This window comes from Perca fluviatilis, chromosome 7 (genome assembly GCF_010015445.1).
Source record: "Perca fluviatilis chromosome 7, GENO_Pfluv_1.0, whole genome shotgun sequence".
Lineage (NCBI taxonomy): Eukaryota > Metazoa > Chordata > Actinopteri > Perciformes > Percidae > Perca > Perca fluviatilis.
The window spans coordinates 3,409,400-3,553,578 of NC_053118.1; the positions used below are offsets into that span (position 1 = coordinate 3,409,400).

Here is a 144,179-nt window from a genome sequence, read left to right on the forward strand (position 1 = left end):
AAAAGGAGGGAGAAAGTATCAAGAGCTATGACACATGTTTTCTCAAAATGCAGTGACTTCACCACAAACCTTTGTGGTTACTGAATTGACACCCATTTTGGCTGCCCACACATGGACCCCCAAAACCACAGGGCCAGTTGTCAGATCAAGCCCTGTGCTCATGTTTATCCTCCCTCTGTTTAAGGGATTTGTGAAAGAGCGTGAGAGATTAATCCCTCTTGAGCTGCACTTTTTGTATACTCTAGTGAATTGCAAGAATTTGGTTTTCATCAGGAGAAAGTGGATTTTTAACTCAAAATGCCAAGTCGTGATGAGCCACAAAGAAAGGTCTTAACCTTGTGTTTGATCATACAAAGAAAAATATGGAACATGTGAGCCGGTATGTAGAGTGGACATCACCTTACAAAAGCTAATTGAGTTTTAATCCCTCTCATCTCGGATTGGCTCATGTACAGAGGGGTAACTGGAGAGATCGTAATTGCCCAAAGCATCAGCTTGTGGACGGTAATAGAGGTATCGTCAAGTACAATCTGATATCTACATATGAAGCTCACGTTACACAGCACTTTCAGAATATTGCATTTCATCTGTCGGGAGGCTGTCTGAGCCTGTACAGTATCTGAAGCCTATTTCATTATTCTCCAGAGCTGCTGCCAGATGGCTTTACTGGCATCCAGGCTCGTCTCCTTTCATACAGAGAATAGAAGATGACAAGATGGAGAGCAAAGGGGCGGAACGACATACTTGATAACTGGGGGCCAAGATTGTATCTGGAGAAATGTGAATGTATGTATTTTCACATTCACTGAAGCTGCCAGGACAGAGGGCTCTAGTTGATGTCTTGGGTAATTCACACACACCCCAGATATAGAGCCCTGAAAGTGACAAAATGTTGTAAAAGGTTATCAGACAAGTCCAAGTGTAACTGTAATCGATAAATAATATTGTTAGATACATAATTCTTAAACATGTATTTATTGAGTTTTTGTACATTTGACGGACAAAAACAGTACAACAAGGCACATAACATAAAACAGAAAAGAGACCAAGGATCAAATGTTGTAGCTGTAGGACCCACAGTCATGAATCTGTACATCCATAGGTGTATGCTTACATGAAAAACATGCAGCGCTTGATTAATATTATCAATCATCTTAATCACCATCAAATACCCGGCGCCATTGTTTCAATGGACGCCGAAAAAGCTTTTGACCATGTGGAATTGGACTACATGTTCGAAGTGCTAAGAAGATTTGGTTTTAAATCCACTTTTATAGATTGGGTGAAGATCTTGTACAAGTTGCCTGTAGCCTCTGTCTTGACAAATGGTCTTTTATCCGCACCATTTAAACTTACACGCGGTACTGCTCAGGGCAGTCCTTTATCACCTTTGCTGTTCTCCCTGGCTATAGAGCCGCTTGCGATAGCCGTCAGACAGAATATAAATATAAGGGGAACTTTAATAGGAACAAAACAGCACAAAATTTTATTATATGCCGATGATATTCTTTTAACTCTGACAGATCCCGATAAATCAATTCCAGCATTGATTGATTGTATTAAAGAATTTGGACAAATATCGGGGTATAAGGTAAATTTTGAGAAGTCAGAAATAATGCCTTTAACAAACAGTGGTCAGGTCGAGCCTGCTTATGTTAAACCTTTCCGCTGGGCACCTAACGGATTTAAGTATCTAGGAATAAAAATCACACCCAGAGTTGTTCAGCTGTATGCGGAGAATATCAATCCTTTAATTAGTCACATAAAAGAAAAAGTTACAAGTTGGAAAAAACTTCCTTTATCAATGCTTGGTAGGATTAACCTTACTAAAATGGTACTACTTCCAAAAATTTCTTATCCAGTGTCAATGCTTTTTGTGTTTTTTAATCCAAATGATTTTAAGGACATTAATAAACTGATATCAGACTTTATCTGGGCAGGCAGAAAACCTAAGCTTAAAATGGATACTTTACAACTTCCAACGCAACAGGGTGGGTGGGGCTTACCAAAGATTGAGAACTATGTACTGTCTATTCATGCTAGAATTGTTTCAGAGTGGGCAACTGAACATGATGTGACACCTTGGCTTGAGATTGAAAAAGTAATTAGCCAACCCTTCTGTCTTATAAACGTATTAGATAAACGTGCAAGAGAACTGCCAACTGCTGTCAAAGACAATTACCTAATTAACAATGTTATCAAGGCATGGAGTATTTTGAAGAAATTATTTGGGAAGTCTCAGGCTCTTAACTTTCTTGCAATTCTGGTAGATACCCCAGATTTAACAGCAGAGGGCGCTGGTCTCAATCTCAAGTCATGGCAAGAAGCTGGTATCAGGAGAATGTATGATCTGTAGGACAAAGGTAAATTTAAGACATTTGAAGATATAAGATCTCAATATAATATACCTGCCAAAGACTTCTACAAGTATCTCCAGATCAGGCATTACGTAAAATCAAAGACTGGATCCCTGGAGCTACCAACGAACTGTTACTTGCTTGAAAAAACTCTACTGGACTGTCGGAAACGTGGACGTTTTGTGTCTAGATTCTACTCTGAGTTACAGACTCTAACGGTAGACAAACTGAAACACTTACGAACAACTTGGAATATGCTGCTTAAAATGTAGTCGTGGGAGGAAATAGTAAGACTGCCTTCTAGAATATCCATCTGTAATAGATACAAAGAAATGCAGTTCAATATTCTACATAATGTTTACATATCACCTTATATATACAGTAAATACACTCCAGGTGTTTCTCCGAACTGTCCTAAATGTAACTCAGCTAAGGGCACTAGATATCACTGTCTTTGGGAGTGCAAGGACATCAAGGTATTCTGGCAGGCAGTATGCAGTGAAATAAGTTTGGTGACAGGACAGACAGCCCCACTCAGCCCACTCATGTGCCTACTGGGGCTTATACCTGACCTTCAGAGAGCTCACAAAGAGACTGTTCAGTTTCTCCTAATGCTGGCTCGAAAGGCTATAATGGTCAAATGGGTTGGTAGCGATGCCTCCTCTATTCACGCTTGGTACACATTTATCATTTATTTCCTTTAAATACATGGGAACATTTTCATTTTCCTCGCCACTTTTCTCAGTTTTTCTGGGCATGTCCATGTCCAAGCATGTCCAGGGCAATGATTGGTTGCCCTTTCAATCAGCCTTTACAGTTAACCCTCCTGTTGTCCTCGGGTCAAATTTGACCCATATTCTAAACGTTTCTATATCAGAAATGTGGGTTTCTTGCAACCAAGTTGTTAAAAAATAACGTTGATGGTTCCATACAACCATTACTCTTCACAAGTAAAATAAAAGATCAGCTCAGTACTTTCATTGAATGTGGGTGTTTTATTCAATTATATGGCATTTGGAGAAAAAAAATGCCAAAAGAACGTTGAAAAGAGTGACAAAAATGTCGGAAATAGCTTCAAAAACGTGAGGGAAAAAACAACAAAAAAAGCGCAGGAAAAATGTGACAAAAACATCGGTAAGAAGTGACAAAAAAAAACGTATAAAAAACTGGGGAAAAGGGACAGAAGTGTCGAAAAAGACGACCACCATTGAAATATAAACCCTTATAACAGTAGCTAACACACAGTATACAGTATTAGCCTGCAAGCTAACACAAGCAAAGCTAGCTAGCTAACAATACTTTGGTTTACCTAAGGTTGCCAACTTTGTCATTATGAAATAAGGGACAAAAGGTGGCCTCCCGCAGCAGTGTGGGTATGGTTTTGTGTAAATAGACAGTGTATTGTTTTAAGCCGTTTGTCATTTGGGATTGTTCAGGTGTCGTCAGAAATTCCGCCCGGATGTCCCTGATTTAGGCCGGGTGTCCCACACCTTCCTCTGTCTCTGTGTTGGCGTTCTAACCTCTGGTGGATTTATGAGGACTATGGTTAACTGCTCCTCAGATCTCTGCAGGGTAAATCCAGACAGCTAGCTAGACTATCTGTCCAATCAGAGTTTTCTGTTGCACGACTAAAACTACTTTTGAACGTACACCAAAACAAGTTCCTTCCTGAGGCTATTTTGAAGAAATGCCAATAAACCAGAGCACATTTTTCTCCCATCCCGGAATGCTGTGTGGACTAGCCAGACCCTCCTCTGCAGCGCTGTGGCGGAAGGTCTTGGCAATGCAAGACATTGCCAACCTGACAGACAGATCCTCCACAGCGCTGTGTCAGCGCTGGAGTATGGGTCTGGCTGCATGAGTTAACATTCTGGTATAGGGGAAAATAGGGCGTTGTTCATAATTTCCTTTTTAAACCAATCACAACTGTCTTGGGTGTCGGGCTTTATACCCGCACTGTATATCCGGTAAGACAGACTAACATTTTGTCAGTTGGGGGCCCCATAACAGGGTGGGGGTATGTTGTTTCAATAGTGTTCCTTCTGAAGCTTCTCCCTGGATGGAATAATCCCTAACTCTAACATAATAATGAAGAGAAGAGGAATTTCAACATAAATGTACAAGACCAGAGAGGTGCAGGTTTTCCTATCTGACTGCCTTGTGTAAAGAGCTATGAAAAAATAATTTCAGGCAACATAACAAATTCATATTTCCTCTGTTGATTTGAATTAGTGTCCATTTTAACATCTCTTGCCCCAACCGATTAATGGCAGGAACACAGCTTCTATAATATGTGTTGACCATGTTACACAATTTCTTTAAGGCCTGCTGAGCATTCTAATTTGGGGGGGGAACGAAATGTTTTAAAAAGGATTTTTGCACCACATGACCTTGTAAATGCATTGCAGGATGGCGTGATGGAGCTCCTTGCTGCTGTGTTGCTGAGGCCATTACTCACTGTGACACCCTCCGCTGATCTCCATCCTATCACCGAGCGTTTGATGTTGTTCCCTGCTGACCGGATGGCCTCGCAAAACAACCACCAACACGACGACCAGGCAGGCTTGTGTGAAGTACTTGAAAGCAATACTTGAGTAAAAGTACAAGTATCTTACCAGAAAATGACTCAAGTCAAAGTCTTAATGTATCTGACATTTACTGAACTTAAGTATCAAAAGTAATTTTCTGCTATTAAATGCACTTATTAGAAGTAAAAGTAAAAAAAAAAACGTTGATTATGAACTTTATGGCCAAAGGTGTTTAATGTTATCTTTATCACCACTGCCGCCGGGGTGGTCATCGTCTGTTACCATGGCAGCGGAGTCTGCACCAGGTGCTTCCATGACGCTATCAGTCATTATGGTTCCTCCTCTTCTTCTTTACTTTTGGCCTATGGTTGGGTTTTTTTGCTTCTTGGCGAATGGAGTGTGTAGTATCTCGGCAATCTAGGAGCAATGATTCACATAATCTGCTTTTTCCAGTGGAACACATTTCTTCTGATTTTATTTTGTAGTAACGAGTAACTAAGATGTTTATAGAGGGGAAATGTAGTGGAGTAAAAGTAAAAGTATCCGGAAATATAAATAACAAAGTAAAGTACAGATACGTGAAAGTTCTACTTAAGTACAGTAGTGAAGTATTTGTACTTTGTTACATTACAACACTGCTAACATCATCATGAGTGTTGAAGTGCTTCTCTCAGCAAATCCCTCCCACTGCTGTACATCTTTGGGAAAACTTTTTTGTTTTGTTTTTGCTTTGCATCTTTGTTTGACATGCTGATCGATAAGTTATTGATCATATCGATAAGTTATTGATCATGAAGTACTTTGAGAAAAAAAAGCACACGCTATGCAAACAAACTCTATTTATATTTTCCCCTCCTGAGGTGTGAAGTGCCCAGAACTCAGTGTGACAAACAGTACTTGGTGACAGTAGTCTTCAATGATTCTTTGTCACGGGGCGGAAGTCTATTTGTATTTGTGCATGCTTTTATTGGATTTGCTGTGGTTTTATTTGCTATGTTTTTATATTTTATAGTGCATGCTTTTATTCTGAAATGTGTGGTGTTTTTAATGTTGACTTCAGCCAGTGAACATTTTAGCAGGCCTAATTAGGCTAATGACTTTCATCTGGGAGTGAGAGGGGGTTGATTGGCCATTGTATAAAAAGGGCAGAACCTTAGAGGAGCCAGGAGAGGGGAAAATGGGAAAAGGAGAGGCCATGGTGAACATGAGGGAGGCCTGAGAGCCTGTCAGTGGAGATGCTGAGATACGACAGAGCATTTGGAGCAGGCGGCGAAGCAGACAGGAGATCAGATGAAGACACACAGGAAAACAACCTTAGAGCGCCCTGAAGCTACAGCGAAGAAACACAAACACCGACTGCTAGCGGCAAAAAGTGGGAGAGTGTGAAACCTCTCCCTCCTGTGTAAGTCCCTTTTTAGACCGGTGTTAGGTGGTGGTAAACGTTATGAAGTGGTAGCAGTTGCTAAGGACGTGTTACTGGCCAGAGTTTTCTGTTACAGGTTATACCCGAGGAAGGTCACACACGGAAATAAAACTGGTTGCCAGCAGAACCCTGTGGACATTTTAAAGTCAAGACTCCTGTTCTGTTTGGACTGTTTTTAGTTTGATCTTTAGGTTTTTTTTTTTGTTTTTTTAAGTACATTTTTATCCTTTGTTAAAATAAATGTTACTCCTATTTGTTTTTACTCATTGTTTTGAATACACTGTTTTTACTGGTTCCCTGGTAAAAAAAGAACCTGTTTTAATCTTTGACTTTTATTATTGTAGTTTTAAAGAGGTCCTAGGCCTCAGTATCAAAACCTAGGTGGCGTTGTTGGCTTTTTTTTTTTTTTTTTATGCACTTTATATTTTACTTTAATGTGCCTACCCCCCTCCCTTTGACATCTTTACACTTCACACTACAAAATTGGAAAGTGTGCACACTAAAGAACAGAAAGCAACCAAGAGGATTGTCTGTACAGGCCTGAGGCTACTGTATTTCCCTACAGTTAAACTCAGTGTCATCTCTCTCTGAGGTACAGTTCTACACACTTCACATTATATAAGAACCATTCTAGCTCAGATGGCAAATGTGTCTCACGTGTTCATGGTTTATAACCGTAATATACATTAACACTTAGCTATTGGTGATGGCTACCTCTTAAACTAGACACGGGAGGTCTGTCAAGCTTTCGAACGAGGGAAACACGCCGAAGCGTTATCCTAAAAGTTTGGATAGGGTGGTGGAATTTTTTTCCTTCCCGAAGCCCAAAACCCAAGGGGAGAAATGCCGGGCAGGGATCAAGCAGTGTGGGAGGCCCCATTCACAACTAGCTAAATGTCGACTAGCTAGTTTGCTCCAAGGCAAGAATACGCTAGAGTTAGCTAGCTAGCTAACTCAGCACAGCATTGCTTGGAAATAATGACTGTTCTTTGTTCATAATGCATATTTTTGAACGGAAAATAAAAGATGATTCCTGGCTCAAAACGAGCCTAGGGGATAATAACCGATGTGTACCCACTCGATCTCTCTCTGGGACATGTTTACATGCTAATCGAATGTGTTCGTAGCTTGAAAGAAGCTAGCGCGGACCGCTGATTAGCTTACAACGCTAGCTAGCTAGTATTCGGGGGAAGGGAAAGAATATAAAAAAAAAGGGGGGGGGGGGTATTTAGGGGGAAAATTAATAAAAAAAAAGGGGGGGGGGGGGAGGGTTTTTAAAAAAGGAAATCTTCAGACTGTACAAAACACAGCGTCTCTTGAGTGTTGCGACGCAACAGGTCCCATTCCGTGCAACACAGACACTCCTGTTCGGTGGCCATAGCTTCACAATGTCCGCAGGTACACCACCAGTTTCCCCAAGTACGAGGCTGTGTTGCGGCATTGACTACCGGTAGCCCTTTCACGGACCTCCCGCAGCTCTTCGTTCAATACACTTACAATGTTCTCAGTGCTTCGGTTAACATTTAGGGACCCTCATTATGCTACCGTTGAAGTGTGGTGATATTTGAGCCTTTTTAGTGGCATAAATACCGATCCGTTTTTACTTTCCCTGTGCCCCAAATACTAGCATTGTAAGATAATCAGTGGTTCGCGCTAGCTTGTTTCAAGCTACAAACACATTTGATTAGCATGAAAACATGTCCCAGAGAACGATCGAGTGGTTACAAATCTGTTATAAAGGTTTGTTTTGCGCCGGAATTGTCCTTAAGATTATTAAAGGCAAGACGGAGGCTCACTGACATATTTTGTTAATCGCTAAAAATATAAGCAGGAGAATGTTATCATTGCAAGTGTTCAGGCTAATTTCTTGTGTTTATTCAACAAGACTGGATAAGATGTTTGATTTATAGTTATTAGATTATTTTCAGATTTCACTTACCCTGCTGTGCATAAACATAGCTGTTCCTCAATTTGTGTGTTTCCCATTTGAATGGTCAGCGTATGAGGCGGCTCACATAATGGCATGACCATGTTTTAGCTTCAATTTTGATGAAATTAGTCTCTAATCGGTTGCATATTATGTCGTGGATATATCCCTCGAATGCATACTGCAGTCTCTTTTGTCTTGCTCTCTCAGATATTTCCCCTGTTTGCCAAAAAATACTAATTATCTCCTTGGGAAATGTCTGACACCGGTGCATACATACTGTAATAGACGTGCCAGGCACGAAAGCTTGTCAGGCGTAGCAACAGTAACTAAGGAGGGCGGGGCTTAGCGAAGGGTCAATTGTCCCTATCGGTACACGATCCGTTCTGCCTGCACAATCTGTTCTGCACATGTGCGATCCGTTCTGCACATGCGCGATCCGTTCTGCACATGCGCAAAATGTTCTCGCATGCGCTGTTGTACGAGGATTCACGACACTGCACGATCTGTTCCACGCTTCCGGTCGACAGCCAAGCTAACGTTAGTTTAGCTAACAGCTAATTCGGCTAACCGCTAGCTGAGACAGCATGTAATAACTTTAAAAGACCCTCAAAATAAAACTTGAAAATAAACGTTAACATATATAACGGCTGTTACGTCAGTTCTACTGTACTTGTGCTCATTTAAAATACAATCACTCAATATTTGTCTTTATTGTTATTACTGTAAAGTCTTAATTTAGCTGTAGACTGCTTCTCCCATTAAGGTTGACTTAACGTTATTTTAGACTGAATCTAGCTGTCAGCTAGCGGTTAGCCGAATTAGCTGTTAGCTAAACTAACGTTAGCTTCCCGGTGGAGGCTAGCCATAGGCTAGCGTGGAACAGATCGTGCAGGTCATATCCAAGGGGGTAAGCTTCGCTTCAGAACTCGAACCTCCGATGGTGCCATTTTGTTGCTACAACGGTATCACCTCCTGTTAGCATTCCACTGACCGCCATTTTCTTTTTACGTCCCTTGACTGCGAATAACTTTACATCTGAAGCGTTTAAAGACTCTATTTGTCCATTGTTTAGTTCTAAAGAAACACGACAACGTATAAAAGGCTCCATTACCTTGTACCTCACGTTATGGCTCCGTAGCAGACGTTTTTGTAAATATAGGCTAACGATTGTGTCATAACCAAGTGACTTACTGTCGCACAGTAGAGGAATTACCGTATAGTACAGGAGCAGCTCGCAGGCAGTTTCGACTTACATTAGCTGTTTAGGTTTAATTAATAATGTTATGAAGTAAACTAGCATGTTAGCAATAATTAGCCTGTGCTTATGTTATCTCCTTACATATACCTACGCTCTCCGTCTCTGTAAGATTGGGAATGATTGAGATTTCAGCAGTAAAGCAAGAGATCACCGGAAAAGTGCTTCTAATAGCCTTCACTGGTCTCCGTCCAGAGCAACGGGGTCGATTGGTCCATTATATATATGTCAATGGTCGTATCCTCGGTAAAACAGTATTATCTTGCGCATGTGCAGAACGGATCGTGCAGGCAGAACGGATCGTGTACCGACAGTCCCCACTAGAAGTCCAGATAAAAACCAAGGGGGTAAGCTTCGCTTCAGAACTCGAACCTCCTATGGCGCCATTTTGATGCTACAAAGCCATCACCTCCCGTTAGCATTCCACTGACTAGCATTCATTTTGACGTCACTTGACAGAGAATAACTTTACATCTGAAGCGTTTAAAGACTCTATTTGTCCGTTGTTTATTTCTAAAGAAACACGACAATGTATAAAAGGCTCCATTACCTTGTAACTCACGTTATGGCTCCGTAGCAGACGTTTTTGTAAAAATAGGCTAACGATTGTGTCACATAGTAGAGGAATTACCGTATAGTACAGGAGAAGCTCGCAGGCAGGTTCCACTTACATGAGCTGTTTAGGTTTAATTACTAATGTTAACTAGCATTTTAGTTAGCAATAATTAGCCTGTGCCTATGTTATCTCCTTACATATACCTAAGCTCTCTGTCTCTATAAGATTGGGAATGATTGAGATTTCTCTTGGCACAGCTACCAGAAGACTTCCAACTTTCAGACACGTTGCTCAAGTCACATTTACGTTGTCTCTCTCAGTTGGAGGCTGCTCAGTAAAGCAAGAGATCACCGGAAAAGTGCTTCTAATAGCCTTCACTGGTCTCCGTCCAGAGCAACGGGGTCTGTTGGTCCATTATATACTGTCTATGATAAAAACCTGCAATAAATGCTTCATCAGATCCATTTAGTAGCCATTTTGGAGGTTTTGATCATGTGGCATGATCTTGATTAGCAAATGGAGTTTATCTAGTTTTGAAGATATTGTAAATGTTAACATTTCTGAGCAAGGACCTTTCCTCCATGTTGGCTTAGACTACTCAATCTGATTGAAATGATTTGAAAAATACTGTGAATATAAAAATATGACAAGGGGAGAAAGCCCTCTCCTCTGAACACTAAAACGCTAATCAAAGTTATAGTATCATTTTGTAAAAGCAAAACATTTTTAGAATATCAGAATATCAGAGCAATTTACATTTTGTTATTACACTCCTGTCAGTTTGTGGCCTATATTTCTCCCCCACCTTGCAATCCACCGATCACTCTCTGCCATCTGTGCTGTCTGACTGGTTGACAAGTGCACTGATGTCGTTCTTGCTTTTTTTTTTCTTCTTGTTTTGGCAAATTTTTCTTAGTGAAGACATTAGAGGAAAGAAATAGCTGCCAGTATATTTAATAACATTTGTAAATACAGTACACTATGTCAAACATAAAAAATGAAACGCAGGCAGACATGCATAGTTGTACATTCCTTTATAGATCTGTTGCATTGATAAAACGCCCATTACTTAGCTAAGATAGTGAGTATGCAGCTGATTGAAGGGCTGTAGGCATCCTGGAGTATAACAGTGATTAAAGGTAAGGAATCTGTGTTCAGACATTGGAAGTAGCAGCTCACTCAGTGCTGTGTGGATTGGATCATGACAGAGTGTAAACACAAAGATGGTATAACTGAGCAGTGACACGTTCCCATGAGCTCAGGGTTGAAGGTTTATCTGGTCCAGATCCGGTTTCCAAACTCCCAAATCCAGATACTAGTAGATTATCTAATAATTTAAATGTAGCTTCCTTTCTCTTGTACCTCATTGTTGTCTCTGCACAAACAGTGCACTATTGTCATTAATTGGTATAATTCCAAGGAGCAAGTGGTAGTTGATCTTTAACATTCTTCATTAAGCATCAGTCTATAGCAGAGAGCTCCAACAGGGGGTGCGGGACCCTAGGGGGTCCTCAGAGTCACTGCAGGGGGGCCTCCAAATTATTGTTAATATATAAAAGTTTTTTTGAAAATTAAAATGGCTTAACCTGAATCCAACATATTATTAGACAATATAAATCCCCACTGAGAATAGGCTTACTGGCCTAGGTAGTAACTATTATTAGTAGGGGGTCCCTGCTCCGTCTCTCTTTCAGTGAAGGGGTCTTTGGCTTAAAAAACGTTGAAGGATAAGGATGATAAACACCGGACACCCAGCCTGAGAGTTCTTCTGATCTTCTATTTTATTGTTACTGAATATTTTGACATAAACCACTGGGCCAGGAAACAAGGCAAAGACAAGCATTTATGGGTGTTGCTATTTGTAATTTAAGATGATTGGCTGTAAAAGCTAAAGGCCAGAATATCAGCTCATTTATGAAACAAACACTTCTCATTTTCTGTTGTTAGAGCAAACACAAGAGAACACTTGACAGTTGGGCACAGCATTAGATGTACATGTCCACACATTAATCAGTCTCTAGTGGGGTTTAAAAGCAAGACATTACAAGAAGCGGGCTGGCTTTCAAGTTTGAGTTTGCAGAAAATGCACTGAAGGAAAACATTTGCTCCTTTTTGGAGACCATTGATCAGCTGTGCTATTGAGTGCTGGGAAAATCAACACAAATCAGCCATGTGTGCCTGAAAGATCCGTAGCTGTGGTGCTCAGAGGTAACACTTCAACATGTGAAGACTGACTCTTAAGACGTGAAAGGTTGTGAGAGATTTGTCATACAGTCTGACCTCTCGATTTTTCAAACTGAAAACTGAAATATCGTTAATTGTGTGTTTGTGTGTGTGATGAGCTTACGTAAACAGATGAAACTCATCTATTGGATTTTTATTTTGTAAATTAGCTTTTGAGCTGCAGTATGTTCTCATTCTCTCACTTTAAAGATGCTTGTCACTTACCTACAACACAAAACACGTCATCAACCAGTATCACTGTCTATAATTAAGATATGTTGGTCATCAGGACATATATTTTTCTTCAGAGGGGAAGTCTTGTGCAGATCTTGGGAAATAAAAAAAGAAAAATGTGTGTTTTTATTTTTATTATTAATTATTAAATCCATTCTCTAAAGTCTCCCAATAGTAAAGGTTACCCAGGAAAGGTCAGCATATTATTAACATTTTACATCCTCAACATGCAGTTACTCAACATTCTGTAAAAACAAACTAGTAGCCTTACCTGACTCTCAGTGCCGGCAATTCTACACATAAAGGTCATTCTCTGTGTGTATTTTCACATTTGAAATGTATCAAGTTGAGTTCCGTCTTTCTTTAGTAAGCAAAAGACGCCAAGATATTTTACAATGCTGCATTTGCCTCCTGATCTCTCCCAGCCCTGTGTTTCCCTGCATCTGTCCCTCTAGCACATATGGGCAGATGCTGCACGGAGAGGCCACAGTGCTGTCAGCTCAGATCCGTCTTCGTTTAAGAGGCCGCTTGTTCATTAAGTCCAACATGGCTCAACAGGAGGAAGGCTTCCACAACACGCTCATGTACGCCATCATAAATCTACATTAAAGAAGCAGAGGCATCTCATGTGGAGGGATAGGCAGTTGATTGGGGGGGGTCGATGCCCGGCAGTCAGGAGCAATGGTGACATATGTGAGAGATTGAGGGAATTGTTAAAAAAAAATCTTTATCATAATTTCATTCTACAAAGTGTGCCCCATATGACTACCATTTACATAGCCTGATTTTTTTGTAATTGTTTTCCGAAGGGAAAGGTCAGTGGCTGGGGCAGCTTGCCAGGTGTTTGTGGAGCAGCAGACCGGTGTGGTGCGGTGAATGTAATTACGGCACTCTAGCAATCTGATAACCTGCCAGTCTGTCTCTCAACGCTAGGAAAGTGCACTGGCATATTAAATGTGGCTCGACAAACGTGGTTGTGAGCAGGGAACAGTGACTGTGTGTGTAGTATTCTGGGGGTAGGGCTAGTAGCTGGGACAGGTTTCGACTGATAAACAGGTTTTGAAGGCCAGTGTGTTTTTCAACTGCAGGTGTGCGATTATTCAGTACTTTTAAATTTGATGAATTTCTTCTGAAAGAGTTCCAAACATAGACCGCTAAATCTCTCCATTAAAGGATAGGTTCAGAATTTTTCAAATCTATCTAAATGTAATTCTCACTTGCCAATGTCTACGCTGAAAGAATTATTCACTGTGATCATTCCTCCGGTTCATATACTGGCCGCTAAAGGGGTGATAGAATGATTATATAGGGTATTTTACACTGTTCCTTAAGGTCTCCTAATAGAGTATGTAACATTGGTTGGGCAGAAAATTGCCCGAATGCTATTTTATGGGCCCATAACTACCCTGTGAATATGGCCCTATTTGTAACAAGAGCTTTTCTACCAAATATGGTAAGCTCATGAATATTTAGATGAGCTGTGCGCTGATTGGTTTGAGCGAACCACATAGAAACACATTGGAGACTCGACAGCAGGTCTCATATTTCAGACACTGCAATGTTTCGTTACTAAATTCACTTCTGAGACGTTTTTATGCAAGAAATCAACTATATAAAGCTCAAATATGGGCCGTTTTACAAAAATGTATGGATAATTGCAAATTTGGTAAGACGTGTTGGATTTCAGGAGGTCCACACAGTCTGATGAGACAGCGGCAGCCCGCTGCGCTCCATACCCAGGAGAAAGTCACCGTTTCTGGGTTAGCTACTGGACAACCAGGGCTCAGGGCTCCGTGGAGCTGGCCGCCTGCCGGCATAACTATAATATATTTACAGTTTAAATTTCGTCACGCCACTTATATAACAGCTACCCTAAGGTTTTACAAAGCTAATGATTGTGTCCGATTTCAATTTAATGCATTTTGTGAATAGGAGGGGTTTCGTTAGCTGCTAGTGTCCATTCAATCCTATGGGTAGCTAAAGATCGAGGCTAGCTAGCTACACTTTCGGCATAACTATAATATATTTACAGTTTGAATTTCGTCACGCCACTTATAGAACCGCTACATTAAGGTCTTACAAAGCTAAAGCTTGTGTCCAATTTCAATTTAATGCATTTTTGGGAATAGGAGGGGTTTCGTTAGCTGCTAGTGTCTATTCAATCCTATGGGTAGCTAAAGATCGAGGCTATCTAGCTAGCTACACTTTCGGCATAACTATAATATATTTACAGTTTGAATTTCGTCACGCCACTTATAAAACAGCTACCCTAAGGTTTTACAAAGCTAACGCTTGTGTCCGTTTTCAATTTAATGCATTTTTGTGAATTTTTGGGGTTTCGTTAGCTGCTGGTGTCCCTTCAATCCTATGGGTAAAGGTCACGGCTAGCTGCAGGCCCTGGAGCTCCGTCAGGGCCTTTGCATTTAGTAGTTCAGTAACCCAGAAACGGTGACTTTGCGTGTGTATGGAGCACCGCGGGCTTCCGGTCGTGACTGAGATCCATTTAGCTCACAGCGAGCTGGGGTCTATGAATGAGGACACGCCGGGTGGCGAGGCAGCACCGGCCGCTGTCACGTTAGCCTGCTGAGCTCCTGCTAAACTGTGACACAGTCTGACAAAATTTGCAATTAGCCATCAATTTTCGTAAAACGGTCCATATTTGACCTCTACATAGTTGATTTCTCGCATAAAAAAGTCTCAGAAGTGAATTTAGTAATTAAATAGCGGACCTCTGGAGATCTGCGTGACCTAGCTAGATTCAGAAGACTAAGCTGACCTCAGGTCAGTGGTGTAGCCTATGCAAATGTTAGGGCGTGACAAAGACTAGGAGTTGAGGAGTTGACGTCAACTTTTAGCTTTGTTGAGATTCGCCCGTTTTCAGCAGCAGTTTCAAATTGTGAGATCTGCAGAGGAAAGAGGTGTCAATGGGATTTTGAGGTTCTATGTATGTCCTAGTTACCCTCCAAACTGTTGTTTAACTATGACAAGGTAAAATCGGTTTTGCATTCTATCACCCTTTTAAGTGATGGTTAAGTATTAGACCACAGCCCTTGTTGTGTGACTTTTGTTGCTTGGTGTCATTGTTTTGTTTCTTTTTGACAAAGTGAAATAGTGTGCTTTGGTGTGTTTGCTTCATCTACTGTATGTAGTTGTGCTAGTGTTTTAACTATACTCATCTATTTCATACCCCATCACAAGGCTAGACTGGAAATCCAGACCCAAATCTGAAAGATTAAGGGTCTGGCAATGAGTAATGAAAATGGCCCAACTCGAGGGGCAGCACCAAGCATGCATTTGAAAATCTCACTGCACGCAATTGGATAACACTACGACCAATCACAACAATACACGGGGTGACGTATCCAGAGCCCCATACGCTTAGCTACCAGCGGAGCTAACTGGTAGATTAAACTCTTAGCTACCAGCGGAGCTAACTGGTAGATTAAAAAACGTCCTTCTTGCAAAGGAACAATTGGAGCGCTGTCTTCTGTTCCTCTTTTAGATAAAAAGCCAAGTCTAACTTGTTCATTGTAGCGGCCAAAGCTGTTTCCATAGCCATCTTGCAATGTTTACTAATGACTTTGACGTTGCAGCGCTGTCGTCATCTGTTTAACTCGCCTCTGGACCGCCTATAGCAGATACAGCGATGTGATTGGTGCAATTCGGCTACCAGGGCATAGTTAATGAGCATCATTACTGAATGCCAGAGTGACTCGCTGAGCAAATTACAATTGTGCTCTTGCGAGAGTTCTGTTCTTTGAGTTTATTCTGAAGACAGCACTACATAAAAGGTTGTAAAAAAATTATAACTCTTACATTGGAGTCACACAAAGACGGGGCTTCCTTCACTGTAAATATGGGCATGTGAGTATTATGGAATACTCTGAACCTACCCTTTAAACCCAGAGTAAAAATAAGAAAGCAAATTTACTAGGGCTGTCAAACGATATTTTTTTTTATTGCGATTAATCGCTGAATTTCTATAGTTAATCGCGATTAATCACGTTTTATCACATGATTAAAATTATATTATTTATTATTATTAATATGTTTTTAAGTACATATTAATAATGGAAAGCAATTATTACCAGTGTATCTTGATTGGGGATCAAATGAATGCAAAGAACGTGACTTTATGAACTTGATTTTAATATTTGTATGTTTATTATTTACTGTAAACAAAAGAAAAATGTGTGAATCTAGTCACATATTTGAATCTATATATTTCAATATAGTGTGCAGTAACTCCTAAATAATTGTGACGTCCAATGATCACCTTGCATCACTTTGCAGCAGTTCCAGCTGCTTTCTCCGTGTCGTACAGGCGGTTAATATCTTTAAAAAAAAATTTAATCTAAACAAAAATGTTGGGGTAAAAGTGGACTCAGACCTCAAATTTGACAGCCAGATTAAAGCTGTGGTGAAGTCTAGTTTTTTCCAGTTAAGGCAGCTGGCAAAAATCAAACCAGTCCTTCAGAGACAACACTTTGAGACAGTAAGTATCAGGCTATTTGAATAGCTTAGTATTTTATGCAAAAAAGGTATCTATAAATGCTTTAGGCCGTCCTAAAAGTTATTGTAGTACCAGATTAATATGCAACTTCATTTTATACAATATATGTAGTAGGGGGTCCCTGATCCGTCTCTCTTTCAGTTAAGGGGTCCTTGGCTTAAAAAACGTTGAAGACCCCTGGGCTAGTGGGTCCTCCATGGCTTGTCTTCAACTGGTACAAAATGCTGCTGCACGTCTTTTAACTGGCACAAGAAAGTATGAGCACATCTTACTTATTTTAGCTTCACTCCACTGGTTGCCTGTCCATTTGAGGATAATAATAATAATAATACATAAGTTTTATATAGCGCTTTACATGGAACTCAAAGACGCTTTACAAACAAAAGAAAGAAAGAAAGAAAGAAAGAAAGAAAGAAAGAAAGAAACAAACAAACAAACAAACAAACAAGATAAGTAAATTATGGATTTTTAAAGGTGTTTAAAGGATTCATTTTAAAATTCTTTTATTTGCTTTTAAAGCCTTGAATGGCCTTGCCCCACCTTACCTTTCTGAGCTGGTGCACCCCTACACTCCTAGCCAATCTCTCAGGTCAGCTGACCAGCTATATATATATATATATTCGATTATTAGGGCCTCCCACTGACATTTGTGTATTATTAATCAGTCAATAACAGAATGAGTATCGGTATATCATATCCATCTTCCTTAAGGTGAATGAAATTCATTCAACATCTGCTTTAATAAAAGATAAAAACCTATATGTAAACCTAGAAAATATATATATATATATATAAAACTAAGAAATATCTGTATATTAACAGTTGTATGACTGTATATTTTAACAGAAATTGTCCTTAGTACGTGATTCACAGGTGTATTTCTGTTAATTTACACTTCGAATTGCATTATGGGAACTTCATCTCTGCCAAACTGCTGCCAAATCAGTTTCTGGCGGCCATATTCCATTTGTACAAAGCGGGATAAAGCGGTACGAATTTGACCTGCATTTCAGCGGTAAGTAATTTTATGGAACATATTAACAAGTGACTGTTTTCTCAGCAGTATTAGTTTTGAAATGTTATATTGTCTGTTTTGGTAGCATTCAATTGTTAATTTTCGATGGTTAATGCTAATAACGTTATAGCTAATATTGACGTTAGCTAACGTGAGCTGTGTTCACAACGGCATTACCGTGTGCTATTAATCAGCACTTTGGGATTTGGAGATAAAAAAAAACAACTTTTTACCAAGTGAGCTGCTTTGTGTGAGGTATTTTCTGTAACGTTTGGTCAAATAAACACCCATTATGCCCCGCTTCAACATTATTTGTGGGTCCTCATCTATGAATTATTTACAGTACATTTTCCGTATTTTTAATCCGAGCGGGACTTTCGCGGCACTTGAAACGTTAACGTTTCCCTCGCTTTGACCCTCCCCCCCGCTCCACTGTGTGTGTCTGTTGTGTGAACAAGCAAAAGTTTAACGTTAATCTCCTCCTGCTCCGCTTTGTGTAAAAGGTAATTATTTCATGGACATTTAGAAGAATATGATGAGGTTTATTTTCTTGGTATTGTGAGTTTACGTTTCGTTTGGTTGTGGTCAGACAGGCTAACGTTAATGTCAATATATTGCAGCGCGAAATTAGTGGTTCATACTGAATTGTCTAGCTAGCTAATCCAACCTTCATTTCGTTAACGTTACATGGGGTCTGGCTTGTCTCTGTTTGGCAGTTACGTTAATACGCTATGAGGAGGCAAGACAGAGCGCGGCTGTTACATGACGCATTACACATTATCATATAATAAGCAACTCATTCTAAAGTTAATCTCTTGTCTCCCAAGCACCGATCCTGATGTTGTCATTGATAGTATTATAACATGTTTAATATTTTCGACTCAATTCATAACAAATATATAATATATGGCACTTATACAGAGAGAATATTTATATTATCAAGCAAATTCACTTCTCAGTACCTCATTTCCGGTTTAGCATTGTAGCCTTTGAAATAAAAGCTGAGACTCAACGTAAGATAATAGTTAGTGCAATTCAGTTACCAAGTGTCGTGCTTTTATTTTGAAGGCTGTTCCGTTAAAATAGTGTTCGCCACTGCTAGCTAATGTTTTGATAGCGCGTCAAGTAGACAGAGTGAGTTCAGGATAAAGAAGTTTAGTAACGTTTTGAGAGTAAGTAAAAAAAGAATATTTTTGGAGATATTTTGTTGACTGAACAGGCTACAGGCTTACATGCATATTTTAACATTGGTGTTGGCTAGTTAGTTCTTCTGGAGAGAGTTCTAGGCTAGTTTGTGTGACGTTACAGAAGCTAACGTTAGCTAGCCATATTCCCTAGCTAGCTGTCTCCCCTTTGCCCCAGAAATATTTACTCGTCACGTTACTTTTCTTGGCAGGCAGGCAGAACTCGGTAAAATATGTGTGTGTAATAATCGCCTTTTAACTCATATTGTATGTTGTCCACATATGAAGGAAAATATGTTGCAAAATGTGAGAACTTGTATTAAAAACATTTTCACTTGTATTCAATATGCATGCACACATTTGAGCTGATAAAATGGGAGCTTGTAGAAATTTGCTCTTACTGAAATGTTTACTCACAGGAAATATGTACACCATTTTCCGAATGGTGTGTCACTAAAAAAGTGTACATTGATGTTTACGTAACTATAATGACAGCTGAACATTTCACATTTTGCAACATTTACCTTCATATCCACAGCGCTTAGTTGTTAGGTTTGTGTGGCTTTTTGACTTAACTTTAAAAAAAGAGGTAGTATATATAGTAGACATTATGGCAATTTGAATACAATGACTGTACTAAATGACTGTTGTACTTGTTGTTTTCAGATTTCAAACAGCAGTTGGACGTCTCAGAAGACACCAAAGAAAGCCATGGAGTCTTGCTAGCCTTTACACCACCTTACTACTGGTACATTAATGGGATACCATGCTATTTTTTTGCTTGCTCTCACTATGATATTTAATTGTGTTATCTGCGAGTTTAGAAATGCCTCAGTTTCTGAATATGTAAAACATTGTAGAACCCATAGAAACATTTACAGGGGCATTTTTCCCTGTGGGTTTCCAGACTGCGGAAGAAGCTTTTCCTCTTACAATTCTTTTAATGTGCACTTGTCCAGATTTCACCATGAGGGGAGGAAGCTATCTTTTAATCGTAACGTATCTGTGCAGTTCAAGTGTTCTTGGGAGTTTTGTGGCAAAGAATGTGGAAGCATAAAATGTCTTGTAGCTCACCGTAAGTGTCATTTGCAAGAGGGTCTTGAGGTGACATGTCCTTATAGTGGCTGTGCAAAGACTTTTAAAGTCATATCCTCTTTAACATCACATTTATCAAGATGTCACAAGCAGTGTGATGTTACACACATTGATAAAAGTTATATCAGGGAAACAATAGAGTATGCAACTGCTCGTTTGGATAATGCATCAGACATTGATAGTGAAGTACAAACAGTGCAGCAAGATGGAGAGTCTGACTCTGGGTCAGCCCAGGATAAATTCACTGAAAACATGGCTCTTTTTTTTCTTGGCTTACAAGCAAAGTATCTGGTCCCTGCTTCTACAGTCTCGGAGATTGCAAGTGAAATGAGATTACTACTATAAATGAAGAAGTAAGTTCCACAGCAAAACATCAGTTCACTAATTTGGTAAATTTTGATTTAGCCCAACAAATATGTCTATGCAGCTTGGCATATCACATCTTCCCCTCTGCCTATTCTGTTGTCCCCTCTCTCACAGGATGCCTTAGCAGAGCTGCCAAGCACCCCATGTATCATAGTTATGGGGAAGGATATGCATGTCTACTCTAAAAATATATGCAGGTGTTGTGTATTTGTTAATTAATTGAAAGATGTATGTCATTGATTATGTTTTGCAGATGAAGGAAGATACAAGATTTCAGTGGATGAAGTTACAGTTAACATCGTTGGCTGTCCACTAGTTGCTGTGAGCTATATGTTCAGCCTATATTATGTGCTGAACATAAAGTATCCAAAGGGAGCAGCCCTGACTCTGGAGTTCATTCAGATGTAAGTTTTGGCTAATATATATATATTCTGTCCGTTTTATAGTATTATTTATTTTGCGATGTCTAGTAACATTTTTGTTTGCCACAGGTGCCTGCTAGGGATAAACCCAGAACGGGGCACGAAAGCAGAAAAGGGGGGGAAACAGTACAGCGTCCCCCCAAAACTGCTTAGATTCCTGTCGGACCTTAATGACTTCAACAATCCGTGGAAGATTTAAAGGTAATTACACACACGCCTGTGTTATGAAGGAAAATGCGTAAAACTGTTACAGAATGTAAACTATTTTATTGTGCAAACTAGGGGTGTAACGGTACACTGAAGTCACGGTTCAGTTCATACCTCGGTTCAGACATCACGGTTTGGTAAGAGTTTGGTACAATGGAAGGAAAAGCAAAACTGAAAAAACAGAAGGCAATTTTTTTAGTGCATATCTCAGGCTGTCCCACTTAGTGTCATCCAGTCTCTCCCCTGAGCTAGGTGCAACAGCCTGAAGTGTTTAAAGTAAGATATATATATATATATATATATATAACAGTAAAACTAAAAATACAACATCTCTGTTCTCTGCAGAAGACGAACTAAATGACCTGATAAATGCAACGTTATCACGACGTCTCCCGGCCATTTATCACCGCAGAAAGCTGCTTCCTGCCTGGCTTTAGCTAATATACGGTAGTTAGCCTGAAGAAACAAGGCCTCTGTCTCATCTAGCCGTTGGGTCCTCTAACTCTTTGCCGCCACTCACTATACTCGTCCTAAGTGCTGCTATCTCTGACTGCATACAATCAGCCAATCAGAGCTTCAGCGCTAAGGCTGGGCTACAGATTAGGTGTCCCTAAAGAACCTGTGTATCTAACAGTATTTTCGCATTACATTAATTGCATGCAAGTTTTATTTATACCGGGTATTCTCCGTGTAAATTCATGCATCGAACCGTGACGCCCATACCGTTTAATACAAATACATGTACTGTTCCAACCCTAGTGCAAATAAACATAAACACTGTATTTATTAACTAGCAAAATCCCTATATGAGAAACTCCTCCTAGAGTGTGAGTCTCATCTGCACCAAAACTTGAAGAAAAAAAAGAATATAGATAGTTGAAAAAAATGCCCAAGTTATAGAGGACCGACTTCCTGTACGTCCAATCAAAACAGGAAGTGTTGCGTGTATTGGCAACAGTTATTCTGAATCAGAGGAAACTCTGCACTCGTGTGCAACATTTGGAGTAAATTGCCCAGGCCTCTGACGTGCTGCAAGGGCCCATTCAACGCTTGCAGCTTTAACTATTACAGTGATGGTTCGGAGTAATTTCACCCTAGGGTTCTTTGCACCATGACCTCGAGCCAAACACCCCCCAAAAGCTTTTTTCACCTGGGTCTAACATTGGGAGAGTTAGCGTAGCAGCGTTATCAGCTGAATAGCTTAGCGCAGGGGCTAATGGACCCACGTTTGTATCTCGTAAATGACCCCACTAATAATGCCTGAAATGATACCAAAGGTCTACACTAGTACATATAGGTTATGTACTCATAAAACGATGGATTGGAAAGTTTGTAAGTACACCAGAAGTTTATGTAAATAACACTTGCCTGCTCGCTTCTGCGCTCTGCTGTTGTTGTTGCTGCTGTAAGACGAGTGCTTAGGGACGTCTACAAATTACAACACCGAAAAGAGATGCAAAGAAAATATTTTTTAATTTAAAGGAACACTCCGACTTATTGGGAATTTAGCTTATTCACCGTAACCCCCAGAGTTAGACAAGTCGATACATACCCTTCTCATCTCCGTGCGTGCTGTAATGCTGTCTGACGGCTCCAGCGGCATCAGCCCAGCACAGATCCTGCAGGTGAATGGTTCCAGTAATCCTACTGCACCAAATAAGTGACAAAATAACACCAACATGTTCCTATTTACATGTTGTGATTTGTAGAGTCACAGCGTGTACAAAAAACAACGTAACATGATACACAGCCGTCTTCTAACCGTAAACAAACCGGGAACTATATTCTCAGGCGGAAGAATATAGTACTTGGGTGGAGTGATATGCTCGCAGCAAGCCTGTCTGAAAATATAGTTGCAAGTTTGTTTACTGTTAGAAGACGGCTGTGTCTCATGTTCTAATTTGGAGCAGCAGGCTAGTTGGAACCAGTTACCTCCAGGATCTGTGCTAGGCTAAGCAATGCTGGAGCCGTCAGACAGCTTTACGCATCGACGGAGATGAGAAGGGTATGTACTCACTTGTCTAACTCTGGGGTACGTGAATACTCCTATAATCGGCGTGTTCCTTTAACTTATTTTTTAAGTAAGTGCTGTAATATAACTAGCAGGAGACAAGTAATAATTGAGGTAAGTTTGGAGACATTACCTTATTTAATCATTAAATTAATACATATTTTTGTTGCATCTCTTTTCGGTGTAGTAATTTGTAGACGGCCCTAAGCACTCCTACTGCCCGGTAGTAACAGCAGCAGCAGAGAGCAGAAGAGAGCAGGCAGGTGTTATTTACATAAACTTCTGGTGTACTTACAAACTTTACAATCCATCGTTTTATGAGTGCATAACCTATATATACTAGTGTAGACGTTTGGTATCATTTCGGGCATTATTAGTTGGGTAATGTTAAGAGACACTTCGGATCCATTAGCCCCTGTGCTAAGCTATTCAGCGGCTAACGCTACTCTACGTTAACTCTCCCAATGTTCGACCCAGGTGAAAAAAGCTTCTGGGGGGGTGTATGGCTCGAGGTCATGGTGCAAAGGACCCTAGGGGGACATTACTCCGAACCATCACTTTATTTTACCTTTTATAACTCTTTCTAACTCAATTCATTTCTGACAAACGATAAATAAACAGTTAAAAGTGTAGTGTTCATTTTATTATGTTTACTGTATATTGCTATGAAATTGGTAATAAGTAATTCTGTTTTTGTTTTACAGCAGAAGAAGCATCTTAAATGGAGAGAAAGGAGAGGGATGTGTGTCTGTGTATCTATGGAGGACAACAGTGGGGTATTCACTTTTTTTAAATGAGGACCATTTTGCAAAGTGAGGACATTTAAGCAGGCCTCACTTTTTTTTCACTGTAATTACATGCTGCGTTCAAGTTTTCAGCGAGATTCTCAGAAAGGTGAAAAAATCTGTTACTGTGCATCTACGCCTGTGTACGTACTCTACGTGCTCTCTGTTGCCCTCTTCTGATATGGATTTATTGCACTGGAGCAACTAAAACTACAGAAAGACATGTCACATGGTTTGAGTAGGTGAAATGAAATGCATATTTAGAGATGCACCGATTTCAACTTTGTAGGCTGATTCTGATTTCCGATTTTTCCTTGAGTTTGACCTGCTGATACCGATTTTAGCCGATTCCGATTTTAGCCAATTCTGATTTCATATTTTCTAACCACTTTACACCACACACAAATGTTTATTTTCTATCTTTTCTTTAATAGAACATGTGTTGAACAGATAATGGATCACTATATAATAGAACTATATAAATTACTCCTGGTGTGGGACATTCACACACATCCACTGAGGGAAGATTACTACGTTTTTAATACTGATTTTCACCAATATGCATCCCCACTAACCTGGAAAGCATTTTAAACCGTTACGTTAATACAGCGTGTTGGAGGAAGACATCTCCGTCTCTCTTTTTTCTTTTTTTTTGCAGCGGGGGCGGCAGAGGGACCGCAGCATTAGCTAACATTAGCTTCTTGTCTCATATGGGGTCTGATAAACAGTAAATTAATCAAAGTCAGGGTGAACGCTATTTTCCGATAAACTGTAGCTGTCCTACTTCACGGGACCCACGTGAGTGCGGTTTCATGTCCCAGTTGTTCAGCCTCAGAGGAGAGAGAGAGACCGTTCGCTCGCCTGAGATCAGTAGTGAGACGGCTCTGTATAATTACGACTTTATAACATTTCAGAAACAGCTGATTGAGTGGCGGTGTGCTGATCTTGCGTGATGTTAATCATGCGGCGCCCGAGTGAATTTGACCGGCATGAAATCGGCATATGTCAGACTTAATGGCAGGTCGCGGGTCCGTCGTCGAAAATCAGCCAACCGGTCACCGGCCGGTCAATCGGTGCATCTCTATGCATATTCAATTTCATTCTGGTTTAATTAACTATACTTGTGTTATATTGTAAAAAGTATTTTCATACACTGCCTCTGATGTACTTAACATGTAAACTTAAATGTAACTTTAAATTCCAAATTGACTTACTGTCAATGTATAGACTTTTTGTGAGAAATGTCTGTGTATCAGTGGCCGTTTTATTACTTTGCATTCTGCATTGAGTCAATGTACAACAGCAATGTGCTGTGTTCATCAGCATACACTTTGTTAATGTTATCGATAGGCCAGTTGGTTTCAGATGCTTGTTGACCTATACTGTATTTTTCTTAAAAATGTAAACTTCACTCTAACTCTTCAGTTGTGTGCTTACACAGGTATATACAGTATTTATGGATGATTTAAATTCCAATACTACTGCTTTTGTTGGATGAAAACTGAGTGTTAGTGGCTTAGATTGTTATTGTTACACATTGTAATTTTTCTTAAATGTCCTTTTTATATTTTTAAGGAATTTTAAAAGATGAGTTAATAAAAATCTTTTTTTCCATCATAGATTTGTTTAAAATGTTTTACAGAAATGTATTACCATATACGTACACTAATAATTAACAGAAAAGTTAAATTTGTATTGCTGTAAGTAATTAACAAAAACGGTCTTCCTTATTTACTGTAGTTAAACCTTAAAAATTACAGGACAAAATCCCGGTAATGAGCTGCCAGTACATTTCCTGTTATTTTACGGATTTATGTAAGATTCACAGAAAATGTTATGTTTTTTTTACTGTAGGTACACCATTAAATAACAGAAAATGTTATGTTTTTTTACTGTAGGTACACCATTAAAAATTTTTTTTTTTTTTATGTAGGTACACCATTAAATAACAGAAAATGTTATGTTTTTTTTACTGTAGATACACCATTAAATAACAGAAAATGTTATGTTTTTTTTACTGTAGATACACCATTAAATAACAGAAAATTTTATGTTTTTTTTTACTGTAGATACACCATTAAATAACAGAAAATTTCCGTTTTTTAATTACGGGACAATGTCCGGGTAATGAGCTGCCAGTACTTTTTCTGTTATTTTACGGATTTATTTCTTAGAGTGAAGATTTTAACCTTACATCTGTACACAGGTAACCTAGGTCAGTGGTTCCCAAAATGGGGTCTGGGGACCCCCAGGGGTCCCCCAAAAATAGGGAAATAATTTATTTTCACAATAATTCCATCCATAACACAATGACAGAATGTATGACTATTTTGGTCATCAGCTCATACATTTCTGTAATAAAACCTCTAAAAGCAAAAATCCTATCAGATGCGGGACCCTGGAACAAAATATAATCAAATGGGGGTCCGTGGTCTAATTTGTGTCAGAGTAATACTAATAATTTTATAATAATTAGTTCTGTCAATTAAATGAGTTACTAACGGCGTTAACACAAACCCATTTTAACGGTGTCAATTTTTTTATCGCAAGCTTAACGTTCTTTTTGGCCTAGCAAACTTTGTAGTTTTTTTTTTCACATGCTGTTGCAACAACTAGTAATTTTAGAAAAACTACAACACCACACCGGATCTAGCTAGACCAGAAACACAACAACAGGCACGCTGCACACACTGGTTTGGGCTTGCGAGCCGGTCAAAGAGTAGCAGGCTAACGTTACGTTTTGAGTGGATGGCGAGCGTGAGACCCCGAAATGGATGCCAATAAGATTCTGAATGGAAAGTTTACTTTTAAAAAGTTGCCAAATGGTTCCACTGACAAGACCAAAGTGATTTGTTTTTTGTCATTGTGAACTGAGCTATCATCGCAGCACGTCCAGTCTGAAATACCACTTGATAGCCGAGCACACAGCGGATGGCCGAGCACACAGAAAAGCACAAAGCAAGCCAATCAACTTTTCCATGTTGATGAGAGCATTAAAATGAAAAAAAAAAAAATGGGACAAAAAGAAATCAAGGGACATTTAGAATAGATAAAAATGTGTGATTAATTGCGAGTTTACTATAACAATGCGATTAAATATTTTAATCATTTGACTAATAATAATTTATACTCTTTATTGATCCCCAGTGGGGAAATTACAATTATTATTATAGATTAGGGGTCCTTGACGTGAAAAAGTTTGGGAACCACTGACCTAAGTGACTGACTGTTCAGACGTGGGATAGCAACATTTCTGTCTTTAATCATATAATAGTCGGGCCTCATTAGGTCAGATAAACAACAAAGTAGAGCAGACAAAACATGGTTGGCTCAAATGTCTGCGATAAAGCCTGTGTTTAGTGCCAAGAACAAACAGCAGTCCTGCTCCTGCCCTAACAGGCAGCTGAGAGAGCTGCCCGAGACACACTGCGGCCTCTCTCTGGATCTCAGTTGATACCATAAGTCAATGACCGGCTATTTAGACGTCAAAGCTGTTTAGAGACGAGTGTTGACAAGCACAAAAGGTCCCACTGAGCGAGCCAGGGAAGGTGTCATGGTGCTTATAGAACGGAGAGCACTCTCCACACTCATCTTGCTTTATTCTTCTTCCCTTTCAACCAGTCACTCCCTCGCCTGCTTTTTCTTCTTCACTGTAATTACACCCGCTCTGCCAAGCGTAGCTCGAGGCGTGGATGGGCAAAATCACTCGTTAAATTTGAATCTGCAGAGTGTGTGAGGAGGACTACTCACTGACAGTCTCTGTGGAAACATTAGGTTGTAAGCAGCCTGCACCTGTAGGTCACTCCTGGGACAAAGAGGTAAGGAAGGAAGCCTTACTTCGGGGAATTGTGTTTGTGTGTGTGTGTGAAGTGAGACCATCCATTTCCAAAATGAACAATTACAAATCCATAGTGAAGAAACAAGTGCATTTAGGTAACAGCCTTTTGGCTTGGGATTGTTTAACCGGCTGCAATCAACCTGCAAAATCCCAATCGTAGAAATACAGGAGAGAGCCAGAAAGGTTGCAACCATCTGAAGTCTGAGAAACACATCTTAAAGCCAAAGAGAACAATAATCCTATTGAGGACAACTTGCAGCATATTGAAGACAACTACACACTCCTTATTTCCAAGATTGGCAATGCTACGTTTGAACATAGAGATTTTACAGGCGGGAAGTGTGAAGCTGAAGTTGTGACGACGTGTCTCCAGCCCACAGAGACAGTTGAGCGGCTGCTGTGTTTGCCAGGAGATATATAGAGCATTAACACCAGCCAGAGCACCAGACCAGACAGAGAGTGTTACACAGCGTTTCCCTTCCTCGTGTCCAACGAGCGTAATCAGACACAGCCAGAGACAATCCCAATTAATTGCAGCTGCTGATGACAAAAATGAAGGAACGTTTTTCATACTGAAACACAAAGATATGCCATGACGACACGCCATGTTGCTGCTATAGACACAAACTGGGAGGGGAATCTGTGCATGAGCCATGCTGTTATTATACCACAAATGACATGTAGCTGCAGGCTATGCAGGGCCAGTTGTTAGAGATGTTGTGCGTTGGTGAGCAAAATAGTGAGAGATGGAGGGAGAGGCAATTCATTATCTTTCCAGGTGCTCTTCAAATGGGCCAAGGAAGGTTATTCCTGTGTGCAGACACAGCAAACATCTTCATTAATTTAGACTGCTAGACAACAACATGCATTGTATTCCATTCAAAGAAATTCCACACATTATTCATCCATACTATACTGGACGGCACAAGAAAAAGCAATTGACTGTTGGCTATGAACGCTAATAGAAAACACGTTTTCTAAGGATGCTAGCTCCCCTTAAACAGGGTGACATGAAAAGCCGCTTGAGCTCATTTCCATACCACGAGAAACTCTGTTTGCCTTCGTTAGCATGTGCCACGAAACCGCATATATCATTGTTTTTTGCAGCTGGGGAACATTGCTACTTTCAGCATATGCTAGAGTCTACTGGTAGAAGGAAGTTGGATGTGAAACCTGCCCACTGGCTGCAGCTCACAGTCATTTTTGGGGGGGAATTTGCCTCAGGGCGAGGATTTTGATCAGATTCACAGCAGGAAGCAAATTGGATGGGAGATAGAAATTTGCTGCTGTCATCCCCAATAGACCTACAGATTGAAGCCCATTTAAAGTCAGACAGTATGTCCTCCATTCAACTTCTCAATTTGTCTTTATTTCCTGGTGCAGCAACCCAGTTGTTAACGAAAAAAAAACTTGTCAACTGTCGAGATACTACAGTACCTAAACTGACTTTTCCCACATACTGGTTGAGAACTGGATTAAGTTTTAGCTTTTGTAATCGGTTTCATGCTAGCTGTGGCACTGCCTCAGGAATGAGTGGCTCTCCTGTGTATCGCACTTGTAGGATTAAAAGATCCTCAGTCGAGACAGATACCAGCAATCAGAGGCATTTTATTCAGCCTTATAGCTTCACAGCAAAAAAAAAAATTACATCCACCTACTAAAATCCAAAAACTATGCATTGTGCACTATAACTATTCAAGAGGCATGTTGTATATCACAAATTCACATGTTAAAAAGAACAAACTCATTACAACGAGCATTTCTCTGCAGCAGAGGCATAATGACAAGGATGCAATGACCAGCAAAGTGTCTTTTTGTTCTCTTTCACTTAAAAGTCAATGTACTCCATACGTTTATTCTTTAGGAAAAGTAAAAATAGAACATATCACTTTTGCAACTCTCTACAAAAAAAAAAAAAAGATTCATTGTCCATGCAATGTTACACGGAGGAACGCAATTGACATCACAGCTGCCGGGTACTTGTATTGGACATGCGGCAGTGGTTAAATGGAGGTTGTGAGAGGGGTTAATTAGGAGCCATGACAGATGTGAAATCTGAATAGCATCATGTGGGTGGGGGGGGGGTGGGGGAAGGGGAGGAAGACTTTCATGCAAAATCTAACAGTGTAAGTCATTTAATATCTCACTGCGGGGTGCCAGACAGTGTCCCGTCCTCGCTCACACATCCGAATTGATGCTCAGGTTGGCCAGACGTGGGTCAGAGTTTAACTCGTACCTGTAATGGTACCCCTCCATGTGGTCCCTACAAGCATCCCGGATGTTGTAAATCCACCGCTTGATGCCTTTTCTGTTCAGGTAGAGCACCAGCAGGAATATGACACCAATCAGGGCCAGCACCAGACCGAGAAAAACATACGAAGTCTCCAGCACGCCTTTCATGTCGCCTGAACACTTCAGCTGGGACTGCTCTACTTGCAGGAGTGGCTGGCGTCTCAGGGCCTCTGGGTCTTCACAGGTCAGGTTCTGTAGGTCAACAACCTGAGTGGAGTTTTTCAGCCACTGGAGCATGTCGTCCATGAAGCAGTCGCAGCGCCAGGGGTTCCCCGCCAGCTGGATGCGGAGTGCAGGCTTGAGGCTGAACTCTGCCAGGGTGGAGGTGGCCAGGTCCCTCAGGCTGTTGTCCCTCAGGTCAAGGTGTAGCAGCGGCGGCACCCTCAGCGTCCCGTTCTGGATGGAGATGATGGAGCTGTTCTGCAGGCTGAGGTTTACCAGGTTGGAGAGGCTGGTGAATAGGTTGTCTGGAAGAATCACCAGGTTATTGTTGGACAGGTCCAAGACTGTCAGCTGGAGGAGGTTTCCACTCTGAAGAACGCTCAGGACCACATCCATGAAGGAATGATTGTGGAAAGACCTACTGAGGTCCAAGTGCTGCACTTTATTCTCAGCAGGGAAAGCTCTTTTGCTGAAATTCTGGATTCTGTTGTTGCTAAGGTCCAGCCTCACAAGGTTTGGCAAGTTGTCAAATACCATAGCCTCCACAGACTCCACGTCATTCCCACTGAGATCGAGATCTGACAACAGTTGCAGGCGGGTTGGGAAAGAGTCCACACTGATCCGGGAAATGTTGTTTCCTGTGACGAATAGTATTTTGGTATTGACCGGTAGAGACTGCGGAATCGCTTCCAAGCCCAGGTCTTGGCATTTCACAGTTTGTGAGACACAAGAGCATTTTTCCGGACAGCCGTGACATGACAGTACAGCCGCGAGCAGGAAAAGAAACCGCAACATTCCGGACATGTGTGTTCTCGCTCGCATTTCTCCGCGGTCACATCCGCACGACGTGTTCAACAGGCGCATCTTGGATTGTGCAAATCTGTCTGCGCAGAACGTGCGTAAAGATTACTTTACAACAATCCGACCCACTCACCGTCGTCTTCTTCTTCTTCTTGAACAAGGGAAAGTTTTTCCGACTGTGTTTCCCGCCTTTATCTTTTCGAAAACTGCTCCCAGTGCCAACTCAGACTCCATAGAACTACCCCCAGACCATCCTGGTGTAGGTGAACTCTACGTTTCCATGAAGATAAAGGGGATGCGGACGAAGCTCGCAAACTTCAAGGCTTCCCTCTTCTTGATTGTCTTCCAAACCTCAGGCTTTACGGAATGGTTTCCAGTCCCAGTGCTGTGTCGAAGTCCGGCGCAGAATGACCAATATCTTAGTCGGGCTGCTGGTTCTGAGACAGACTATCCTCTGTCTCCCATGTATTAATACATGGGCTACGTACTTCCAGCTTGCTGCTTTCCCAGACGTCGGGAGTCTGGAGGGAAAGACCAAACACAGCAGCACAATGCAGACCATTGGAAGGAGGGGGCATACCATTTTACAGCAAAAGGGGGGTGAACAGAAACTCTTACAAGTTTCGTTCAGATTTTGATTTCAATTTTCCACGTATGATGATGCCCCACCGGATTTTTTTCATTAACCTTAACTTGATAACTAAACATCTAATTGTGAAAATCGCAACTACTTTCCCTAAAATGACCTGTAACAGAAATTGAGCCCTCTACGTATTTGTAGTGAAATACGTATCTTCTGAGACATTGACACACACGAGTGATGCTTTTTGCAATTCCATAGGCTACTAAACCATTAACAAACACAAACATATTTTCAGATGGAATTTTTTTAAATTAAGATATCTTGACATAATGTTAGGCAAAGGACTCCACGTGTAGGGGAATGAAACCGTTTGTAATTCCTGAGGGAAAACCAGCTTGACTTATTAGGGTTATCACAAGGTTTGATTGTATCTAACCCAGTTTCACTGTGGAAAACACACACACACACACACACACACACACACACACACACACACACACACACACACACACACACACACACACACACAGCCTAAAGGAATTGAGAAGCCAAAAGAAAACAAGTAGCCTAAAGGAAACACATTAATCATTTTATCCACTGATAATGTCACATGCTGAACCCATCATTTACTACTATTCATTTAGAAAAGCCACAATTCGTTTTTAGGATCATTGAGGATACCATACCCAATGAAGGCAGGAAAAAAAACATTGTCAAGATATGTCAACTTGTATGTGGACATAATACAGAACCACAACTCAAAATAAGAGCAAAGGAAAGACAACTTGTAATAAGTTGGATGAAGATGCCTGGCAAAAAAAAAAGAAAAAGATTTAAGGTAAAGTGTGCCAGTGTCACTGACACAAAAAAAGTGTCTCACCAATGTGAGAGGAATGCAGGTTCTAGTTTTTCCTCAATGCATTATGCAAAACTGCTTTTTGGTAGCTGTAAAATTTGCTCAACCAAATGATGATGGAAAAAGTATCACATGGTTTCCACATACTTTTGAGAAATGATTTAGGTGGTGACCCTGCAGTTGTCTGCTGGATTTTGGAGGATTATAGAGCTGAGAAGCAAAACTGTGGGTGGGCTCATGCATTCATGATAATGTCATATCTGGAAGCCCCGGTGTAGATCTCAGTGTAACCTAGCTCTACCCTCCTTTGACCCCTTCCTATTCTTAGTGTGGGTCAATGTGACAATCATCTGAGTAACTCTGCGAAACCCGGATCGAGGCTGAAAGTGATACTCCACCTGAAGTCTGTCTGTTGTAGATTGTAACTGACATGATGTTGTTGTGAAGGCTCTACAAGCTTTTTACATCCACCTTAAATGCCCACACTACTGTTGGTGTCAAAAGGTCGATTTTGTGTGGAACATTAAATTATTTTTATTTTCTATTAAAGAAACAACCAATTTTGTCATACTACAAGAAGTTGTCTTCTTGTATCATTTAAGATTAATTTACAATGTGTATACCATTTCACATCAGAATGTTAACTTCTAAGTTAATTTATCATGTTGTTTATTAATATGTTTTAATTTTATAATCATGTTTATAATGTAAACCCTAAAAAATAATAATAAATAATTCCTATGATATAATTGATACAGCAACAGCACCACCCAAAATCAACCAATAGAATATTGAGATGTACACTCCCTGACCAATGACAGGTCTCGACATTAGCGAAGGTTTTTTTTTTTTTACCTAACTGCAGGGTTTCAGGCGTCCAGTCCTGTCAAAAATTTGCACCAGTGGAAAAATCCTAGCATCTCTTAGTAGTAATGATACATTGGATGTACGTCGTTGATGCAACTTTCTCCATGTCGTCTTGTTTCTTTATCTAGCGAAAGGTAAGAAATTATACGACGTAAATTTCCCTTAGCAAAACAGTTGGCTAACGCTAGCTTTCGGTGAGCTGCCTAAAGATAGCTGCCAAGCTATAGCTGCCAAGGTAAAATCAGCTAACGCTAGCTAACGGCACTTGACAAACCTATATCTTTAAAGTTGCTTTTTCCCACGACAGGTGTCTGGTTAGCTGTCAGAATTGAAAAAAATATAGCAAATTATGATGTGGCTCGACGTGTAACGTTATCCAGCTTCGGCACTATGAGCTAATACCTGGATGAAGTAACGTTTAGCTGTTCGTGCTTCTGCACAGCCTGCTACGGTAGCAAGTTGTCAGTTTATCTCCTTCTATTAAAATAAATAGGTTTACAATGGCTTCAACACCGCACTGTTATGACGCAGACAGTTAAATGGGGTTAAATGGGGTGCAGCCAAAATTAACAGGCTAACGTTAATGGTATTCGGCTAACTAACCTAGCCTGTTACACAACCCTGCTGTTTAGTCAACATCAAAAACAACACCCACCCCAATTAATGGAAGTGCACTTTCTTCACACGCTAAAACATAACCCATATGCAAAATTTAAATTTGCCTTAATCGTATTTGCACAGCGTTGTCAAATACCTGCCAACTCAGCTGATTGGTGCTTTGTAGTGTGTATTTAGGTCAAACTTGCTCTGACCTTTGCACTTACAGTTTTGTATCTCCTCTGACTCCTGCATTCTGCACACCCAGCTGAACTTCTGCATGTAAACAAAGTGTGAATGTAGGCCATTGTTTTTCGCTGATAACTCTCAATTTGTGTTCCTCAGGGGCACTCTACAATTATGGAGTTTTGAAAAGGAAAGTGAGAATTTTGGGGGGAAAGGCGTCCTTTCCCCTCCAGTGTGATGGTTGGACTGCTGGACGAGAAGGAGGGTTGTTGAAAATTTGCCTTTTGTAAATGATCAAGAGTATTTAGAGGAAAAACTATTTTTGCAAACATTTGAAATGTACAATTTTGTATAAAACGCACAAGAGGTTTTGTATTTATTAAATTTTTGATGCCATCGTATGCTGCAAGCACCTTAGTTTGTGTTCAACTCCTGGTTGAAATGGTGGACTGAAACCAGTCGCCAAAAGGCTCTGGGGTCGCTAGGGTGCAGTGGAACCTCAACACAAGCACAATTCTAGCACTCCAAACCATCTTCAATCTTTTGTTGACACATTTTTTCTTCATGTAGCTACTGTTTCTTCTTGGAGAGCATCTCTGTTATAGTACACAATTGTAGTGACAGTGTTTTCGATTTGTTACTTAACATTATATTGTTTTATTAGTTTTCTTTTTTGCAATTGTGGGTTTTGGGCTGAAAGAGGGACTTTGTAATAGAAAAGGGAGGGGGTTTACTCTGAGGGTTTGTCGGGGGTCAGGATGAGTTTGCCACTGCTGGATTGCACCCCCAAATGCCGCTCACAGCAGCATGCAGACGAGGTGGTAGCGGCACTAACGGGAGGCTCGGAGGGGCAGCTGCGGGCATTCTTGACATCACACTGCCACAATGCGGCCACCTTGCGAGATGCCTTTGGTCGCACAGCCCTGCACCTGGCATCCTCACTGGGAAAGAAGACCCTGCTGGAGTGGCTGCTGGAGAGTAAGAGTGCTGACCTGATGGTGAAGGATAAGGAGTCCAGCTGGACCGCTCTGCATCGCAGTGCTTTCTACGGACAGATCCACTGTCTCATATCGCTGGTCAAGGTATATATTTAACACGGATCACCAAAGAACGTGCTGTCGAGATGTTCAAGGTGTTCCCATTTAAATGGTCAAAGTCAAACAATGCAACAACGTGGAAAGTAACATGCCGTAAAAGGAAAAATTAAGATTATTATTTGCTTAATTTCAAGATGTTGACTTGACTTTGAATATCTTTTGTTTCTTGACTTTGTTTCAGCATGGAGGACTACTTTCCACTCACGACAAGGAGGGTCTCTCTGTCCTGGACCTTACAATGAAGGACAGACCATCACATGTTGTGTTCAAAAACACCGGTAAGAAAATGATGATGAGGCACCCCATGTTCTCAAGGCTGAGTCCTTACTGCAAAAAACTGGCCCAGGTTTGATTCATACCCGCTGCCCTTTGCTGCATGTTGTCCCCCTTTACCTGTCTATTTACACCTGTCGAATAAAAAGCAAACCATTGCCTTACCCCTTGGGATATCTGTCACAACTTTACCTACTTCCAAGGTGCATGAAGAAGGGAAACTGTGTGAATCTCCAGCAACACTTGTAGTATAAAGAACAACTTAATTGTGAGACCAACATGTTTGGGCTTGTGGCCTTCATCAGGGTCATCATGCGCCACATTAACACCAGTACGACATTGATGGTGAAACAATTGACTCTAGTTTTGTTTTTGTCGAGAGTCACCGGGCTTATTAACATGATAATGACTCATTCTGTTTAATGATGCATTCACACTTGTACATGCATGGGATTTAACTCTCCCTGTGCTACAACACATGTCTTTCTGGCCATTATGATTTGTGATTTTCACATTATATAGAAAAGGATCTAGTACCCACTGTGGAAGAACAAGATATCATTCTGTTTTGGTCTGTTTTATTATATTTTAGCTTATTTTTATCTTATATTTTATTTTACACTTTTAATGCCTATGTCTTTTTATGTTGCCTTGTTTCTTTTTTCTTATTGCTTTTATGTCTTATGTGAATCACTTTGAATTGCCTTGTTGTTGAGAAAGGTGATTTGTAAGACACACACACACACACACACACACACACACTTTTTGTAGTGGCAGAAAAGACCAGTGGTTAAATCAAGCTTCAGGTGGAGGCAATGCTGTGACTGTCCTTGTAATGTTTTTTTCTTCCTCATTACAGACCCAACTGAAGTATACACATGGGGAAACAATACTAATTTCAGTCTCGGGCATGGTAATCAGGAGAGCCGACAGCACCCTGAGCTTGTGGATGTGTTTGCCAGGACAGGGGTTTACATCAAGCAGGTAGGCTAATGACACATTGCTGTTGTCCCAGCTCTCCGGGGAGTGAGAATGTGTTTTCCTACAGCATAGGGCTTCCCTTCCCTGAATACCCCACTTGCATGCGTCACACCAGTAATGCCCCTTACTGTACTGTAGGGCTGGGCAATATATTAATATATAAGGCTGGATATCGTCTTAGATTTTGGATATCGTGATATGACACAAGTGTTGTCTTTTCCTGGTTTTAAAGGCTGCATTACAGTAAAGTGATGTCATTTTCTGAACTTACCAGACTTACTAGCGGTTTATTTGCCTTTACCCTCTTAGTCTTTTGTATCCACATTACTGATGATTATTTATCAAAACTCTCATTGTGTTAATATTTTGTTAAAGCACCATTAGTCAACCCTACAATATCGCCACAATATAGACATTGATGCATTTGGTCAAAAACTGTGTGATATGTGATTTTCTCCATATCGCCCAGCTCTACTGTACTGTATGCTTCAACTCTATGCCAACATGTTTTGCATTAAGAAAAGCCAATGCACATGGGTACTCCAGATAAGGCACACCACCTGGGTAAACCAGCAAAACACTCCCTCCCCAGAGTCCTGTATAACGCAACCTTCTCTTCAGGGTAAAGCAGCATTTGTTAAATGCTTTTCCCTCCAAGCATGGCTCATACTGGCTCATACTTTCTCAAACCACAGATGTAGAAATATTGGTTTTGCTTGAGAGCTTTACATTTTGTGTTTCATACATAAATAAAGTTAGTGGTTATACAGCCATGGTACATTATCAGGAGTATCGATAATGTTGTGGGACTGAGTCAAACAGAGGGCATAGTTGGTGTGTCAGGCGTGGACTAATTTGCTTTGTCTTCTCATGTATAGTCTTCATTTGTGACTGTGTTGAGCCGGCCTGTGCATGGGCTGTGCCGTGCCAGGCTGGCTACAATTTCATGCATTTGCCATGTGGATACTCTTAATGTGATTAATATCGCAACTGCCCCCAGTGATGTAAGTACACACCAGATGCTAAGTTATAGTAGAATAAGTAATTACTGTGTTAGACATGGTGTCATTGTAATCCATTCTTAAGACCTAGTATTTGTATGTGGGGTGTGTATTTGTGAAGACATGATTACCTGTATTATTGGTGGACACAGAAGAAACCCCGTGTTTGCAGGACTTGTCATGCAGAGCCATTTCATATAGCCTAGTAGGGGACGGATGGATCTGATTTCATGACCACACACTGACCCAGTGGCACTGCATTTAGTCTTTGTCTTCCTAGCCCAACCCAGCAGGTGCCAGAGGTTAAATATTAATTCCACAATGACATGTTTTTAATTAAATAAACCACACTGATGTGTATGCATGTGTGTGAATGTCCACGTCAATGTGATACTTTGGGAAACATCTCTGCGCTCTATTGAAAGCTTGAGGGTAGCAATGTATTAGTAATGATGTTTGCTTTTCCACTTGTGTCCTGGCCTTTATTGGCATAGTGTTTTACTATTACTACAAGAGGGCTTGGCTGAGGGACATGGAAAAAGATGCACGCAGCCACTGAGGTCCAAATCATAATGACAAGAGCCTTAATTAGCACAAACTTCAGACTCAGTTTTTTCCTTAGAATAGAATGTCCAGTACTAATAAAAAGCAAAAACTGAAAAATTGCAATTATGTCCATGTTTAATCTCCTCTTGTCCCTTTTAGGTGGTCCTGTGTAAGTTCCACTCTGTGTTCCTGTCTCAGAAAGGCCAGGTCTTCACCTGTGGGCATGGCCTGGGAGGACGACTTGGTCATGGAGATGAACAAACTTATCTGGTGAGACTTGTTATATCAACTTATTGTCGACTTATTGTCATCAACAACATTTTTTTCAAGGGCCACAATTTTTCTAAGCAGACACTCTGGGGGCCGGAAGCTCAAATAAAGAAAATAAAATGAATTTATACCTATAACGCCTATTCTTGTTCGAAACTTTCACTTTCTTACTGAATTAATGCTATATTTTTTTTTACATGTATTAGTGCGAGCAAACTCCTAAAAAACATGGAAACTCCATAGTGATAACTGGCTCTTTAAGTAGAAAAAGATCTCAGACTAGGAGGCAGTTCACTGAGGAGTGATGGTTAAAGTCTGTGATTATGGAAACATGGTTGTAGTATGCAGCATCCTGATTGGTGGAAAATGCTTGCAGAAAGAAACGGCTGTTTAAAGTAGGTAAACATGTCACTGTCAAAGAGGCTGAAGCAAAAAGTTGACATGGAAAAGCCAAAAGCCCAGCTTTAATGATGAATGGACAGATAAGCAGGCTATGCACTCGTCATGTATGCCTCATTTGCAATGAAAGATGCTGTTGCAAAATAATACAACCAGCATCATCATCATCAAGAATGAAGAACTCGAACATAACGATCGCGTCATTCACGTGCATATTAAGAAGCCAGATGTATCTGTTTTGGTCTTATAATACCTCCATAGATTGTCCGCTCTAGCGGAGAGTTTGGTTTGTTCAGCCAGCAGTGAGGTTTACAAGAATTTGTCCAAATTTCCAGATTCCCGGCAAACTAAGATAAACAGTTAGACTACAAACTGACAGCTTTTGTTTTAGCTTGTTTGTAAAAATTTGCTATTTGCAGAGTAGAGCTGTGTTTGCGTAAAACAGCGCGGTGGACAAGAGTGGACTGAGCATACAGAGCCGATTGAAATATCGCTTTCTACGTGTTTATGCCAGTCTACACAGGTGAGTGCATTGATAAGTATTGACTTTTTACTCACAAAGGTTTAATTGTAGCCTATTTACAGAAAAGAGACTAGCGTGAGTTCATCTGCCCCAGCGGCCGTTGGTAATATCCTGTATCCTTCAGTGCTATGTGTTTTAACGCACACACATCTCGGCTCAGCTCTATGTGTGGCGCTCGGTCGCTGTACAATCCCGGCATGTGAATAGAGATGCAAATACAGGGGGCTGGGTTTTTGCTCTAAATGCTTGAAATGATAAATAACAGAACACATTTTTTCCTCTTTACATTTTGTGAATTCATGATTATTCTGCCGCCAGTTGACATTGGCTGTTATAGGGCATTATTTCGAAGATGTCCCAGAGCGCATTTACAGTGAGGAAAATAAGTATTTGAACACCCTGCTATTTTGCTAGTTCTCCCACTTGGAAATCATGGAGGGGTCTGAAATTGTCATCGTAGGTGCATGTCCACTGTGAGAGACATAATCTAAAAAAAATAAATCCAGAAATCACAATGTATGATTTTTTTTTTAACAATTTATTTGTATGATACAGCTGCAAATAAGTATTTGAACACCTGTCTATCAGCTAGAATTCTGACCCTCAAAGACCTGTTAGTCTGCCTTTAAAATGTCCACCTCCACTCCATTTATTATCCTAAATTAGATGCACCTGTTTGAGGTCGTTAGCTGCATAAAGACACCTGTCCACCCCATACAATCAGTAAGAATCCAACTACTAACATGGCCAAGACCAAAGAGCTGTCCAAAGACTAGAGACAAAATTGTACACCTCCACAAGGCTGGAAAGGGCTACGGGGAAATTGCCAAGCAGCTTGGTGAAAAAAGGTCCACTGTTGGAGCAATCATTAGAAAATGGAAGAAGCTAAACATGACTGTCAATCTCCCTCGGACTGGGGCTCCATGCAAGATCTCACCTCGTGGGGTCTCAATGATCCTAAGAAAGGTGAGAAATCAGCCCAGGACTACACGGGAGGAGCTGGTCAATGACCTGAAAAGAGCTCGGACCACCGTTTCCAAGGTTACTGTTGGTAATACACTAAGACGTCATGGTTTGAAATCATGCATGGCACGGCAGGTTCCCCTGCTTAAACCAGCACATGTCAAGGCCCGTCTTAAGTTTGCCAATGACCATTTGGATGATCCAGAGGAGTCATGGGAGAAAGTCATGTGGTCAGATAAGACCAAAATAGAATTTTTTGGTCATAATTCCACTAACCGTGTTTGGAGGAAGAAGAATGATGAGTACCATCCCAAGAACACCATCCCTACTGTGCACATGGGGTGGTAGCATCATGCTTTGGGGGTTTTGTTCTGCACATGGGACAGGGCGGCTGCACTGTATTAAGGAGAGGATGACCGGGGCCATGTATTGTGAGATTTTGGGGAACAACCTCCTTCCCTCAGTTAGAGCATTGAAGATGGGTCGAGGCTGGGTCTTCCAACATGACAATGACCCGAAGCACGCAGCCAGGATAACCAAGGAGTGGCTCTGTAAGAAGCATATCAAGGTTCTGGCGTGGCCTAGCCAGTCTCCAGACCTAAACCCAATAGAGAATCTTTGGAGGGAGCTCAAACTCCATGTTTCTCAGCGACAGCCCAGAAACCTGACTGATCTAGAGAAGATCTGTGTGGAGGAGTGGGCCAAAATCCCTCCTGTAGTGTGTGCAAACCTGGTGAAAAACTACAGGAAACGTTTGACCTCTGTAATTGCAAACAAAGGCTACTGTACCAAATATTAACATTGATTTTCTCAGGTGTTCAAATACTTATTTGCAGCTGTATCAGACAAATAAATAGTTAAAAAATCATACATTGTGATTTCTGGATTTGTTTTTTTAGATTGTCTCTCACAGTGGACATGCACCTACGATGACAATTTCAGACCCCTCCATGATTTCTAAGTGGGAGAACTTGCAAAATAGCAGGGTGTTCAAATACTTATTTTCCTCACGGTAAGTCCAGCACCCACTGGAGGGGAAAACAACTCTCCGCTCTGCATTGACTTGTATTGTGTGAAGGTTCCTCCTAGTCAATTTTGTCTGCTAGAAAACAACAGATGAATGCCTAAAGGCTGCTGTGTGGTGATACTCACTTCCAACAATGCAAAGAACACATAACTTAAGTTTTTATAAGCTGCTGACCTGAAAAACTGAGCTTTTATTAAGACAAAAGTGGATACAGACGTGAGGAGTCCGCAGGAAGAATGGGGAGACTGTGTGATCCTGACAATAAGCTAAGATTGTATACAACATTATGTGTTAGCTTAACTTACAGACATATAGTTAGACTATAACTGACATTTGGATATTTGACTTGGTAACGAAATGCTCGCGGCAAACCTAACTTCGGACATATCGTTAGCTTAGTGTCAGGACCCCACAGTCTTCCCATTCTCCCTGCTGATTCCACTTTTGTCTTCGTAAAAGCTTAGTTTTAGGGTCAGCAGCTTATAAAAACGAAGTAATGGGTTATTTATCTTGTTGGTAGTTAATATCACCACCCATAAGCATTTTTCTGTTGTTTGGTAGCAGACGAAATTGACGAGGAGGAACCTTAACGCAGGTTAATGGAGAGCGGAGAGTGTTCCCCCTATGGGTGGGAGAGGCTTTCAGAGTATGATGCGATACCCTCTGTCTCTATTATAAGCTTCGTAAAGGTAGAGTATGTGGCACAGCTGTTGTACTGGATTGCATTAGATTGCATAAATGTTTAGGTGTAACCAATAAAGTGTCAAGGGAGTGTATTTTTGTGGGGAAACAAAATGATTATTTTGGCATGAAAATGTCAAAGTGAAATGAGTATTCCCTCTTGGAACCTAAAGTCTAAAAGGTTTCCCCAAGACTGTTTTAATGCATCGCATGGGGGGGGTGGCTGGGATAAATTGTGTGGAAATCTTTTAATCAGTTGTGTTGGAGCAGGTACTGGTATCCTCTCTGCAATGTACATTTGATAACTTGTAAAACGTGTAAAAAAGAAAATGCACAAAACACTACAGTGCCCATGTCGATGGCTTTATATACACACACAATACTTGTTGGCAGGGTCCATTTTTTTTTTTGTCTTTTTATGAGATTTGTTGACAATAAGAAAAATATAGACTATAACAGACTTGTTCTTTTTACATTAGCTCTCGCAGCAGAAAACAGCGCAACTCCTCCTGTGACAGTGCCATTTGAGTGACCGAATCACTGGCAAATAGTTATAAATAACTGTTATACACAGGGATTTGCCCTGGTGCTAAAGATACAGGCATGGGATACTGTCATGAGTTAATGTAAAGGAAACTGTCAATCTTCAATAGCTTTTACTGGTCAATCTCAAATAGATATCATTGAATGCTGAACATTGAGCTTAGGATGTTCTTCTGGGCTGTATTTTTTTTTTCTTTTTTTTTTTTTCTAATCTCTCATTATCTTCTCTATCTCACTCCTCTGCACAGGTTCCCCGGATGGTGGAGGGTCTAATGTCCCACCACTGCTCCCAGGTGGCAGCAGCTAAAGACCACACAGTGGTGCTGACAGAAGAAGGCTACGTGTACACTTTTGGCCTCAACACCTTCCACCAGTTAGGTCTGGCTCCTCCTCCTGCCTCAGCTCAGGTCCCTAAACAGGTAAGAGCTAGCAGGGATGATAATGGAAGAGGGCAGATGACATTTTACCATGCATGTAACGAGCATTGTTTTTATACCAAATGAGATTTGGTCATTTTGGTGAATGAAATGACAATGTGTTGGGACTTCTTTAATCTACTCCGTTTCATAGTATGTAAGTTTCCTTTTGGGAGTGATTTAGTATTTTATACAACCAGTACGTTGATAATAATGATCTTTGATGTTGTGTCTCGAAACACTTCAATTCTATATTCTCTAGTTTCAATGTCCCTGTGGTATGCTGTGTGTGTAGGTGTTCTCCAAGACGCTGAAAGGCAGGACAGTGATTGGAGTTGCAGCAGGGAGGTTCCACACAGTGCTGTGGACCAGGGAGGCTGTCTACACAATGGGACTCAATGGAGGCCAGCTGGGTAAGCCTCAACATTGAGATGTCAGCAAAGCCAGTGTTATGAGCGAAAATGGCACTGCTTTTAAGATAGTGAATGTTGAGCAGATGAAGATCTCACCCACACCCTGTGGCACACTTAGGTGTCAGAGTAATGAATAAAGATAAAGTCTAAAATGTTTAGCATGCAAGCATGATCTTGTTGGAATGTTAGAATGATACAAATGTTTATCTACTTCTGTTGGAGGTTTGGTGAGGAGGAAAGACCCTCCATTGTGTCAGAGTTGGATGACACAAAAAGTTTTAAGTAAAAACCCATATTAAACACACACACTGTATATGGGCAACTTGATATGTTAATGTAATGTATATTTTGTACTCCATTGTGTGTTGATCTCCAGGTTACTTGCTCGATCCTAATGGAGAGAAGTGTGTGACAGCCCCCCGGCAGGTATCGGCCCTATACCACAAGGATGTCACCATAGCTATGGCAGCAGCTAGTGATGGAGCAACAGTGGTTGTGACTGAGAAGGGGGACGTCTACCTGTTGGCTGACTACCAGTGCAAGAAAATGGCTTCAAGGTAAATGGGACATTCAACCACCCCTTATTAAACTGCAAAAATAAGAAAAGCCTGTTACAAGTCTTTTAATGAAATGGAAGCTTTATTCCATTTCATTAGACAGCAGACAAAATCAGCATGACCTCAATTTAGTATTTTTTCTATATCAGTTTTTTCCAAATGTCATCAAAGCAATACATGGAACAAACTGGTTCATTATACCACAATCTGAAGATTGCCTTACACAAAATCATAAAACACGCATTTTACATAGATTTTGAGCAGGTTGTCTCCAAATCCAGCATCCCATTCCAGAAGAATTGGGCAAATGTCTTGTTTAAAACAGTATTCATTTCTAAGTAAAAAAAAAAAAGGGTGCCAGTATCTGTCAGAAAAATACAAAGATACTATCACTGTAAAGAATGAAAGGTTGTACTCTATATTCTTCAATGCTCATAGATCTGATTTATATGTGCAACCTTTTCAAGATGTTCGTTCTGCATCCCCCTCCATTATTCTAATCAGACCTAATGTAAATGGCAGCTGATCAGAAATCACTCACTAAACTAGAAACTGTTATGTTATCTTTTTGTTTCATTTGGAAATTGTAGTGCTGCATCTATTAAAGCGCGATAACACACTGAACTCTCTTGAATGCAGGTGTTCAAGAGTGTCTTCCACCAAGAAATGTAGATCTTGATCCAAAGATAGACGAATTACAGTAAATGATAACGTCTATTATACATATGTTTTGAATGTGACACTGTTTTGTTAGTTTTTGTGTTTTTCTAATTATTCATTTTGATTGGTCTCTTTCAGGCAGCTGAACATCAGGAAGGTTCTGGTCAGTGGTGGTAGTCTGGACCACCGTGTAGTTCCACAGCTCCTGAATGAGGGAGGAGGGGAAAAGGTGGCCATCCTGGCATTAGATGAAGCTGGAAGGGTAAGTGCATTTAGAAAGTATAAGAGGAAATGCTTTTCACTTAAGCATTACTTAATTATTTGGTCTAAATCAATTATTAAAAGTGTAGTTAAATCTTACTTCTCTCACTGCGCTAACATTTAGAAACTCAAGCTGAATGTATAACATTGTTATTTTTATTTCCCCTATTGTTATCTAACATTTGGTGCATCATAGACAGTTATACAATCCCAAAGCAAGCTAGCCTATATGGGGTCCTATAGATGAAATTGGTGACTAAGACTTGTCTGTGAAACTTTCCTTAAATCTTCACCCCCCTCCATTTCTCTCTCTGTCAGGTGTTCTGCTGGCGGTCCTCTGGAAGCTCGGTGAGACAGTGCCGGTGGGCGTATGGGCGTCAGGTTTTCATGTCGGACATAGCTCTCAGCAAGAACGGCATGATGTTTGTGACTCAGGAGGGGGAGGGCTTCAGTGGCGTGTGGGCTGGAGAATATAAAAAGTACGGGGAGAAGAAAGGTAAGGAATTTAGGGACATGGTATATAGAATCATAAAGTTGGCTAATGTTTTGCAATTGTCAGTTTTATTTAAATAGTTTTCATTGGACGAAACCTTAAATTTGTATAGCCAATTTAGAAATGTACCAACTGCTTTGATAAATAAAAGGAGTGACCTAAAGATACACATTTGAAGTTTATTAGAGTTAAAGGTCCAGTGTGTAACGTGTTTAGTTGTTCATTATCAAAATCTGCATTGCCTGTTCACAAATTTTTCATGAATATTTACCACCACCATTCCAAATTCCTACACATTGGACCTTTAAAACAAAAGTGTAGAAGGATACAAATAGAGAAGATAAACAACATTGAAGTAAATCATTAAAGCAAGTTTCTAAAAATAGGATTTAAGAAGTGATTTAAAAGAGTATATTGATTTTTAAATCTGTTTCTTGTAATCTTAGAGGGCAGTGTGGAGGTTTGTGGCCATTCTGATGCGGGGACAGTGTATGAGCGAATCCGCCTGGAAAACTCCCATATGTCCACAGAGCTGTCAGCATCACCATGGACTCTAAAGGCCGAAATTTTGGAGTGCTTCAGTCCGACCCCAAAACAAGGTAGGATATCTCCCTTGGAGCCTGGAAAATGCTTTGCTTGGTAGTGTACTTATTTTCTAAAGTCTATAGAAAATAGACTTGAAGCCTAAAAAACCCACAGTTACACGTGTGAAGTGTGAGTGAAGTTCAAGCTGTTTGCAGCCAGTGGAGACTGCTGCAATGATAAATAGCATATTTGTTTTGTCAGACAGACGTGAGACGACTCCAACAAGAAACTTTAATACATCTTGTGTAAACAGGTTGTTAAAATCATGCGTGATACTTGAACTGGAGGAAATAAATCAATGAAATGATCATAAGGTGATGTAAAATAGTGGACTATATATCTTATCTGGTTGGGTCTAATTGTTTTTATTGTTAGATCTCCTCCTGCTGTTAATATACGCTGCTTTATTGGAGCCAGTGTTACAGCATGGAAGCTCCTTGCTCCTTCTTTTATTATATTACCGTTCGCTTGACAATTTTTTTGCATTAGGTCTGAGAGACATTGTAATCTTGTTATTGGTAAATTCTGTGCTCTATTTACTTTTTAAAGATTCATTGGCTCCAGTCCAATTATCACTCAGTTGTCATAGATTATACTCCTTGTGTTTGTGTTCCAAATGGTCATTTTTGATTATTTGATTTTGTTCATTAGTGTCCACCCTGTGTCTTTAATCCAGTTTGTATGAGATTCCCAGCATTTTTCCATCCTCCTTCTCCCAACACTTCCGGCGCCTTCTGGATGAGGCGGACGAAACGGACAGCATCCATGATGTGACCCTTCAGGCCGGTGATCGCACCTTCCCTGCCCACAAGTACATCTTGTCCATGAGGTCCGAGTTCTTCCGGAAGCAGTTTATGTCTGAGAATGGCAAGGTTGATGAGGATCTTGATGGAGAAGTGAGGAGGAGCGAAGATGCTGTGGGCTGTGATTTAATCATTTTGGAGAAGATCCCACCAGACATGCTGGAATACGCCCTGCACTTCATCTACACAGACTCCTGTGAGCTGCTGGTGCATGGGGCCCGGCCGAGAGTCTCAGGGGCCTTGACTGGACAAAACCAGGTGAGGATAAGAAAGGAAACGTGTTATTCACCTCAATTCTGTGCAACAGAATCTGGATATACTAGACATACTGTAAGTGTTTAATATAAAGCACTTTGAATTGCATTGTTGCTGAAATTTGCTATACAAATAAAGCTGCCTTGCCTTTAATATTAGGGTTGTCACGATTTCGTTTTTTTTTCATTATCATGTTTTTGTTGTCAGCGAGTGTGTGTTCGTTGTGATTATGAAGTTAGCATAAAGGTTATAGCTGTGAACGTAACCGTGCAGTCTGTGTACAGTTAATCTGTTGGTGAAAAATGCTGCAACTCCTCAAGAACCAAACCAAATTCCTGTGTCTTGCTTGCTACCTGCTAGTTAAAGTGAATGAGGTTAGCCACGGAGCTAGCGACAACTTTAGCACAGACTAACTAACTTAAGGTGGGCTGATCTTTCAGGTGGACCAGCTATTCTTATTTTAGTGACCTCCAAGTTTTGCTTCAGTGTTATCTCCCTCGCTGCAACTGACCACTACCGAGCTTTATGCAAATAACTGCACGATGACATCATTGATATGCAAATTAGCATATGATGTCATTTGCACCTATGCACTCTAAGGGAAAACCCTGCTATTGCTTGAGTCTATACAAAACATTTGCTTTAGCTGGGAAGAGCTTTAGCCTCTGACTCAACTGTGGTTATTTCATGAATCCCATGTTCCACTGTCTCTGTTGCCATTGCCAGGACTCTGAGCAGGAGAGGCTTATCAGCAGCCTGCAGGACTTGGGCCTGAGAGGCCGTTCAGCCCTCGAGGTGTACCGCTCCCTTCCCCCTGCAACCAAAGGAGACGGTGACAAGGCCAAGAGCAAGTTTGCCAAGCCTGGCAAGAAGGGAAAAGGAGGCAGAGGTGACAAGGCCGGGGCCAACGAGGGAGGGGCCAACCCTGTGAAAACCTTACAAGGTGTTGCAAAAAAGCTGGGCCTGGGAAGCCTGTCTGCACGGTGAGAGACCGAGTGTGCTCTAAAACCCTGTGGCAAAAATCAGATGTGGTGTCATTTCTTGTTAATCATGCTTTCTTTAAATATTGACAGACTGGACGGAGTCAAATATGAAAATGGAAAGATCAATGTTATAAACAAGAAAACTGGCAACAAACCCAAATTCTACCAGAAAAAATGGTGTGTATATGAATTTATATTATATATAACAGTTGTAGCTATAGATTAGATAATGAATAAATAATGAATTTGACATGAAAATGTAGATAAATATCTGTCTTCATGTGTCTGTACAGCTCCTATCTTTGTGATGTTACTCTGAAATCTGAAGATGGGAAAGAGTTTCCATGTCACAAAAGTGTCCTCTGTGCAAGACTAGGTAAGGTCAGCCCATCAAAGAACCGAATACACAGATGTTCATTCATTCATTCATTCATACTGAAAAGAGAATGCAGGTTGTTATACATCACGAATCTGTATGTCATACAGCACATGTGCCTCATGGTGTAGAGTCTTAAAATCCCTACTAAAAATATGATTGGGCCTTTCTGAATAATAGCCTCCTCTCTGTTGAAATAACTTTAAATGTGACTGCTGTTTGATGTTTCGGAGTTAGAGTACGTGAGTCTCAAATGTTTTCAAATCTTTTCTGCAGAATACTTCAATAGTATGCTTGGAAACCCCTGGATCGAGGTATGCCATGTTTTTATTTCACAATGCCTTATTTATGAACCAGTGTGTCCATGGTATTTAATGCTTGCAATGCACTTTCATGGATATAACCATACTGGTACTGATAATGATGTTGTCTTGTGCCCCCTCAGGCCACATCCTGCACTGCACTGGAGATGCCTACCAGCTCAGAGATTCTACAGGCCATTCTCGAGTACATTTACACAGACGAGTGTCCCACCATCAAAGGTAGCTTCTCAAGTTTGATGTTGACTGACAGCTCAAATAAAAAAGAATTTGTTTTATGATGTTTTGGTGAATTTGCATTAACATTAAAAAGGCACTGATTGTAGTCTTTCTTTGCTCAACAGAGTCTTTGAATGTGGAGTTTGTCTGCAACGTATTGGTTGTGGCTGACCAGCTGCTTATCACCAGACTGAAGGAGATGTGCGAGGTTGTCATCACCGAGAACTGTATGCTATGCATTTGTCTTTTCCTCTTGTGACCACAAAGTTAATGCAGCACAATTTTTCAAATTTGTATTTATTTATTTATTTATTCGGGACAGTGCACATTAATGAACAATCTAACATTTCTGTACAGACTGTAAATGAGCCAGGTTGCTAATTTTTTTTTTTTTAAACACCATTGCATCTTTGAAATGATTTCCTGTGAATTGTGAATGAAGCTGCTTTGCTCTTCTCAGTGACTCTGAAGAATGGTGCGGAGCTGCTGGAGTTTGCCACCATGTACAACGCAGAGCAACTTAAACTCTCCTGTCTCCAGTTCATTGTGCTCAACGTGGCCGCCCTGCTGGAGTCAAAGTGAGAATCAAAAGGAATAACCTAAAATGGACTTAGAAAGCTCAATTACTATTTAGTTAAGAGTAGGGTTGCCATCGTTTGGATATTAAAGTGATGGTTCGGAGTAATTTCACCCTAGGGTCCTTTGCACCATTACCTCGAGCCAAACACCCCCCAGAAGCTTTTTTCACCTGGGTCTAACATTGGGAGAGTTAGCGTAGAGTAGCGTTATCAGCTGAATAGCTTAGTGCAGGGGCTAATGGACCCACATTTGTATCTCGTAAATGACCCCACTAATAATGCCCGAAATGATACCAAACTTCTACACTAGTACAAATAGGTTATGTACTCATAAAACGATGGATTGTAAAGTTTGTAAGTACACCAGAAGTTTATGAACACTTGCCTGCTGGCTTCAGCTCTCTGTTGCTGCTGCTACCTGCAGTTAGACGAGTGCTTAGGGCCGTCTACAAATTACTACACCGAAAAGAGATACAACAAAAATATTTATTGATTTTAATGATTAAATAAGGTAATGTCTCCAAACTTACCTCAATTATTACTTGTCTCCTGCTAGTTATACTACAGCACTTACTTAAAAAAAAAGTTAAATTAAAAATATTTTTGTTGCATCTCTTTTCGTTTTTATTTGTAGATGTCCCTAAGCACTCGTCTCACAGCAGCACAACAACAACAGAGAGCAGAAGCCAGCAGGCAAGTTTTATTTACATAACCTTCTGGTGTACTTACAAACTTTCCAATCCATCGTTTTATGAGTACATAACCTATTTGTACTAGTGTAGACGTTTGGTATCATTTTGGGCATTATTAGTGGGGTCATTTACAAGATACAAACGTGGGTCCATTAGCCCCGCGCTAAGCTATTCAGCTGATAACGCTACTCTACACTAACTCTCCCAATGTTCGACCCAGGTGAAAAAAGCCTCTGGGGGGGTGTTTGGCTCGAGGTCATGGTGCAAAGGACCCTAGGGTGAAATTACTCCGAACCATCACTTTTACGATTCTGATTCCAATTCCGATTCTTCCTTTCAATTCCGGTTCTTATCGATTCTCGATTCCGATTCTTTGAGGGGTGGAGTTGAAACGGGTCACATGCTTATTTCACTAATAAGAGGAAAGTTTTATTTTGATTCAAAGGTGGGTTGCAGTTTGACGGGGCTTTTTCAGTGTAAAATAAAGCCACATAAAGGCTGCAACACATCAAGCGCCTGGCCGCTACGGAAACCAAAACTTGCGCGTGTTAAATTTGGAACCCATGATCAGATTTGAAACCAAATCCTCCAAACGATTCCAATAAAGAAACAATTCCGATGGAATCGTAATTTTTGAAACGATTCCAAGTAGGAATCTGTTCTCAATGCCCAACCCTAGTTAAGAGTATTTCCACATTTTATTTTTTATAACAATTTAAACAGTGCTACAATGAATCTCATTAAAATGTTCATCAAAAGTATACATTGGTCCATACAAGATTATCTTGAGTATGTATTCAGTAATGTTTTTTTGACTAAATTTGGATATACTATATGCAGCATGAGTAAACTAAACTCTTTTCTCATCCGTATGTAACTGTCTGTCCCTTTGTTTTTGTGTTGTCCTCAGGGCGCTGGATATTCTTAGTGATGAAGTGCTTGTGGAGCTTTCTGCAGCCTACAGGAGGATGGTGAGTCACCCCCCCCCACATAGAAACGTGCTGATCTGCATCATCCTTTCATGACTCAAATGTTTGCTTATTGTTTGTCGTTTGATTCTTTTTAAGATAAACAGCAACAAGTGAAACCGCTTGAAGAACAAAGAACTGAAGCTAACACAGCAGTAGTTATTGTCCGATTTTTCTTTCAGCTTTACAGTTTACAGAGTAAGGGGGCTCTCTAGACTCATCATTTAGTTTTGACTTTGTAGCTGCAAGACACTTTTTGTCTTGAAAAGAGGTGAATTGGGAAAAACCTAATGTAGATGTTTTTGTTTCTTATATAAGTTGCAGCTGAATGCAGCAGCTGTGTGTGTGTGTGTGTGTGTGTGTGTGTGTGTGTGTGTGTGTGTGTGTGTGTGTGTGTGTGTGTGTGTGTGTGTGTGTGTGTGTGTGTGTGTGTGGGGGGAAATGTGTGTGTGTGTGTGTGTGTGTGTGTGTGTGTGTGTGTGTGTGTGACTATATTCGTTGGGTCCAAACCAACCGGGAATACAGTATACTTGTGGGGTCCCGACAGCTTTGTGGGGCCAAAATCCTGGACCCCACAACTTTAAGGGCTGTTTGAGGGTTAAGACTTGGTTTTAGGATGAGGGATATAATTAGGTTAGGGTAAAGGTTAAGGTTAGGCATTTAGTTGTGATAGTTAAGGTTAGGGTAAAGGGCTAGGGAATGCATTATGTCAATGACGGGTCCCCACAAAGATAGTGCCATAAACCTGTGTCTGTGTTGCAAAATGTGGTGTGTTATAAATATAGTCAAATGTATGATGACTGATTGCAGTGCCTAATAATAAAGCAGTGTTTGAATGTTTTCTTTCATTTGTACAGCTGATTGAACTGACTGCGCCAAGTCAGTCTTGGTTCTCATACCTTAATGTAAATGTGTACAGGTTCAGGTTGTGATAATAAATAGTTTTTTGTTTTTGTATTCAGATCCCAGCCATGCAGAAGAGGGTTATCACTCCATATCCTGGCGCCCCAGACCTCAGTGTGTATGAGGATGAGGATTTGGACTCAGCGTTTCGCCCCAAATCAGAAGCAGAACTGGATCACTCCTGCAGGTACACAAACAGAAATGTTCTCTATCTATATTGACTCTTATTGTGTTGGTGTTCTGATTTGGTGCAGAGTTTTGTATCCGCCAGTAAAAAACAACATTGCTCTTTTCATCTCGGTACAGATCAGAAAATAAACATTCAGTTGTGACTACTTAATGTATAGAACTAAAGTTAAGGGAAACCGGAGCTAACCAGGCTATCTACAAGTCCTTGCCATCCCCTTTTAAAGATCTTGCAGTAAATGTGGAGCCCCAAATAGAGATCTGATTATTATTTTACGACATTATCCCCCCTCCCCAGGGAAATCCTGTTAAAGAAGGCCAAGATGAAGGCTAAAAAGAAACCAAGGCGACGCTCTGACAGCTCAGGAGGCTACACTCTCTCTGATATCATTCAAAGCCCCCCTGCTGCAGGTACACTTAAACACATACGCGAACACACATGATGGATATATTGTTTTTCATTAAACTTTTACCACTTCTACGTCATGACAAACCACAAAATTTTTTCTTTTTTCTCCACCACACCAACTTCTTTTAAAGTATCAGCTGGTTGTTTTTAGGTAAAATGTAATAATTTCACTAACACACACTCTCTCTCCTCTCAGTGGTCTCCCCGTGCCTGGTAAAGTCAGGCAGGGCTAACTCAACAGAGTCCCTGCAAGAACTGCTCACATCCGACTCTGAGGGCAGCTACATGGGAGTGGGCAGTCCCCGAGACATGCAGTCACCTGTCTTCCACGACAGAGCCGAGGTTAATGTCTGACCACCACAACAATCACATGAGTCGTTTTGTTGCCAACTTAATATAACAGATTATGCTAGTCATTTTGCCGCTTACTGTGGGTGCAGTATGAACGAATAGTAATACTTAAACTTGTGTTTACACTTTTATAGTTATCTATTTGCCATTGTTATGATCATGTTTGATTAATAAAAGCAAAGTGGCTTCATTACATGGAAAGTAGATATAATAAAATTGTTGTTCATCATCTGCAGGATGAGAAGGCTTTCAGTCAGAGGCTAAAGACCCCACCCAGTACCCCGACCTCCCTGAAAGATCTCCCAACTCCCCCCAACTCTGCTCCACAAATCATCCCCAAGATCCTTCCCTGGTAAGATAGCCCTGATTATGCTATATTTGAAAACCTCTTCTTTTATTCTTACAATCTTGGTGTTTTTTTTTTTTAAAGCAGTTTTGAGGTTTGATTTGATACAAGGGACCCTGACTTAAACAACTCACCTTAAATCTTCCTACTTGATTTTGAGGAAGAGGTTTGGAAAAAGGAGGAAGCGCTTTGATCCCTACTCACTAAATAAGTATTGAAATTTGAGCTATATGTTGTAATGCGTACTTTATCAATCCCACAAGGGGAAATTCAATTTTTTCACTCTGTTATATATCCACACACACACACACACACACACACACACACACACACACACACACACACACACACACACACACACAGGCCAAAATACACACATGCCTAAACTGAAACAATACACGTGCATTTATGAATGGAGAGATGTCAGAGTTAGGGGGCTGCCTCATAGGATGCCCAGAGCAGGTGAGGGCTTGGTGCCTTCTCAAAGGCACAGCGGCAGTGCCCAGGAGGCAAACTGGCACCTCTCCAGCTACCAGTCCACACTCCGAACTTGGTCCGACTGAGCTACTGTAACCCCCAGCTTTAGTATGTGTGACTGTGTTATTACTGTCTGCAGTGCTGCTCGTCCACCCCCAGTCTTGGATCTGAGAACCATCATGGACATGGAGGCCAACTCTCTGCAGACCCTCGGAGCAACTCCTAAAAGCCCTGGAAGGTATGAGACGTCTGCTGTATATATTCTGACTGAGGACATTATTAACAAACAATAATTAACAGTGACTAGTTGATGGCGATCAATTAATGACTAATTGCAATAAAAAGTACAGTTGAACTGTTTTTCTATAAAATGTGATGCTTAATTTTGTCCTATTGCCCAGTGTGAAGGAAAGCGGTACTGCCACACGAGTGAAGATTATTTCTTGACTGTTATTCACTTCAGCTAACAGTACATATTTTTCCTCCTGCCTGCAGTGTCAGCACCAGCATTAAGCACTCCACTGTTCCCACTAAACTGTCCCAGAAGCAGAGGAAGATGTTGGCCATGGCCAACAAAGAGGCCAGTATGGAGTCCACTGCATCCAAACCAACCCCCACAGTCACCCCATCCAAAAGCAGTGGGAAGGCCTGGTGAGTGAGCCCAAATATGAAGACCTTTACTGTCCACTACTTTCAACAAATGAATTCCTGCTTCCTGTTGATGAGTTTATAGTCAGTCACTGATGTGACAGTTTGTGTTTGCAATCAGAATTTATGTATTAACAACGGATGAAATGACTTTGTGTTTGTGGATTTGGTCGCTTGGAAAGACAAACCCACAGAGAATTATCTCTTAACTGCAGTTCCCCTCAGCGCTACGGAGGGTTTTAGTGTCTTTCAGCTAATTGTTTCTGCTTTACGGCCCACAACTTAACTGTTTTTCCCCTCTCACAGCTCTCACCAGTGTTGTTTTTGGCACAGCAGGTAGCTGTTTTCTGATAAACCCACTGTACACTACCTGCCCACCATCAAATGGCAAACAAACAAAGTTAGCAACTAGCAGGTGAACCTAGTGGATTAGCATTTAGCAGCTAAAGAAACGGATATTTCTTTTATGAGATTATGGAAACCAAACAGAGCTAAAAGGAAAGCCAATATTAAACTTATGTTCATCTGGTGGACACAGACACAACTCCAAATGAATGCTAATGTTGCTTTTTGTTGGCTAGATGTGTAAATAAACATAACATGTTCACCAAACAAACTGTAAGTATTCACCATGAGAGAACACACTGACAGGATGGTCCTACAAGGTGAAAGCAGATAGATAAACAAAATGTGCCAAAAAGAAGTCATTGTTTTTTTATTTAGAAGCTATTTGTAGCCTTAATCTGAAGTCAACATTATTTGACCTCACACACAAATGGAAAACACATCTTAAAACATGTTTTAGAATGTAAACACAGAGCACATGCTGCAATCAATGTCATCTGATCTGCAGCAGCACCTCCAGAAGTGAAATCAGATCAGATCTCTGCCAGGATTCTTCAGTCCATACATAACGTTTGTATTGGTGCCAAAGTTTTGCATGTACCAAAGCTGTCATTGCTTGTTCTGACGCTGTCATTGTGGGTAGAAAAATCTGCACATCCACTCTAGAGTTAAAAAACATGATCCCCTCTGTAGGAAAACAAAAGTAAGTTCTGGCTACAAAATAATGGTTTCTGTTGACAGTAAATCCTCCCTGCCCACTCACCTGCATATTCTACATTGTAGATTTGAAATCTGGAAAGTATATCCAGGTGAAGATGCTTTTTTTTTTTACATTAAGAGTACCTCATCTTTTTAGGGATATGGTGCTTGACAAATTCGAAAGGAAAACCGAATAAATTACTAACACAGCAGCAACAAAAGCGCAACCATCTATCTGCACTTAAGATCAGCCCTAAAATGTTATAGAGTACCATGGGGGAACAATCTCGAGACCCACCCAATCATTAAATGGCTTGTTGATTCTCCTGTGAGAGGATTAGTGTCCAAGATTTATGCTAAACTGATGCAAGTATCCGTAGGAGAACTCCCAATAGTAAAGAAATGGGAGCGAGAGTTGAGCCCGGAGGGGAACGCAATTAATTGGGAGACGGTTTGGGACATTTCCCACTGTTCTAAGAACCCAAGTCACCAGCAGATCCACTTCAACATATGCCATAGGACATATTGGACGCCTCAGAAGCAACATGGCATCATGACTTTTCGTAAACATACACGGCACTTTCCTAAAGCCAAATGGTGTGTTATCTGTACGCATTTTGAGCTGTCCACGTGTATGTCTACGCTGTATACAGCGGATGTAAATATACACACCACGTGGCGTCGCTACGTTGCCTGTTATCGCGAGAACGTGATGTACTATCGTGAGAACAACGTCACGCGTGTAAAAAAATAAATAAATAAAAGAAGGTTGGGTTTAGGAAAAGAACACTGGGAAAGGCTTTAGTAACACAAATTACGACAAAAATGAAATAAAATGACAAAAACACGCTTATAATAAATAAATAAAAACAAATAAACGGGTTGGGTTTAGGAAAGAAACATTGGGGAAGGCTTAAAAAAAAAAAAAAGGCTGAAAAACACGAGACGGCTCTCCTGGGTGAAAGTCCTGTGTTTTGCCCATCCGTGGACTTCCTTTCATACTACTCGCTACGGCAAAAATTCACACGTAATTTAGGTCAGTGGCAGCCGAGCTGCGTTGATAAACACGCTAAAGACCGATTATGCGTCTTGATAACACGCCAAAATGGCATATGAATTGGCGTGTCATACATACACCACTTTATGAGATCAGTCTGTCAGAAGAAATATGTCTCTAAAGTCATTCCTACTCCCTATTCAACGTTCTGCCACCCTGAACAACCTATAACTTTCCTACACATGGTCTGGGAGTGTGAACAGGTGCAGGAGTTTTGGAATAAAACATCAATAATATCTGATGTGACAGGATGTTGAATCCCTACTGACCCGATTGTTGGGTTACTTAATGATGACTCTAAACCTGCACCTGCTTGGGAGACAGAGGAAGAGCTGGCTAGCCGGATCAACCGCGACCAAGAAAATGATAGCTCAGCGCTGGCTCCCCCCCACTCGCTTTGTATTAAACAGTGGTTGGTGTATTTTCTGGACATAGTTGTGCTTAGGGCTTTGACTCCGAACCGTTATTCGAATATAATTCGAATATTTAAAAAAATAATGATATTCGAACGAATATTAGCCAGCCCTTAATATTCGAACCTGTTATGGGCATTATTTTTTGTAAATGCGTTTGCTTGTAAACGTTGTTTTCAGTTCAGATTCCGAGGCTTTTTCACGCATTTCAAAATGTAACTACACGTCGCGGCGACGCACGTCTCTTGGCCGTGGCTCGGTAGCGGTGCATTCCCCCCTAATTCTCAAAGAAGGCAGGCTGGCCCAGGGCCAGACCAGACCAGGGCCAGGGCAGACCAGGCCAGACCAGGGCCAGGCCAGCTCAGTGGCGTCTTTCTCCCGTCGCATTCCGCTGTCTCTCCTACCTACACCGGCGCCGCCCCTGTCCCTTCTCCCCTTTCTACCTGCTGCTCAATGCTGCTGCACATGAGGAGAGAGCACAGGGGGGGGGGGGGCTGCTCCTCACTAACACAACAGAAGAGAGAGGAGACTGTTTTGGCGGCTACAGGAGAGAAATACATGGCGTGCTCGCTGGACAATACTGGCGACTCTTTTTTATTTTACAGAAAGTTGCTTTCTTTTCTACAGAAAGTCGCCAGATTTGTCGCTAGTCGCTTTTGTGAAAAAAAGTCGCTAAGTTGCCAACACCGCCCACACACACACACACACACACACACACACACACACACACACACACACTGGCTCGACGCACACACCAGCACACGAGTGTAAACATCAGACCACTTACGTAGGCTACGGTGAAAGCTCCGAACTTCCTGTCGAAAGCACACTGTTTGTGTTTAATCCAGGGTCTGACTTAATTATTTTTTTTTGACTGAAGGCATTTAATGGTCAAAATATTATTAATAAATATTCGAATATATTCGAATATTAATATTAATATAAAAACGAACTTCGAATATGATTTTTGGGCAAAAGTCAAAGCCCTAGTTGTGCTTGAGCTCTGTACAGCAAGGATTAACAAAGCCAAGTCATCGACTATAGACCTATGGAGAAACGCAGCAGCACAGGTATCAGTCCTAATGACCTCAGCATCACAGGAAGTAGAAGAGAGGGACTAGGCACGGTGGGATTCCTGATTGTTTTTCTTTCTTTTGTTTTCCTCGAGACCGCAGAGGATGGGGGGTGGGGAGAGGGTTTTTGTTCTTGTTCAATTTGTGTTTATCTGTTGTATGCACCACTTGACATTACCTGGATTTTTTATTCTGTATGTCTGGATGATAAATGGTGATTTAAAAAAATATATATATTTGATCTCAACAACAAAACAAAAAATGTATAACCCTCTTTTTACTTTTATCATGAATTTGTGTGTCATACATGCTCATTTGTATCAATCTGCAGGGCAACAGCGGTGCAGTCCCCACCCTCCTCATGCTCCTTTCGAGCGCTGCTGGAAGAGGAGGAGAACTGTCTGATCAGAGTGGGACAAACAGGAGCCCAGAGGGCCCTAGGGGCCCAGGTGTCGCCTGTCACCTCTACTTCTGCAACCAGGAGGGTCACGTTCAGATGTGCCGAAAGCAGTGAGCCAGAGCGACCCACTGGGTGAGTGTCTACACAGAAACGCGCACTAGAGTACAAACACACAAGAGAAAGGTCCATGCCAAAACTAGGTTGACTTCTTCTGTTCTGTACTGCTGTTTTCCACTTGGTGGCACTGTTGTAGTGTCGTCATAAAACTGCTGTTTTTTTTAATTATTATTATTTTTTTAAATCAGCAGCCCACACACACAATATATACAAGATACAGAATACCACATTAAGAGTCATTCCCTGGTACTTCAATACTAACTAACCTTATTGCAATACCTAATCTAAGCCTTAATTTAACACACTTTATATTTTTTATTATTATTTAATAATTAAATAATATTATTATATCCGTTATAATTATGTTCTCATCTCTCATCAGAAGGAAGAGAAAAGAATTTTTTATTTTTATTTTTTCATATCTTTGGGTCACTTGGAAGTTTAAAATTGATCTGACACAAACACACTGGCTTTCAGAATAAGAAGTAAACGGGGGAAGTAGCGTTGAGTCTTTATCTACGACTGATTCTCCATAGAAGGCAGAGAAAGATATATATATATATATCTTTCTCTGCCTTCTATGGAGAATCTATATATATATATATATATATATATATATATATATATATATATATATATATATATATATATATATATATATATATATATATATATATAAATTTATTTTTTATATATATATATATATAAAATATATTTTGAACTTGTGAGTCTTACTGGACAACTTGTTGAATGTAAGTGCTGACTGACAGGATCTCCTCTAGTTAGAAAGAGTGAGAGCAGCGTGACACTCGGGTCTGAGTGAGATGAACCAGACCCGGTACAGCCGGTTTGTCTGGGTTGACACTGAGTCACCCTGACCTTTACAACATCCCCCGACAGCTGGACAAACACCACACACACACACTCACACACACACACTTACACTGCTGCAGTATGAGCGCCATTCTGTAAATATGCATTTCTAGTTGAATTACAGACAATTGTCCATGAAGGCACATTATATTTGATTGCATGTATCTCTGATGTAGGACTGTGTGTGAGAGATACAAATGTATTCAACTGTGGGAGTGTTAGACCATCTTCGTCTTCCTAGCTTTTTGCAAGTGTGTCTCTTTTATCTGATATCATACTTCCTTTGCTGTATCTTTGCAACATGAAGCTTGGGTAATCTTTAGAGCCGACTTCTAGATATTAAACATCTGTGTGTGGGAGTCACTCTAGTGAAGCCGGTGATGTTAATCAGTGTTGATAAGGGCAGCCCTCTTGTCACAATGGATCATACAGAACAAGGAGCAGGTTTCAGGTTCCTCTTGGTATTTGAATGAGCAGAGGCACAGACAAGTTCAAGGCTCAGGAAGCAGCAACAACCTCATATATTTCCATATCCCAAGTCAGAATTAATAGAGATGCCTTTTATATTCTTGTCAGAATCTTTTTTGTTTTTTTCTTCTCCTTATGTCTTCTATTCATTTCCAGAGGTCTTTCTTGGCCAGATTAACATGCGCACACACAAACAGAGACTTTCCAAAAAACATTTAACATGCATCAAAGTGAGCGATTAGAAAATGTTTTTGGCCACATTTATAACAAACTATTAATGCAGTGTGTCTCCAACCCTAACCTAGCAACTATGAAATGAGAAATCACTTTAAGCACACACAAATCAGACATGTCATCTATGTGACATGTCTGATTTTACATCATACGTCTTGTCAAATAGATGTCCAGGATCATTGTAGAATAAGAAAAAGCAAGACAGGTTGTGCACTTTCGGAGTCAGAAAATAGAAATATTCAGAGAGGAAACAATGTCTCATGCAATCTTTTTATTTATTTTTTAAAGGCAAATTTATATAACACAAGTAATAAGAGGTAGCTTCAAAGCTTTTAATTGAAATGGAAAATAACTTAAAGATTGAATTAAAAACATGAACTTGTATACAAAGTTAGAGATGATCCCGATGAAAAAATTAAAATAAAGACAAAAAAAGCAGTAAACAAACATTAGAAGGCAGCAGAAAATGTTAGATTGTCTGGTGATTGCGCCTATAGTGAGTGTGGCCTATAGTAACAGAAAGAAGCTTTGCTGATCTTAAATTCTAACTCTGCAAACAGATTTTGTACACAAATGTTTTGGGGTAACCATGACACAGACTATTTCAGTAACCTAGCTCACTGGTATTGAAGGCATCTATCAGTTTTTCCACGCTAGTTAAAGGAACACGCCGACTTATTGGGAATTTAGCTTATTCACCGTAACCCCCAGAGTTAGACAAGTCGATACATACCCTTCTCATCTCCGTGCGTGCTGTAATGTTGTCTGTCGGCTCCAGCGGCATCAGGCCATAACAGAACAGGCAGGTGAATGGTTCCAGTAATCCTACTGCTCCCAATAAGTGACAAAATAACATACAGCGCCAACGTGTTCCTATTTACATGTTGTGATTTGTAGAAGTCTGGCGTGTACAAAAACAACGTAACATGAGACACAGCCATCTTCTAACCGTAAAACAACCCGGGAACTATATTCTCAGGCGGAAGAATATAGTACTTGAGCGGAGTGATATGCCCCGCAGCAAGCCTGTCTGAGAATATAGTTCCTGGTTTGTTTTACGGTTAGAAGATGGCTGTGCAATGTTACTTGTTTTTGTACACGCTGTGACTCTACAAATCACAACATGTAAATAGGAACATGTTGGAGTTATTTTGTCACTTTTGTCACAATTCGGAGCAGTAGGCTAGTTGGAACCAGTTACCTGCAGGATCTGTGCTAGGCTAAGCTAATGCTGGAGCCGTCAGACAGCTTTACAGCACGCACCGAGATGAGAAGGGTATGTATCGACTTGTCTAACTCTGGGGGTTACGGTGAATAAGTTAAAGTCCCAATAAATCGGCGTGTTCCTTTAACATTGGGTGTCTTATTTTGTAGCAGCTAAAATCAATATTTCTTACAATAACAATGGATCTAATGACTTGCGTAAAATGTGAAAGGCATTGAGACGAATCCACAGAGAATTCTAGCCTAAGGCCGGTTACACACTGGCTGCGTGGCATGAGCGTGGCGTTTCTGTTGCATGGCGGCTGCGTGGATTTTTCTGTCTTTCCACACCAGCGCTGCTGCTGCTAACCTTGTCTGTACACATGTATGTTTCCCATTGATAAAATGAAATACCATGTTAAACATAAATATATATATTGATTTGATTACAGCAAAGACGTTGGCAGTATTGACGGCAAAATAGGCTACAGAATATTTCATTCTGTATTGACAGGTGTAATATTAGAAAATCGATTTTTTTATTTTTTTTTGTATTTGTGTCTAAATGACATATAAACATCTTTTCCTTTTCTATTTTGTCTGGAAACGCTACCAACACGCTTGCATGTCGAGTGAAAAATAGGCGTAAGTTTTATTTCTAGCAGGCACGCGTCTCAGGCGCGGCAGTGTGTAAGCTCTAAACTGTTAACATGGCAGTGTGTAAGCTCTAACCTGTTAACATGGGAGTGTGTAAGCTCTAACCTGTTAACATGGGAGTGTGTAAGCTCTAACCTGTTAACATGGGAGTGTGTAAGCTCTAACCTGTTAACATGGCAGTGTGTAAGCCCTAAACTGTTAACATGGCAGTGTGTAAGCTCTAACCTGTTAACATGGGAGTGTGTAAGCTCTAACCTGTTAACATGGGGTGTAAGCTCTAACCTGTTAACATGGGAGTGTGTAAGCTCTAACCTGTTAACATGGGTGTTAAGCTCTAACTGTTAACATGGCGGTTACACTGTTAACTGAGTGTGTAGCTCTAACCTGTTAACATGGGAGTGTGTAAGCTCTAACCTGTTAACATGGGGAGTGTAAGCTCTAACCTGTTAACATGGCAGTGTGTACACTGTTAACATGGGAGTGTGTAAGCTCTAACCTGTTAACATGGGAGTGTGTAAGCTCTAACCTGTTAACATGGGAGTGTGTAAGCTCTAACCTGTTAACATGGCAGTGTGTAAGCTCTAACCTGTTAACATGGCAGTGTGTAAGCTCTAACCTGTTAACATGGGAGTGTGTAAGCTCTAACCTGTTAACATGGCAGTGTGTAAGCTCTAAACTGTTAACATGGCAGTGTGTAAGCTCTAACCTGTTAACATGGCAGTGTGTAAGCTCTAACCTGTTAACATGGCAGTGTGTAAGCTCTAACCTGTTAACATGGCAGTGTGTAAGCTCTAACCTGTTAACATGGCAGTGTGTAAGCTCTAAACTGTTAACATGGCAGTGTGTAAGCTCTAACCTGTTAACATGGCAGTGTGTAAGCTCTAACCTGTTAACATGGGAGTGTGTAAGCTCTAACCTGTTAACATGGGAGTGTGTAAGCTCTAACCTGTTAACATGGCAGTGTGTAAGCTCTAACCTGTTAACATGGGAGTGTGTAAGCTCTAACCTGTTAACATGGCAGTGTGTAAGCTCTAACCTGTTAACATGGGAGCCGAATTATAAACGGACACGCCACGCAGCTGACACGCTTGCGCCACGCAGCCAGTGTGTAACCGGCCTAAGTCTGCAGTTCCCCTCAGTTCTGTGACTCTTTAATACTTCTTTCAGGTCTTAGTTTTGATTAACAGTTGCAACTTTGCAACAGTTTTGGTTCACTCCCACCAGTTTCATAGTGTCATTTCGGTCAATGGACTGAATCTGTTTTTCAATGGGATGGAAGTCATTAGAAGCAAGCAATAGGTGTAAATCTGAGAATCGTCAGCATAATTATAATAGGAAATATGTTTTTTTTTTTTTTTTAAACTAATATGCCCTATATATGACTGGAAGCTTGTAGAGATGAAATAGAACAGGACCAGGATTCAGACCCTGTGGAACCCTGTAAGAGGTCTTGTGTTTAGACCTGAACTGTCCAATGGAGGCTAAATGTTTCTGGTCTCAAGCAATGATTTGAAACCAGTTTAGACTGGTCCTGCCATTTTCTAGTCTACTCAACAATATTTTGTGATCCACTGCACTGTATGAAATGCGTCACTGAGGACAAGGACAAAAATCTTGCCTGCATCTGTGCTCATGCAAAGATCATGTAGAACATGAATAATCGCTGTCTCAGTACTGTGATTCTGAAGTAATCCGACTGTATGATTGAGATGTATTTGAACTTCAGTCCCATCATGCAGTCATAGCAGAGGTTTGGGAGAGCCAGGTGGACAGGCAGCCGTTCACTCTCAGTAGTGGTCAACTCAACCTTTATCCATGCACTTACTCTTGTTGCTTTCACTATCACAGCAACCAGCACTAATACCCATCTCTCTCTCTCTCTCTCTCTCTCTCTCTCTCTCTCTCTCTCTCTCTCTCTCTCTCTCTCTGTGTCACCCGTCTCTCCCCTCAGGCCCTGGGTGCTAGGAGCAGTGGGCAGCCCTCCCCTCTCCTCCCTTGTGACCTTTGCCTCCATCGTGGAGGAGGAGAAGGAGCAGGAAGCAGCGCTGATACGCAGCCGCGAGAAGCCACTGGCGCTCATCCAGGTAACATGTCTAGTTTGCGTGCGTAAGTGTTTGCTCACTCACCCACAAATGCAGTACACACTCCTGACATGACTGAAGTTCTAGCTTGTGTGTGGACCATCCAAGTGGAAAACCTAATGGTGGTGTTTCATGGTTGCATTGCCACAGCTTGCATCTCCTTTCTATCCCTATCTGGCAGGCATGTATCTAATAAACACCACGTTCTTTACAGTGCCGGTTAGAAGTGAGGTCTCTTCCAGTTTTGTCTTTAGACAGCCCTCACTACCCGTTCTGTCAACGCCTTCACAAACACTTATTCCCCCTCTGGCTTTCTGCTTGCCATTACGTAAAACACTCTTATTATCATTAAGCTCTCAGTGTCAGCGTTTTCTCTTTTACCCTCAGATAAAGTGTGGGTTTTTCTGACCACAATATCCCCGGCTCCATCTCCTTTTCTTGTCTTTTTCTGTCCTTATAGATTGAAGAGCGGGCAATCCAAGACCTTTTGTTCCATTATAAAGCACGCAACAATCCCGATGAGCTGATAGTGGTGGAGAGGTCTTCCAGAGGTCCTATGGCAGTCCCAACCTGGAACAAACACTGATGTTTAGCAGCACAGCCGCTACATACCGTCAAAGTGAGAACATCCCCTGCAGTTGTCCCTCTGTATTATTGGCTGCGTCCCTGCTGCAGCTTCCCAGAAATATCCTGTGATCTATCAGTCCGTGTTGAGATGCACCTCAGACTCCAGCCCGCTGTGGGATGGGTTTGATGCTAATGTATGTTCGTCTCTGCAGTGTTACTTTAAGTTTTATCTTATTGCTGCTCAACATTTTTTTGTATGAGTGAGAGGGAACGAGTGTTCTTTCTGACTTTATGCGCTCCTGTAGAGACGTTTTGGGTTGTGGGATTACTCATACTTGTTTGATTTTTGTTTTCTTATAGTGGGATTATATTTTACTTGGCAAACCAATGATACGAAAAGTAAAAAAAACTTTCCCAAATGAATATGTGAAGTTTAAGTTGCCAAAGAAATGGAGATGTTCAAGCCACAAAATGGGTCCAAATTGTGTCACCTTGAGTTCGTGTGTGTGTGTGTGTGTGTGTGTGTGTGTGTGTGTGTGTGTGTGTGTGTGTGTGTGTGTGTGTGTGTGTGTGTGTGTGTGTGTGTGTGTGTGTGTGTGTGTGTGTGTGTGTGTGTGTGTGTGTGTGTGTGTGTGTGTGTGTGTGTGTGTGTGTGTGTGTGTGTTAAATCAGTGGAATCTCTTAATGTGATGGAGAAAGTAAGAGTGCCAATTATCAACTTTGGCAGAGCATCATTTGTACTTGAGCTGTTTACCAAGGCACTATGTTTAGTTTATTTTTATGGTCCGTTCTTCTTCTTGATACTTTGATCATTTTGATTGATTGCTTCAGCTGGTTTGCAGTGACATGGTAATCTTGCTGGCCTCGGTAAATATGTGTATTTTAAATATGACTGAAATACATTTTTCATGTTTAAAATATATTATTTGATGCAGTTATAGTAAATGGTGATTGTGTGGAGCTGGCAGTCACTAGTTATCACTAGTGTGTTTCAGGGAAGGTGGTGTGCCTTTATCAAATAATGACTACAGATACAGCAGCTAAAATATATTTTTTCCTCTGCATTATTTAGTTGTTTTACCCTCCAGCTTTTCTGCTGAAGCTAATGTAAGCTTGGTAGGTACTTACCTTCTGATCTTGACCATGTGATATTGTCTTCAGATGCCATTTGTGTGTGGAGACATCAGGATGTGACTAGAAAATGGCATGTAATAAAATGTCTCACCTGTGCAATGATCCTGCTTCCTGTGTCTGTTTCAGTTTAGCTTTCAGTGGACAGAATGAAAAGACAGTGGCAACATTTTCTCAATTATTTTTCCGTGCCTTCCGTGGTTTTTTAATATAGTAGAAACGTGGTCCTTTACTGAAAAATGTGGCCCGCACTGCATCTAATAAAGATTTAATCTGCCTGTCTCCTGACACTTTAGCTGCCCTGCATGAGCAAAGGACCATTATCAAGTCTCAGCCTGTGATTAACTATGATGACCCTGATCTGAACAGCGAGTGTGGCGATTTAGGGATTTTATTGGCTGTAATTGCAGGTAGAGCATCACATCGGAAGTCAGGGAGAGACTGCTCGTGGGGAAAATATTAATTACACATTAAGATCTATTACTCGGTGCAGAGATGACCCATGAATCAAAGCCTTAGAGAAAAAGTCTGCTGCTTTACATCACTCCACAACGAGCCGGGGCCGATACCACGGGCCTGGAAACCAATGTGAAATGTTTTCAAAAGGACTGCTCATCCTCAGTGCCTGTGCTCTGAATAAAAATGTAACGTTTTTGCAGGTAGAGGAGTGCCAAACATGTTTTGAAATTAGACCTTGAAGCATGAAAAAGCAGCCTACATAATGTACTTCAATTTTATTTGTAGTATCAAATCATAACAAGAGTTCTCTTGAGACACTTTACAGATAGAGTAGGTCTAGACCACACTCTATGAATTCCAAAACCCCAACAATTACAGTAATTCCCTCAAGAGCAAGCATTAGCAGTGGCTATTGCGACAGTGGTGAGGAAAAACTCCCTTTTAGGAAGAAACCTCGGCAGACCCAGACTCTTGGTAGGCGGTGTCTGACGGGGCCGGTTGGGGGGGTGATGAACAGTGGCGATAATAGTCACATTAAAGATAATGGAACAGTGACTTCGAAGGTCATCGTGGAAGTTCATGTCATAGCAGGGCACATTGTGTCATACTGAGTAGTGCAGTCTCCTTGAACATGTGCACTCTGTATGAGTGTGTTTACATGCATTGGTGTCCTAGTTTTGGGCTCATTGAGGATATGATGTTTACATGGAACATGACATGAGAAATCTGGTCATTCATATGATTCTAACAGTATGGAGGTTTCTGATCATCTGTGTGCACTTGTCTCTTTATTGCCCCATCTTCAACGCCACCTGTTATGTTCCAAATGTTTTTTGGTCTGATTTCAACCTAAACTATAAAAGTAAACGATATTACAGTATTTTTTTCCCCACAACTGAACTGTAACGTTCAGGTTGCTTTGGTCAGTTTTGCATTCATACTTGAAGAAAAAGCTGGATCTTTCAACCAATAAATGCTATACATCATTTTTAGCTTATTAACTATTTAAACCATTATCAATTATGTTCTTTTGTATACCATTTAGCCATTACTTTTAGATATAAGGGTCATTCCTATTATGCAGCAACATTTCTGTGCCCATGAATTACTTAAAAATGTGTCAAATATTTATAACAAATGGTTTAAATGATAGATTAGTAAGAATACTTTTTTTTTTTACTTCTTCGTTTTACTATACTGAGCTTTTTATTTATTTTTTAACGTGCTCGCTTTTACCATGTCCCTAGTGCAAAGTAACAACTCTACAAGAACTAAAAAAGCCATACAATTATAAAATAATATTCTTCAATTATTTTTTTTTATAGGCCATTTTAAACTCTCATTGAGACCATTTTCATGAAGTGACCAACTTTTTTTTGGAGGGAACTCAAAGGAGTTAAGAAGGATGAGCATAAACTTTAACTCGTCTTTTTTTCATGTTTCATGATGTTCACCTGTTTGTCACACTCTCAAAATTCTACCCATGTAATCTAAATTATGAAGAAAGTTGGTCCGATAAAAATATTTTTTTAAACATATTTGATATTGGCTGACATTCAATTGAATTGACTGACACATTGTTGGTAAAATCATTCAATCATCACCTTGTCAAATGATTAATTTGAAAGCACAAATCATAAACTGCACATTAATACGTTTTTTATTTCTCTCCATGATACCTCTCCGACCCCAAACACAGCATCGCCTATACAGTCTACTGGGCTAGCTCGTCCTTACAGCTATATGATGTTTAACCAAGCGTAATATGTAGGGGTGGGGGAAAAATCCGATACAGCATAGTATCGTGATATTTTTCGTGGCAATACTGTATCGATACACAGAAGCCAAGTATCGATCTTTTATGATATATGTGTTGGTCAGTCTGTCTGCTTGACAATCCCATATCCAATATTGCAGCAATAAAATTGAAGTGAGATGAACAAAAAGAGAAATGTATCTTTTTCGATAAAACAGATGTTGACAACATTTTCCTTTGGGGACATCATTTGAAATTGGGGGGAGGGGCTTAGGAGATCTGAGAAGTTGTCGATGTTCAAATTTTTTGGCTAAGTCCTGGATCTTCACAATCATACCTACAGCACCTTTGAGAAAACATTTTTCATGTATATATTCAAAAATGTATAGCTAATACTTTAAAGACAACTTTAGTCCCAAAACATAATGAGTACTTGAAAACACTTTACTACACTGTAAACCCGAACGTTCAAAGTAATTAAATAGATTAAGTAGTGTATACTCAAAGTTTTAGAACAAGTTCTACTAACTTAATTTTGTCAAGTTGGTGTAACATGTTCTTCCTTTTTGAGTATTGTTAACTAATATTTTTTGATTAAATGGAACTATTTTGTGTATAAGTAAGCATAACTTAAAAACATAACTTAAGTACAATGTAATAGAATTGAGTAATAACATACTGAGAATGATAAAGTCCTGTTATTTCTATTGTTTAAAATAGGGATGATTTAAAAATAAACTGAATTTATATAGCACATGTTAAAATACAATAAAATCTCAAAGTGCTTTACCAAATAAGTAAAATCGATCATAATAAATAAATTGCAATAGCAAATGGTCTGAAATGCATTAGACATTAGTGGAGGACAAAATGTATTTATTTTTTGCTTCATCAGTTTAATGTAGCCTATATATTCTTTTTATTTTTATTTAAGCAGCGCTGCAGGGATAATTTTGTATGGAGAGTTAATCTCTGATTCAACTCGCGAAGCAGAAGGTGGCGCTTAATTTGCACACTACACTGATTCCTTACCGCTCTTTGGAAAAACACAGAAGAAGAAAAGTTTGAACAACGCAGCAGGGCGAAGCAGCAGACAGTAGGGTTGCAGAAACTACCCACGCAGCAGCAATCAGCCTCACTGGACTTACTGTAAGTTTTGAATGTTAATATTCATTCGCTTTTACTTCTTTTATAAATTTTGTATGTGTTTGTCGAGAGCGTAGACCTTCTCCAAGCCCCCCCCCCCTTCACTGGCTTATCACGGGAGTCTTGTAGGGATTTGCAACTTGTCAGATATAGGTTAGCTGCTAAAGAGCTAGCTAGCCACTTAGCGCGACCAATAACGTTACCAGAGACTATTTAGAAGGACTTTGACGTTACGCACTCCAGCAGCACAACTAGCGACCTAGCTACCACTAACCGACTCCCTGAAGAATTTGACGACGGATGAATCTAGTAATCACACGCTCATTCCCCGCTTAAAGGTGGTGTTAGAAAATTTGTTGTTAGAAGAAGCACTAACAGACACCTGGTATGTTAGTAGAAGCACTAACAGACACTTCATATGCGATAGTTAGTTTTTTGTTGATTGAAACTTTCAATAGTGCACAAAAGAGCATAAACGCCTCAAACTGAGTTCCTACACTGCAAGTCCGCGCTCTCTGTGTAGCTTCTAGGGACGCTAGTTTTAAATTCTGTGTGAGCAGACTGTCTGAGACACGGAGATTGCTGTTAACAGAACGAGTCAACTGCCCGTGTGCCTACTTGTGTTGCCTCGGTTTTAAAACAAACGACCCTGCTGGAGGCAAGCTGCTTTTCATGACAAAGATGAATAAAGTAAAAACCCTTAACAGTAAAGCTTTGGTTTGTAGAAATGGTATTATTGTTGATTAACCATGCACTAAGGTTCAAGTGTGGCTGCTTTTCTTTACAGTAATGTTAATTTTGCTTGATGGCTTTAGTAACTTGACACTTATGGGGATTAAATGAAAAGATCATTAACAGGGAACATTTATAAATGGAAGTATTTATAATTTGACACTCTTTGAATGCTTTTAATTGTTCAGTTTCAGATCAGTTTATGCCTTTGCATCTTGCTGTTCCAGTTTCAAGAAGTTAAGGAAGATAACTGGAGATGTGATAACGATACCAGGTAATCCAATGAATGTGAATTCTTCTATCACCCCCACCTCCCCGCCCTCTAAATACCAATAACTTGAATCGTTTTTTTTTTCTCAGACAAAGGTTTTAGTGTGGTAACCCCAAATCATACGCACTCCCACACATACACACATCATTGTTTTTCTACTTTCCTGTTTGATCAAAATAAAGTGTTTTGCTTTATTTAAGTCAACAATTAATGAATGTGTTCTGTTCACGAATACTACTAATCATATTTTACTTAACTTTGTATTTGCTAGCAAAAATTGTTGAAGAAGACTGAGAAGAAACTGCCCCTCATTAGAAAGATGATGGAGACCACATTTCCCCTACGCCGACAGACCATAGTGATGTCCTGTGATTCTTACTCATTTGGCTGATATTTTTGCTTTATTAATGTGTGCAAGATTCTTCAAATTGAACTGTTTTTTTTAATAAGTGTTGTTGCTGTATTCTACTCTGGCTGTTATTTCTATGTAGTTGTATGCAGAGTTCCAGCGTACACAAATCAGAACCTGCCCAACACGTGCTATGCTGAGCTTGACCGCTATCTTCCTCGACTGATGACCTTATTCAGACGGAAGGCATCAAAAACTGGGAAGACAGCAGATGCTCTGGCTGAAATTTTAAAAACCATGATGATGAACAGGTAAATAGATTTTTACACATTTCATAGGTTGACCAGTAGAACATTGAACAGGTTCAATGATTGAAATGAGCTTTTGACTTTTGCAATTAGTCCACTTTGTTTGCCATTTGTCTGATTGCATTAAAGATGTTAACAGGTTATTTGTGGACATATGTTCTGTTTGGACTGTTTAAAATCAGCTTTATGTAAACTCTTCAGTATATGCAATTCTGTTTTTATCTGAATAGGAAATCCATGACATACACACCAAGCGCACTACTGTTCTCCACGTCCTTCCTGTGTATCTGCGCGAGGACGTCTCTGGATGTTTAAGAACCTGCACAGTGAGTCTCTTAAGTCACTAACAGATTCTGCTGTGTATTATCTAACCCGTAAATACTAACATTTTATTCAATGTTCAGTAAAACATTTTCTTGTAAATGTCCTTGGTTTCAGTCAGCACTTAGATTCTCTGGTATTTTGGCTGATTCATGTGTGCAGAACATGGATCTTATGTTTTTCAACTCTTACAATGAGACCCAGGTCTCTTTTGTAAAAGTGGTATTGATTTCAATGGGACTTGGTTAAGGAAAGACAAATTATGTCATCTGTTCTGTTCCATGTGTTAGTTTGTGATTAGTATCTTTTTTTTCATTCATTCAGGATGAGTCTGATGAGCCAGAGCTTGATGGTGTTGCAGTGGGCCTCATTACTTTCATCGGTGACCATGACGTCAAGTCCAGTTCACTACCACCCTGTGAGAATCACTGTCGTCATTGAAAGTGATGCCGCGGGTCAGCCTTCCCAGACTTGGCGATGCCTTCCTGGTAATCTGTGGAGTGATCTATGCACTGCACCTCAGCTATCCCAAAGCACTGACCAACACTTTTGAACTTCTAACTCTCTAAATTTAACTTGGTCTAGAAAGTGGTAAACTATCCCCGGTGGTTGCAGACCCTCAAGAATGAATTAATGATGTAGAAACTCATCTGAAAAAAGGCTGCAGGGTAAAGCATTATAAAAGGCTAGTTCAAAGTTATCTCCTTTTGTCTAAATAATGCCTCAAAAAGTTACTGCACTACTGCAGGTGTTCAGTCAATAGGCCCAAACTACACAATATGCCTTTGTTCTCATTAATATAATGCAAAAGTAACGCTAATGTTTTGTATGTTTTAATGTTTTTCTTAACCATTGTGGCGCCGCAAGATGACTCACATTTCACTGTGCATTTGATATGGTTTGTAAAACATTTACATTTTAGAGTTTTAAGTGAAAATGTTCTTAAACTCTATAGAATTTTTGAAATTTCATCCAAATTGCTGCCCTGTCACCTTACTGAGGAATTAGCAAGGAAGCCAAAAGCAGTGTTTTTCTTTTATAGCTGTAAAGAACGATAATTTAATTTTGGTATTATTGTTTTTGATTACTCCGGATTATTTTCCTGACTATCTGATTAGTTGTCTGGTCAATATCACAAATGTGTGATAAATATTTATTTCCTAGGGCCTTAAAGAAACATGCCTACCGTATTTTCCGGACTATAAGTCGCTCCCGAGTATAAGTCGATCAGTCAAAAAATGCGCCATGAAGAGGAAAAAAACATATATATGTCGCACCGGACTATATGTCGCATTTATTTAGAAATGTATTTCACAAAATCCAAAACTACACAATAGCACCCAGAACAACAGGCTGAATACGGTAGGTGTCCGGTATGTTAACGTAACACATTAACAGTTATTAAACTATACAATAGCACACAGAACAACTACCAGGGCGTGGCGACGTAGCGAGCTAACTGCACCGTTGACAAGCCTCTCCCAGCAGCACGTTGTTCAAGCACCCATGTGTGACTCGTTCCTCCAGCTCTGGCCATCTTGCTTTCAGCCCGCGATTAGCCGATTAGCTTTCTTTGTTTTCTTCATTGCATAAGAGTCACCTTTTCGCCAGTCCCTCACAAGTTTCTCCCTTGTTTCAAACTTTCTTCTCTGCTGCTCGATACCGTTCGGCTGCATATTTTACTACCTGCAGTTTATCTCTTTTCTCTTTCTCAGTTGTCTTTAGGAGCAGCATTCTAGTTGTCACAAGCATAGAGCGCCCTCTTGCGGCTGTAGATGGTAATGTGTTCAGTATGAATTAACATTTAAAAACATGTTAAATTATATATATTTTGATATACAAGTCGCAAGTCACAGGACCAGCCAAAGTAGAAAAAAAAGTGCTTATTAGTCCGGGAAAAACGGTACTTATTGGGATTTATTCACAGTATCCCCCAGAGTTAGATAAGTCCATACATACGCTTCTCATCTCTGTGCGTGTCGTATCTCTGTCTGACGCACCCATGCCTAGCTTAGCACAGATCCTGGAGGTATCTGGCTCCATCTATGCTCCTAATAAGTGACAAAATAACGCCAACATTTTCCTATTTACATGTTGTGATTTGTACAACATGTGCTAAGCTAGGCTAGCAGTGGGTGCGCCAGACAGAGTTACAACACACACTGAGATGAGAAGGGTATTTATGGACTTCTCTAACTCTGGAGGATACGGTGAATAAGACAAAGTCCCATTAAGTCGGCGTGTTCGTTTAAGTGACCAGGAACATTTGGAAGGATAGGATCAGAGAATTTTTAGTTTTTCTTCTTAAAAATCTCTCAAATTTATTTATTTATTTATTTAATATACAATTAAAGTATATAAGTATATTTTAAAAATATTTTCTATTTTAATTTATAAATGTTTTTCTATTTCATTTTAACATGTAACTGTTCAAAAGCAGACGTTCACGACTTTTAGATATATTAAGTTAGTTAAACTTAATGTAAGTGAGGCAATCGGTTGCCTAAAAATTTTTACGTTTTGAATCACATGTTTTTAAGTAAACAAACTCAACATATTTGACTAATGTGTACTTAAAACAATGATATAACAAACTAATAAACATTGAGTTTTATTAACATAAAAATTGTGTGGTTGTGTACTTATTTTTTAAAGTTCTGTGAACTTATTCCTGTGGTTTGAAAACTCAAAACTGTAAGTCATAATAACTGAAAATAATTGAGTTCCCTTAACAGAAAACTAAGTCATATTAACTGCAAATATTTGAGTTGAGCTAAATGAGCACTTTTAATTTAACGGTTATCAAAAGGTACAAGTAGTAATTCAACCAACCTTTTAAGTTTGGAAAATTTTGACTTTTAAGTTAATCAACTTAAAAAAAGTGAGGCAACTGATTGCCTCACTTTTTTTGAGTTCTGGTAACTTATTCGGGTTTACAGTGTAGTTATAGCCACCTTTTGCTTGTACAATTGAATTTAAGATAGTCCTTACAAACTTCTTATTGCATTCACTGATCTGACACTCGGTTAGTGCAAGTACTACAGGCCAGATAAGGTCACACATTCATGTTGCTGTCATTATGTGTTTTTACTTTCATCAACCTTTGTCTCATTTTTATCTCGACCAGGACTTCAACTTCCTTTGTAGGAGAAAAACAATGTTTCATAAAAAAACAATTAACCTAAAATCTCTTAATTACAAAGCAAAATCAGCAGTTTTCAGCTGGTTAGTTCACAGCATAGACTGTATAAAATAGGTTTACACTTACACAAATCTACTCAGAAAAGTCAAAAAAAAAAAGCTGAAACTGAACAATTTCAGTTGCTATAAAAGTGTAATATCTTCTTTCTGTTGTTCCAAGGCATACCGGACTGGTAAGCTTAACGTAAAAAAAAAACAGTTGGAGAACTATTTAAGAGTCATTAACAATCACTTGACCCTAACAGATGACAATAATAAATGTGGGTTTGGATCTTGCTCATTTAACCTGGCGCTATCCAGTCAGAGCAGCTTGGGAATGTAGGAGGTATTCCGTGGAGTGTCTAGAACGTACCTTTCTCTCCAAAAACAAATGAATCCTGAAGTTATCCTCACCGTCTGGAAGACGGCCCTATGACTTTCCCATCTGCCTGGAAGGCTTGATGGCCAGGGCCTATCCTCCACCATCTCTCCAAAGAAAGAGTGTACCTTCCCCAAATATGCTACACTGCTCGGTCATGGTCTTCTCTGCAAAACTATGTGCTCTACAGCAGGGATTACTATTGTAACCAGGGGTACTTGGTACTGCAGCAGTATCCAGTGGGTACGTGATAAGATTGTAGAGTAGGTCAACCGATTATAGAATTTTTTTTAATTACAATATTATTATTTTTTTATCCAAAGCGTCAGCAAACACAGGACCAAGATATGGATAAAGAGTGTGTAAAAACTAGCGAGCAGAGAAGTTGAAATAGTAAGCTAAAAGGCTACAGAATACGTAGTCTAAAGCAGGGATCTTCAACAGGAGGTCCGGGACCCCCAGGGGGTCCTCACAGTCACTCCAGGGGGGCCTCCAAATTATTGTTAATTATGGGAAAAGAAATAATTAATTACCCCGGGAGAGAGGGGTAATATTCTGAGAAAAAACTCTGAATTTCTAAGATTAAAATCGTAAATTTACAGAAAAAGAACTCAGATATTTTCTGAGATTAAACTGGTAATTTGGATTTGGAATTAATTACCTCTTTGTGATTGTCACCCTTTGCAAAGTCATCCAGTGGGCCTGATTGGACCCTTTGGCGGGCCGGTTCTGGCCCACGGGCCGTATGTTTGACACCCCTGGCCTAAAGTAATGGATACATGCGTTTAGCTCATAGGCATAATTTACAGGGGAGTATAATCAAATCCGGCCTGTGCAACACCTCCCCCCCAAAAAATAAATAAATATATAAATAAATAAAAAAAAACTAATGTAATTTCCCTAACATAAATAAAGACATTTTCACCAATTTATAGAAAAACTCACCAGAATGCAGAAAAGTGTTTAATGCTGAAAATTTCATTTTTGCTCAAAAGTGGAGATCTCGGGGCGCCCTGGTAAGTCACCTGGTTGAGCTTGCGTCCCCTCTCTCTCCCACTTTCCTGTCTTAAGCTGTCCTATCCAATAAAGGTAAAAAAAAGCCCAAAGAAATCTTTAAAAGTGGAGATCTCAAACCCCCCCCAATGTTGAACCCAAAGTTACACCCTTGGTTTAGCTAAAAGTAATGGCTAAATGGTTGGATCTAAAAGTTATGCCTAAAGGTTTCTAGCTAAAGTAATGGCTAGATGGTTATAGCTAAAACAAATGGCTAAATGGTTGTAAGTAATGGTTAAAGCTAAATAGATACATCTTGAAAATAGTTAGCTAAAAAAAAAAGGCTTAATGTTTAAAATAGCTAATGGCCAACTGATCATTCCTGTTATGCATCAACGTGTGAGCCTTCTTCTGAAAACTAATGGAAAAAAGAAGAAAAAACTAAATGTATTTTTCATGTTTTAGGCCTATATAAGAATAGTGACATGTTTAACTGTTGAGAAAACATATAGGCCAATCTCAGGCATCCTATAATAATCCTTATGGGTGGACTGGTTTTTATTGGTCTATACTTTTTGAGCTTGTTGGCCTTAGCTCTGTGAGTGATCCACATTTAGCTAGTTATTATTCTAGACATAAACAGAATAAAGAATAATGTTTAAAAAAAAACTTTATTCAAGATGCACTTTATATGGAAGTGGCAGTGTCGGTCAGCCTGATGACCTTAATACCTTAAGAGTTTCTTAGGAGTTATTCATACTCTTCTTTGGCTTGAATGCTGACCTGTAGCTCAGTCGAAGAGGGGGAAAGTTTTCGACCAGCCCTTTTTAATCCTATTTAGTGGACATGGAGCCGGTTAGCCCTGGATTACCTGTCCTCTTCACAGCTTTACAAAGATCCTTAGGGCCTCAGGAAGTCTTTCATTCGGAGAGTGGGAGCAGAAACGTGCTGGCCTTCCTACTGTCTTGGCTGGCGTCCTTTTGGTTTTCTCTTGCTGTCAGCCTGACAGCCTCAGAGCCACGTGTCTCCTGGCAAACAGCATGGTTTTGGTGACTTTGACACAAAGCATGTGCCAAACCAAAGGATGTGATGACAGTTGTTGTGAATGTGTGGGAATGTGAGTGATTTCCATTTTGTTTGTTTTTGCAACGTTTTCAGAAACTTCTACCTTCAGGAGCATAACTCCTACTTCTCATCTGCATTTCTTTTCTTAAAACTTTTGTAAACACATACCCTTCCCCATTTTAACTGATATTACATGCAAAATAAATTTGAGCACATGATTGCTTGGGGAGGTGGAACATGTCTACGTTCAAAAGTAGTTTTAGTCGTGCAACAGAAAACTCAGATTGGACAGATAGTCTAGCTAGCTGTCTGGATTTACCCTGCAGAGATCTGAGGAGCAGTTAACCATAGTCCTCACAAATCCACCGGAGGTTAGAACGCCAACAACACAAAGGAAGCCCAAGGCAACGGATATCCGGCTAAAATGAGTGAAATCTGGGGGAATTTCCGGCAGCAACGGAGCAATCCTGGAAGTGGAACGTCGTGGATATAGACTACGAGTCTAGTGGAAGGTCCTAAGTCTATTGATTCCAATGATAGAAGTGAACTTGAACACAGATTATGAACTATTTTGCTCTATAGTCACCAAAGTAAATATTGGACCCATTTTTCACAAGCCACATATCTCCCGAACACTTTTACACTAAACTGGCATTTTTCAGATGGCCAAAATAGAGACAATTTAGCTTACTTTGTTTGGGGCCTTTTTCTGTCTCAGCAACACACTCTCACAACAAAGATAAGCTACATACAGCTACATGTTGTTATCCCCTGTCTCTCCCTCCTCCTCCTCTTGCTCTCTGTCTATTGTTGGCATCCATTGTTCCAAACAGGTCATCTGACCTTTGACCTGTGTATAGGCCTATACTAAAGCAGTGATTGGTTAGTGTTCAGTTATGACATAATGTGTTTGCACATGTGAGGAGTGTGTGTGTGTAGCATTTTGATTAGTTGTGTTTAGAAAAGGAAAGCAAGTCACTTCCTGTTAGATTGTTGTGTCTTAGGTAGAAAATTGTGTGTAATGTTTTGACAAAAGTGTTTTATGCAATTGAAAACTAGACTAGACTGCCGGGGGACTTCCTTCCTTTGACACACTGAGCTGCTCTCTCCTCTCCCTTTCTATTACTGGTACTATTACTATTACTATTTGTGTGCAGCCCGTCCCAGAAATGCTTGTTACTAATCCTAGCTTCTGGGGAGTTTACTCCCCGGAGTCCTTATGTTTTTTTTTCCCCCAGCGTATTTCCTTGGAGAACGTTGGCACCAAGATCCTGGTTGCAGCTGTCGCCGTGGTCCTGCTGCACTCCCTGCTGAGCTCAGCGATGCCCTGCAATGTCATGCTGCGTCCTGCTGAACCCTGCAGCTTCCTGCTGAACCCTGCAGCTTCCTGCTGAACCCTGCAGCTTCCTGCTGAACCCTGCAGCTTCCCGCTACATCCAGTCACTGTTCCATTATTAATGTGACTACTATCGCCACTGTTCATCACACCCCCAACCGGCCCCGTCAGACACCGCCTACCAAGAGCCTGGGTCTGTCCGAGGTTTCTTCCCAAGAGGGAGTTTTTCCTCGCCACTGTCGCACTGCTTGCTCTTGAGGGAATTACTGGAATTGTTGGAATTGTTGGGGCTTTGTAAATTATAGAGTGTGGTCTAGACCTACTCTATCTGTTAAGTGTCTCGAGATAACTTATGTTATGATTTGATACTATAAATAAAATTGAATTGAAATTGAATTGAATTGAAAACTGAGTGAAAGGCTGAGAAATAGCTTCTGGTTTTGGAGATTTGAGAGAGAGGTTTCAAAAATGGTGTGACATGAAAAGATTTTGTGTGTAAGCAGTTGGAAAAAACTGTAATCTGTACAAAAAACAAAGTGTAAAAACGACGTTTTTGGTGATTGATGATTGATGATTTTTGGTTTTACGAGGATTGCTGCTGGCAACTTTGCGCCTGGCCAAGAAATAGTCCCAAACAAAACCCCCTATAAAACACAAATTGTCGTTTTCGTTACCTTTGGACTGATGCAGGCTAACTGTTTGTTGTGTTTCTAATCTTTATGCTAAGTTAAGATAACCGGCTGCTGGCTGCAGCTTCTTATTGCTGTACAGACACGAGAATGGTATCAATCTTTTTCACTTCTTTTAATGCTGAACTAAATTATAGACTGTGGTGTAGACCGACTCTATCTGTGGAGTGTCCTGAGATAACTTCTGTTATGATTTGACACTATAAATAAAAGTGAATCGAATAGAATTGAACACTACTCTCTGTCAGAAAGTGAAGTGTATTTTCCCAACAATTTCAAACTATTCCTCCATTAAATAAAGGTACACGCTATATGTTTGTTCCTCCTGTCTTTTCTTTCACGCTTCCATCTCCAATGACTGCTAATGACATGTTGCTACTGTAAATGTACACACCCATGCAGGGGTGTAGCACAAAATTCTGGGTCCTGTAGAAAGGCATACTCTATGGGCCCCTCCCCGCATCCACAGCTATTCATTCTAGCATCTTTTTGGGCCCTCCTCACATGAGGGCCCTGGGCACTCAGTCCCCTTTTTCCCCCCCAGTCCGAAGCCCCTGCACCCATGAAAGGCCCAGGGTGTGTTTAAGCGTGCAGTTACAATGACAGATTAGAAAACAATGCTTGAGTTAAAGGCGTGGCTGTTTGAGGTGTGTGTGTGTGTGTGTGTGTGTGTGTGTGTGTGTGTGTGTGTGGGGGGGTGAATCCCCTGAAAGCGAGTTACCCAGAGACAGCATGTACAGTCCCAAGATCACAGCGTGTCTGTAGCATCTATTAGTCTCTCAAGTGCTTCAGCAGCAGCATTCAGCTCCTTTACAGTCCCTGGACCTGCAGGCTGTGAGATCTCAGAGACATATAATAAGGCAGATTAGGTGAGATGGGCTTCTCTATCTCTCTGTGAAACAGGACCCCGTCTCTAACCTTCCGCATTAATTTTCCAGGATAATTTGAAATCAAGCTTACCACACACGCCAGCCCTTTGGGATAAACCACCCCCCCCCTGAAATGAAGGGATTCTCTGTACTGAAGTGATTGCTGCTCTTCTCTCCACAGACCCTGTATAACCTCAGGCTACTTTTCCTCGACGGCGGAGCAATTCTCCAGTTTACTGTCACTGAGGGTCAGAAGCAGTTTGACTGAAAAGGTTCTGGGAATCCCATTTCTGTCCTTTGCCTCTGATCCCCAACCAAAACTAACTCTGCTGTCAGCGGTGGGAATATCTCTTCGACAGCTGGGACAAACTAATGTGACTCTCCTGGAAATCCAGTTATCTCTGTGAAAATGTGGGCGAGGAGACAGAGAGGGGGGTGGCAATACCTGGATATTTGTTCTCTAGTTATGTCATCACTCACGTTTTCTCAAGCAACACTGGCTCAGAAACTGGTCGCCCATACAGTATGTGAGACCATGGTCACGCTGGCTGCATAGTTTCTGAGGTCATGTGTTACCGATTGAATTTGACACCCTGTTATTCCTTCGTCTTTACTTCTCTCAGTTACCACAGCAGCAGAGAAAGGATTCCCCCTTCTGTTGACAGTTTAAAAAATTAAACGTCTATTGTTTGACACTGGATTTAAATCACTTACTGTCATCACAATAGACTCTGCACACAAGCCAACAGAGCTTTGTCATGCACCTTGCAGGCATTATTTCATCACTCATCGCTGATCATTTTCCCATTTTGGTGCAACATAACAAGCATCTGTTTTCCCCTCCTCTGCTGAATGTGAGGTTGGTAGAAAAAGGTCAGGTTTTCGCTGGATTGCTCCTAATGAGACACATATTCTAATAATTACACAGGAATAACCTGAACCTTATCATCTCTTCTGGCTGATACCGTAAACAAATAAAATGTCACACAACTCCATTCCATAAAAATAGCTATAATTAGAAAATAGGTAGAACATAAAAGTGCATCGGTGGTGATGTGTTTAACAGGCGTTTCTTTATTGCAGGCCAATTACAGAAGATAACCCATATGGGGTTTTGCTGAAATCAATATTTTTACGCAAAGGTGAATGAGATTATTGATTATATTCAATGTGTCATCATTTTTCAGGAATTTATTGTTTTTTCCAAAATGTTATTCTTGTAAAGAAGGAAACAACACACGGACCGTCACTGAAATTGTGCACAGAACCTTTTAAAGGGGTGATAGAATGATTATATAGGGTATTTAACAGTGTTCCTTAAGGTCTCCTAATAGGGTATGTAACATTGGTTGGGCTGAAAATTGCCCGAATGCTATTTTATTAGGCCCTTAACTACCCTGTGAATATGGCTCTATTTGGAACAAGAGCTTTTCTTCCAAATATGGTATGCTCATGAATATTTAGAAGGAGCTGCGCGCTGATTGGTTTGAGCAAACTACATAGAAACACATGGGAGACTCGGCAGCAGGCCTCATATTTCAGACACTGCAAAGTTATACATTGTTTGTCGGGCAATTTCGTTATTAAATTCACTTCTGAGACTTTTTAAGCGAGAAATCAACAATATAAAGCTCAAATATGGGCTGTTTTACGAAAATGGATGGCCAATTGCAAATTTGGTAAGACTGTGTGTCGGAGTTCAGTGGTCGGTGCTGCCTGTGTTGCTGCCTCGCCGCCCGGCCTGCCTTCCTTCACAGACCCCGGCCTGCTATGAGGTACTTGGAGCTCCGTCACGGCTGGCAACCCACAGCACTCCATACCCGCGCAAAGTCACTGTTTTTTGAGCTAACGGCCTACCAAACGCCGCTGCCCTGAGAGAGCTCCAGGGCCTGCAGCTTCCCTCTTCCTGCTAGCTAAATGGCCCGTTGTGTGAGAGTGAGAGCGTGGTCAGCGAGCTTGTTACACCAGCAATCTCTTACCACATGTTACACACATGTCACGCCACTCATACAACATCTAACTAAATGTCTTATAAAGCTAACAACGGTGTCCAATTTCAAGTTAATGAATATTTGTGAAGATTAGGGGTTTCGTTAGCTGCGACTGTCCTTTCAATCCTAGCTATGTGTAGCTACAAATCACGGATAGTTAGCTTCATTTTTGGTCGTAATTCAAGTATATTTACAGTTTGAATTTCGTCACGCCACTTATACAACATATACCTAAATGTTTTATAAAGCTAACAACGGTGTCCGATTTCAAGTTAAAGGGGTGATAGAATGCAAAACCGATTTTACCCTGTCATAGTTGAATAACGACAGTTCGGTGGGTAAATAGGACATACATAGAAGCTCAAAATCCCATTGACACACCTTTACTATGAAAATCTCATATTTTGAAACTGCCGCTGAAAAGGGGCGAATCTCAACAAAGCTGGAAGTTGACGTCAACCTCCCAAAAACCGGAACCTTTGTCAGCCCATGGGTGTATTAAGAGAACGGTCACGCCCCAACATTTACATAGGCTACACAACTGACCTGAGATCAGGTAGTCTTCTGAATCTAGCTAGGTCACGCACATCTCTGCTATTCCATCACAAAATTCACTTCTGAAACTTTTTTATGTGAGAAATCAACTATGTAAAGCTCAAATATGGGCCGCTTTATGAAAGTTTATGTCTAATTGCAAATTTTGTCCGACTGTGTGTCGGAGTTCAGCGCCAGTGCTGCCTGTGTTGCTGCCTCGCCGCCCGGCCTGCCTTCCTTCACAGACCCCGGCCTGCTGTGAGGTACTTGGAGCACTGGCAGCCCACAGCACTCCATACCCGCGCAAAGTCACCGTCTCTTGGGCTAATGACAACCAAATGCCCCTGCCCTGACAGAGCTCCAGGGCCTGCAACTCCCCTCTTCCTGCTAGCTAAATGCCCAGTGTATGTGAGTGAGGTCAGCGAGCTTGTTACGCCAGCAATCTCTTACCACAGTTTCACCATCTTTTAATGTGTGTAATTATAATGTGTTGAGTTATTTAAACAAACGATTGGGGAAATAAACGCCGCTTGTCCGCGAGTCTTATTGATAGAGCCTGCTGCTGGATGTAGCTCTATCAATGAGAGCTAGCTAGCCTCCTCTTAGAATTCCTCTGAAATTCACGAATATTCATTAACTTAAAAATCGGACACCGTTGTTAGCTTTATAAGATATTTAGCTAGATGTTGTATACGTGGTGTGACGAAATTCAAACTGTAAATCTACTCGGAATTACGCCGAAAATGAAGCTAACTATCCGTGATTTGTAGCTAGCTAGGATTGAAGGGACAGTTGCAGCTAACGGAAGCCCTACTCTTCATAAATATTCATTAATTTGAAATCAGACACCGTTGTTAACTTTATAAGACATTTAGCTAGATGTTGTATACGTGGCGTGACGAAATTCAAACTGTAAATATACTCGAATTACGACCAAAAATGAAGCTAACTATCCGTGATTTGTAGCTACACAGGTAGCTAGGATTGAAGGGACAGTTGCAGCTAACGGAAGCCCTACTCTTCACAAATATTCATTAATTTGAAATCGGACACCGTTGTTAACTTTATAAGACATTTAGTTAGATGTTGTATACGTGGCGTGACGAAATTCAAACTGTAAATATACTCGGAAATGACGGAAAAATGTAACAACAAGTGCTTTGTAACTAAAATCATTTTTTTACATCCAGCCGCAGGCTCTATCAATGAGAATCACGGACAAGCGGCGTTTATTTCCCCAATCGTTGGTTTAAATAACTCAACACATTATAATTACACACATTAAAAGAGTAACTGAAACCTGTGGTAAGAGATTGCTGGCGTAACAAGCTTGTGACCGCGCTCTCACTCACATACACCGGCCATTTAGCTAGCAGGAAGAGGGGAGTTGCAGGCCCTGGAGCTCTGTCAGAGCAGCGGCGTTTGGTTGTCCATTAGCCCAAAAAAAGGTGACTCTGGGTATGAAGTGCCGTGGGCTGCCAGCCGTGACGGGGCTCTATCGAGCTCACGGCAGGCCGGGGTCTGTGAAGGGAGGCAGTCCAGGCGGCGAGGCAGCAACCCAGGCAGCACCGTTCGCTGAACTCCGACACACAGTCGGACAAAATTTGCAATTAGCCATCCATTTTCGTAAAGCGGCCCATATTTGAGCTTTACATAGTTGATTTCTCGCATAAAAAAGTTTCAGAAGTGAATTTTGTAATGGCATAGCAGAGATCTGCGCGACCTAGATTCAGAAGACTACCTGATCTCAGGTCAGTTGTGTAGCCTATGTAAATGTTGGGGCGTGACCCAGGGCTAGACTGGGACAAAAAATTGGCCCTGGCATTTTTGGCCCAGGCGGCACACACCCACCGTGATTGGTCAAACACATTCCCTGCAGACAGTCCTCTTAAAATATGCGTGCATTCTATGATATGAGTTGCCTAGTGTTCAGCGTTCATGTGATCGTTTTGGATCCTTCAAGAGGGTTCTCAAGACTTATCTGTTGATCTTACACTTAAATAATTCATTCATTCTTAGAGTTATGATTTGTATATTTATGGTATTTTTATTATTTTTTTATTATTGATATTTGATATTGTATTGCCATTATTGTTATTATTACTATTTTGCTTAATATTGGCTTAGCAACTTTAAAAACTGTTACTGTTAATTTTAACTATTGTAAGATTCATATTTTGTCGCTTTGGACAAAAGTGTCTGCTAAATACTATAACCATAACTATAACCCAAAAGCTACAATAAAGCTGAGAGTAGTATATGCCCTGGAAAAGAGCACCAATACAAGAGAAGCTAATTAAGCCATTCAAGGAACACTGATGCTTGTATCAACACTGATTTTAGAGATCACACAGACTTTTCAGCTACCCAACAGGCTAACAGCTAGCATTTTCAATGTAAGCTTAAATAGTTAGGTTACCTGACAGCCACTAACTTTAATGTTACAGCCAAACTGCTTGTTATTGTTATGACGTGGCGCGCGCACACACACACACACACACACACACACACACACACACACACACACACACACACACACACACACACACACACACACACACACACACACACACACACACACTCTGATTCTGATTCTGATTCTGATTCTGATTCTGATCCCTTCCTGAGAGTCCCTGTTAATTTGCCTACTCCTTACCACATCGTCCTCTACTCTCTCTTCCATCTTTTCCTCACTCGCTCCCATGGCCCTGACATGGTCACTCTCCTCCTCCTCGGCTTCTTCCCTGTCATGATGTTGTTTCTGCTTCTATAGCCAGCCACCTCTCCTCCTCTACTTCAGGTAATGCTGATGTTGAAGCAGCTACTACAGCCCCAAACATGTCCGAAATGTTGGCACATTTTGAGGAATCCGCCTAGATTCTTAATGTTTTTCTCCTGTAATTTCTCTGCACCTCCCTTGCACGTTGGTGGTCGTTTGTCCATTTTAACCTGAATGCTAAACTTCCAGCATAACTATTACAGCTTGTGTCGCAGGGCCAGGAGGCGTGGCCATAGTGGGATTCGTAAATTTGCAGCCCGGAGTGGGGAAGGGGGTTCCTGGATTTGATTGGGTCAGGCCAGTGCCAATAAAGAAAATTAACCAATGGACCGCTGTGAGTTCTTTATGGGCCGGCCCGGCCAAAAAATAAAAAAAGGCCTATTTATATCGGCGATTCAGCCCAAAAGTGCGTCGGCCCACCGAGAAAATGCCCGGTATGCCAGATGGCCAGTACAGCCCTGGCGTGACCGTTCTCTTAATACACCCATGGGCTGACAAAGGTACAGGTCTTGGGAGGTTGACGTCAACTTCCAGCTTTGTTGAGATTCGCCCGTTTTCAGCGGCAGTTTCAAAATATGAGATTTTCATAGTAAAGAGGTGTCAATGGGATTTTGAGCTTCTACGTATGTCCTATTTACCCACCGAACTGTCATTATTCAACTATGACAGGGTAAAATCGGTTTTGTATTCTATCACCGCTTTAAATGGCAAAGAAAATTCTGGATTATGGAGCCCCAAAGTATTCAATATTAGATAAATAAATACAACATTATAAAATACATATTATGAATGAAATATATAAAAGAACAAATACATTCTAGATTTCATGAATTATTAAAACTCAATTTTTTTGTGAAATGTTATTTCAACAGTTTAATTTTATTTTTTTAAATATGGTTTTATTTCATAATGTCCCTTTTGCCCTTAGCCAATCACATGTGCCCTCATCCTCCCAGCAGGCTAACCTGCTAGCTAACGGAGAAAGATTGTGTGTCTCTCTGACTGAGGAACTTTTTCAGAATATAAATGCTGCCGGTAGATGTCCCTCTTTTCGCCTGGATATCCGTCCCCTTCCTCTGTCTCTGTGTTGGCGTTCTAACCTCTGGTGGATTTGTGAGGACTATGGTTAACTGCTCCTCAGATCTCTGCAGGGTAAATCCAGACAGCTAGCTAGACTATCTGTCCAATCGGAGTTTTCTGTTGCACGACTAAAACTACTTTTGAACGTACACATGTTCCACCAGAACAAGTTCCTTCCTGAGACTATTTAGCGCCGCCCAAGACGATTGTGATTGGTTTAAAGAAATGCCAATAAACCAGAGCACGTTTTTCTCCCATCCCAGAATGCTGTGTGGAACAGCCAGACCCTCCTCCGCAGCGCTGTGGAGGAAAGTCTGGCAATGCGAGACTACTGCCGAGGTAACTGGGAAATAGCCAGTTAGCTGCTGATGCTGCTAAGTCTGGCTCCATTGACTCCCGTACATATATTTTTCTCAAACGTGGTCTGATGGGGAACACCAGAAGGGGAGGAACTTCTCTCTATTATGAAATGAAAACAGACTTTTGAAATACAAAAATATAATGAAATAAAAGTTAGTTTTAGTATTTGCATAGTATTTATTATTTCACAATGAACTGGTCAAAACATATCACATATTCCTATAATAATTTACCTAATTATGTCTTTTTTATTTTATATTGAACACTTTGGGGCTCCATACTAATGACATTAGGCATTTGAAAAATAATTGTACAGCTACAAAAAAAGATGCAAAAACCCCTTAAAATGTCATTAAATGTGAGTGCAGTGTTGAATTGAGAGAAAGTAGCCATAATGATACATCAGTGCAGTTGATATGATATACTGGATCATGTGAAGTAATCCAAGCTTTGATGGTCCATCCCAGCAGACAGTCCTGACCTTCCTGACCTAAAGGAAAAAACCCAAAGGCAACGGAGATGTTACACTTCATGGTACATAAATCCAACTCATGCAGTCAGATAAATGGCCTGAAAAACAAAACTCTTTTTTTATTGGGCTCAACTGTCCAGTTTGCCTCTGGTTCATAGACCCCAGAGACAAATACTTTGCTAGTAAAAGTTTGCTTTATGAGGAATAGATGAGAAGAAGAGGGGAAACATTGCTGTGTTTTTGGAATTCTATTTTTTCCTTTCCATATTTGAAGTTGTTGAACATTTTGACTAAATTAATACAAACTCATCAGATGACTGGGAAAGACATCGGCATCACTCGAGGTGTTTACTGTTTTTGAATTCTTGCTCCCATTTCATTTTCTGACAACATAAGCTCATTCATGTCCTTCCATAGCCACCAACCAATGAATCATCCATTTCACAGTGCGTAATGACGTGCTAGGTATAGTATTTACACAAAACAACCCATCAGCAGGGCTCTGTGTTGTGTGCATGTGGATACCTGCTGTTAGTCTCTGACAGTGGCTTTGATTTAGCTTTGCACCGTGCGGGGCGGAGGGACTCGGTCCAAACCATGGCAACCATCTCTCCACACCTGGGAAACACATTGACGAGGCCGCTCTCGGGTCTGTTGTAACTGACTGATAGTTCCATGTACATTTCCAGATGTGGGATTCAATTTCACGGACCTGCGATCAACCTGTCTGACACGCGCCAAAGCAAAGTATGAAAACCAAACCAAAACCAAAGTTATATTTAAAAATAAATAAATAACTGAAGCTCTATTCTTCAAAACTATGACACCATGCATGTAAAAAAAAACAACTGACATTTTCTTTCTGAGCTCTTCATTTGTAAATTTGTTTCACACCATGCATGTACACAAAAACCCTGACATTTTCTTTCTTAGCTCTTAATTTGAAATGTTGGTGATTTTGGAGCTCGTTTTACTGCTGTATTCACTGTATGTGATTGTAAACAAGAATAAAACTGACTGTCTGTGTGTCCCCTACTGCAGACATAGTGACACTGTGCAGAGACACAGCTTCTGTGTGGCCCTTGGAGTTAAGACAAGTGCAACAGAGTAAATGGGATAATCAGGGTTTACAGATCTGGGTGGCTAGTGACGCAGGGCTTTACGCTGCCTAATGGGTCATCTGTGTGTATGCAACAGCCATACCCTGACATGGCTGTTGCCTGTCCCTTAACCTTCCACTGTGCCTCACCTCCACTTTCATCTGACCCCTGAAGCCCCTCACATGCAAGTGCTGCCTGAACCAGGGACTGTCTGGTGCCTGGACTGAATAGGTTTCTAAATAGGTTTCCCTAAGACAAACAGCCTGTACAGAAAAGCAGGGATAGAATAGTCTCTAAAGGAACATCATGTAGTGCTTTCAAAGACCCTTAATGACTTGAGGTGTATTTAAAGGTGCTTTTACAGTTCCTACTGGGGAGAGGCTGCAGACCCTGATCTGAAAGTGTTAGTGGTCTGGGGGTAACAGGATTATGGGATTACAGAGATAATATGTCCTGTCTGTTTCAAACAACACAAGTCCCATTTCCTTGGTGGCTATTTGAGTTAGTAGCCTACAAGTTACTTTCATGTGACACTTAAATAGGAAATAGTCCCTTTAAGACAGTTATTACTTTATGCCAAAACCTAAAACAGCCCACAGAGGGCGACATGGCCACACCAAGTGAGCTTTACATGCAGATCAGCACCAGTTGAATCTGACAGATTTAAAAACAAAAAATGTCATATTCATTTATTTAGCTTTTTATTTTTTGAATTCTATATTTTGTTATAGAAGGATGATGGCACCTGGCTCTAAATATCTTGTAATTCAGGTGCATCAATTCTCCTTTTCAGCCGAAACTATTGAATGGAGTATATCCTGTTAATGTAAATGAGCACTTCAAGGCCTACAGATTCAAAGCATTATGAGAATATGAGTAAAGTGTGCCCCTGGTTTACAAAGTGGAGCCTTACAGTGTGATCATGTTGAGCAGGGCTTTCAGTGAGCAGCAGACTATCGGGGGGCGGGGTGAAGCACAGCTGACATCTTCAGACCACAGCTAACTGTTGCAGAAGCCCGCAGCATGTCAAGTGGGCAGGTAACAGTTAACTTCTCCACGAGTGGGAAAAGATATGTTGAACTAAACAGAGTTGGGGGGAAACAAAGCTGGATTTCCTGAGCACTTTCAAACTGCATCGACGGGATTATTTCTTGGAAGCAAGAGGAGAAAGTAAAATATGTAGGAGCTGTGCGTAAAAATCCACAAGATTCCTGTGAGGGGTTGATCGGAGGGGAGTATTGTGCCAAAGTGTGACTTGAGGAGCAGCTTATTCATGCAAATTCATAAAATCATAGGCGTGCCTTTGGGCGATGGAGTCACAGCCGGAAAAACAAACCCCCTCCTGGATCATCAGAGAGCTTCAAAGACCGTGATGCGCAGCGTTAGGACGCAGTGACAGTGTCACCGGGGCACCGGGGCAAATGTTTTAAAAGCAGCGAGAAAAAGAAGAGAAAGTTAGGTCTCGTTTTCTACACGCTTGTTGACTGGCTGCACTTCTTCCTCAACACAACCACCAGCTCGACTGCTGCGCCACTGGATCTCCAACCACGGGCTTACTTTACTGCGCAAACTGTTAGGCACCGCTGCAACTCTCAGTATTTGCCTTGGGTTATTCATATTTCTCTTCTTCTATGTGTTTACAGTCAATTCGGACGACTTCAGATACTAAGAATCCTGATGCGGATGAAGTTGCAGTCACCTTACGATAAAGAATTTGTGCGCAAAGACGCCATCACTGATTTGCTCCTATTTTGAGAAAAACTCTTTATTTTTTGTATTTTATTTGGTTGGAATTGCTGAGGACTCCCCTTCACCATGTCAGAGGACGACAGTAGCTCCACCACCAGCAACATGTCTGACACCGAAGGCAGCAACGTTAGCGTCCTCCACTGGGAGCAAGTGCAGCGGCTGGACGCCATCCTGACGGAGACCATCCCGATCCACGGCCGGGGGAACTTCCCCACTCTGGAGATGCAGCCGCGGCAGATCGTGAAAGTGGTGCGGAGTCGGATGGAGGAGAAGCAGATCCACGTCCGGGACGTTCGGTTAAACGGCTCTGCAGCCAGCCACATCCTGCACGGGGATAGCGGACTGGGCTATAAGGACCTAGACCTCATATTTTGCGCAGATATGAAAGGTGAAAGTGATTTCCAGACTGTGAAGGACATAGTTTTGGACTGTCTCCTGGATTTTTTACCCGACTGTGTGAATAAAGAGAAAATAAGCCCGTTAACGTTAAAGGTACATTCACTCTGACAACTTTTTCTCCCCCCTGCTTCAAATGTTTACTTTTAGAAATGTGATTAGAACTAATTGCATTTGCTTAACGACCATTAACGTTGCGGGCAGCCTAATGTGCAATTATAGTTTAGTGATAGTAAAATGTGGGTTTTCTGTAGTTAAGAGGATTGAGTTAAACCAATTTGGAAGGGCTCCTGAGCTCAGCCACCTAGATCCCATATCCAAGTACATCTGGGTCAATGTACGCTAATAACACAATATTTATAACACAAAGCATGCAGCTGTAACTTATACATACAGATACATGTTTATTAAATATAAAACCTACTTGCACATTGCAAAATTAGGCCTAAATGTGCATGTGCATGGCTCTGTTGAAGTAATTACTGTACTTTTAAGGCTATCTACTTAATTTTTATGTTCTTGCTTTCTCTCTCTCTCTCCCACACACACACACACACACACACACACACACACACACACACACACACACACACACACACACACACACACACACACACACACACACACACACACACACACACACACACACCCAGGAAGCCTATGTGCAGAAGATGGTGAAGGTGTGTAATGACTCAGACCGCTGGAGTCTCATCTCCCTCTCCAACAACCGGGGAAAGAATGTAGAGCTGAAGTTTGTGGACTCTCTTCGGCGGCAGTTTGAGTTCAGCGTGGACTCCTTTCAGATCAAACTGGACTCCCTGCTGCTGTTCTACGAGTGCTCCGAGAACCCAATGACCGAGACCTTCCACCCCACCATCATGGGCGAGAGTGTGTACGGCGACTTCAGCGAGGCCTTGGACCACCTACGTCACAAGTTCATCTGCACCCGGAACCCGGAGGAGATCCGAGGCGGGGGTCTGCTCAAGTACTGTCACCTGCTGGTGAGGGGTTTCCGTGCCGCCTCCGAGTCTGAGATGAAGTCTCTGCAGCGCTACATGTGCTCACGCTTCTTCATCGACTTCTCGGACATTGGCGAGCAGCAGCGTAAGTTGGAGTCCTATCTTCAAAACCACTTTGTAGGCCTGGAGGACCGCAAGTACGACTACCTGATGACCCTCCACGGAGTGGTCAACGAGAGCACAGTGTGCCTGATGGGACACGAGAGGCGGCAGACCTTAGGCCTCATAGCCATGCTGGCGGTGCGCGTTCTCGCCGAGCAGAACGTCATCCCCAACGTGGCTAATGTTACCTGTTACTACCAACCTGCTCCTTATGTGGCAGATGGCAACTTCAGTAACTACTACATAGCACAGGTTCAGCCAGTGTTTGCTTGCCAGCAGCATGCGTACTCCACCTGGCTGCCCTGTAACTGAGTCAGCCCTGAGGAAAGGTGGAGGGAGAGAGTCTGAGCTGTTTAAACAGGAATGAGCAGCATACTCGCCGCCTCAAACCTGCCCAGTGTTTGACAGCTGCCAGAAAAAAAAGGAGTCTTCTTCTTTAATGTTTTGCATCAAAGCTTGCGTTTTTGTTCATAAATTGAGTATGAACTGTAGGCTTTCACCTCGAGTACTTATTTCAATGTGAATATCTCACATTTTTAAATTGCCAACGTCAACTGATCCTGCCCAGACCAACCAGGTTTGGAAAAGACTCATTTGGGTAGCTTGGCAATCAGGGCTAATTGCAAATGTGTGATGGCCTTTGAATGCGTGCAGCACAACTGTCATCGAAACTGTGCGAGACTGATTGAATCTGTCAAGAACTGATTAGCCAGCACGTTCCAACGGCAGAGCAAACAAACGGCTGCATCAGGGCCCTGACAGCTACTACTACACACACAAACACACACACGCACGCACGCACGCACGCGCACGCACGCACGCACGCACACACACACACGCACACGCACACACACTCACTCACCTAGACTCTGCTGTATGCCAGCTTAACTGAGGCAAGATGCTGTTAAATTAGTTTGGATAACAAACTGGCATCTCCGCCATGCATTTGGATATAATTATGGTTGTTTACAGACCAAAGATTTTTTTGGGATTGTTTCTAACATTAAAACCCTATTTTGATTGCTTCAAAACATGAAGCTATGTCTATTTGTATATGTGAACATATGTGTGTTTATAAGTGCCTATAAAAGAATGATTTTTGTGGATTAGCCCCACTGTGTTTATAGTCAGGCACACAAGACAATAGCACCCCAGAGGCTTGTGAATGTATATGTGAAATCATGCAGTCACTGTTTATATTTTTGGACGAAAAAGAGCACTATGCGTTAGTGTGGATTTTGCAGTAAAGTAGCATTCAAATGTGTGATCGACGGATTGCTGCAAGATTCACATTTTTGTTGCGTGAGCATTTGGAAACTCTATCTTCTATCTTCTCTGAGGGTCAATTAGGGCTGGGTATCGCCAATGATTTCCAGAATCGATTCGATTCCGATTCACAGGGTACATTTTCGATTCGATATTAATCAAATTGAGGGGTTTTCTGTTACAATTTCTGTTACCAATTTTGCTTGGATATAAAATAGATTCTCACAGAATAATATAAGGGGGGGGCAATTCACCACATCCATGGTGAAAAGGCATACAAACAAAACATTGATTTTGGGATTTTATTTTTCAATATCAGATCGCTCAAACCAAAATTGATTTTAATTGGAGAATCGATTATTTGAACCCAGCCCTATGCTGTATGGCATGCCCCAAATGAATACAGGAATTGCACGTGTTATGAGAAAGGATGACAAGCCTTTTTTAAATCATCAGCAACAAGGAGAAAAGTTTACTCGCACACAATTTTCTGTATATTTTGTACGGTGGTGCTTCTCTTTTTGTCATCTGAGAAAAAAAAAACTATTTCTCAAGAATTATATAAGAGAGAGAGCGAGAGAGAGAGAGAGAGAGAGAGAGGAAAGCCTGCATTCAGAGAGCTGGTGTCTGTTCCATATGCTTCCCTCCTACGGCAGAAGGCTATTTGCAGAGACAGCTCATTTGCTGTAGCACCCTGGCAGGGAATTCCTCAGCTGCTGCTGAAGAGCTTGAACTTAGCTGGGGTTGGGTCTGCAGCCGCTCTGTTCAGAGTTCAGAAAATGTTGTGCCAAACATTTCATTGGCCCCGCTCATAGCTCTAAAGTAGAATAGGGGCCATATGTTGACGTAGGGAAATATGCTGTGTTGATATAGAAGATGGGGAGATAGACAGTAGAGGGAGAAAAAGGGAGCGGAAGGAAAAGGTAGTGGTTACAAGGCAGGAGGGAGAGTGCGTCGTTGGTCTGGAGAGATGGGTGCAGCTGGTGATGGGGTTCATCCCTCTAGGGCTACCACGCGTTACTGTACAAACTGTCTCTGTTAGGGTCAGACTACAACCGACCGGGCAGTTCTGCAGCTCTCCCCTTTTTTCAGGAAGATCAATCTTTCTGTTATCAGCATTTGCTCTCGTTTTTAATCAGGAGTGTTGATTCAAAAAAAAGAGTGGAAACTGAAGAAAAATTGCATACATTCACACCAGCTTCAGGAGACTTTAAGTAACCTACGTTTCATTTGTGAGTTTGCTTTAAATGATGCTTATTCATGTTTTTTTTTTTTAAGATTCATTCCACACCATTTTAAAGAACTGTGTACATATATGATTACATGCTTCAGCTTTTGCCAACTCACTTACTCCTTGCAAACTATACTGCAGCCTTTCCTTTTGAAAAAAAAATATGAATGGTTACATTACAAGCATTAAAAGGTATTTTAGGCCCAGAAGACTAGCATCAACGTAACATTGCGTTTAAAAAAGACACGTTCTCTAGCTGAAAAATCATTTCTTTCTCATCCTGATTCTGATAATCCCCTCTTGGTTGTTTTATTTTCTCAGTGATTGTCCACGTCGATAGTATCCTTTGGATTGTGCAGACAATGTATTGTCATTTTATACTCAGTGAAGTCCTAACAGCTGACTTTCTAGCTAGCTCCAGTCTGCCTGTCAGTTAGTGCTCGTGCCTGTCAGTTAGAGGTTTGGGTTACTGCATTGTCTTGTATGCGTTGTCTCAAATATCTGTTTCTGTTCATGCAGTCTTTTACAAATCACACTTTGAAAAAAAAAGATCCTTGTCTTGTATGTATATTTTTTAATGATTGTTATTTTTATAAATGTATCAGAAACTGCGGGTGTTGCAGTGCTTTTGAATCTGTGATTGGGCTTCAAAGGATATGTTCTCAATAGCTTTTTTGCTATATTATGTCATGTGTCCAATGGGTCAAAAGGTTAAAGATGTTTTCATCAATAAAATATCTGAAAACCAGATTTGTCATGTCTCTCGGTTTTTTATTAGTTTGAGTCTAGATCAAGTTGACTGCACTGGTTTGATCCAGAAGGAAACCTGCCAAACATGAGGAAATGCTCATGTATCGATACAATTCAGTTTGATTCTTTTTAAATAACAGTGAGAGTGTCTCTTTTCATTGATGTTAGCCACTCAGGGGCTTTCAGACGGGTTCCCTGCCTAGTGCCTACACACTCAGAGAGGAAAATCCCTACCATGGCCTGCCGGGCCCAACAGGCCCAGCCAGAAACCCGTCCAGAACTGGCCCGCTGCTGCCAGAAAGAGCTGTTGTTGAATGTGAGGGGATTTGCATACCCTCAAAAAGGAAACTTCAACGCTTTTGTAGAATGAATATATTTGCCTGCTCATCAAATTCTCCCTGTTAACAGCCCCCCCACACCCCCCCATACTCCAACAGCAATGCAGCTAAGGCCTGCTAGTCCAACTGTCTCATGGCTGTCAGGCTGCAACAAAACTCTCCACAGCAGAGCTGCCTGTCGCAGATAACAAACTGTTCTACGTATAGAGGGATATGGAGAAGAGAAGAAGAAAATGCAGAATGAGTAAGACATGTAGGCCATGACACAGTGCTATTAATAGCAGACTTGATAAGAACATGATTGCTTTCACTCAATCGCATTTACAGCTCATTAATCTGGGCCATCTGAAGGAATGATTGACAGGTTGAGGCTAAATGGAAATGCACATTCAGGCACATGCACAAACATTTGTTGTATACCTTTGATTGGTTTTTCATAAAGGATAGGATCACATTTTTTCAAGTCTACCATAAAACAAGCATGCCCATATGTACGTTGAAAGAATTTTGTATAAAATAGACTAGATAGGACTTGATATTATCTTCAGCTGAACTTTAGAATGCATTTTTTCACAGAACGAGGACTGTAGATGTTGTCCCCCATTACTTGTAATGAAATCACATCAGGAAGGGATATTTAAAGGACAGGAGGAAGTGAATGCAGCGACCACAAACACTTTGTACATGTGGACATGTGAGTATTGAGACAGACTAACAAATGTGAAACTATCCTTTAAAGTGTTCACATGATGACTGAGATGCAGGAATGTCATATTGTTGGATGGCTTCCTGAGCGACGCACCTATTTCTAGCATTTAAAAATAGATCTGCTTCTTTGATGTCTTGCATTTTTTTCATTTAATCAGTTTTATCTGTCTTACCTTACAAGTCTTACCTTCGTATAGAAACATTATTTTTATTGCACTATAGCTTCCAGCCACCAGTGGCAGCACTCAGCAAACTAGAAAGCTATCAAGAACATTTTAAGAGTTATGTGCCGTCTTTGATTTTACATGGACTCAGTTTTAGGGAATTCACCCTGACTCCATCAGTCATGTTTGTTCAACTAAGGTGGGTTTATATTTTCAATTATCTAACACAAAAGTTGCTTTGAAGCTGCAAAAATCAACATTGTTATATTAACAATGGATCAAATAACTTTGTTTAATGTGAACGGTGTCACTCAAAGTAATGAGCACACATAGAATTATCGCCTGAGTTCTACTCAGCTGTACTGTGTTTTAAGCTGCTTTCACCTCATTGTTTTGGTTTAAAGGAACACGCCAACTTATTGGGAATTTAGCTTATTCACCGTAACCCCCAGAGTAAGACAAGTCCATACATACCCTTCTCATCTCCGTGCGTGCTGTAATGTTGTCTGTCGGCTCCAGCGGCATCAGGCCATAACAGAACAGGCAGGTGAATGGTTCCAGTAATCCTACTGCTCCAAATAAGTGACAAAATAACGCCAACATGTTCCTATTTCCATGTTGTGATTTGTAGAGTCACAGCGTGTACAAAAAACAATGTAACATGAGACACAGCCATCTTCTAACCGTAAACAAACCGGGAACTATATTCTCAGGCGGAAGAATATAGTACTTGGGCGGAGTGATATGCTCGCAGCAAGCCTGTCTGAGAATATAGTTCCCGGTTTGTTTACGGTTAGAAGACGGCTGTGTCTCATGTTACGTTGTTTTTGTACACGCTGTGACTCTACAAATCACAACATGTAACTAGGAACATGTTGGCGTCAATTTTGTCACTTTCTACAATTCGGAGCAGTAGGCTAGCTGGAACCAGTTACCTGCAGGATCTGTGCTAGGCTAAGCTAATGCTGGAGCCGTCAGACAGCCTTACAGCACGCACGGAGATGAGAAGGGTATGTATCGACTTGTCTAACTCTGGGGGTTAGGGTGAATACGCTAAATTCCCAATAAGTCGGCGTGTTCCTTTAAAATGACAGTTCACCCCAAATAAAAAATACACATTTCCTCTTACCTGTAGTGCTATTTATCAATCTAGATAGTTTTGGTGTGAGTTCCCCAGTGTTTGCGATATCGTCCGTTGAGATGTCTGCTTTCTCTCCAATATAATAGAACTAGTTGGCACTGTGCTTGTGGTGCTCAAAGCGCCAAAACATACATTTGAAAAACTCAACAGCAATGTGTCTTTCCAGTTACAGCTTGGCCGGAGAGGATGAGCCTCTCGTCCACGAGTACGCTTCCTTCTGCGCAGTGATTCGGTTGGCTGGTGTAGTTCGGTAGAAAGAAACTAGTTCCTACATGAAACTGCTCACAACCAGGTCAGTGGATTGTCTTGAGTTAACTGGGTCATGACATCTGCAGAGAGACATTGCTGTTGAGTTTTTCAAATGTATTTTTTGGCGCTTTGAGCACCACAAGCCGTGTGCAATATAGTTCCATTATATTGGAGAGAAGGCAGGCATCTGTGCAGCCAATATCTCCAACACTGGGCAACTCACACCAAAACAATTTAGACTGATAAATAGCACTACAAGCAAGAGGAAACTTATGTATTTTTGATTTGGCGGTGACTGTCCCTTTGATCACCTGCAACTTTATTGTTTTTGTTCATTCTTACTGCTCTCATCAGCCGCAGAAGGCAGCTGCTTTTAGCGTAATGTGCTCTGATAACCCACTGTACACAGTTCAGCACCAAATGGCAGACAAAGTTAGTGACTAGTTGGTTAAGATAGTTTAGCATTTAGCTCCCCTCCCTTTATTTCACTCAGGAGTTGGTTGGGACAAAAAACAGTGCTAAAAGTAAAGTAAATATTGGAGACAACAACGATTTACGTTTACATCGCTCTTTGTCTGCTTGATGTGAGTATAGGCAAGGATTTGCTAACACATTCCCTATTTTAACTTTATAAGGTAACAAATGTCAATGTTGTTTACAGCTTTGTTACATTGCCCCCAAGTGGCAGGTTTAAATGCCAGAATTCCTATCTTTAGAGGCTAACGTCATCAATACATCATGGCTTAAAAACACTAAGGGCCCTATCTTGCACTCAGCGCAATTGCCTTTGTACACCGACGCATGTATGATTCCTATTTTGCACCCGACGCACAGCGGACTTTTCCCTCCACAGACGCACGTCGGTAAATTAGGGAATGTATTGGAGCGGTTCAGCGAAAAGAGGAGGCGTGTTCAGGCGCAAACGTTCCCTGGTGCTATTTTGCAGTTTCAGAAAACAATTCCGCCACAGACCAGGAAAAACCTGGTCTAAAGTCGGTGGTGCTAGTCTAAAGTCAGTAGCGCATTATTCAGATGCTATTTTAGGGGTGCATGCTTGGCCATAATGTAGCGTGTGCACAACGCGCATACACTTTGCTTCTATCAGCTACACGTACGCATGCAGTTCCCATTTTTGCAAACCATAAATAATTACAAAGAAAAATATTACTGAAAAAGGCTTCAGGTGTTTGGATAGATGAGGAGGCACTTTACAGTACAGTCCTCAAAAAGTCCCAGCATTCTTTGTGGCTGGTTGTGTTTTACACAACATTTGCATGAATCATGGATGTGTTGATGACATAAATGAGGAAATATTAGAGGAATTAAGGAGACGTGATGTGGGATTGGACACTCTGGCGGATTCTGGAGTGGCAATGCGCTCCTGGTGGAGCGGGTGGACGGAGATGGAGTGGGGGGAGGAGGAAGGGGCACAACAGGAGCAGGTGGTGCGTTTGGAGGCCCACGCTCCATGGCTGCAGCAATCCTCTCCAGACTTGGGAAGATGTGCCCGAGAGGCCGCAGCAACATCGCCACCCGGCCAAGACGGGCATTTATTACTTTGCCGCATCCCGGACAGCTCCCGCTGGCGTGCGCCAGGCAAATCCACCGTCATAATAGCAATCCACCATGGAACAAGCGCGCCTGCTCTTAAAGGGAATGTGAGATGATGCTCTGATTGGTTTATTGCACGTTACGCCCTAACCACACCTAGCTACTTCAGACAAACCCATTTTAGATTTGCGTCGGGCATAAGAGTCATTTATCCCGCCGGTATAATAGCAACAGCGGCCGAGATCCACCCACAAAGCTACTTGCGTTTCACGTTTGATACTTGCATTTCAGATCATTAAAATAGGGCCCTAAAACTATTTAACATCAAAGTCGTTATCTTTACCTTTAACCAGCAGGAATGCTTTTGCTCACTATGTCTCATACCTGGTGCTACTTCTAGTCTTAACCTTAATTTCAAGCATGCCTTTACTTAATCCCTTCTTAAGAACCCTTCTCATTTGTGGTTTGCTGTAAAGAAGTCAGATTGATTGGCGCCGAAGGGCCTCCAACTCAGGTCCCTAATTTGAGATGCTGCATCAAACCAAATAGCCCTCTTAATTTCAGGGAGCTTTGATTTGAAAGTTTAAAGAGTGAGTTGCGAAAGACTCTTCCCGCAGTAGCCAGCTGGCAGCGGGTGATAGCTAAAGCCGACCACAGAGTGAATCCACACAGTATGTGCCAGTGAATGTCTTTATAATAACCTGTTTACCTTTGAATAAACGCTCAGACACTTGTCATTCATCCTCCAGTCAGTTCCTCGTCCCTCCTGCTTGTCAGAGTGCTCAGCTGCTCTCTAATGGATTTTCCACTGCAAGGTTTTGGGATATTTCTCCTTTTCCCCTCTCTATTGCTGTGAAGAATTTTTTCCAGATGAAAGTTTTTATGGAATAAGAGGGAAGGGAGGGTGGCTGGATCAAACAGACTGGTTCAGAGTGCAGTCAAGCCAATCTGACGTGTTGTTTCAATTTACAATAGTACTTAGTTTCAGTAATAAGAACATTTCGTCATTATATTTTTTCACTTATTTAGGGAGTGTGGGATAACACTGAACAGACAGCATGAGAGCAGCCCCCCCCACACACCACACACACACACAATTCCAGAGTGGTGAGTTGGCACAAACAGTAAGGAAACATTCATCGTACATGTTAACAGCCATGAGGGAGATAAAGAGTCAGTGAGAGTTGACTGCAGGTCAAAGACAGCTGGACTTTTGCAAGGAATTTAGGGATTTCATCATCCTCAGTCCATAATTTCATCAAAAGATTCAGAGAATCTGGAGAAATCTCTGCATGTAAGCAGCAAGGCTGAAAACCAACATTGAATGCCTGTGACCTTTGATTCCTCAGGCGGCACTGCATTAAAAACCGACATCATTATTTAAAAGATATTACCACGTGGGCTCAGGAACACTTCGGAAAACCACTGGTAGTTTTAACAGTTGGTCTCTACATCTACAAGTACAAGTTAAAACTCTACCATGCAAAGTCAAAGCCATATATCAATAACACCCAGAAACGCCACCGGCTTCTCTGGGCCCAAGCTCATCTGAGATGGACTGACGCAAAGTGGAAAAGTGTGCTGTGGTCTGACGAGTCCACATTTCAAATCGTTTTTGGAAATCATGGACGTCATGTCCTCCGGGCCAAAGAGGAAAAGATCATCCAGATTGTTATCAGCACTAAGTTCAAAAGCCTGCATCTGTGATGGTATGGGGGTGTGTTACTGCCCATGGCATTGGTAACTTGCCCATCTGTGAAGGCACCATTAATGCTGAAATGTACATACTGGTTTTGGAGCAAGATATGCTGCCATCCAAGCAACGTTTTTTTCGGGATGTCCCTGCTGATTTCAGCAAGACAATGCTAAGCCACATTCTGCACGTGTTACCACAGTGTGGCTTCGTAGTAAAAGAGTGCGGGTACTAGACTGGTAGTATATACCGTATATAGTATAGGTACTAGACTGGCCTGTCTGCAGTCCAGACCTGTCTCCCATTGAAAATCTGTGATGCATTATGAAGCGCAAAATACGACAGACCCCGAGACCGAGACCCCAGACTGTTGAGTAATTGAAGACGTACATCAAGCAAGAATGGGAAAGAATTCCACCTACAAAGCTTCAACAATTAGTGTCCCCAGTTCCCAAATGCTTGTTGGGTGTTGTTAAAAGGAAAGGTGATGTAACACAGTGGTAAACAGGCCCCTGTCCCAGCTTTTTTGGAACGTGTTGCAGGCATCAAATTCAAAATGAGTGAATATTTGCAAAAAAAACAATAAAGTTGATCAGTTTGAACATTTAATATCTTGTCTTTGTAGTGTATTCAATTGAATATAGGTTGAAAAGCATTTGCAAATGATTGTATTCTGTTTTTATTTATGTTTTACACAACGTTCCAACTTCATTGGAATTGGGGTTTGGAGTTGAAATGAGTTGGACTGAAGTTGGCTAAGAAGATGTAAGACAGAATTTGGTGATAAATTATACTTTTCTATCCTTTGTAAACAGGCCAACCAGAAGGAGTCAGTTTTTATGCGGTAGGACATGTGCATGGTCGACGGGTATAAGACAATACAAGGGTTAAATCAAGGCTGAGAGCTTTTCTTTTTCATGCTGTGAAAAGTCATTTCTGTACTGTACCCTTTTATTCTTCTATTTCATACTTGTTTTATTCTATTTGTGCTGGTTTTATATTCTCTTTAACGGATGTCTTAACTGCTCTTTAATGATTTTAAAAGCACATTAAATTGCCTTGTTGCTGAAATGTGCTATAAAAATAAAGCTGCCTTGCCTTGCCTCAAACTCATGTACATCACATTCCTTGCAGGCTCTTCAGGCTGAGCGACGCAACTTCAAATGAATGACAATATCACTTATTGGAGCAGAAGTTCCATCATGTGTGGTAAAAAAACATCTTCTACACAATTGATAGGCAATACATGTTGCATACCTCGTACACAGCTGCAATTGTTTTCTCACAAAACCCTGTTTGTATGCAAATTGGATCTGACAATGTCACATATCTGGGAAACTGGGGATGGACATAACAGAGAAAATCATTTCCTACATGGACATCATTCAACTGGATGATTACAGTTAGACTGGCAGTGATAGAAACTGTCGTGATAACATCTGTGTTCTCTGAAAGGGATCTATAAAGAAGACACGTTTTGTGACACGTTTTGTGAGGCATACATTGGAAACTCTGAAAGTCTGACATGGTTTGTGTTGTTCTCAATAGAAATAAGGCTGAGTTGTATGGCAATTTATCATGGCAATGACACCAGCAGTAATGGATTCAATTATTTATTTTTTTTCATGATAACTTCTGCCTGATAAACATTTGAATTATTCTGTTTTATTACTGTAAGGGGTTGACAGCATAATGAACTCCCCAGGAATTAGCAAAAAACATACAATCTAACTTTTTCCATTTATCTGATTTCAGTCATTTGAATTATAATACAAGGAATGTGAATGTTGTTATTTTTCACTTTGCGTAAAAACAATCATTATAGACTAACAAAATTAAATTAAACATGAAACAAAGGTGTGATTGTAAGATTGTGATTTTTTTTTTATGAGACATTTTTATTTAATCTTGATGTATTCTCCACAGAAGAGGAAGAATTAAGAATGAAGATAAGGATGAAGAGGTATAAAGGTACTCTATTTTCACAAACACGTAGCGAAAATTCATTCTCTGCATTTTAACCCATCCCTTAAGGTGATGGTTGGGAGTAATTTCACCCTAGGGTCCTTTGCACCACGACCTCGAGCCAAACACCCCCCCAGAAGCTTTTTTCACCTGGGTCGAACATTGGACGAGTTAGCGTTATCAGCTGAATAGCTTAGCGTAGGGGCTAATGGATCCACGTTTGTATCTCGTAAATGACCCCACTAATAATGCCCGAAATGATACCAAACTTCTACACTAGTATATATAGGTTATGCACTCTACTTACAAACTTTTCAATCCATCGTTTTATGAGTGCCATGAGGTCATTTACGAGATACAAACGTGGATCCATTAGTGCCTGCACTAAGCTATTCAGCTGATAACGCTAACTCGTCCAATGTTCGACCCAGGTGAAAAAAGCTTCTGGGGGGGTGTTTGGCTCAAGGTCATGGTGCAAAGGACCCTAGGGTGAAATTACTCCCAACCATCACTTTAAGGGAGCCACTTTTACAGTGCCCAGGGACCAACTCCAGATCTGAGCCAGTGGCAAACCTAATCTACATGTTTTTGATGGTGGGGGAAACCTAAGCAGACCCATGCAGACATGGGGAGAACATGCAAACTCCACACAGAGGAGGGCCGGGATTCAAACCTGGAATCTTCTTGCTGTGAGGCCACAGTGCTATCCACTGGGCCACCATGCCGCCAAAAAATGAAGCTGGTGATCATGATGAGGAGTAAAAATAAGCCTAACTTACATAATATTCTTTGAAGCTGTACAGAATCTGTACCATGGCTGCAGTTATTTCTATTGTCGACTAATCTGTTGATTATTTTCTTGATTAGTTGTTTGGTCTATAAAATGTCAAAAAATTGTGAAAACTGTTGATCAGTGTTTTCAAAGGACAAGATGATGTCCACAAATTTCTTATTTTGTCCACAACTCAAAGAAATTCTGTTTACTGTCACAGAGGACTGTACAAAACTAGAACATATTCAATCACATTTAAGAAGCTGGAATCAGAGAATCTTTTCCCTTTTTTCCGATAACAAAATGACTTACACCGATTAATCTATTCATCTTTGAAGCTCTTATCTGTACTTATTTAATGCTGTGAAATCATTTCATTTTTACTTCAGTTATCATTTTCTGGAAATAAACAAAAGAAAAAAAGATTATTTAATATCTGAAAAATGGCATTTTATAAATGTATTGAATGAGTCACATGAGAAATTCTTTCCACTCTTTTAATGAAAAAATAGAATTGAATGAAAGATTTTGGTATTATTATGTTTTCTACTGTAGTACTGTCAGTGATGGTTGTGTGGAGTGTTAGTGTGTGTTCAGAGCACAATGTTGCCAGTGTGTTTAGTGTGTGTTGTGGTTGTGTGTTGTTGAGAGCAGGCAGTTGCCACTACACAGGTCTCTCATATGATGTCTGCATTTGTGGGGCGGTCTATGTTAACCACTGTTGACAAGAGAGTTTGAAATGACTCCCTGTCACACAGCCACAGTAAACAACATTACACCCACATTAGCACATTATGCATGGACAGGTGCGCATCTGTGCATGACCGGTATGTTTGTGTGGAAGAGAATTAGGGCTAGAGAGAAGGGGGGTAGTACAATGAATCGGGTTTTGGTTATGAAAAACCTGAAGCATTCTCAGATGTCTGATGTGAAGTGTGCAACCTTGTGTGATAGTAATTTCATCCTGTCATATCGCCAGTTTGATGTCAGTCACAGTCACAAACTGATGTGGAGGGCTCTTGCATGGTGATTTGTGGGGTGAGAAGATGTGCTGCTGGCAGGGAGCCCACTTTCTTTGACGCCAGAAATAGGAGCTGCAGAAATCATGAAGCCAGAATGGAAGATATACAGTACACTCTTAAAAATAGTCTGAGATCACCCAGAGTGTGCACAGATAACTTGATGTAAATAGTTTTGAAAGCAAGACCAGGAATCTGAAATCTACAGCCATGCTAGCGGCTCTGGTGAGGCTTTCTTTAGGCACAGCAGTGCTTTGAGCTCAGTATGCTAACATGGTCACAATGGAAATGCTAATTCAATTCAATTTCAATTCAATTTTATTTATAGCATCAAATCATAACAAGAGTTATCTCGAGACACTTTACAGACAGAGTAGGTCTAGACCACACTCTATAAATTCCAAAACCCCAACAATTACAGTAATTCCCTCAAGAGCAAGCATTAGCAGTGGCTATTGCGACAGTGGCAAGGAAAAACTCCCTTTTAGGAAGAAACCTCGGCAGACCCAGACTCTTGGTAGGCGGTGTCTGACGGGCCGGTTGGGGGTGTGATGAACAGTGGCAATAATAGTCACATTAAAGATAATGGAACAGTGACTTCGAAGGTCATCGTGGAAGTTCATGTCATAGCAGGGCACATCGTGTCATACTGAGTAGTGCAGTCTCCTATACCAGATCCTGACTACTCTGTGCATAGGAACATCACAGCAGGGCGTTGCGGGATGTGACGTGGCGCTGCAGAGCATGGGTGGATGCGGCGGATGCAGCAGGACGCAGCAGGACGCAGCAGGATGCGGCCGGGAATTGCAGAGAATCGCAGAGCTATGCTATAAGAAGAAACATAAGGACTCCGGGGAGTAGATTAGTAACAAGCATTTCTGGGACAGGATGCATACAAAAGTAACAAGTAGAGATGAGAGAGCAGCTCAGTGTGTCATAGGAAGGAAGGAACTTCACCGGCAGTCTAGAATTATAATAGCATAACTAAGAGAGGCAGGTTAAAGAGAGGTGCCTGGTCGGGCTAGAACTCTCCCCAACTGGATCGGGCTGTACTGGCCTGCCTCCCTCTACTCTCGCTATATTATTAATTATATAATAAATAAAACTGATGACTACGAAGAGAAGCGGGTGGGCCGGGTTAGGTGGACGCTGCATCTCCTCACTCCCTAACTATAAGCTTTATCAAAGAGGAGGGTTTTCAGTTTACTCTTAAATGTGGTGACGGTGTCTGCCCCTCGAACCCAAATTGACAGCTGGTTCCACAGGAGCGGAGCCTGATAGCTGAAGGCTCTGGCCCCCAGTTTACTTTTAGAGACTCTAGGAACCACAAGTAGCTCCTGATATCAAGATTAAGAGCTCTTCTAGGTATGATGGTGCTTGACCATTTAGAGCTTTGTAAGTCAGGAGGAGGATTTTAAATTCGATCCTAGATTTCACAGGAAGCCAGTGCAGAGAAGCCAATACAGGAGAAATATGATCTCTTCTCTTAGTTCTCGTCAGAACACGTGCTGCAGCATTCTGGATCAGCTGGAGAGTCTTAAGGGACTTATTTGAGCAACCTGATAATAAGGAATTGCAGTAGTCTAGTCTAGAAGTAACGAATGCATGGACTAGTTTTTCAGCATCGTTTTGAGACAGGATATTCCTAATTTTGGCAATGTTACGAAGATGGAAAAAGGCTGTTCTTGAGGTTTGTTTTAAGTGGGCATTGAAGGCGTTGATATATCCTGATCAAAAATAACTCCTAAATTTCTGACAGTAGTGCTGGAGGCCAGGGCAATATCATCCAGAGTAGCTATATCTTTAGATAATGAAGTTCGGGGGTGCGTTGGTCCCATCACAATAACTTCAGTTTTGTCTGAGTTTAACATCAGGAAATTGTGGGTCATCCAGGATTTTATATCTTTAATACACGCTTGAAGTTTAGCTAACTGACCACTTTCGTCTGGCTTAATTGACAGATATAATTGGGTATCGTCGTCCGCACAAGTGAAAGTTAATTGAGTGTTTCCTAATAATATTACCTAGAGGAAGCATATATAAGGAAAATAGAATTGGTCCAAGCACTGAGCCTTGAGGAACGCCATGGCTAACTTTAGCGTGCTTGGAGGGTTTATCGTTAATGTTAACAAATTGGGATCGCTCAGAGAAGTAGGACTTAAACCAGCTTAGTGCGATTCCTTTAATGCCAACTAAGTGTTCCAGTCTCTGTAACAGGATGGTATGGTCAATAGTGTCAAATGCAGCACTAAGATCTAGTAAAACAAGGATGGAGGCAAGTCCTTTGTCTGCAGCAGTTAGAAGGTCGTTAGTAATTTTCACCAGTGCCGTCTCTGTGCTATGATTCTTTCTAAATCCTGATTGAAAATCATCAAATAAACTATTGCTATGTAGAAAATCACATAACTGATTAGCAACCACCTTCTCAAGGATCTTGGATAGAAAGGGAAGGTTAGATATAGGTCTATAGTTTGCTAAGACCTCAGAATCGAGGGTGGGTTTTTTCAGAAGAGGTTTTATCACAGCTATTTTAAATGACTGCGGTACATAACCTGTTAATAAGGACATATTGATCATATCTAGTAATGAAGTGTTAACCACGGGTAACGCTTCTTTGAGTAGTCTCGTTGGGATGGGGTCTAAGAGACAGGTAGATGGCTTAGCTGAGGATATCTTTAACATTAATTGTTGGAGGTCTATAGGATAAAAGCAGTCTAAGTATATATCGGGACTAGTCGTTCTTTCTAGCGGTCCTGCATTTAAAGGTGAACTGTTAGAAGTTGAGGGCAAAAGGTGATGAATTTTATCTCTAATTGTTATAATTTTATCATTAAAGAAGCTCATGAAGTCATCACTACTCAGTGCTAGAGGAATAGATGGCTCAGTAGAGCTGTGGCTATCTGTCAGCCTGGCTACAGTGCTGAAAAGAAACCTTGGGTTGTTCTTATTTTCTTCTATTAGTAAAGAGTAATAGTCTGATCTGGCTTTTCTTAGGGCCTTCCTATAGGTTTTGAGACTTTCTTGCCAATCCAAACGGGATTCTTCCACTTTGGTGGAGCGCCACTTACTTTCGAGGTTTCGCGAGATTTGTTTTAATTTGCGAGTTTGGGAGTTATATCAAGGTGCTAGTTTCCTTTGCTTTATCATCTTCTTTTTTAGGGGAGCACAGTCTAAGGTCGTCCGTAGGCAAGTCGTAGCACCGTCTACAAATGTATCAATTTGAGAGGGACTGAGGTTAACATAAAGGTCCTCTGTTATGTTAAGGCATGACATAGAGTCGAATGCTGTTGGAATATCTTCCTTAAATTTAGCTATAGCACTATCAGATAGGCATCTAGTGTAGAAGCTTTTATCTAATTTAGTATGGTCAGGTAGTAAGAATTCGAAAGTAATTAAAAATGATCGGATAATACAGAATTCTGCGGAAATATTATTAAATCCTCAATTTCAATACCATATGCCAGCACAAGGTCGAGGGTAGCTAACATGCTGTTGTTAGGGTTCAGTGTTGGGCCCAATATTATTCATTTTATATATGTTGCCTCTAGGTCAGATTATTCGCAATTTTAACATTTCTTATCATTTTTATGCAGATGACATACAGCTCCATTTTACTTTTAGGCAAAATGAGACTTCCAAACTTACTAGGCTCCTAGACAGCATAGATGCCATAAACAACTGGATGGCTGAAAGCTTTTTGCAGCTGAACCCAGAAAAGACTGAGGTTTTAATCATGTCATCTGCAGTCCGGCCCAGTCTAAGGAACCTTGGGGTGACATTTGACAAATCCTTATCTTTTGAAACTCACATCAAATCATTGACCAAATCCTGTTTTTTTCACTCACGCAATATTAGCAAATTAAGGGCTGTGGTCTCTCAGTTAGAACTGGAGATGCTCATCCATGCCTTCATTTCCTCCCGTATTGACTATTGCAATTCACTTTTCTCCTCACTCAATAAATCTGTCCTTCACCGCCTGCAATCCATTCAAAACGCTGTTGCTAGGCTTCTTACTAGATCAAACAGGCGCACCCATATCACCCCTTTACTCTACTCCCTTCACTGGCTTCCTGTAACCTACAGGATCCAATTCAAAATTCTTACCATAACCTATAGGGCTCTACATGGTCAGGCCCCTGATTATCTTGCCAACATAATTCACTTACACACCCCCTCCCGGTCTCTCAGGTCTGTCAATCAAAATCTGCTATCCACGCCACGCACTCGTCTGAAGACGTGGGGATAGAGCCTTTGAGGTTATGGCACCCAGAATCTGGAATGCTCTACCTACCAGCATTAGATTTGCTGAGAATGTGGACTGTTTTAAGGGACAAGTGAAGACTCACTTGTTCAGGCTAGCTTTTGGGTAGCCTATGTCTTTTATTTATTTGATAATTTGTTTCTGTTGTATTTGTATTTTATTCTATTGACTATTTTTTACCATGTTTTTATTGTCTATGCACATTGTAAAGCACTTTGTGAGCGCTGTATAAATAAAATGTACTTACTTACTTAGCAGGCAATATTTAACTTTAAGTTTACCATCTAGTTTAGCTACCATGCAAGCATTTGCTAATAAGTACTAAACATGTTTTTACTTCAGAGGTATTTGGAGAGTAATTCATTTTTTCAGTCCAACTGAAATTAAATAAAACAAATTTGCTCTGCTACAGCATACTATCTGCTCGGTAAATCACAAAAAATCTGAAAGAAATATGAGCATTTATGTTTCATGATGGTGCCCTCTAGTTTTGCATTAATTTGGTGGAACACTGTTCTGGTATCCCTCTACTTTATTTTTGATACAGCCAATCAAATTTAAGCGGTAACTTCAGCGTTCTAACATAGGCAGATGGTCACAATGACTAAAAGCCAGACAGTTGCCGGCTACACAACACAAGAGCCACATACTCTGAATAACAACCACATTAGCTCTCCTGTCTCCAAAGCCACCAAATATACATTCACAAGGGCAAAGAGGATGCCTAATCTCTAGCATGGTTTGGGATCACCAAAGTCAGTAGGCTTCATCCTCTGGGGACAATGAATGTCTCTACAAAATGTCATGGCAATCCATCCAACAGTTGTCTAAATATGTCAACCTGGACCAAAGTGGTGGACCAACAGACCCACATTGCCTTCCATATAACCAAGACACTAACATGGCTGAATTTAACGCCTTTGGTTTGAACTGAAATGACTCCTCAGATTGTTGTCATGGTTGCACATAACCTAGCAGAGCTGAAATGTTTAATCTTTATTTTCAGTTATTTTATTTCATTTGATGGGCATTACACTGTCGTGGTTTCTGTTGGCACTTAACATCAACCCATGAAAAGCTTTTTGACCCCTTTTCTGTAGCTGTCTTTCCCCTGAAACACATTACATCCTTGGCCCTGACGCAAGCTATTGCTTTGAATAGACCAACTGCTTTATTTGAAAATGCATTCTTTAAACCACTAATAGCCATAAAGCCTATTTATATACTTGACTGCAAAGTCCCAAATACGGATGAAATATAACATAATCTCCTTAGCCTTAGCAAACCATGTTGGGGTTCTGAAAGATATTTTAGGCTTTGAAAAAAGTTTTTTAACTCTAATTCAGTCTTGTCATCAATCCTATTTGGATCACCATACAATCGTGGTATTACATAGAATAGCACCATTTTATTATCACTTCTACTATCAACATATGCCTTAAAATAGCCTTACATTTACAACAGGAGCAAATTAACTGAATGGGATCCAAGCAATTTGGAGTGTGTTTCCGCTGGCCCCAAATAACAAACACAACGTTTGCCAGGTAAACCGCAATATTCGGCTCTCAGAGACAAATTAAACCATTTTAGGCTGGCTCATCAGTTGCTGAGGTAATAGGACCCAGATGGTAGAGCTGATATAAAAGCAAGGTAATTTCATCCAAGGGCATTGTGAAAGGACTAGACACTTCTCCTAAAACCACACTGAGATACAGCTATCCTATGTCTCCCCAACAAAATGATCCTCGTAAACTTGTATCAGTTCCTTAAGAAGAAATGAGACATTACTTCTCAATTAAATCTGATTGGTAGGAGGAGAGTCTTGCGAGCAAGGAGAAATGCAGAGAACCCACTGGCAGGAGAGATTGATTTTCATTTGAAAGCTGCACAATGCAACTAGATGAGGTTGCCTGAGATTGAGCGCAGATTTGATTATTACTGTTAAATGCTATTCTTACACGCAGGCACACACATATACTACAACTCACACATAGACAGCTGCTCAATGTACTCGAGAGGGCAGGTTTGTGTATACCTATAAGTGACGTTTGACGGAGTGTCATAAACTTGAAAACTAAACCTGTTGATTATGTCAAGAAAAAGTCATTTTTCTTTGAGTCATATTTGCAAAAAGAAGGGAGTTCTACTAACATTGGTTTGTTAAAAGCCCAAATACTGAAAGGAATCACAATTTTGAAAAAGGCTTAGTTGCTTTCTTTTCCCAAAAGTGAGACGAGAAGATTGAGTTGGTAGTCATCATGGAAAATGATTTGGTTATGTGACAAGGGCTGGGAAAATTGGCAGAACAGGCAGCCAAGTGACAGTACTCAGATCCAATGGAAATCACAATTGTCAGATTGACAGCATTCTAGCCCAATGGATCAAATCAATCAAACTGTATTTCTATAGCACATTTCATACAAGTTAATGTAACACAATGTGCTTCGTACAAAAGTGACATAAAATAAAATTTTGTTCAGTTAAACAGAGTAAAATATATACAATACATGCACGCACGCAAACACGCACCCAATGTGTTCTATATCACTGGGGAATGGACACAGAAAGCAGCCTCTCCTGCTCTCCAGTTACAGCGAGGTATGGTTAAGAGACCGCTGCCTGTGAATCTGAAAATGGGGGTGCAATCATATTTCGGAGGGGGGGGACGATGCCACCCAGTGCCCCCCTTCTACCCCCACCCCCGCTGCTCACTTCTCTATAGCTATAGCACATACTGTATTGCCAATTTGGTAAGTTAGCAAATATGACAAACATTAGCAAGATATTATTGAGGAGACTGGAATTAAAAGAATATGCTGCTAACAATACATATATTTAATATACAGTCACCATCAAGATAGTGTCACATTTGTGATAATTAATAAGTTTTGAAAACCTGAGAGTTAGCTTTGAGGTCCCCAGGACATCCTTCTTCCTTTATCTTCGCTAAAATGTTGTAGAGTACCATGGGGGAACAGTCTTGAGGTGCACCCAATCATTAAATGGCTTGTTGATTCTCCTGTGAGAGGATTAGTGTCCAGGATTTATGCTTAACTGATGCAAGTATCCGTAGGAGAACTCCCAATAGTAAAGAAATGGGAGCGAGAGCTGAGCCCGGAGGGGAATGTAATTAATTGGGGGGGGTGATGGCGCAATGGATATGACACATACCTTTGGTGTGGGAGACCTGGGTTTGATTCACACTGCGATACATCAACCAATGTGTCCCTGAGCAAGACACTTAACCCCTAGTTGCTCCAGAGGCGTGCGACCTCTGACATATATAGCAATTGTAAGTCGCTTTGGATAAAAGCTAAATGTAATGTAATGTAAGAAAGTGTTATGGATAATAGATTTCTATCCAACAAACTTGGCAAACTGAAACATGCTCTGAGCAAGGAATCCAACACGGCAAAAGAAGAAATTAAAAAGGTGAGTATAAAGAAAATTTGTACTGGACCACTATTAAAGAAATTCAAAGAGAAGTAAGAGGTTAACAACCTTACTATGATGGCAAGCCCTTGGATTCTGTGCACACTGTTCCTATCTTGTCATTTTTAAACTTTTCGGGTAAACAAGATACATTGTGTTAATTAGCTAGATTTAGAATTGTCGTTGGGCAAATTTTTTTTTTACAAGCCCAAGCTCGCAGCCAACATCTATGCAGTCTGCAGTTCAGTGTGGCCGCTGGCTTGCGCAATCTCTCGCTCTTCCTCTCAGTCTTTTTTTAAATGAGGAAGCCGACAGCAAAGCCGAAATTTATTTTTGTACATGTGTTGCTGTAAGTCCATCTGCAGATGATTGAGTAAACCTACAGAAAACCTAAAAGTGTTTATTTAAACAAGAATTGCCATCAAAGTTATCAAAAAAGAGAAATGTTCTCACATTGTCCTAAATCATATGAGAGTACTTGTTTGTTTTTTGAATGAATCGGTTGGAAAGTTGAAGCAGCAGCGCGGTAATCCCTGCAAACCCCAGCCCAACGGTTCCTGTATGTTCAGAAAGTACGAATCTACGATCAGGGATTTTTAGGGGGATAAAAAGGCCCCGGAAAATGTCCCCAGAACTAAATTTAGACCCTGGTCCCTGTGGTAGAAACAAAATGAGTCCCTTAGAACATGGTCATCAATGTTTGTTTGTTTTTTTCAGTAGGAATTCGACATCCTATCACATCAGATATTATTGATGTTGTTTTATTCCAAAACTCATGCACCTGTTCACACTCCCAGAGCATGTGTAGGAAAGTTCCAGTTTGTTCAGGTTGGCAGAACGTACAACAGGGAGTAGGAATGACTTTAGAGACGTATATCTTCTGAGGCGTCCAATATGTCCTATGGCATATGTTGAAGTGGATCTGCTGGTGATTTGGGTTCTTGGAACAATGGGAAATGTTGTCGCAAACTGTCTCCCAATTAATTACATTCCCCTCCGGGCTCAGTTCTCGCTCCCATTTCTTTACTATTGGGAGTTCTCCTATTTATACTTATATACTTGCATCAGTTAAGCATAGATCCTGGACACTAATCCTCTCACAGGAGAATCAACAAGCCATTTAATGATTGGGTGCACCTCAAGACTGTTCCCCCATGGTACTCTACAACATTTTAGCGAAGATAAAGGAAGAAGGATGTCCTGGGGACCTCAAAGCTAGCTCTCAGGTTTTCAAAACTTAACATACCTTCATCATTGAATAGCTGGTCTAGAGTATAAATACCTCTGCCACTCCACTGGTTATAAACAAAAGGTTTGTTACCAGACATTAAGTGTATGTTGTGCCAAATTGGGGTGTTCAAATGCCAATTATTGGTGTAGCGTAGTTACCCTCCGAGGGCCCGTAGTTGAAAAGCTCTGTGGTACACTTTAAGGTTGGGGAGGGCCAGGCCTCCTGTGTTTGTGCTACGTTGCAGGGTAGAGTATTTTAGCCTAGGTTGTTTATTATTCCAAATATACTGCAGAATTACGGTATCAAGTTTCTTCCAGAAATGTATTGGTGGGGGTAAGGGGATCATTGTACTTAAGAAATTCACACGAGGAACTATGTTCATTTTAACGACAGCAATCCTGGACCGTAGCGATGCCGGCAGTGTAGACCAGTTGGCCAGATCCCTTTGAACACTACTTAGTATAGTTTCATAGTTGTCCTGGACAACTAGCTGTAGCAATGAATGAATGGTGATGCCCAAATATGTTTTTTTGCTTTGGGTTGGTATTGTATCTAATAGCTGATGTCACCTGTCCGTTGTTCAACAGAAGAAGATTAGATTAATCCAGTTGATTTTCTAGCCGGAGATTGAGACAAATTCGTTAAAGATCTTAAGAATTTTTGGGACAGAGTCCTCAAGGTCAGAGATGTACAGCAAAACATCATCTGCAAATAACGATACTGAGTTGTTATTGGATCTAATCTGGTCATTACATATTTTATTTTGCCTTATGTCTTGGGCTAACGGTTCAAGAGAGATCGCAAACAGCATGGGAAATAGTGGGCATCCCTGTCTCGAGCCCCGTGCGATGGGGAATGGCTGTGAGTGCAGGCCATTGGTTGAGGCTATGGCCGTGGGATTCGCATATAAAGTACGTACCATGTCACTGAATTTAACTCCCAAACAAGCCTCTCCATTACTTGCCACAAGTTGTTCCACTCTAGGCGGTCAAAAGCCTTTTCCGTGTCCAGTGATAAAACTGCTGCCGTTGTTGGGAGGTTTTTGGCTTCTTCTATTACATGGAATAATCTGCGTATATTGTCTGCAGCATGACACTTTGGTATAAACCCTGATCGGTCGGGCTGGACTAGTTCCTCAATAAAGCGTTCTAGGCGTAGTGCCAAGAATTTGGAATAGTGCTTAATATCTGTCCCAATGAGGCTGATGGGCCTGTAGGATCTTTGCCCTTTTTGTATATGACCGAAATTAGTGCAGTGTTGGTTTGTTGATGAAAGGTGCCCCTCTCTATGGCCAAGGTTAAAGTTTGTAAGATGGTAGGTCCTAGTATGTCAAAGTATTGTAGCGGAAGTTCTGATGGAATTCCGTCCAACCCTGGTGTTTTCCCTTTCTTAGCTGTTTTTAACGCTGATTTAAGTTCCTCTAACGTTATAGGTTGAACCAGTTCATCTGCCTCCTCTGGGTCGAGAAGAGGCATGTTTAGCTCTTTCAGGAACATGTCGGATCTGGATTGCTGGAGGATTCATACAACTTTGAAAAAAAGGATTGGAAAGTGGCAGTGATCTCCTTAGGATTTGTTGAGATACCTCGGTCCGTGCGGATGCTGTTGATAGCAGCTCTGGATTTGCTTTGTTTTAATTTCAGAGCAAGCAATATGCTTGGTTTACAACCATTACAATAGTAATTTTGCCCCACTCTGTGCATTAATGAATTCAGCTCTCCTTCTTAGCAAATCATTTAGCTCTGCTTGATTTGTGACTAAAAGAGTATGTGTAGATTTAGAAAAACACATCTTTAGAGACTGCTCTAATGATTTACAACGTTCTTCCAATTCCGCAATCCTTGCCTCTCTCTTTTTCTTCAAATTGACCGCAAAGGAAGATGTGAAATCTCTAATAAATCCTTTAGTGACTTGCCAAATGGATGTTAGGTCCGAAACTGAGTCAGTATTGATTGATATAAACTCCGCCAGCTTGGCTCTAAACTCTGTGTTTTGGAGAAGGGAATTGTTAAATTGCCATCTCCTCACATATCACAACGGAATGTGGTTATCAGCGCATTGTGATCAGACAGAATTGCTGGTTCTATTGCTATCGTGTGGAACATTGCCTTAAGCTCACTGGAGCACAAAAAATAATCAATGGGGAGTGGGTGAGGTGACGAGTGGAAAAGAAGGTGTAATCCTTGCTAGTAGGATTGTGCATCCTCCATATATCTGTAAAATGGTGGGATTCCACAACTGCTTTAAACATGTCCGATATGTGTTTTTGGGCTTTCATGTGATTGACCCCTGATCTGTCCTGGTTTAAATCTAGTACTGCATTCATGTCTCCCCCAACAATTGATGAATATTCATTGAGAGAGAGAAATTCATTGGTTAGGTGTGGGAAGAAACTTTCATCATATGTAGCCGGTGCATATACCGAAACAAAGGCTATTTCCTACTCCTTATTGTGGTACATATATAAGATATCCTGCCTGAAGAGTCTTTACTACTTTTGTCTACGGTAAGTGCGGATTAATTAAAATAAATCCCCTAACCCTCTGAGACCGCAGACCCCCTCCCCCATTTGTAAGATGCGTGACCACATCAAACGCAGTTTGCGCAAAACTCCAGCTCAAAACTACACCTCCTGTCTTAAGTCACAGGTTAATTGAAACAGGTCTAGAGAATTCTTATGTTAAACATGAACAATAGTATAAACACCTTCAAACAATTTCTGTAGTAAGCTATGTGAAAAAAAGACCAATCTAGTTGGAACAATAAGCAGACTATGAGCTGAACAGACCATATCCCTCATGTTCTTTCAGTCTAGCTTAAATGTTAACAAACATAAACTGTAAACTGACCAGCCAGCATTCATCATGTATTTTCAGTCTGGTTAAGTGTCCCTTTCTAATAGGGTATGTAACATTGGTTGGGCTGAAAATTGCCCGAATGCTATTTTATTAGGCCCTTAACTACCCTGTGAATATGGCTTTATTTGGAACAAGAGCTTTTCTTCCAAATATGGTATGCTCATAAATATTTAGAATGAGCTGCGCGCTGATTGGTTTGAGCAAACTACATAGAAACACATGGGAGACTCGACAGCAGGTCTCATATTTCAGACACTGCAAAGTTATACATTATTTTTTGGGCTATTTCATTATTAAATTCACTTCTGAAACTGAGACTTTTTTTAGCGAGAAATCAACAATATAAAGTTCAAATATGGACCGTTTTACGAAAATTGATGGCCAATTGCAAATTTGGTAAGACTGTGTGTCGGAGTTCAGCGGCTGGTGCTGCCTCGCCGCCCGGCCTGCCTTCCTTCACAGACCCCGGCCTGCTATGAGGTACTTGGAGCTCCGTCACGGCTGGCAGCCCACAGCACTTCATACCCGCGCAAAGTCACAGTTTTTTGCGCTAATGGACAACCAAACGGCGCTGCCCTGACAGAGCTCCAGGGCCTGCAACTCCCCTCTTCCTGCTAGCTAAATGGCCTGTGTGTGAGAGTGAGAGCGCGGTCAGCGAGCTTGTTACACCAGCAATTGCTTACCACAGTTCCAGTTAATCTTGGGTGGCTGTCAGCTGCCGGCATAACTAGAGTAGCTATATTTACAGTTTGAATTTCATCACGCCACTTATACAACATCTACCTAAAGGTCTTATAAACCTAACAACAGTGTCCGATTTCAAATTAATGAATATTTGTGAAGATTAGGGGTTTAGTTAGCTGTGACTGTCCCTTCAATCCTAACTATGTGTAGCTACAAATCACAGATAGTTAGCTTCATTTTCGGCTTAATTCGAGTATATTTACAGTTTGAATTTCATCACGCTACGTATATAACATCTACCTAAATGTCTTATAAAGCTAACAACGGTGTCCGATTTCAAGTTAATGAATATTTGTGAATTTCAGAGGAATTCTAAGAGGAGGCTAGCTAGCTCTCATTGATAGAGCTCCATCCAGCCGCAGGCTCTATCAATGAGACTCACGGACAAGCGGCGTTTATTTCCCCAATCGTTGGTTTAAATAACTCAACACATTAGAATTACACACATTAAAAGATTAACTGGAACTGTGGTAAGAGATTGCTGGCGTAACAAGCTCGCTGACCGCGCTCTCACTCACATACACCGGGCATTTAGCTAGCAGGAAGAGGGGAGTTGCAGGCCCTGGAGCTCCGTCAGAGCAGCGGCGTTTGGTTGTCCATTAGCCCAAAAAACTGTGACTTTGCGCGGGTATGGAGTGCTGTGGGCTGCCAGCCGTGACGGAGCTCCAAGTACCTCATAGCAGGCCGGGGTCTGTGAAGGAAGGCAGGCCAGGCGGCGAGGCAACAGCACAGGCAGCACCAGCCGCTGAACTGACAAAATTTGCAATTAGCCATCCATTTTCGTAAAGCGGCCCATATTTGAGCTTTACATAGTTGATTTCTCGCATAAAAAAGTTTCAGAAGTGAATTTTGTAATGGAATAGCAGAGATCTGCGCGATCTCAGGTCAGTTGTGTAGCCTATGTAAATGTTGGGGCGTGACCGTTCTCTTAATACACCCATGGGCATGACAAAGGTACAGGTCTTGGGATGCTTACATAAGCAACTAGCTTTGTTGAGATTCGCCCGTTTTCAGCAGCAGTTTCAAAATATGAGATTTTCATAGTAAAGGGGTGTCAATGGTATTTTGAGCTTCTATGTATGTCCTATTTACCCACCGAACTGTCGTTATTCAACTATGACAGGGAAAAATCGGTTTTGCATTCCATCACCCCTTTAAAGCTTAGTTACGAAACTTACATAGTGCATCCTTGGGATTCATCATGTTCCCTTGTTTCAGCCCGATTAAGTGTTCTCAAAAATTTAGATTTTAGACTGAGTAGCCAGCATTCATCATTCCTTACAGTCTGGTTCGATGTCTCTCCAACAGTTGGTTTCAAAACTTACACACAGCGTCCTCCAGTCAAACTCGGTACAGCGGCCCAAATACCGTTAGTCCACAGGTGCTGAGTCCTCCAGTCGCGGCACCCGGTATCGAATCAAAGTCCCACGGTTGCTCTCCTTGCGGTGCCAGAAAACACCGGGCTCCACAGCTGCGGCGAAGGCAAACTCTCTCTCCCCGTGGGTCGTTCCCAGTTGGCAGATGAACGAGTCCAAGTTGCGTTCAGCGTGTAGCTCGTGTTATATCTCTCCAGGCAGCCAAAGCCCCTGGATCTTGAGTGTGACACAGTCAGACCGGTCCTGCTCACATACCATGCTTTCCTGCTTCTCAGGTTCTGCCCCGATGTGTTGCTGCGAGGCATTCATTTCGGCCAGCACTCCCTTCACTGTGCTATAGATCACTGATTTAAGCACATTTTAGCTGCTTCTCCAAGACCCGGTCGATTAATTCCTCCATATTAGAGAGCGTGTTCACATTAGCCACCACTTTATTAGCCGCAGACATGCTAGCAAATTTCTCCAAATGAGTAGACAGCCCAGGCGACAACGAGACCCGCTCTTTCGTGTCTGCAGGCATTTCACTGAGTCACCGTGACAACAGACAAAACAATTTGGCGTCGAAAAAAATAGATAATAGACCTGGTTATTTAATGAAATACGGAGGCGAGTGTAGGAGCTCAGTTTCTCACAAGCTTAGCAGCCGCCGGTCACATGCTTCTCGTCTTCAATGTTTTTTAAGCCAAGGACCCCTTAGCTGAAAGAGAGATGGAGCAGGGACCCCCCCCCCCACTACATATTGTATTAAATTGAGTTGCATATTAAACTGGACCTACAATAACGTGTACGGTGGCCTAAAACCTTTACACATACCATTTTATGGTGCATACAATACTAAGCTATGAAAATTATAATTACTGACATATTCATATATTTATACATCATGTTTTAATGTTAAACATAGTGAATCCTTAAGCTTAAGTGTATCTGTGGATGAGTACCTCAGTCATCAATCTTGTGTAAATTTATAAAAAAATTGATTTTTCTTTGCTAATAATGTGTTGGACTCATGTTTATGTATATTTTCAGACATATTGGGTCCCCCGTGCAGTACTTTGAGGACCCCCTAAGGGTCTCAGACCCCCCTGTTGAAGATCTCTGCCTTAGAAATGTTGCTAGTTCCGCGGGAATGTTCGGGTGGTTGAAAAGTGGCTAATGTCTATTGAAAAAGGGTTTAACATAAGATAAGACGCAGCAAGAGAGCTGGTTGGTTGCAAATATTCCAGAATGTTCCAATGGAAAGCCAGTGATGTATTGAGCAGTTATGTATGTATCCCTCATACTGCATGATAACCAGATCTGGCTGACATATTTTGACCATCTGTTTAACTCCATTACACACACATGCATTACACATTGAGCCCTACACCCAAGCCCCTTTAAGAGCCTCCTCTGTGCCGTGAGACCGTTTAGTCTCAGTCCCTCACAGTCATGTGTGAGACTGAGGCAGCATTGAGATCCGCAGGCCTTGGGCTCGTTGTGCGGAGCTGTCGGCTCGGTTCACAGGGGTCAGTCTGAGGATGTGCGCTGTTTGCATTGCAAAGCCACGCTGCTGCCAAAATGAGCTTTATAGACTTTTAAGAGCCCTCGCCAGAAAAAGAACAACATTTTTGGAAAGTCTGAATTTCCTTTTCCCCTCTTTTTAGGTTCTTACTGTAGCGCTGAACATGTGGATGTGCACATACAGTACAGTGAGGAATTCTGTTGGGTTTATCTTATGTTGGCTCAGTACAGTATTTGACTCTGTGAAATTTAAAATACTGCACGTTTTACAGGGCCACGTAGGAAAAGTGTTTCAACTTGTAATTTAGTTGTTGCTTCTCTCTGCGTGTGATCTCATGAGCGTCTTGATATGAGCAATTATGCATACAATGTGTGTATGCGTGATACTTGACACGCTCCTAGCATCCTCATTCACTCCTCCGAAAGGCACTTGTCTGGTCATAGAACAGTAATTCATTGTCTGACAGCTGTTTTCTTTTCTGTGAGCCGTCCCTGCTTGGATCCTGGGATGTAATTCCACACACAGGGCCAGCTGGAAGTTTTCCTAAAAGAAAAATAAAAAAGAAAGAAAAAAAACCCCGCTGTGAGCCCAGTGCTGACACACACGCCAGCAAATACCACCAATAGAGCATCACTGGTACAGAAATCAACGCCATGTTAGTTTGTATCCACCTGTTTTGTGTCAAAAATACATAAAACCAAACTCCAGCGGACTTATAATGAATTGGAATTTTGATACAATTATGTGACAGTGGATTTTGTTTGTTTTTCAGTTTTTTGGACTTCTCCATAAATCATATACCAAATTAATGGAGGAACTGCTTAAAGTATTGTCTATACAGTACAATCGGTTATGTTAACTTGGGTTAAATTTGGGCCTAGTTTATCAGTATTTAAGTATTGACAGTAAGACAAAAAGAGATTTCATTCAGGAGCATATATATTGTGTTTGATGAGCACGAAATATAAGCTATTAGCAGTTTCAATCCACAAATAAGTTGGTATTGGCCGTCAAAATCCCATTTTAGTCAGAAGCGCACATCTGCAAGCACATGTATGCTAACATGCTCACAATGACAGTGTCAACATGTTGATTTAGCAGGTAATATCTGCAATGTTCACCATGTGAGTTTGGTGCATTACCATACTAACATCTGCTAATTACAACTAAACCCAAAGTAGCCTGCAGCTGAGCCTGATGGGAATATGTCATCAGTTTTGCAGGTTTCTGGTTTATTGCCATTTCTTTAAACCAATCACAATCGTCAAGCAGCGGTGCCGTTGCAAAATAGGCTCGGAAGGAATTTGTTTTGGTGGAACGTGTACGTTTAAAAGTTGTTTCGGTGGTGCAACAGAAAACTCAGATTGGACAGATAGTCTAGCTAGCTGTCTGGATTTACCCTGCAGAGATCTGAGGAGCAGTTAACCATAGTCCTCACAAATCCACCGGAGTTTAAAATGCCAGCACAATGGAAGCCCAAGGCAAAGGATATCCGGCCTTAATGAGTGAAATCTGGCAGAATTTCCGGCAGCAACAGAGCAATCCCGGAAGTGGAACGTTGTGGATATAGACTATTTGGTCATTAACCAAAGTATTGGATCAAGTGCAATTTTGAGCAGATGATGTAGGTAGATGAAAAACTAAGAGGTAGTGAGTAAGTAGGTAAGAGTAAGTTCAGGGGACCACCATAGTCATTAGGATTTATCCTCTGAGGACCATGAATGTCTGTACAAAATTCCATTGTAATCCATCCAATAGATATTTCAGTCTGGACAAAAGTAGTGGAAAGACCTTGCCATCCTTACTGCCCCACTGTTTGTGTGGCCTAGAAATGACATGAAGCATGAATTCAACTTTATCAGTGTTAATGACTTAATTAGATGTCTTAAATGTCACTTTCAATGCAAACCTCTGTCAACTTGACATTCGCTAAGGGAACACAGCCTGTAATAAACGTGGTAGACAAATGCTCTTTACTCGTAAAACTCTACCTACCAAGAGGTTTTTATGTGTGCCTTTGGAGAACCATAATTTTTAATATTAATATGTCTTGTCACACAATCAAACCCAACTTAGAATTTGAACCTTATTAAAAAAGCAGACATTTCACACAACAAATGTCTTTTAACATGTGACTCAGTTAAAGTAAAGGCACCACACAGCTCTAGTTCAGAACAAGCTAAGGAACGAGCTCCAGGCTGCTCCACTCTGAGTGCCAGGTCTCTTGATGAGTCATGTACAGAACCCTTTTGAAAACCATTTTCCCCTTTCATTTCCTATCTGGATGACCCAAAAGCTCTCTGGAGGGTAGTCTGTAACATAGCCCCGGTTGGGTTTGGACACCATCTCTGCCCTTTATTTGAAGACAGGATGAAACCGGACCCCCTAAAGAGGTCATCGGGGGGAGTCCAAGGGTGATTTTTCCCAGATGGTGCAGATCAGTGCATTCGCCTCGGTGTTGACGTGATTAAAACTGCTCACCATTACAGCGTAATGCTTATGGGGTGGCAGTAGCTCACTCAATTGGAGATGGGTTGGGAACCGGAGGGTCGCTAGTTTAAGCCCCTGTACGGACTAAAGTACGGAGTGTGGACTGGTAGCTGGAGAGATGCCAGTTCACCCCCAACCGCTCAGGGCGCCTGTTTAGCCAACTCACTCTGACATCTCTCCATTTGTGCATGTAAAGGACCTGAGCATGTGTGTGTATTTCAGGCCTGTGTGTAGTGTATGTAACAAAAACAGAGTGTAAATTGTAATTTCCCCACTGGGGATTAATAAAAAGTATAAATTGTTATCATAATTATTAATTACATTACAACATGTGGAATTATGTGCTTAACAAAAAAGTATTATATTTTAGATTCTTAAAAGTATCCACCCTTTGCTCTGATTACTGCTTTGCACACTGTTGGCATTCTCTTGATGAGCTTCAAGAGGTAGTCACCTGAAATTGTTTTCCAACAGTCTTGAAGGAGTTCCCAGAGATGCTTAGCACTTGTTGGCCCTTTTGCTTTCACTCTGCGGTCCAGCTCACCCCAAACCATCTCGATTGGGTTCAGGTCCGGTGACTGTGGAGGCCAGGTCATCTGGCGCAGCACTCCATCACTCTCCTTCTCGGTCAAATAGCCCTTACACAGCCTGGAGGTGTGTTTGGGGTCATTGTCCTGTTGAAAAATAAATGATGGTCCAACTAAACGCAAACCGGATGGGATGGCATGTCACTGCAGGATGCTGTGGTAGCCATGCTGGTTCAGTATGCCTTCAATTTTGAATAAATCCCCAACAATGTCACCAGCAAAGCACCCTCACACCATCACACCTCCTCCTCCATGCTTCACGGTGGGAACCAGGCATGTAGAATCCATCCGTTCACCTTTTCTGCGTCGCACAAAGACACAGCGGTTGGAACCAAAGATCTCAAATTTGGACTCATCCGACCAAAGCACAGATTTCCACTGGTCTAATGTCCATTCCTTGTGTTTCTTGGCCCAAACAAATCTCTTCTGCTTGTTGCCTCTCCTTAGCAGTGGTTTCCTAGCAGCTACTTGACCAAGAAGGCCTGATTCGCACAGTCTCCTCTTAACAGTTGTTCTAGAGATGTGAGCCAGTTTCGTTGTAGCGCTTGATGGTTTTTGCGACTGCACTTGGGGACACATTCAAAGTTTTCGCAATTTTCCGGACTGACTGACCTTCATTTGTTAAATTAATGATGGCCACTCGTTTCTCTTTACTTAGCTGATTGGTTCTTGCCATAATATGAATTCTAACAGTTGTCCAATAGGGCTGTCGGCTGTGTATCAACCTGACTTCTGCACAACACAACTGATGGTCCCAACCCCATTAATAAGGGAGAAATTCCACTAATTAACCCTGACAAGGCACACCTGTGAAGTGAAAACCATTTCAGGTGACTACCTCTTGAAGCTCATTGAGAGAACACCAAGGGTTTGCAGCGCTATCAAAAAAGCAAAGGGTGGCTACTTTGAGGAATCTAAAATATAAGACATGTTTTCAGTTATTTTACTTTTTTGTTAAGTACATAATTCCACGTGTTCATTCATAATTTTGATGCCTTCAGTGAGAATCTACAATGTAAATAGTCATGAAAATAAAGAAAACGCATTGAATGAGAAGGTGTGTCCAAACTTTTGGCCTGTACTGTATTTTGGAGATGCAAGGTTTTCAGTTATATTTAAGTTATATTATTCAAGCATTACTGAAGCAGTTTTATATTGCTTCAGTAATGGGAGGCTTTGTTGTTTTTGCTCTGATAAACCTTTACTTTCACAATGTCTTTCAGGTCAATGAATCCTTCCTTCTCTTTGAATGTAATTTGTCAACTCAGCAGTGCTTCGTGTGATGGAACATTACAAAACCAACTGATGAAATGAATTACAATCAGTACAAGCCAGTGAAAGTCAAACAAGAACAGATATCATTAGGTCTTGCGGCAGATTTGAACACCTGGCTAATTTTACAAACCTTTATATCTATGGAGTTATATTCCTATCTTTAATCAAGAGCGCATTCTTTCAATTTGAGAGCATTTCTCACTGATATTACGTTCAGATTTTGTAATAATTTCCCTCAAAACCTTGCTCTCACACTCAAATAGTCACTGCTCGCGCTTGGATTTGCTCTGCTTGTGCTCAAAGTTTGTGCTCGCGCTTGGATTTTCTCTGCTTGTGCTCAAAGTTTGTGCTCGCTTTGGATTTGCTCTGCTTGCACTCAAACTTTCTGCTTGGACTCAGATATGTTGTTGTTTGGACAGATTTCCTGCTCTCAGCTTTGAACCTTTTTTTTGGCCCACTCAGGCTGAATCTGCTCGCTTGCAAAGTTTCTGCTCTCGGATTTCTCCTGCGCGCTTTGGATTTTTTGTGTGTTATAACCCTATCAAAAGTCAACAACCAATAGAATGCCAACTGTAGTGTTGACCAATGAAATGATCCCAACCCCGTTGAGGGTGCGTTCACTTTACTTTAGAACGTCTGTTGAGGGCGGCTGCACTGTAACCTGACTGTAACCAAGTTTATATATCCCCGCGCCGTTTATAGCTTTATTATAAGTATATGTCAACAATGTGCACAGAATGGTCGACGCACTTTCACCTGCACCCGTCAGGAAACGGGAGAAAGCTTTGAAGTGGGACGTATGAAGTTATGTCCACAACTACGAGGGTGAGTAACATAACTTAAGCACCTAGCTAGCTAGCTAGCATATGGCGCTAGCATATAGCCTAGCTTGATGTCCAGAAACAAATATATGTTCTTTATTGTATAGCTAGCTAGATTGAACGACATATGACGGACAGTGTGTGTATATGTGATGACCCTACTAATTTTTTCCTCGTTTGGTTAACCATGTTCCTGGGATTTGGCTAATTTCATGTTAGAGCCAGTAGTAAAACATAAACTGTAATATAACTGAAAGAACACAAGAAACTGGATTGTTTGTGTCAGTTTTTGCATCACTGTTGTTTGTTGTTCATCAGAATTTAGTCTTCATTCCTTCATATAACATTAGTTTGAAAATAGATTCATAGCAATCTGTATAAAACGTAATGTTAAGTTCAATTTTATCACTATAATAAAAACAGATCTAGAAATGATATGGTTTCTTATTTGCTCCTTAAATAGCAGTTATTTGTTTAATTGATACAAAGCAAACTGAACTGAAAAAACAAGTATTTTGTTTTACTTTCTTTTCATCCAGGTGGGGCTGAGGGGTTTGACCCCTGTTGATCTGTGTGTCATATCACCAACCCATGATAGCTAGAATTCACCCTGCTACTCCAGATCTACCTGCTGTATGGCTGGCTACAGACTACAACCATCTGCTCCAGATCTACCTGCTGTATGGCTGGCTACAGACTACAACCATCTGCTCCAGATCTACCTACTGTATGGCTGGCTACAGACTACAACCATCTGCTCCAGATCTACCTGCTGTATGGCTGGCTACAGACTACAACCATCTGCTCCAGATCTACCTACTGTATGGCTGGCTACAGACTACAACCATCTGCTCCAGATCTACCTGCTGTATGGCTGGCTACAGACTACAACCATCTGCTCCAGATCTACCTGCTGTATGGCTGGCTACAGACTACAACCATCTGCTCCAGATCTACCTACTGTATGACTGGCTACAGACTACAACCATCTGCTCCAGATCTACCTACTGTATGGCTGGCTACAGACTACAACCATCTGCTCCAGATCTACCTGCTGTATGGCTGGCTACAGACTACAACCATCTGCTCCAGATCTACCTGCTGTATGGCTGGCTACAGACTACAACCATCTGCTCCTGATCTACCTGCTGTATGGCTGGCTACAGACTACAACCATCTGCTCCAGATCTACCTACTGTACGGCTTGCTACAGACTACAACCATCTGCTCCAGATCTACCTACTGTATGACTGGCTACAGACTACAACCATCTGCAAGTTTTGTTTGTAGTGAACATCATCAACAGCTGCACTTAAAGTCTCTTGGGTTCATATGGGACTTGGTTGTTCTCCATACTGCATCAAACACTGTATTATTTTTTTGTGTTATATTAGTACAGACAACAGTAAGTATCATTACTTAATCACAGTATATATTATTCTGGTGTACACTGTTGACTTGACTCCATGCTATTGACTATACTTTAGCTTGCCACCTCAAAACTTTACCTTAATTGCTCTTGTATAGTTAATTTATTTTCTACTAGTTGTACATACCTCCTATTTAATTGAATTATTCTTAATTTGTGTTGCCATACCTGAATCATCCCTCTTGTGAACACTAGGCCTATCTTATCTTTATTCATAACCCTGCTCACAAACTCACCTGAACCTGGGTCATCTGTTTGCCAATATCAATGTTCCTGCTACAGTAAATCCTATAGGCACATTGTACTGCTTCACCGTAGTATGAACCATACACTTTTAAGGTTTTGTGTCAAATATTGTGCAATTTGTTATGAATTACTCATTGTTTTGACAAGGTAAATTAAAGCTATTTACCAAGTGTCAGCTCTGGTAAATTTAATTGTACTGTTTTTTTTTATAAATGTTATGGAACATGAAAAACAATTTGCCTTGATCAGGGTTTTAATTTGTTGCAAATGTGAACATGGTTTTAATAATCTGTATCTTATTGCTCTGAAAAACTACAATGATTTAAGAAATAGCAATGATACTTATCAACATTTATTGAATTGATTGAATATATGGACAGACATTACAGGCACCTATTCATGTCAACAGAGAAAACAATAATTTGTTCTCTTTTTTATCACTTTGATTATACGCTGATGGTGCAGAAAAGGGTGAAGTCCTTGTAGATCTCTGGCACTTTGAGGACAGACCGATCCAGGAACTCTCCACTGTTGTCTTTGTATAGTATGCTCCTATTAAAGACAGATTCATAGACATCAACATGTATTATATTAGGTGTACATAGCTTGCTTTAACATCATTACTATCTTACCTTACCTTCTCTTATTTGGTTTTGTGGACATCAGTAATTTTCTCTCCCAGGCCTGGTTGTGCACCCTGTGAATTTAAGCAAGAAACATAAGTGTATGTAACATGATTTTACTATTATATTATTATTATTTTTACAATTGCATTATTATCAGACTTGCCAACCTTCTTGGTTTGTGCTACTGCTGCCTGTCCTCTGCACACAGGTAGTGATGTGCTGACTGGCACAGGTCCATGCACATAGTGCAGCTGTGATGCAGCTCAACGGGTACTTAAGTCACACCTGGAAGAAGAGAAACAAACCAACAAAATACTTGTTCTTTCTGCTCAGTTTGCTTTGTATTAATTAAAAAAATTACATTTAAGTTGCAAATAAAGCATATCATCTCTAGATCTGTTTTATTAGTGGTGAAATTGTACTTAACAGACTGGGTCCGTGTACTTTTTCGTTCATTTGATTTTCATTTCATAAACAGGTATTAAAAAACAAATGGTTATTTGATTTTCGTTTTAAATCATGGGGATCAGACCTCCGGTGCTGGGTCTAATATTCTAATATTAGCTGCTGCAGCTAGCTAGCAGCTAGCTACCAGCCCTGTGAGCTTGGTCCCCGCGGTTTGCTCCCCAGTGCTGACTGACTCTGGTCCGTCTTGCAGAGCCGTGCGTCTCCGCTCTAGCTGACCTGGGAATCTACCGCTGCGTGATTTATTCATATTTTATTTACTTTGCAGTGATATGCTATGCACTGATGTCAGGCAGGCTTGCTGCTGCTTTTAGTCTGAGCCTGTGAGATAACTAAACTTCCTTTGAATATAACGTGCATATAAATAGACGGAATAAATAAAAGTCCCCGGAAATAAATATAAGTAAAACATATGTATTTAGGCTATTGAACTATAATGACTAATGCCTATATATGTATTGCCTCATTTATGTATTTCATGTTCCATTTCATAGCCATATTTATTATGTAAAGGGGCAAAAATGGGACGATCAGTCGCTCAGGAAGTTATAGGCTACAGTTTCCCTCAACAGCAGCCGGGACATTCTAACGCTTTAACGTGAAAAAGCTTAACGTGGTAACTTAATGTACCTAAACAATGATCAATCAGATATCAATCAGTTATCAGTCACATAACGTCCATAATAATTGGACTTTGGGTTAGATTTTTTGACAGTTTTCAGTGGTTATGAGGAGCAATATGAGAGAGATATTTGGTAATCATTGATCATTGTTTAGGTACATTAAACCACCTCTATTTGTTTCTGGACATCAATGCTAGGCCATATGCTAGCTAGCTAGCTAGGTGCTTAAGTTATGTTACTCACCCTCGTAGTTGTGGACATAACTTCATACGTCCCACTTCAAAGCTTTTTTTCTGCGTTTCCTGACGGGTGCAGGTGAAAGTGCGTCGACCATTCTGTGCACATTGTTGACATATACTTATAATAAAGCTATAAACGGCGCGGGGATATATAAACTTGGTTACAGTCAGGTTACAGTGCAGCCGCCCTCAACAGACGTTCTAAAGTAAAGTGAACGCACCCTCAACGGGGTTGGGATCATTTCATTGGTCAACACTACAGCTGGCATTCTATTGGTTGTTGACTTTTGATAGGGTTATAACACACAAAAAATCCAAGCGCGCAGGAGAAATCCGAGAGCAGAAACTTTGCAAGTGAGCAGAATCAGCCTGAGTGCGAGGAGAAGGTTCAAAGCTGAGAGCAGGAAATCTGTCCAAACAACAACATATCTGAGTCTAAGCAGAAAGTTTGAGTGCAAGCAGAGCAAATCCAAGCGCGAGCACAAACTTTGAGCACAAGCAGAGAAAATCCAAGCGCGAGCAGTGACTATTTGAGTGTGAGAGCAAGGTTTTGAGGGAAATTATTACAAAATCTGAACGTAATATCAGTGAGAAATGCTCTCAAATTGAAAGAATGCGCTCTTGATTAAAGATAGGAATATAACTCCATATATATCCTCTCCATACTTTATTAAGATGTATGCACTTTCTGTAATTTACCCTTTTAAACATTTTTTTTTAGATCTTCATGTCTCTCAGTTTCCTGACAGAATGATATCATCTTTCAATTTTTCAACTTAATATCATGTTCTGTAGGTGCTAAATGACAAACATGTTTGGGGGTGTAAATGCTCAGTTACGGGACAGCGAGCACCCACAATATAACGCCATGCATTTGCAGCCACCGCAGTGAAGGAATCACACTTGAAAAGCAGAAGTGCAGCAATGATGGAGACTTTGAGAGATAAGGGCTGCCAGAAGCATCGTTTCAATGTTATATTGGCACAGAGTACCAATTTTCAACATACCTCTATCCTCAAGTGCTCATTAAAGCTAAAATTACACCAGTTAAAGGTTTATAAAAACGCGTTATTGCAGCGGCTCAACAGTGAAAGCCATTCCTGTTTCCCTGGACAAGTCTCAATGCTCCGGTGATGGAGCAACACTCAGATCTAGAACCGCTGAGCCACAACTATAATTACCTGGGATAAAGATGACAGTAATTATCAGGTTTTCCATCGTCATACCTGTGTTAGTGGAATCCCTACCACACCGTACACACCTGCCCCAACATAGGTAAGTACAACCCTCCTGCAGTGCAACAATTCTTCAACTCAAATGACAGATGCTTCTGTACCATGAACGAGTTGTGGAAATACAGTAGATGCCCACTGGGGAGGAAAATGGTTTTAATTCTTGGTACTGGGAGAATTTCCAGGAACTGTACTTGTCCTCCTCTACACATGGATTACACTTTTAGTGTATAAAGGAGTATGTTGACCATGTTGAATTGTTAGATGTTTGCATTATTACAAACCCAGATAGTCCAGTTTCCCTTTGGTTCTGTACAGGAGTTTAGGACTTTGGGCAGAGCCAGGGTACAGTAGCTGTGCTTCCAGTCTTAATGCTAAGCAAACCTAACCACATCCTGTCTCCAGTGCTACGTTCTCTTACCTAATGACGCCTCAGCCCTATGTTCTCTCACCACCCCATGTTCCTTCAGCTGTATGTTCCTTCAACCCCATGTCCCCTCAGACTTCAGCCTATGTCCCGTCAGCCTTATGTTCCCTCAACTCAATGTTCTCTCAGCCCTATGTTCCCCTAGCCTATGTTCCCTCAGCCTATGTTCCCTCAGCCCTATGTTTCCTCAGTGGTTCCAACTCTGCTGTGACAATGTGAGTAATGAGTAATGTGAAAAGTGTTATGTTTAATCTATTTCACATAAATAAACATTATTTGGCAGTGGACACATTAGAAAGTGTAAATTATAAGTTTTTTTTCAATATTTTTGCCATGCTTGTATGATAAAAACTTGTGAAGCTATTAATCTAAATACAATATTTATTTGTATCCTGCTGAACGACGGCGGCGGAGCTCTCAACTCCAGAGGGTTAACACATAGACATGTGAGGGGTTTAAATCTCATCTTACTTGAATAAGCATGTTTCCCAAAATGTCAAACTATTTCTTTAATCACTGTTGAGAGGCAGACAGTTTTTTTCAATCCCATGAGTCACACATTAAGTCACTTAAGTCACTTTTAAATCCATTTAAAGCTATTTTCAGATGATACACTCCTATCGGTTTCTGCCTAGTGCTGTAAGTGGTTTGTTCTGCCTGAGAACAGGCGTTCTCCCCTGTGCTTCATGAGGTCATTGTATCTGAGTTACAGTCCACTCCGGGTCATGGACCGCTCCAGTTCATGCTGAGGTCCTCATGTGACTGTTGCTGTTGTTCTGGGATCCAGCCGTGCTGGTACTCGACTGCTCTAATGTTGACAACTCCAGAGAAAAATCTGGAAAGCAAAACATGGGGAGTGGGAGGGAGAGAGAAAGAGATCACAGGACTCTACATGGAGAGAGAAAAGAGAGGAAAAAAAAGAGAGAGAGACAGCGGCGTCTAAATCTTGTCCGGTTGTGGTTGCCATGCCAAGAGCTAAACAAGCGTTTTATCAGTTTCTGGGGCTCAGATTTATTCTGGTGTCGGGAGTTTCTGCCTCACAAATCAGTGCATGACTCAGCCTGTATTTGCCCTTATTGGCTGAGTTACCCCTTTGTAGAAAATATATGTATGTAGAAGGGTTATAGTGTGTGAAGCATCAGCTGGCTAACAAGCACATTAAACCAAATAGACTCTGAAAAGGACTGATTTCAATGTAAACTCTGATGTCCACAACATGGGAGTGAACTTCCAAAAAATGGGAATTTCCAAAGAACTGAGCTGAGCTAACCAAAACAGTGATAACAAAAAACTACATTTGACCTTTTGAGGCATTAAGCTGCTTCTTTTCCTTGGAACAGACATTCTTCATTTTTTTGCAACATGCCCTAAGGTCACCTCGTATGTATTTTGAAATGGTGCCGCTGGACGCACACCAATCCCTCTGCTCTAACCACTATGGAGTGAGAACAGTCTCCTGCCTCCTGCAGTGATAATACCTGCAATAACCACAGTCACATAAAACTGACAGAGGATGGGTGCTACACTGTACTCATCTCTTCTGACATGTGTAACCGCGCATACAATTCTCACCTCTTTTATGATGTGGTGCTATAATTGTAGACACTTAGCCCTACCACAGAGCTTTTGTCTGAGGCTTTCTGGCTTCGGACGCTGCTCAGCTGAAACAATAAAGGGATCAATGCCTCGCTTTTTTTTTGTAGTGACCTGTTTAATTTTACCTTACTCTTCCTTCACCTCCTCCTTCTCACTGTGCTGTATGACTCGTTTGTGTGCTCGGTTTCCACACGTGACAAATCTGGTTCTGCTTCTTATTAGGCACGACCACAACGACCCAACGCTGCGATAGAGACAGCATGTCCCGTCCCACAATAGGAAACACCATCACCTACAATTAGCCAACCAATACAGAATCTCTGGCTCCAATCACAAACCTTCAGTCTCACAGATCAAATTTGGTTAAACATGGCAGCCGCTTTGCGGATAGCCCGATGGAGGCGTGACAAAAAACAGAATGATTGCCTAATACCATGTACAATCTTAGTTTCTAAGATTCTAACATTGTTTATCCCACTGGCCAGATGGATCTGACAGCGAGACCCCGCCAACAGGACACTTCCAAACCAAGGAACACGATCAGCTAATCAAGACAGCTTTTTGGTTCTCTGTCAGGTACTTTCAGACCGTAAGATTTTGCATTACGAATCCTGGCACCAAAAACAGAAGCTTTTAAAATGGAACAGTGCTACAGCACTGTAGGGAGTTGGGGTTTCATGGGAAAGCCAACAACTTCTGTGTGTTTAAAGTGATAAGTGATACCATTTAGTCTGTAAGCACTTATACTATGTCTAACTGCATTAAGCTCTTATCTGTTGAGGCTACTGTCTGTAGTAAAAAATGTCCTGGCCTTATCGTGCTGTATGGTTGTTAGAGTGCTCATTGTTTAAGTTTTACGGTCCACAACACAGTTTTGCTTCAGTCTCTCTCACGTGGGAAGCAGTGGCGGATCTAGAACATTTTACATGGGGGGGCAAAGGGGTAGCAAGAGATCTTGGTAGGGTGGCAGGGGAAGACGGTACATGGAAACCCTCATACATAAACTGATATGCCCTACTACGCCCCGCAACGCCCTGCTATGCCCTAAACTGCTACGCCCTAAACTGCTACAACTATTATTTCTATTCATAGTTCCATTATCTTTTTTGTTACTATAATTACCATTATTATGAATCATAATTCTCTATATCTGTATCCATCTGTATGTAACCAGCGACCACCACGACCCTGGATATGTCTGATGTTTCTGTTGCACCAAATGCTTGCTCTTGGGAGAATTGTTGGGTCATTGTAACTTAAAGAGTGTGGTCTAGACCTACTCTATCTGTAAAGTGTCTTGAGAAGAGTGAACTGTTGTTGTATATGTAAATATTTACATATCTAACCCTATAACATATACAACAGAATGGAAATAGCCAAAAACTGAAAACACATCATGTCACAGGACATGTTATGTTACTGTACTGCAATTTATATGTAAGGAGAATATAAACCAACCATATGGTCCAGGGGTTACTGCAGCCTCCTCTTCCTCTCTGTCATCTTCATCCTCCTGATCACTCTCTGCCTCTGTCCCTCTCTCTGAACCTGCAGCCTCCTCTTCATCCCTCACTGTCAATTCTTCCTTTCCCTCTTCTCTTTCCCTCATTTCTGCATCTCCTTCTGTGGTCTTCTCCTGCTCTGACCTGCCTGGTCTCTCCAGTTTACTGTCTTCTCCTTCTTCATTTCCCTCCTCCTCTTCCTCCTGTGCACTACTCAGGATTTTCTTGGCTGGCAATATCCCCACTTTTAGGCTTCAGCTAATATCTCCAGCTACTCTGGCCTGCAAAAGTCAAGATGTGAAAAGCTCTTGTTATTATTGTATTACATTACACTGTAGGGCCCTGTAGCTAATAAGTAGCCTAAAAAACATAACATCAGACGAGATTTATTACATGCACACATCAGTTATGTTTAGACTAGCCTTCTTAATCCCGTTGTATTTGTTGTTTTCCCAGTTTGACAGTAAAGTATGTTGCCTGGTTTAATTTGTGCAGCCGTATTGCCGTGATATGTGAGAGGAAGTGGATTTTATAGTAGCCTACTCCTTAACTAATCATATACAAATGATCGGTCTCAGCAAGCACTGTGTAGTGTGTTGTAACGTAACGCCACCGAAACGGCGACCCTCTGTAAACGTTATGAATTCAAACATGCCAGTTTGTAATATTCTGTATTATGCTCTTCTTGTCTTTACTGAAATCAAACTAATCAAACAGCAGAATGCGCTTACAACCCACGAGGGAGCGATTTGACTTTTGGCTAACAGACGCGCTGTTGTTGATACTGACTCGCCTTTAGCAGACATTATAATTATTACAAATTTAACTTTAGATGAAACGTGTGTTTTAACTTCACCTGGGGAAACAGACTTCACTTTGAGAGGCTCGGGGAGGGGGGGCAGCTCAGTCGCTCCAGTCTTTGCCGGGATGCAGGGCCCCCACACCGCAGCAGACTCGCTGTGTGCGAGCCTGAATGTGCGAACGCTGCTCTGCACGTTTGATGCAGGGACGTAGCTAAGTATTTGAGGGGCAGGGGGCTAAGATTACATCTACAATTATTATTTATTATGAATTAATATAAATTAATTGTTTGTTTCAATGTTTTAAGAAGCCTGTGCACATAGTGGCAGTTTGTTTTTACAAGCAAAGTTTTTTGAATGCCAAAGTTAGGGGGGCAGCTGGGGGGGCAAGGCCCTACAGTGGGGGGGCAGCTGCCCCCCCTTGCCCCCCTGTAGATCCGCCCCTGGTGGGAAGGGGGAGGGGAGAACGCTATATATGCGTGTGCGTGCCTGAGCAGTGATTGACAGGCAGATAGACACCCCCTGTGGCCCTGATTGGAGAAAATCAACCGGGAGCGGTGGAATTTTGCCAATCGCAGTGCAGGCTGTAGGAGGTGCCAGAGGAGCTGGATTTTTTTTATATTACATAATTCATGTAGTTCTACTGGAACATAGGGTCAGTTTCAGCAAATGTGACAGAAAGTTAGTTTTATAAGACTTACCTACTGCATCTTTAACTCTCTATGCATCATCACGTTTTTGCAGCGCCACAAATACGTCCTACTTACGTAGGTAGCCTATATTCTGCCAGAGTTTTGAGAAACAAATGTCCACAGGGAAGCTAAAGTGAATAACTGTAATGTGGCTCAAATGGGTTCTACTTTGTTATTTTGCATTATTAATTATAAAATCGACATTATTTTAAAGCAGTTTTTTTCGTGATGCTCAGCACAAATTTCAAACTAATGTATTTTAATTAGAAGTAGCCAATATTTCGTGCCTGCACCACATATTGTTTCTGTCAGAAAACATACACAACTTTACTGATGATGGACTGCCACAACAGAAAAAACGTAAATTAAAAAAAACAAAAAACAAAGTTTATTTAGGTTTTTTCTCCAAAGGGGTAACTCAGCCAATAAGGGCAAACGGGGTGTTGCCCTTGCAACATTAGTCTGTACATGTGCACGCTGCTGCTCAAGATCGGCCTTGATCTCGAGACTGGTCTCAAGATAATTTCTGAAGGGCTCAGTCTCGTCACGGAATCGACAATATTTTTATTTGGTCTTGTCTCGGTCTCGATACACTCTGGTGTTGGTGATGACTTGGTCTCGGTTTAGGTGGTCTTGACTACAACACTGCCAAATGGCACACTGACAAAGTTAGTGACTAGCTTGTGAACATAATGGAGCATTTAGCAGCGGTGACCAAAAGTGAGTTAAAATGAGAGAGAATATTGGACTGGTCAGAAACGGATCGAAATGACTTCTATGTTGCTTTGTGTCTGCTAGATGGTTAAATCATTGATGTATTAAGGAGAACTGGATACCAGCATTTCTTTGTTTTTAGGAAAATAGAGCATGCACACTAGAGCCCTAAACCAGCGAGCCAGTTAAAAGCATACACGTCCAAGACTCCTTCCACTGGTCAAGCCAACTAACTTTCTGTCTGTTCCCCGCACACATGAAAGGGATAAAATAATTTAATCATACAGCTTTTATGGATGGAGACTTTCCAAATGTAATTGGACCAAATAATGCTTTTTGGGCAAGTGTGCGTAACAAATGATAATCCAGGAAGTTGCAATACCTCGTGTGGCCACTACAACAAGATCGCTTAACCCTTGTGTTGTATTCCCATCGACCATGCAATTTTGTGTTTTTCTGGGTCGAAATTTCAACATTTTGGTTCTTTTTCTACATTTTTCTCTACGTTTTTGTTGATTTTATTCAAATTTTTTGTCACATTCTTTCCAATTGTTTCTCACTTTTTGGCATTTTTTCTAATGTATTTTTTTTTTTTTTTAAGGGCTCATAACTGATATAGAGCTTAAGCAAATTATTTTTTACCCATTAATAGCTACCCTTTGGAGTGGATTAGAGTCATGAGGTTAAGAGGGTTGGCTGTACTTCTCCGTGTATTCTTTGAGCTTCACAAAGTCAGTTCAGCTCATAAACCACTATGACAGCATATGTCCACACTCACATTCAGCAATACATGCCTGTGCGTGTTTTGAAATATATCGCTGGTGTGCACATGCCCACATACGCATGAATGCACTTACTGTTAACACACAGACTCCCATACAGTTCATATATTACCCTCTTGTTCAAGTGGATAACTGGCTGTCTTGTCTGTAGTACAAGTATTTCATATCAGGAAAGGTAATATGATGTAAATCAATTGTTTTTATACCAATATAACAGGGTTGGGTTGGACACACTTACTGTATTCACTGATTATTCTAATTTGAAAAAGTTGATATGCTCTACGCAGAGGTTTTTGATGTGTGGAGAGAGTTTCAGAAGAAATTTCCAAAACAGAGTAATATCATTTGTCAGAGAAAATATTGGATTGTGAGAGAAAGGATCGCAAGCAAATGTGGGAAAAAAGAGAGTTTCAGATTGCTTTGTAGACGTGTTTCTGTAAGCATTACAGCTAAGTGAAAACTCCCTCACACATTTTGATGTTGGAGCTGTACTCCTAGAACACACAGCTCTTATTTCGACGGTGACCATACAAAACACATGGTGCATGTGGACACTACAGTTCTCCTTGTGTAAACGTTCACTATTTCAGCGATAATGTGACATCCCCCAGTAGCAGTGGTAAACTAAACACATGCTACAGGATAAATAATCTCATTACGGCCATAGTTTAATCACACTTAACATTTGGACCGCTTCACTGACATGACGGAGTGGGGGAGGGAAGAATAGTGTTGAAGATAAAAAAGTTAAAACCATGCTTATGTTTTAGTACAATATACTTTCAGGTAAAAAATTTAACTTTAAAAATATAAACTGTTGTGTGACTGAGTGAAGGAATGTTTCAATACTGATTAAGCCTAATCAGCATTTGTCTGGCTCACACCTTCTCAAGCTTCTAAAGAATTGATTAGGTCATGTCTGTTATTTAGCATGAATGTAGATGCTCTAGAAGATTTACTGTTTAAACAACTTTTGGGGAGCCACTCCCTGCGGGGCCAGACTGGGTTAGAACAAAGGAAATGCATATCTCTGTAGAATCGACACTACCATGATAAACAACCTTAGTCTGTGACCTGAAAATCAGAGGTGTGTCCTTATCCTGAGAGACAGGAATATAATTTGGATCCTGAGATGATCCCAGGGCTTCAACTGTGACCCCGCCATGGGAAGCATGTTGAAGTCCGCTGTTTTACAGTGTATTGTTTTGTCATGTCGCATGGCTGCAACTGTGACCCCGCAAGGGGAAGCATGTTAGCAGACCGCTATTTTACAGTGTATTTGTTTTGTCATGTCTCAGGACTGATTGATGTAATTCCTGAAGAGGAGACATGTCATTTCAGTCCGCTGTCAGCTGCAGTGTATCATTTGTTTTTGTCATGTCGTTTTCATCGTGTTGTTCATTAAACCTTTTGCTTAACTTTCAATTCGACCCCAGCCTCTCCTTCCTCCTCAGAAATCAAAACAACACGTCTCTTTTAGAGATTCTTAACAATTGGTGACCATCGACGTGGATTTCAGGAGGACGAAAGGAAAAAGGCAAACTGATAGAAGGAGCTGGTGTCTGCTGATCTCTCACACAGGGCCCGAAATTGAAAGGTGAGCCAGAACCTGTTTTTATCGAAAATCTGCAATAGTTAATTTAGAAAGATTTTAAGTAATGAGAAACAAATTGAAACAGCAAATGATAAATACAAAAGTAGGCCTAATGTATGTGATTTGTGTGTGAGTTGTATGTGTTAGCTAAGCTTAAAAGCCTGCACAGAAGGTCCATGGGAGTTTAAAAAAGCCTGCAAGGAAGGTCCATGGTTATAGTGCACTAGAAGCCCACTTTTATGTGGCCAGATTTAGAATCCTGTTACATTTTTAAATAAAAAGACCTAAATGGGGCAACAGAATAAGTTTCTGTGAGGAACAAAGGCGTGCATAAGTCTTTTTAAGCCAGTTTTAACAAACTGTGAGATTGTGGGAACTGGTGTACCATCATCAAGGTGACGACCGGGTGCTGAGTCCCAGATTAATGCTTCTCATTTCTTGCTTTTGTTACCTAATGTTAGAAAAACCTGCACAGAAGGTCAGAAGTTTTCCAAAGTATCTTGCCCTGAGAGTGTTAATTTCTTTGAGGGCACAGGAGGGAAAATGCAATTTTCTTTCTGTGTTACTTAGTTAAAAAATAAAAATAAAAACCTGCACGGAAGGTCAAAGATTTTAGTCTCGACCTAAGAATGTTTTGGAAATTCTTTTGAGTGCACAAAAAGCAAAACGCCAGTTTGTTGTTTTGTAGCTTAGTTTAATAAAACCTGCAACAAAATGTATAAACCTACAAAGGAATTAACGCCGTTTTGTTTAGGTGTAGCTTAGTTTAATAAAAAGCCTGCAACAGAAGGTAAAAACCTGCAACGGAAGGTTTGGTTCTGAGTCAAAAGACGGAATCAAGTTCACTAGAGTGGACATAGTCGGTGAAAATAGGAAACAATTAAATATAGGGTTGTACATAGACTACTGTAAATATTTTTGAAATAGAATCGTGTTGGGATTTGAGTCCGCGGCAGCGGCATCGGCAGTGTTTGTGATAAACTGTAAATAACAGTCTTTGTGAATTAATGTTTGTTGCTCAATGTTACAGGTAATTGAGATAAGTGCATTTATTTTTTGAAGATAAGTGCATTTTATTTTTATCTGTTATTTTTATTTTATTTTATTTTTGGTTTTGCAGTAAGTAGGATTGTGTCTGAGTGATTGATAAGCCCATTGCAAGTCAAAACAGCAGCTGTTAGAATTTGTTCACACATATTCTTTTAAGTCACACGAAACCAAAGACAAAAGGTGCTTTGGTTTGAATTTACACTCTCACCGATGTGACTCCCCATCTACCTGGGAAGAGAGCCCAATGGGGGGTGGAGATAAATTTAGCAGTATGAAAAAATAATTTGAGGTGCTTTAAGCAATTTAACATTAGCTAAAATTGTAACAAAAAGAATTCAAGATTCTTAGGGGTTTTCAATGGATAATTTGGTAGATGCATATTAGAGATATAAGGAGGAGGTTTCTGTCACTTTGGTATGTGGGATTTTGATGGATGACCTTTGACCTGGGGGTCAAGAGGTCACGACCTGTCAGAAAGTGATTGATGCCTTCCAGGTGTGTGTGACTGGTCTGTTCTGGAAGCTTCTAGAAGGAAGGCGTGGTCCCGAAATGACGTGGTGTTAAGTGGCACAATGAGGGCGTCACAGGAAGTAGAAAAATGTTTCATTTAAATGATCCAATGAGCGTTAGAGATGAAATATCCGGATGTTTTTGAAATGATCCAGTGAGAGAAGAGGGTGTGTAGCGCTAATTTTGAGCATAAAAGGGTTTCTTTTCCCGTTTGAAACAGAGAAAGATAGGTTTTCATTCTACACACAGCATGAATGTAAGTTTGAGTAACACTGATGCGTTTGAAATGAGTCAATGACCAAGAATTAAATCAAGTATCTTTACACTCTTTGGAGCAGAGAGCAGAACGCGTGTAAGGCAGGGTTGTAAAATAGGGAATGTGTAAGGCTCCTCTTACAACAGGCCAAGTAAGTGATTGTAATAAGCGTGAATGGGCCTAAGCCCAAAGGTCAATGCATTTCTACCCACACTCACGCACACACACACACACACACACACACTCACACTCACACACACCCACGCGCACACACACACACACACACACACAAACAGCCACAGTTCATGTTGTCAGTACATGTTGATCGTATGTCTGTGCATGCTTAGCTCTAGTCCATATGTCGGTTGTCCTGCTTCCTCCGCTGCTCTACTCATCTGGCGTGTGCCTTCTTCGTTCTGGCCCGGGGATCGGGTGTTCACTCCCTTTCCCAAACATACCCCTTTTCCCACTCTTTTTCCCATGCCCACAGCAACACTCTACCAGAAATTGCGTTTTCAATTCAAATAAGCGAACCAGTGAGAAGTAGTAAAAAAAAAACATTTTCAACAGATCCACAAAACCACAAATGGCATTTGAACACATAACATTCATTGTGACTACTTTCTTTGAATTTTGAGTGATTTATTCAACTTAGTCACACTTATTTTTGTTTACGGTCAAAATGACCGCCATAGAAAAAAAAAAGTATAATATTCATCCATACACACACTCCTACAACTTTCCTGTGCTTGTGTGCCATTATACATACGAAACACACGCACACAAACAGACACAGTTCATGTTGTCAGTACATGTTGTCATGTTGCCGCTGCATGTGAGCCACTAATGTTCGCTACACATATGCATATGAATTTTAATTTGTGAATACATTTGTATCATTTAAATGTAACCACATTGACTTAAAAGATTGTTTGTGTTTAATGTGGTGAAAGATGCAAACAAAAATTAAAAACAAAAGTATGCTTTTTGTATTTATACAAAATGCAACCTTGAACCAAATATGTTTCTTTGTAAAAACGCCAGCGTTAAAAGTAAATAGTTCTAACTTGAAGTTATATGACTTCACCGGATGCATTTATGTTTTAGAGACGTTGCGTTGTAATTCAGAATTAAAACAATGTCGCCAAAATGTAAGTCTTACAGGCAAGATATGGTATGTTCAACATGAATTTGTGAATACAAAACTTATTTTGTATAATTTTAATGTAACTAGCACATTTGACAAAAAAAAAAATGTGTTTAATGTGGTGAAAGATGTCAATTTAAAAGATCAGTACTTCCTTAAGTATTTACGACCCTCATAAAACTGAATTCAAAGAAAAAAAAAAAAAAAAAAGTTGAATCTGTTAAGATTATGAAGGGGCATACAAAGGCAAAGTTAGAGGGACGTAAGATAAACCGGCGGGTAAAGATTTACACCGCGGGTAGAACATGTTAAGGACAACATGCGGGAAGAAGGTCAACATGGGGGACACTCAACAACAGGAACGGGTGCATGGGTTTCGAAGCTATAAGTAAGCAGATTTGCGACTTTTAAATCGTGACTCAAAGCAAGATCTAAAATATGTTTAAAGAAGAAATTGAACATGACACGAGAGAAGAATTCCACGAGTTCAAGCAAGACGTCAACCAACAGCTAGCGACATACATGCATGCTATAAAGGAGCAAAAACGAGAAAATCAGCAAGATGGAGACCCAGATCGATGACACGGATACGTGGAGTACTGAAGCTAACACCACTCTCCAACAAATGATGAAGGACCAACAGAAGCTGGAGGACAAATTGAATGACTTGGTCTCGAGAGCAGGGCAAAGATGGGTCAGTGATAGCGTTTGTTAAAAAACTGTTACTAACCAAACTGAGTGATGAGGTGGATTTGCAGATACAGCGGACCCACAAAGCCCTGGCAACCGGTACCTGGGTTTTGTAAAATTAATTTCCAGCAATACAGTACTAAGGAGATGATTATCCTGAAAGCATGGCGACAGAAAATCACAATAGGATGTGGAGGGGGCAGAGAAAGCGCTTTGGTAGGAAACATCTGATGGAGCCGTCTTCACCATGGCAGAACGTGGGTTGCACACAGGTGGAGACCTTGAGAACAGTGCCAGGCGAGCTAGAGTACGCCTCCAGAAATTTCCAGCGCAGAAACCGGGAGGAGCAGTAGTGTTTCAATACAGACGGTAAATACTTGTCCCATAATATACTCTATTGTTAGCCAGACCCACATCAAGATCCTGGGTCTGGGAACTCACCATTGGCAGGGCTCAATCCCATGTGGGGGATAAACGGAAGTCTTAAATTTCCTCTGCACCAATAGGATAGCGCTACAACCAGGCAGAGCAACGCGCAGGTGATAGATTAAACTTTGCCGTATGTGGTCGGCAAAACCTCTAACACATCTTCATTTTTAAGAATGACTTCAGTGCTTAACTCCAAGTTAACAGGTAGCAGCTAATGGGTAGGTGATTTAAAAAACTTTTGGCTAAGTTGCTAAACGCATCTTGTTGTCATTTAAGGTCCCTGTTCATGTTGCACAGACATTTTAATTGCATTTTTTGCTGTTAAGAGGCACAAAGGTATCTTATGCCCCCAAAACTGCTGTTTCAGCTAAGTGGAAGCTCTGGGCATTAGCTGCAGCAGCTCCGTGTTGCTACCACTGATTTGGCTCGTATTTATTTTTTGCTATCATCAGTACTCACATTGGTATAGCGATCAAGATTAGTGTAAAAATTGACTTTGAAAAACTGACCCTGGCTGCCGCTAGAGTGCGTCTAGATATCTGGGCTACTATATTGTATTTTATGTGCTGACTCACGGCAGTGGAGAGGTCGGCTCTGTCTACGGGACTGTTAGTCAAAGTATCATTCCCCTTCACTTAAAACTTTTTATAGTTTTATTTTGTGTTTGTTATAATGCTTGTTCTAAGCACATTATTGTGCTCCGTTATCTCTTACTTATGGTTTCAATGTTTAGCCTGTGGGAACAGAATGGTGTGAGATATTTTCAGCCCCGTGCTGTGATGCAGTCTAATGAAGTGAAGTTACTGTCCTTAATGTGATTGGGTTGGGGAAACCCAATTTTAAAAGGTCTAAGGTAAAGGCCAAATTAAAAAAAAGAGAACGTACATATATATTTTTTTGTTGAGTGCAACTCCTATTAGTAAAAACTATTTTTCAAATAACTAATGGATGTAACTGCACTGGAAGGGTGTCTGTTTATGTGTAGGTGATTTTAACATAGTATTGAATAGCTACCTGGATACAACTAGTCTAAAGAAAAATAGAATTGAGGTAGCTGATGTCTCTGACCATAGTGCACTACATCTAACAGTTCAACTAGAAGGTAGGATGCGGAATACGGGGTTAAATATAGGCTTATTAAATAACAAATCAGCTGTATAATAAATTAAATCAGATATAAGAGAATATTTGAAGATTAATGACAACGGAGAGGTGGATCCATCTGGGACTCAATTGAAGGCAGTGACTTCTGCGCAAATTGATTGCCTTAACAACGTCAAATAAAAAGGAGGGTCTTGAATATAATAACCTTGTATTAGACCTATCTAATGTGGAGCAGCAACATAAAAAATAACAGTGATCCACAACTTTTAGTGCAAATACAACAATTAAAGAATCAGATTAATGATCTATTAGAACAAGATGTTGAGAAGAAAGCTTGTTTTTACAAACCAGACATATTACGAATCAGGCGCTAAATTACTTGCTTACGTAAACAAGAAGCGGGATAGTACCATACATAAGATGCGGGACCCAGAAACAAATCAACTAAAATATCATGCTGTAGAAATAGAAGACATTTTCCCATACTTACTACAAAAACTATATACCAAAACCTCCAGTACAAAGTAGAAGCAATGGAACATTTTCTTAACGATCTGGATCTACCCCTGATTGGCAAGAAACAAAATGTGATTGTAATCATTAGCAGATTTTTCACTTGGAAGAGATAAAATAATGCAATAGCCAACTTAAAAATCAAGTAAAACTCCAGGTAGTGATGGTTTTCCAGTGGTATAGAACCTTTAAAGAAGAGCTAGTCCCCGTCCTGCTGAAAGCATTTAATGGGATTAAAGGAGAAGGTAAACTCCCGCCATCATGGAAAGAGGCACTTATTACAGTACTTCCCAAAGGAGGGAATATTGGAGTAACTATAATTAGAACACTTTATCAACAACAAAGTCAATGGATCATTGTATCCATTTTTCACATTGAGAGGGGCACTAGACAAGGTTGTTGTCTCAGTCCCACACTCATTTTATGCGTTTAATATTGAACCCTGGACCTCCTTATCCATACTGATGGAAATCCTAGAGGGAGTTTAGTTATTATGCTGGTTATAAAATAAATATTACAAAGACACAACTTTGGTCATTCAACTATACTCCTTCAAAGGAAATAAGATGTATATATGATGTAAAATGGGATATGGAATCAATAAAGTACTTACGGGTGCACATAGTTAAAACAAATTATATGGAGGTAAACTATAATTTAATTAACCAAAATATTAAAAAGATATTGAAAGATGGTCTACACACCAATACTTGATTTTTAGTAGCTAGTAATTATGTATTAAGGAACATTTTGCCTAGATTGCTATATCTATTCAGGCCTTGCCAGTAGTGGTCATCAGTTCTTAGCCTGGGATGGAAAGAAGCCTAGAATAAAATATGCAACACT

The 144,179-nt window shown here is 40.9% G+C and overlaps 3 protein-coding genes and 2 long non-coding RNA genes across 12 annotated transcripts; 4 read left to right on the plus strand and 1 right to left on the minus strand.

The window, feature by feature from the left end:
- The first annotated feature begins 17,824 nt into the window (after positions 1-17,824).
- On the plus strand, positions 17,825-24,557 carry LOC120561650. 8 transcript variants are annotated; one of them, XR_005639623.1, is made up of 6 exons: positions 18,319-18,537; positions 19,885-19,966; positions 20,594-20,666; positions 20,933-21,083; positions 21,171-21,302; positions 24,024-24,551. It is a non-coding gene; the product is annotated as an uncharacterized LOC120561650 (long non-coding RNA). The 8 variants fall into 8 exon arrangements; XR_005639620.1 differs by lacking the exon at positions 18,319-18,537 and adding an exon at positions 19,103-19,206; XR_005639626.1 differs by lacking the exon at positions 18,319-18,537 and adding an exon at positions 19,103-19,206 and having other exon boundaries at positions 20,621-20,666.
- Positions 24,558-29,532: 4,975 nt separating this feature from the next.
- tpbgb (trophoblast glycoprotein b) lies at positions 29,533-31,722 on the minus strand. Its single transcript, XM_039804817.1, has one exon. The coding sequence runs from the start codon at positions 31,258-31,260 to the stop codon at positions 30,121-30,123; it is 1,140 nt and encodes a 379-aa protein (XP_039660751.1). The 5' UTR covers positions 31,261-31,722; the 3' UTR covers positions 29,533-30,120.
- Positions 31,723-33,480: 1,758 nt separating this feature from the next.
- Positions 33,481-65,912, plus strand: ibtk (inhibitor of Bruton agammaglobulinemia tyrosine kinase). Its single transcript, XM_039804805.1, is given in 30 exon segments — positions 33,481-33,637; positions 34,446-35,368; positions 35,565-35,661; positions 36,516-36,640; positions 38,344-38,454; positions 42,839-43,009; positions 43,302-43,419; positions 43,796-43,976; positions 44,775-44,898; positions 45,216-45,393; positions 45,837-45,896; positions 45,899-45,989; positions 46,652-47,036; positions 47,760-48,016; positions 48,107-48,193; positions 48,310-48,392; positions 48,669-48,706; positions 48,838-48,934; positions 49,057-49,158; positions 49,392-49,509; positions 51,112-51,172; positions 52,132-52,259; positions 52,557-52,669; positions 52,864-53,009; positions 53,255-53,370; positions 53,981-54,079; positions 54,337-54,492; positions 58,408-58,608; positions 63,980-64,112; positions 64,570-65,912. Coding segments are annotated over 29 exon segments (4,026 nt in total). The 5' UTR covers positions 33,481-33,637; positions 34,446-35,044; the 3' UTR covers positions 64,696-65,912.
- A 3,227-nt stretch (positions 65,913-69,139) lies between these two features.
- On the plus strand, positions 69,140-70,675 carry LOC120561652. Its single transcript, XR_005639628.1, has 3 exons — positions 69,140-69,171; positions 70,089-70,174; positions 70,458-70,675. It is a non-coding gene; the product is annotated as an uncharacterized LOC120561652 (long non-coding RNA).
- A 19,112-nt stretch (positions 70,676-89,787) lies between these two features.
- On the plus strand, positions 89,788-94,489 carry tent5aa (terminal nucleotidyltransferase 5Aa). Its single transcript, XM_039804813.1, has 2 exons — positions 89,788-90,217; positions 90,775-94,489. Exons 1-2 carry the CDS (start codon positions 89,792-89,794, stop codon positions 91,552-91,554), a joined length of 1,206 nt encoding a protein of 401 aa, XP_039660747.1. The 5' UTR covers positions 89,788-89,791; the 3' UTR covers positions 91,555-94,489.
- Positions 94,490-144,179: the final 49,690 nt, after the last annotated feature.

Bases quoted from the DNA above. Each gene is read 5' to 3' on its own strand.
- tpbgb (XM_039804817.1), bottom strand. From the start codon at position 31,260: ATGCGCCTGTTGAACACGTCGTGCGGATGTGACCGCGGAGAAATGCGA.
- tent5aa (XM_039804813.1), top strand. From the start codon at position 89,792: ATGTCAGAGGACGACAGTAGCTCCACCACCAGCAACATGTCTGACACC. The intron at 90,218-90,774 runs GTACATTCACTC...ACACACACCCAG, and splicing joins TAAGCCCGTTAACGTTAAAG to GAAGCCTATGTGCAGAAGAT.